At 46.3% G+C, this 111,490-nt stretch overlaps 1 protein-coding gene across 1 annotated transcript; it reads right to left on the bottom strand.

The window, feature by feature from the left end:
• Positions 1–21,245: 21,245 nt before the first annotated feature.
• On the bottom strand, positions 21,246–77,725 carry LOC148522294 (SLAM family member 5-like). Its single transcript, XM_088474203.1, has 7 exons — positions 77,675–77,725; positions 49,007–49,327; positions 44,925–45,206; positions 44,184–44,273; positions 41,800–41,873; positions 27,496–27,622; positions 21,246–24,489 (listed from the first exon to the last, which is right to left on the bottom strand). The coding sequence occupies exons 1-6, from the start codon at positions 77,682–77,684 to the stop codon at positions 27,536–27,538; spliced, it is 864 nt and encodes a 287-aa protein (XP_088330329.1). The 5' UTR covers positions 77,685–77,725; the 3' UTR covers positions 21,246–24,489; positions 27,496–27,535.
• Between the last annotated feature and the right edge of the window lie 33,765 nt (positions 77,726–111,490).

Genomic DNA, 111,490 nt, shown 5'->3' with positions numbered 1-111,490 from the left:
CCCCCTAAAGCTGGGTGTATAGCCAGAACTTTAGTCACATTTCTGCTCACAACCTCAGGAGGCTGTGAGAATAAATCCTTTAGTCGGGCTAAAAGTGCGGTCAATTGAATAGCTCCGGGAACTCCTTCATGGGATTATTAAACATCACGCTGAATTGATTCGCCCCCATGGCTTGATACATCTCCCCCTTATACTTTTTCAGTTATATGTATTCTAAAATAATCTATAAATTGTGTTTTTGTTTATAACATATTGTATGACAAAATATTAGATTTTTACATGTTACCTATGGCTATCTGTTATATCTGCAATATATAAAATATCTTTACAGCTGGAGCAAACCAGACCACTGGCTCATGGCTGAGATCAGGGCGCCTGAGGCCATCTGCAGGAAGGACGCCATCAGGAAGACCATCAGGAAGGCCATCAGGAGCACCATACTCAGGGCGACCATCCCCAGGAGTACCATCATCAGGAAGTGCAGGAGATGGACCTAGTGAAAACGATTATGCAGCAATCGCACAGAGGGTAGAGATCCTTGCACTGAACACCGCGCTGAGAGTCGTTCGTCCTCTTTTTCCAACCTACAGAAGATGCACTGCTGGGGAAGAAGAAGCAGGAAACTCCTGTACCATCTGCCTCTCACAGTTTCAACTTGGAGAGGACATTGCCGTGCCATTCTGCCGCCACGTCTTCCATTTACCATGCTTGAGACGATGGCTTCAGATCAACAACGTTTGCCCCCTGTGCCGCACACGGTGCTTCGACTTCCCCAGCTTCACCCAGCGTCATCTGTAAGAGGAAGTGAGAGACAAACCAGCAATAGAGACATCTCCTGCTCTACAGGCCAAGCTACCGGCCATTGTTATGTGTATGGTCCAATGTATGTTTTGTGTTACTGTCTTGTCTTGTCTATTACCCTTGTCCATCCTACTCGGGATTAGCTACTCGCCATTGCTGGCAATGGGAGTCTTGAGGGATTTTACATTTTTGCCTGAACTGACGGATTAATTTGGCTAATTCGGCTATTTTCAATTAATTAATTAGGTTCTAGTATGTCCCTCAGCAGGTTTTTATTTTACCTCTTGCCGAGTTCACTTGTTTTTTCCCAATTCCCCCCCACCCATTCTTTCCTTATGTGTCTTTTTGTTTGTCTCAGCCACTTTAATTAGTAAAGTTGGCGACCTAATAGCGCATTTTTTCTTTTTTTTTTCTGGCAGATCCCCACTAATTAAACATACTTTTATACATTTACTTTTATACATTTACTAATGTTTATTTCTATTGCCTTTCCTTCTCTTTTAGGGTTAATTTTTGATTTATGTAGCGTTTGGATAATAGGCCACTCGTATATTTTCTGGGCTTCTAGGTTTATGGCTTTGGATCGAGCTCCGGTTTTTGCAGATTCGGCTAGGGTATAGTGGATAGGTGCCAGAGGCATGAACTGGCATTCTTTTTGTCCTAGGCTGTTGGAGTGTGCAAAAGTGCCGCAAGTATTGGTGATTCATTTAGGGGTAATGATTTGGGTCACTTTGGAGTTGCGGTTTGCTGTCATCGATGATTTCTTACAAGTGCTGTCAGCATGGCCCTCGTGCAAACTCGTCTGGTCTTTCATTGTGCCTCGCCAGGTGTAGCGTGGGGTTAGGAATTTTCCAGGTATAGATGAGGCCTGAAAACAGTCCTTAATTCTGCAGTGGCAAAATTTGTGGTGGCCAAATGATGGCCGTGTGGTTCTCCAATGTAGTTTCAGTTATTTGTATTGGGCGGACAGTGTCCATTTAACGAGGAAAGTTTGTAATTGTTTGTTGAGGATCTGTTTAGGGTGGTTGGATTATTGGAGTTGGTTTTTCGTATAGTGGCTGTGCGGCGGTTCTATAGTCAGAACCTTCCTGTAGCGGGAAAGAACGGCAGGTCACCAATCCGGGTGCAATTGTTTAGTTGAGGTGCGCTCCCTTCGTTGACTGGTAGTTGGCTGTAGCAACCTAACGGGGGGCAGTATCATCACCCAGATGGGTGGGTAGTCAAGGTAGAAGGTGAGTGGATACCTTTTGTTGCTTATAGGGGTTTTATAGTTATGTTCATGCACTCTGTTCGGTATACGGTTGTGCGTGGGCATTGCAGATTGGCTGATTTCTGGATGTCCTTTCTTTGCCACCATACGTCCTTAAATAATTAATCCATTAAATAAATAAATAATATTGCTTCAATAAATCACCATTTTAGTTTCTCTGCCAAATCTACGTCTCAGTGTCTTTATTTCTCTTAGCCTAAGGTAAAGTAGTTTGCACACATGACACACATCATCCAATAGAAGGTGTAAAGGCTGGTGACTGACCCGGTGGCGGTGGCTGCAATCTGTGGGCAGAGGGCAGCTGGTGACAGGCTGTGCTATAAGTGTGCAGCAGCCGCTCATTCCATTTCTGGGAATGCGCCATCAGTGGGGAGCTTGATGGTGGAGACACCCCCTGTAGCACACCAGCGATGCTAACATGGATGTTTCTCCATCTGACGTCGCCTTTTCATATCTGCGTCAGCTGGCAATCTGGGGCCCAACCTGAGTGGAGAGAAGTGAGATGCAGGAGAGCATCCGCTAAACATGCCAGGGAGCATCCTTTCCTATATGCGTTGAGGTACTGTATAAGTTCCTCCCCATGCAGCGACCCTCAAAGATGCAGAACATTGTTCCAGGCGAGGGGATCTAGCAAATGCAGGGGGGTTTCTGAGTACCTACCTAGAAACCCCCCTGACTGACCATGCCCCCCCCATTACTGGCCGCTTTGGTGACGGAGCCAATACGGCAAGCCCCGCCCCCATATCCCCTGTGAATCACGGCACGGGGCCTCTTGATATAAGCTGCCCAACCTCATTTCCAACCTGTACCTGCAGCAGCTGCTGTATCAAAAGTATGTGTGGTGTAGTGTTTTACTCTGCATAAATGTGTATGTGTGTGTTAGTGTAATGTGTATATGTATGTGTGTGTGACCGATATCGATCCCACTCTATTTCTCTTACCAGTGTAACTCCAGGGATAGTAGATAAGGGGTAGTGTTTACTAGAGAGAAATTTCTGGGGTTTAGTGACTGATAGGTAGAAGGAGTAGAGTAGGGGTATTGGAAGTCCCACTATATTACTATTAATCCATGTTGTATCTTATACACACTGATAATATCTGTATCCCCTTCCCTATTGTACAGTTTATTACAAAGTTACAGGTCACCACCCACTATATAATATCCACAGAAATGACTGCTGGCACCTAACTCTGGGGACCCATATTAGTATGAGTACATACATCGTGCCTGGCTTCTTAAACAATTCTATATTTCACTGACTGACATGATATACCCCCTACTTTACATTGCAGTATTGATCAGAGCTGTAACTAGACTTTTTGGTGTCCTGTGCCAGAGAGAGCATTGGCACCCCCCCTCCCCCCCAATTTTTACATAGGGACATAATGCACCTGAAAAAGGCCCATGGCCTTATGGGAATGGGCCAGGGAAGAGATAGAGGAGGCCAGGAGATGCTGGGGATAAAAGAAGAGGAATATACAAGTGAGAATGATAATAAACAGGAGAAGTGACAGGCCCAAACAGCGCCCCCTGCCCTGCGGTGCCCTGTGCCATGGCACTGGTCACACTACCCTAGTTACGGCCCTGGTATTGATACCTAATCTCCCCTCTCTCTTATACAGTGTATTACAGGCTTGTGAATATTTCACCGCAGGCCACATGTAATCTATTGATTAAATCCTCTCTCATACAAACATGCTCAGTATCCAGCATAGTAACTATTATAGCCACCATAGGGACATGCCACTTGCCCCAATGTTTATATTTGGTAGTGCAATAAGAAGAGTCTCTCACCAGTGTTGGGGCATTGCCAAGGCACTTTCTTATACCAACTGCTTCCCCAAAACAAGGGGCACTAATGATATAGATCATCTTATTGTGGGACATGCAATTGCTTTCCTGGTATGGGTCTCAGGGCCCGATTCAGACCCGCTCGCTAGGCTGCTGGTAGAATTTCGCTATCTGCACATGCGTATGCATCGCAGTGAGCGTGCGCGAACCAGTCATTGCGATCGGGAACTGATCGCTTGGAAGACACAGACGGCCCGCTAGTATGAGTGACAGAATGTGCCGTTTGTGGGTGGTGACAGGAGAAGGTCTTTGAAAACGGGGGAGTGGTGGTGTGATCGCAGGCGTGTCTGACCATCAAAACAAGGGGCACTAATGATATAGACCATCTTATTGTGGGACATGCAATTGCTTTCCTGGTATGGGTCTCAGGGCCCGATTCAGACCCGCTCGCTAGGCTGCGTTCGCACGCTGCTGGTCAATTTTCGCTATCTGCACATGCGTATGCATCGCAGTGAGCGTGCGCGAACCAGTCATTGCGATCGGGAAGCGATCGCTCGGAATACACAGACGGCCCGCTAGTATGAGTGATAGAATGTGCCGTTTGTGGGTGGTGACGGGGAAGGTCCTTGAAAACGGGGGAGTGGTGGTGCGATCGCAGGCGTGTCTGACCGTCAAAACGCCGGTTCTAAGGCGTGCATAATTAAAAGGCAGCGTCATTGTACACGTCACCTGGCTGTTCTATACACTGAAGCACTTGCAGTGCATGCGGTAGGGTTGGGTCAACGACAAGCACTGCGTATGTAGCCGATGGTTCTCGATGTTACCGATTGTTACATACACTTCCTGGAGATGACGTGTGCTGCAAAAGGGGGCGGCATTAGACTGGCTTGCGATCGCACTGCCGCCACACGCTAAGTCATAGTGGGCATCCTGAAGCCAGGCCGTGCGATCGCGGGATGTGCATACCCAGCCCCTGACGGCAGCTTAGTGACCGGGTCTGAATCGGGCCCTCAGCTTCTTATAGGCTGTCCTTATGCGTTCATAGAATAATAGCTTTTATTCAGATATAATTTATACATTCAGAGAAATCGTACTTTCATTGTTGTTCCTTTTAGTGTGTGCAATATGTCTAATACAGTAATTGAGGCATTTATTTTATATTTGCGAGTATTCAGGACCGGTTCTAGACATTGTGGAGCTCAGGGCGGCAGTTCCCAGTTGCGCCCCCCCCCCCCCCCCCAAAAAAAAAAAAAGTCTTTACAGTTGGCTTCTGGAAAGGGGGTATGGCTGATTGGGGAGGGGACTTGTCCTTGTGCAACACCCCTATTTCACCCTTTAGAATACATTGTGCCACACACATGTAATGCCGTCTCTAACACATTAAGCCACACACATGTAATGCCGTTTCTAAACATTAAGCCACACACATGTAATGCCCTTTCTAATACATTATTCCACACACATGTAATGCCCTTTCTAATACATTATTCCACACACATGTAATGCCCTTTCTAATACATTATTCCACACACATGTAATGCCCTTTCTAATACATTATTCCACAGACATGCAATGCCCTTTGTAATACATTATTCCACACACATGTAATGCCCTTTGTAATACATTATTCCACACACATGTAATGCCCTTTCTAATACATTATTCCACAGACATGCAATGCCCTTTGTAATACATTATTCCACACACATGTAATGCCCTTTCTAATACATTATTCCACACACATGTAATGCCCTTTCTAATACATTATTCCACACACATGTAATGCCCTTTGTAATACATTATTCCACACACATGTAATGCCCTTTGTAATACATTATTCCACACACATGTAATGCCCTTTGTAATACATTATTCCACACACATGTAATGCCCTTTGTAATACATTATTCCACACACATGTAATGCCCTTTGTAATACATTATTCCACACACATGTAATGCCCTTTCTAATACATTATTCCACACACATGTAATGCCCTTTCCAATACATTATTCCACACACATGCAATGCCCTTTGTAATACATTATTCCACACACGTCATGGGGGCTGATACCCCCCCCTTCCCCCCGCGGAGGTGCAGTTAACTGGTGGTGAAGCACATCTCTGCTTGTCCCGTGCCCAGTCCGGAGTGCGGCAGATGGGAGCGGACAGCCAGGGCCCCTACCACCATGTGAGATCAGAGGGGACAGAAGTCTCAGGCGGCATCCAGAGTGCGACCGATGGAAGTGCCTCTACAGTAGAGGGCAGAGAAGCAGGGCCTCTCTAGCCACATGACAGTCGGGCAGGGTGGAGTGAAGGAGGTCTCAGGCGGACTCCGTAGTGTCAGTGCAGCTGATGTGAGCGCCGAGCGGATAGAGCGGAGAGCAAGGGCCCTTCCTGTCAGTGTCATGTGACACCCAGGAGGAGAGGAGGGAAGGTGGCGATTGGCTGCAATGTCACTGCCGCTGGGATGATTTGTTAGGGAGACGCTGACAGCGCGTCCTGCTGCAGGACCTGGTAATTTTTAAAATTTGAGTCCTGCCATGCTGCCTGTATCGCGGCGCGTATTTAGCGTTCACTGACACTGGTCGCCGGCGGGTGGAGAGCGGCAATGGCCGGTTCCTCTACAGCTCACTGATGGGGAGGGAACTCAGCAGCGCCCTCTAGGGGCCGGCGCTCCGGGCGACGGCCCTGTTAGCCCGCACCTAAAACCTGTACTGCGAGTATTGACCCTTCTTCTTCATCATCACAATTGGACTGAGTTGCAGTGCTCTTGTTTTCTTTTTCTGATAATCATCCTTAGGATTTACAATTCCTTTTGCAGCTGCTGAAGCGGTTAGTTCTGTATACACTTTAGCGCTATTTTATTCTGATTGACTAATCCACATGCTTCTTATATGCCCCTCAGACCCCCCAAGTGCTTCTTTTATGCCATCAGAATCCCCCTACCTGCCCCTTATATGCCATCAGAATCCTTCATGTGCCCCTTATATATGAAATCAGAATTCTCCACATGCCACTTACCTGCCATCAGAACCCTCCATGTACTTATCATACTATGGTGTTAATAATGTCCATCATTGGATTAACATTCCTCCTTTAGTGGCTGGTCATTCATTGATGGTTGGCCACAACCCCTTTAGTGGCTGGTCATTCATTGATGGTTGGCCACACCCCCTTTAGTGGCTGGCCATTCATTGATGGTTGGCCACACCCCCTTTAGTGGCTGGTCATTCATTGATGTTTGGCCACACCCCCTTTAGTGGCTGGTCATTCATTAGTGGTTGGCCACACCCCCTTTGGTGGCTGGTCACACTTATTAGCGGGCCCCTATAATTTGTTTCCCCTGGTGGGTACTTCATGTCCCAGTCCGATACTGGGCTGCAGAGATATTGCCAGTTGCAGCTTGGAGAGTATGGGTTATGCTGGTTGTTGTAGTACACCAGGTGCAGTGTACATTGGGAGCATTTGTAGCATACAGTAGTGCCAGCGGGGTGCTTGCTAATAATAGTAATAATTAAATTATTAATAATAATAATAATAATACATGTACTATAATGGGTCAGTTGCATATTGTGGTAGGCAGATATATTTAATGTTTGTGTATTACATTGTCTTAGATTATTGCATACAAATAAGCAGTACTGGATTGATACTCAGGGTTCCCCCATATAGGTTTATATCTAGTGAGTGTGTCATCTCTATAATAGCTGTTTAGGGTTAAGTCAGAGCCACCAAGTATAAATTAGAACACACAACCCTTACTGCAAAATATATATTTTATTATACATTACAAAAGTGCATTTGGATGAATATTTCACTACAACCACATATATATATATCACATGGAAACACCTTATAACCTGAGTATTTACACTATAAAATAAAGACCTTACTCCCCAGGATAGAAGCAGCCGGCTGGGATATACAACACAATCTACAAATGATACAAGTATAATACACACTAATAATGCACAAACAGATGACTATCATTCGGCCCCACAACCACATTATATACCAACTTTATTTCCTTTGCCCATTCATTGCATAAATTCACAAAATACTCAGTAGCTGACATGTGAGGTCAATTAAAGTTAACCCTATCACCTATACACAACAGAGGCGGCCATTTTATGTGCTGAACCAATATTCATGAGAATGCAGTCTCAGGTTAATAGCAAATAATGGTATTATTGAGTGCATTATGTCATTACATCTTAGTGCACTGATGACTGAGTATTGGTTCATCCCACAAAATGGCTGCCACTTTGTGTAAGGGTGAGGTCACTAAAGCTCAGAGCCGGCCCTAGGCATAGGCATTATAAGCAAATGCCTAGGGAGACAGCAATGCCTAGGGGGCATTCCACAGCTCTGACGCTGCCCCCTTCCAACTGCCGCTGCCCTCCACCGCTTGCTGCTGCCCCCTCCACCAGACGTTGCCCCATCCCCTGTCACTGCGCAATCGAAGCAGTCGTGGTCCAGACAGAATTAAGTGTCATGACATGAATGAAGAGAGAGCTGCAACATTACAAATATTGCGCCAGCCATGAGCAGTGCTTGGCCCGCGGACCGGCAGCCAATCACAAGCAGCCGCTCCTGATTGGCTGAATCAGGAGCAGTCACTCTTGATTGGTTGCCGGCCTGCGAGCTGTGGTTGGCTCGCGGCTGGCATTATATTGGAAATGCCGTGGCCGTCGGGGCTCTCTCTTCATGTCATAACAGTTACTGGATGACTGCGCAGGCCACAACTGCAATGTTACATACAGCTGGGCCAAATCATGCCGTCATACCTCTCGACTAGCCTGCCTGGAACCTAACAGTTTATTGGATGTTTGCAAGGTATGATGTGCAAATACATTTATATGTCTCTAAAAACTGTACATTGTTCCTACCCTCTGCAGTCCCCACTTTGCTTCTTTCTTAGTTTTGCAGTTTCCAGCTGAAATTGGCAGCCGGTCCACAACTGCAACCAGCTTGTGGCTGGCACCAATCCCTCTCCGTTATATTCATACTCCTGTGCCATTCCCTAGTCCCAGCCTCCCTGCCATGTGCCCCCCCCAGTCCATCGTTCCCTGCCATCTGCCCCCTAGTGTAGCCTTCCTTGCCCTTTGCCCTTTATATGACATTTATTGCAGGAATCTTGCCCTACATGTGATTAGAATTGATGTGTATTTCTGTTTTATTTATTGTGAAATAAATCCTTTATATTGTGACCATATTACAGCAGCATTTTGGTTATCTATCCCCCCGCACCTTCCCTTCCCTCCCACAACCCCAATCTCCCTACCCCCACCTCCAGATAGGTAAGCACTGAGAGCATCCCCTACACAATATCTATTTTCTATCACCTAGGAAAGGACCCGAGTCACTGGCAGGCTGCGACCTATCACATAAACCACCACTTTATTTACACACTTTCACTATTACTCCGGTGCTCATGTCCATTGTGATTTACAGATTACTGATACGTTATATATTCCGTCTATGATACATTAACCAGGAACAAACACAGCCAAGCTGCCAGGATGTCTATGTAATTATCATTACCTAGAAACATCATGGCTATATTGGAATTAATTTTCCATGGTCAACAAAACATAATGGAGAGTTCTTATTATAACTTATCATTACATCATCCATTTATGAAACATTCAAAAAGACAAGAAAAAAAAAGATCAGCATTAATAAAACACTAATGCATCAATGATATTACTCAGTTTAATGAAGAGGTCGCATATGCCATTTATCAAAACGCATATAAATTATGATAACAATAGTTCAAGGGATCTATTCATCACACTTCCGAAAAGTTGACTCCACAGAAACAGCAGCTTTTCAGGAAGTGATACTTTAGGTAATGAGGCACGATGAATGCCTCAAAAAGATACTTTGAACTCGCAGCAAGTTCAAAACACAATTATCACTATTGCTAATCATGTTATGGTGAAAAGGCTCCTACATATCATATCTGACTAATGAGCACATAGTAAATTATCATGTATAACTCTTATATAGTCCAAAGTTCATCATCCCCCATACTGTACATGTATCGGGCTTGTCTGGGGTCTCAAACATTTGGAACAATGGAGCTTTCAGTCACCCAGTCTAGAACAAACTGTATGAGGTTTTATATATTTATGTATAGAGCTTTCCAGTTTATTTCAATGGCCCATTAATTTAAATGGGGTTGCCATATGTCAGCAGTAGTAGTAAGGCCCCGGAGTATGCTCAGTAATATGTTAGCTGTACAGTAGCTGTGTACCTAATATATGACGCCAGCATCTCCCATACGGTATGCATCACACAACATTGTTCTAATGAAACAACCCTCCCTTTGGGGTAGATTTATGCATGCCTCTAATTAAAACAGACAAGTAGAGGTGATGCCAATAGCAGCCAATCAGAACATGTCTATCATTTTCTAGGATGCACTATAGTAATGGTAGCTAGAATCTGGTTGCTATGGGCAACACCACTACTTTTTGCTTTTAGAAGCTCTAATAAATCTACCCCTTAGGGAGGGAGATAAAGTTTATGGAGACAAACCACCAACCAGTCAGCTCCTAACTGTCACTTTACAGGCTGTGGGGTCTATGTCCTAAGCCTTGGTGAGAGATAAAGTGGATGGAGATAAAGTACTAACCAATCAGCTCCTAACTATCACTTTACAGGCTGTGAAAAATGATCAGAAGCTGATTGGTTGGTACTTTATCTCCGCCCACTTTATCTCTTTCCGAGGCTTAGTACATAGGCCCCTAAGTCTTCAATCTGTCGTCTCGATCCCTCCTAGAACCTTACTCATTAAGCTCCCTGCTGACTGTGGGCACCGCGCTATTCTCATTGGTACAGTAAGAAAGTCTGGAGCTGTATGCACACCAATGACTTCTATGCCACACGCGAGACTCCACTACATTTAATACAAGCATCATGTGGCGTGCGACTCACCTGCCCCCCCTGGTTCTGCCCCATGCACCTGTCTCTTCATCTTGGACCACTCTTTACCAAAACACAAACATCATCCCTTGTTATATACTGTATGCCCCAACATTACCTCCACTTGTCGCAAGTGACTCACACTCGCCCCTTGTTGTCACATATGATCCCCTTAATCCACTTCTCATGTGTGACTCCCACTCTCTCCAGTTGTTATGAAACTGCAAGACCCAATATTTACTCTCCGCCAGGGGCGTAACTAGAGGCTTGAAGGCCCCTGGCAAACCCTTAAGTCGGGCCTCCTATTTGATGTCTATAATCCCTTAGGTCTACATATTTTATCATATCCAAATCATTTCTATATCATACATATTAGAAATAAGTAACAACCCTAAATACAATTTACAGTGAACTCCAATACATTGATCAACGCATACAACACAGTATATATAAACCCGTTCAGCCAAGGACATTCAGAATTGGAGTTTTACTGAATATACTAAATTCATAAGCGGAAAAAAAAGGTTAAAAAAAAAAAAAAAACTTCAGCGATTACAGAGAAACAAATTAAAAAGGGGCAACAATGTGACACAAGTTAATCAGAGATACTGTACTGAACCAGTTTTAATAAAATTGGGAGAGGAGAGAGGATTAGGGGCGATAAGCAGCAAGGCATACTGTACCAATGGAAAACGGGAAAGAGGGAGGACGAGACGCAAAGTTTCCGGGAGAACTACCTGACTTTATAATCGCTGCAGTAGATGAATATTCAGAAGACTCTGGAGAAGTCATTGAACTAAGGCCCTCATTCAGAGCCGTACGCTCTGAGCAGAGCGCACGCTCTGAATGAGGGCCGCCCTCCATAAAAATGGAGCGTCCTCCTGGACGCTCGTATAGCTGTGGGTCACCACCCACAGCCTATACGAGCGTGCAGTTTGATGGCCGCGATGGTCTTGACCATCGCGACCATCGAAATTGCGAGCCGGAGCCTGCGGTTGAGGTTTTCAACCGCAAGCTCCGGAGTGATTTTGGCTCTATCAGAGCCAAAATCACTCCCACTGACATCACTAGTGATGTCAGTGGGCCGGCTTCTGACGGGAGGCGTTCCCATGGGAACGCCCCCGGCAGGGAGGCACGCCCCAGGCAGCCCACCAAAGGGGGCGTGCTGTCAATCAACATCGACAGCACGCCCCCTTTGATCAGACACAACGAGCGAAGGACTTTCCTTCGCTCGTCGCGTCTGGCGCATGCGCACGACGGAGCTCCCTCCGTCGTGCGCATGCTCAGTGCAGAACATCGACCCACTTGCGAGCGGACAGCCGCTCGCGAGTGGGTCTGAATCAGGGCCTAAATGTCACTCAGCAACAGGCTTAGTAGCGCAGTACAAAATCTTGATGTTAGAATGAATGGGCACCAGACCAGCTGCCTTTAATGAAGTGTACGGGAAAACTTGTTCCATCTCCCTCTGCAGCACTTTGTAAGTTGCTGTACACTGATTAAACGTCAATGTGTTAGCACTTTAGCACAGTTCTCAGTTAGGACAGTTTCAATAAAACATGGATGGGGAACCTCAGGCCCGGGGCCGTATAAGGCCCTCTGAGCTTTTTTCTGCTAGCCTCATCTGGCTAGGAGGGTGCCTAGAATGGCACCCTGCAGCCAGAATCTATGCAGACGTTCACACCGCTGCCCTTACAGCTCCCCGGAGCATCCTCAGGATGCTCCGGGCATTGCTGTAATCACCTGTGATTGTGGCCCCGCCTCCTATGTGATATCACATGGATGGGGCGTGGCCTGCAAATAATGTTATCTATATCAAAATGGTTCCCCACCCCTCCAATAAAGGTTTTACAGTAGCCATTATATTTCAACATTTGAAGTGAAACCTCTGGTACTGTACATAACACATGCCTCTAGGCCAGTGGATCCCAAACTTTCTTGAATCATAGCACGCCAGAGCATCATCATATTTTCCATGGCACCCATAGGCCAAAAGTTTCTTATTAATAAACTCATCAAAAATGATTCAATTGGAAATATTGTGCTTACTGTAACTGTCATCCTTTGCTTCAGTTATGTGGTGATGGACAGAGTCATGACGTCGCAAAGAGAGGGAGTGCACCGGGAAGTGCAGAATTGACCACCCCAGTGTTTTCTGGGAGTGCCGAGGCCAGGGTCAGAATTACTGGCCATGACACCGGAGCTGCGAGGAGTAAACTCAGAGTAACTCAGATGGGCGATTGTCTTGCAGAAGATCTGATTCTGCTTCTTAGGACAGCACTCGGATCTTTGATGCTGTCAGGTGGTGTCTATTTACTCCAGACTCCTCCTGTGGCATTTGCATATGAGGTATGGGGAGGTGTAAATGATGTGGGACAGGTATGGGGAGGTGTAATGATGTGGGACAGGTATGTGGAGGTGTAATGATGTGGGACAGGTATGGGGAGGTGTAATGATGGGGGACAGGTATGTGGAGGTGTAATGATGTGGGACAGGTATGGGGAGGTGTAAGTGATGTGGGACAGGTATGTGGAGGAGTAAATGATGTGGGACAGGTATGGGGAGATGTAAATGAAGTGGGACAGGTATGGGGAGGTGTAAATGAAGTGGGACAGGTATGGGGAGGTGTAAATGATGTGGGACAGGTATGGGGAGGTGTAAATGATGTGGGATAAGTATGGGGAGGTGTAATGTTGTGGGACAGGTATGGGGAGGTGTAAATTATGTGGTATAAGTATGGGGAGGTGTAATGATATGGGACAGGTATGGGGAGGTGTAAATGATGTGGGACATGTATGGGGAGGTGTAAATGATGTGGGACAGATATAGGGAGCTGTAATGATGTTGGACAGGTATGTGGAGGTGTAAGTGATGTGGGACAGGTATGTGGAGGTGTAAATGATGTGGGACAGGTATGGGGAGATGTAAATGAGGTGGGACAGGTATGGGGAGGTGTAAATGATGTGGGACAGGTATGGGGAGGTGTAATGATGTGGGACAGGTATGGGGAGGTGTAAATGATGTGGGATAAGAATGGAGAGCTGTAATGATGTGGGACAGGTGTGTATGTGGGACAGGTATGGGGAGGTGTAATGATGTGGGACAGGTGTGTAAATTATGTGGGACATGTATGGGAAGGTGTAATGATGTGGGACAGGTATGGGGAGGTGTAATGAAGTGGGACAGGTATGGGGAGGTGTAAATGATGTGGGACATGTATGGGGAGGTGTAATGATGTGGGACAGGTATGGGGAGGTGTAATTATATGGGACAGGTATGGGGAGGTGTAAATGATGTGGGACATGTATGGGGAGCTGTAATGATGTGGGACAGGTACGTGGAGGTGTAAATGATGTGGGACAGTTATGTGGAGGTGTAAGTGATGTGGGACAGGTATGTGGAGGTGTAAATGATGTGGGCCAGGAATGGGGAGATGTAAATATGTGGGACAGGTATGGGGAGGTGTAAATGATGTGGGGCAGGTATGGGGAGGTGTAAATGATGTGGGGCAGGTATGTGGAGGTGTAATGATGTGGGACAGGTACATGGAGGTGTAAATGATGTGGGACAGGTATGTGGAGATGTAAATGATGTGGAACAGGTATGGGGAGTTGTGTAAATGATGAGGGACAGGTATGTGGAGGAGAAAATGATGTGGAACAGGTATGGGGAGTTGTGTAAATGATGTGGGACAGGTACGTGGAGGTGTAAATGATGTTGGACAGGTACATGGAGGTGTGAATGATGTGGGACAGGTATGTGGAGGTGTAAATGATGTGGGCCAGGTATGTGGAGGTTCTAAATGATGTGGGACAGGTATGGGGAGGCGTAATGATGTGGGACAGGTATCTAGAAGTGTAAATGGTGTGGGACGGGTATCTACAGGTGTACATGATGTGAGACAGGTATGTGGAGGTGTAAATGATGTGGGACATGTATGGGGAGGTGTAAATGATGTGGGACGGGTATGTGGAGGTGTAAATGATGTGGGCAGGTATGAGGAGGTGTAAACGATGTGTGACAGGTATGGGGAGGTGTAAATGATGTGGGACAGTTATAGGTACGTGTAATGATGTGGGACAGATATGGGGAGGTGTAAATGATGTAGGACAGGTATGTGAAGGTGTAATGATGTGGGACAGGTAAATGGAGGTGTACATGATGTGGGGCAGGTATGTGGAGGTGCAAATGATGTGGGCCAGGTATGGGGAGATGTAAATATGTGGGACAAGTATGGGGAGGTGTAAATGATGTGGGGCAGGTATGGGGAGGTGTAAATGATGTGGGGCAGGTATGTGGAGGTGTAATGATGTGGGACAGGTACATGGAGGTGTAAATGATGTGGGACAGGTATGTGGAGATGTAAATGATGTGGAACAGGTATGGGGAGTTGTGTAAATTATGAGGGACAGGTATGTGGAGGAGTAAATGATGTGGAACAGGTATGGGGAGTTGTGTAAATGATGTGGGACAGGTACGTGGAGGTGTAAATGATGTTGGACAGGTACATGGAGGTGTGAATGATGTGGGACAGGTATGTGGAGGTGTAAATGATGTGGGGCATGTATGTGGAGGTGTAAATGACGTGGGACAGGTATGTGGAGGTGTAAATGATGTAGGACAGGTACATGGAGGTGTAAATGATGTGGGACAGGTATGGTGAGGTGTAAGTGATGTGGGGCAGATATGTGGAGATGTAAATGATGTGGGGCAGGTATGTGGAGGTGTAAATGATGTGGGAAATTTACTGTGTGGTGAACTGTTTTATTGATGGGAAAGGGACACCAGCCTCAATGGTGTGTGGCAGTGGAACCCTCCCAATCCCCTCGCAGATTGGGACTTTACTGCCAGAAGCGGGATGGTTGAATGGTGTACTGGTGGGTACTACTCCCACCAGTATACCCTTGCTCATCCCTCTTGTCTTACAAACTACTGCTTATTTTTCTCTCTTCCCTGCATACCACTGTGAAGTCTGCTGTGTTATTTCCACAGTGCAATATAGAGCTACAGTACAATTAAAAAAGTAATAAAATGGAGGGGGTGGGGTGGTGCATCTGCCACTCCTGAAGTCCCTGGTGGCTGTACGGAATGGGTATAATACACCGGTGGCTCAACAGCATCGGTTCAAATTCCGACGCTGGAAGGCCGAACTGTGAAGACCCCGACAGGGGAGGTAAGTACCCTAACCCTACGGTAGCTGCTGGGTATGCAACCAGTCCCTCTCTCCTGTGAATACTAGACGCCACAAGCATGCGCACGGCATCTATTCACCACGTGCTCGGCCAAACAGCAGCGAGTGAAAGGGGGCCTCCCAAACTACTCCCTACCACGGAAAACTGTGACCCACTGGTGGGACAGCGGGACAGTACCCGCAAAGCGAGGCCTTGGATATAGGAAAAAGTTGCTTATGTTTGCTCCAGTCATCTGCAGTCGGCACAAAAAGGCTAGATATAGCAAAAGGCTATATCTAGCCTTTTTGTGCAGATATAGCAGCACGCAAACTTGTTTGCAATTTGGGATCAGGCTCTTGGGGCCTGTTACAGAGATGTACGTCAACCCATTAGTTAGCGCACACCTCCAATTGTTAGAGGACTGCGCATGTTCAGGATGTGTACTGCCCATGTGCAGACCTCCATCTGCCAGTCCCATCTGCAGCCTGATTGATAGGCTGCGGCATTTGGGAGGCGTTCCTAATCGGCGTTCCTGGAAACAGGTGTGTCGCTCCCATTTTCTGGGTGGACGCAGATTTCCTGGCCTCACACTCTGCCAGGACCCGGTCAGGCTGCAGTAAGATTTAGTGTCCTTACAGATCAAATTGCAGCCTCGGGGGTTCTGTTGGATAGGCCAATTAGCTACAAGCAAATATGTAATGAGGTTAGTGCAGGCAACAGAACAGATTAGGCCAGTTTTAGACAACCTTAAGCACCATGGGGTCTAAATGTGCTTACCAGGAATGGTGCGTACTGATGGCCTCATTCTGATTCGCACGCAAATCAAACGCTATGCAGATGTTCACATAGTAGGGCGATTATGTGCGACTTTGCATGTGCAAAAGGTTCTGAAAGCACCTGCGGCACCGTGCGTTACACGGAGTGCAAGCTCAAAGATGCTGTTGTGATAGGGACCATGTTCGTGGGGGCGTATCTATGATGGGTGCAGGGTGTGCGATACACACTGGCCCCTGGGTCAAGGGAGGCCCACACCGCACACCCTGCACACATATAGTTTTATACTTACCTGTCCGTTGTCCCCAGACTGCTGTACTGCGTTAGTAATGAGCGTTAGTAATGAACTGCGATGGTGGCTCTTAACAGACGACCATGATTTTCCAATAGGGAACCCCCCAAAAAAATAGGGTTCCCCCTCCCTAAGGACAAACAGTCCTGGGCTGTCTGCATTGGACCAGTCCACGTCTTCCTAGATACAGATCTTCACTTGTACAGGATCTGCTCCTGTGCACTTTGAATTACCCTTCTCAGTGTCAGTACCAGGTCAACTTAGGTTTTCCTCCATTCAGTCCATGGGGTCAATCTCAGGCATCAGCTAAATGTATTTGCTGATTGGTGCAGGTCATAGAAATTAGTCTGTAACTGGAAAGGGTGCAGTCATTGATACAATTCTAGCAATGTGTTTTATGCCAAGCAATTTATTTGTTTTGTAACCCCAGCGTCACACCTGATGTTTGTTTCGTTCAATCACAAAGGCCTATAAAGATTTTATGTGCAGTTTAGGTTAAACAAAGCCTGTCATCTCTAGCTCTTAAACTCCTTATTGGCTGAGGGCAGCCTACACTTCCCAGACAGCTGGCAAACATAAAACTCCTTTATTATAATAACGACACAGAAGCAAATATCGGCGGGAAAAAGGGTCAGAATTAATTCATTTAAATCGATTTTACTAAATCGGGGATAGTGTAGTAGAAAAAGAACGAAAGAAGAAAGAACGACCCTACTCACAGCATAACCATGTGCACAGCTCAACACCCCAGGCCTAGATGATGGCCTTCTGCCCTCACATCATAGTCCACTTAGGGTATTGGTTGCTATGGGCAACACCTCCACTTCTAAAAACCCGCACTTTAGTACATATGCCCCAGGTGTCAGGTGGAATGTTAAAGTGACTATTAGGCCACGCTGAGAGTCCTTAACCAGGATGCTGGGTTTATTGATATTAACAGGGTATCAGGTAAGAGCGGCAACACAGCTGTATCACTGGTAAGCAGAATAGCGGCATTACAGGGGGTAAACAGCTGTATTTAGATGTGTCACCTCAGGAGCTAAGTACTGTGACATTCTACACAGACACTCACACTTTACTCCCAAAAGTTACCTGCTGTGTTTTTTGCTTTGCTTCCAACTCTGAATCAGCATAACGGCCAGTTTTTACTGGAGTAAATGTCTGAGTACATAATAGACCAAGAGGGAGTCTGTCTATTAACGTAACCTTTATTGCCATTTAATTAACAAAATTATGAACTTGGGCCCTCATTCAGAGCCACTCGCTAGCGGCAGTACGTTCGTTCCGAGCGATGTTCGCACATCTGCGCGTACTGCCGCTAACGAGCGGCTCTGAATGAGGGCCAATATCACTAAAAGTTCAGGGAACACACTTGTGGGAAGACTTTTGCGTCTGATGACGGTGGCATGACAGCTGTACAGGACTGGTTTGGGGACCAATCACCGGACTTTGGGACTGATTCAGAGCTCAACGCTCTGACCAGAGCGCTCGCTCTGAATCAGGGCCCTCCTCCATGAAAATGGAGCGGCCTCCTGGCTGCTCGTATAGCTGTGGGTGACCACCCACAGCATATGCGAGCGGCCAAAAAGATGGTCGCGATGGTCTTGACCATCGCGACCATCGGACTTGCGACGGAGACCCTGCGGTAGGGTCTCCCTGCCACAAGCCCTGGAGTGATTTTGGCTCTATCAGAGCCAAAATCACTCCCACTGACATCACTAGTAATGTCAGTGGGGCCGGCTTCAGACGGTAGGCGTTCCCATGGGAACGCCTCCGTCTGGCAGGCACGCCCGCCAAAGGGGGCGTGCTGTCAATCAACATCGACAGCACGCCCCCTTTGGTGCGAGACCCGGATCGATGGAAAGCCCGTCGCTCCCCGGGTCTCGCGCATGCGCACGACGGAGCTCCTTCCGTCGTGCGCATGCGCAGTGGGGAACATCGACCCGCTTGCGAGCGTACTGCCGCTCGCGAGCGGGTCTGAATGACCCCGTTTTTCCTGAACTGAATCAAGAGGTTGGAGCATCGATGGGAGAAGTGCATTGAAGTAAATGAAGGCTATGGGCCTAATTCATTACGGATCGCTATTGTAATCGCAGCTGCGATTACGCACGCAGGACGGTTGTGAATATATGGCAAAGCTATTATAGAGACTCCCAAAGCCATAATACCTTGCAGTCCTGTGTATACATCGGGAACATGGAGTAACATCGGGCCCTCACGCACAATTACAACAGGTCTGTCCTTACTCAGAAATTGCTAACCTCGTGGCACGCAGTGAGAGCTCAAGCTGCGTATGCCATCACAGTGGCTAATTTATGCACACCCCTGTAACAGCATTCAAATGGACAGGAACGCCTGCGTTTTGCCCCCCCTCCCCCATCCCCGTCAACACCCCCAAACGCTCACCTCCTATCAATCACTCTGCGTGGTCTCTGCGATCGTAGTGGAGCCTTCGCACACTGAAATGCATACACATGCGCAGTACGCAACAATCGTCCGTCTAGGTGCGTAATCGCAATAGCGATCAGTAATGAATCAGGCCCTATGGGCCAAATGTAATAGGGTGAGAGTTTAGAGAATGTAAGAGTTTAGCAGTAACCTCTCACATTCGCTCCGAGCTTTATCTTCAAAATGGGAAAACATCTGGATGAGACTTTAAATCGTGAGAGTTTTCTGAGTATAAAAATATGAGAGTTTGCCTGTTCTCGGACTCTATGACATTGGGCGAGTTTTCGAAACTCTCACCCTATTACATTTGGCCCTGTGTTGAAAAATAAATGCCAATAGAACTTACATTTCTCTGTTATTCACGGTCAGGACACCGACTTTTGGCTCGTACATACTCCCAACTCATGTCCTGAGACTCCTGACTCACCTAATCTATCACAGGCTGCACCAAGGGCTGGGATTCTTACAGCTGTGCCCTATGCTGATACCCCGTCCATCATTTTGGGGGAAGGGGAACACAAAGCAAAGACTTGACCATGGGCCGGATTTAGTTATGTACGTAAACCTGATGATTGAACTACCCATTAAGCTCCACAGTGGCTGGATTCTTAAATACTCCTTCCTGCTAATGTCACGCGTCGTGACGACTTCTCACCTGTGCGTCCATCGTCCGTGTTGCATCCGGGATGTTGCATGCGTAGTCCGGCATAGCAATAGGGCAATGGAGATATCTCTACCTGTATGTGTTCCATGTACAAATAAATCTTCCTTTGACAAGGGCTACTGTCATTACTGTTTTCATCCATCTGGTATTTTACTGTCTGGTTAGAGGCTGCACAGGAAGTTCTGGCCAAGCTGTATACTAGGAGAATACCCATATATCATATTGGTGACTGAGAGGTCAATCTATCTGTAGAGCCTATTCATTCATCATCACTTAATTCATACTTGCCTATTCTCCCGATTCGGCTGGGAGCCTCTCGAAAATCGTGTGGATCTCCCGGCCCCCAGGAAAAGCAAGCAAGCCTCCCGGCCGGCCACCATGCCCTCTGGAAACCCCCCGAATGCACTGAATCACGGCATCATGGCCCTGCCCCCTGCTTCACAATACAATGTAGCAAAGGCAGGACCAAAAGATACAATCACGCCCCTGCTCCGCCCCCAATGCCTGGTAATATCCCCGGCCACGCCCCCCCATGCCGGTCACGCTCCCCCGCTATGCCGACCTGGCTGCTCCCTCCCAGAGGGGGCAGCCAGAATTTCGGCAAGCATGACTTAATTTATACAGAAGCAGGTGAAAACGAACATTTTCCCCTAATTTTGTATAATTTAAGTGTCAGCCCCATTTATCATTCTTGTAACGCAGTAGATATCTGTGATCTTTCCTGCGTTACAAATCTCCTGGTTACAATTGTGCCTCGATAATTTCCACAATCCCCATACTTTAGTATAATTATGAAATTCAACCCCCCGCAGGGGTTGAGGGGGGGGTTTGCCAGTGGGCTGGAACGCACACCCGCAGGGAGAGGGCACTAGTGATAATTATGTCTAGATAAATAGGCCCCTAGGTTGTAGAGATAACACTTACCTTAAAAAACAGTTATTGCGTAAAGTAACAAAAAAGAGTACTACTCAGCCGCCCCCATACTGACCTGAAGCACTAAGGGTTAATTCACACCTTGCTGGCCTAGTCTGTGTACTTGTTGGCTCGCGCATGTGCAGTGGAAATGATAGGCCAGATATGTGGAAAAAACTTTTTTGTTTGTTTGTTTATTTTTTTTTTTAAAAAGTTCAACATTAAAAATGTATTTAAAAATGAAGAAAAATTGTAAAAATTTTTTAGACACTAAGCAATGCCCCATTTAAATATTACAGTGTTATGTAAATTGTTGGAATATGTTATTATCATCCTGAGAACAGATTTTGCAATGTTACAAGTACCTCCATGATATTTGTTAAATAGACTTCATTTTGCCAAGGGATGGTAACAACAGAAAAAATCCTATCACTATCAAACGCTCCTGTTTTTACCAGCAATCGGACTTTTCAGGTTTTGAGAAATAGGATAAATATTCGTTTCCATGTTACACCTGTGTCCTATCATTTTATTGCCTGAAGCATTCCCGCCAGCAATCCCATTTTCTGCGAGACAGTCACAATTTTCAAAAGTGGAGTAACATCATAGCCCAGGGGTGGCCAACCAGTCACAGGCAAAGAGCCAAAAAATATATGTAGTCAATCGAAAGAGCCAACAGCATGCCTATGGCGCGCGGGCAAAAAAGGGCGTGGCCTAGCTGGCACAAGGCCACGCCCCATTTTTGTGCGCACGCCTTTGGTATGACTTTTGCAGGAGCATGACCTGGTGTCACACCCCCGTTTTTAGTCACGCTGGGGGCGAGCCCAGGACATTGAAAATATACATTTTACATAATCTTCCCAATATACATTTTTCACTGTTGCAGTGAAAGAAAAAGCCATAGCAATAGAGATAACATTGATATAGCCACGTTCACATAAAATACATATTGAAATCCAGAACCACATAAAATACATTAAGAATGCCAGTGCCCATTATGCTGTGCCCCCTGTAGTTGTGCCCCATATGCAGTGCCCTCCTGTAGTTGTGCCCATTAAGCAATGCCCCCATTAGTTGTGACCCTTATGCAATGCTCCCTGTAGCTGTGCCCATTATGCAATGCCCCCTCAGTAGTTGTGCCCCTTCTGCAATGCTCCCTGTAGCTGTGCCCATTAAGCAATGCCTCCATCAGTTGTGCCCCTTCTGCACTGTCCCCTGTAGCTGTGCCCATTAAGCAATGCCCCCTGTAGCTGTTCCCCTCCTGCAATGCTCCCTGTAGTCGTGCCCCCAGCACGAGCTCCCCCCCTATGAAGAAACTTACCTTCGTGCTGGCACCGCTCCACATCGTCAGGGCTCCCGAGTCCCGCCGTACCGTTGCTGCTGCTTCCGCCACCTGCTGGATCTAACTGGATCCAGCAGATGCGCGGGCTCCTCGCATCGCGGGTGACGTCATGACATCACCCGCACACTGCATTACTGGGAACGCTGGCCCCTGATGGCTTTAGAGACCAGCATTCTCAGTACTAATGGGGGTCTGCCGAGTCGCGAGCCGCATTAGAAGCTCAAAAGAGCCTCATGCGGCTCGAGAGCCGAGGGTTGGCCACCCCTGTACTAGCCGATGGCAAAAGTAGGTGGCTAGATTGGGGCCAGGCCTAATTCTTGCAATTTTTTATTTTATTATTATTTTTACTTAATATTTTTATTATTATTTTTACTTAATATTTTTATTATTATTTTTACTTAATATTTTTATTATTATTTTTACTTAATATTTTTATTATTATTTTTACTTAATAGGATTGACCCCAAAGTATTCTTAAAAATCCTATTCTATTTTATGTCTGAATGCAGTTACAGTACTTCACAATTTTTCTTATGGGAGCTGCACCTTGTCACACCACATGAATCACTGATCATAATCATAATACACGACGTTACAAAAGACAAATGTTTAGGTATAAATAATAAATAAGAACTTAGAAATGACATTACAATGACAGGTGATACAATGTTTTTACAGCCATATCCTTATAGGGGTCAATCCAAATAGGTGCGAATTGCAAGTAGCGAGTTTGTTTCTTGTTTGTTTCGCAGATTTCGCACTAATGCGCGCTCCCGAGAACTCTCCAATCCAATTAAAAATGCCTATTCGCGGTACACGCAGCAGAGGGGTGCAAATTGACTGACAAATGAGTTGTGAGAGAAGTGCATAAGAAGTGGGGAGACCATCCTGACCCCCCAAAATGGATAATTTAGTTATCAGGACCATATAGTAGGGCGTTTGTGGGCATTAGGTAGGTACTGCGGGTTTTTAAATGGTGTCAAATGACTTATTTGTATTTTTTTTGTTTTTAATTGCAAAAAAAAATTATAAAAAGCTAACTTTTTTCCTTTAATCAAAAACGAATTAAAATGAAAAATGAAAAAAAAAAAGTAGGAAAAAAATGTGATTTGGGGGTATTTTGAGGGCACCTTGAAAAATTGTAAGAAAATTATATAAAAAAACCCCACTATTTTTCAATTTAAGAAAATTGTTTTGTATTCGAGGTACCTAAATTAACGAAACTTTTTATACCCCAAAAAAAGACATGTAATTATTGGACTAATTAAGCTAACTGAAAACTTCCAATTACCTAATTAGTCATTAGGGGTTCTGGGCTGGATTCAGAGCTGGACGCTCTGAACGAGCGCCCGCTCTGAATCAGGGCGTTTTTTTTTGGTTGCGGTCTCTTGGCCGCTCACATAGCTGTGGGTTACCACCCACAGCTTATGCGAGCGGCCAAAATGATGGTCGCGATGGTCAAGACCATCGCGACCATCGGGCTTGCGACGAGACCCTTGTGGTAGGGTCTCGTCTGCCGCAAGCCCTGGAGTGCTTTTCTCTCTATCACAGCCAAAAGCACTCCCACTGACATCACTTGTGATGTCAGTGGGGCCAGCCCCAGACGGTAGGCGTTCCCGTGGGAACGCCTCCGTCTGGGCAGCCACGCCCCCGGCACATCTACCAAAGGGGGCGTGCTGTCACTCAACATCAAGAGCACGCCCCCTTTGGTGCGAGACCCATAGCGACGGCTTGGCCGTCGCTATTCGGGTCTCGCGCATGCGCACTGGGCCAACATCGACCCGCTTGCGAGCGCTCAGCGCTCGCGACTGGGTCTGAATCAGGCCCTCTGCACGGTGTCATGACATTTTACCCTTAAAATAAAGATTTTCCTTTCCATGCAAATGGAAAAATGCAAATTCAGTCTGACTGCTTCAGTGGATTGCAAAATGAATTCGCTGTGCGAATTTGAAGAGAAGATAACAATTCGCACCTAATTGGATTGACCCCAAAATGTCTGTTCAAACTGCTTGTCCACATTCCACGTTCCACACACTCTACCAGTATGGCTGCATCCCGGACCGATACTCAGAAGCTCTGACTGCAAATGTCATCTGTATAAAAAAAGCAGAATTGTTTATTGTTTCAGGTAAATGGCATATTTTACGTATGAGGAGGACTCTTATCATAGACATTTATATATGTCATCACTGCATCTGATTTTCCTCATATCCGCATTTGCGTACAAAGATGGCCTCTATGTCAGTCGCTAAAGCCGCATTCACACTAGACGATAAAACTGAATGATATGGACGATAACGATATCGTTAACAATATTTCGTTCATATCGTCCAGTGTGTATGCTCAATATCGTTAACAATGTGCGGTCCTGCGAATCGTTAACGATGTCTTCTGTCGCCTGAACTTGCAGTCCAGTCTGGCGATATCGTCAGGAGTTGTATGTTCGGGGAAGTGCAGAGTGGCGTCACTGAACGATATCGTCCAGTGTGTATGCACATGTCGTTGGGCCGGGACTTCAAGGGAAAACACTGATATCGCTCATGGAGCATATCGTCTAGTGTGTATCCTCCTAAAGGTTTTCTGGAAATCGGTTCTGGCCATTAGATATGAGAAGTTTTTGCACCCGGTACAAAATAAAATGGTGACGCTCTAAGAATTATATTCTAATGAACAAATAGGAAGTTAGCTAGGAAAGCGGAAAAGTATCCCCATTATGTCACAGGGGCAAAGAGATTTACCAGAGCATGCCTCAGAATCAGCTCCTATATCTATAATGGGTGCAGGGTGTGGGGTACACATGGGCGGTCCCACACATCCTGCTACCCATGCTTAATACTTACCTTTCCGAAGTCCCGCATTGGTGCTACAATAGCAGCACAAATCTCTGGGAAAATGGCGCAGCAGCCATTTTCCCGGAGACCTGTGCATGCACAGTACATTCTACCACAATGCCAGAGTCTACTGCACCACAGAGAGGATGGGGCCAGCATGGGTAGTTGGCACAAGTGCTACCTCCTCTTTTAAACCATCCCTGCACCTCCCCATATATCACATTACATTTTTTTTAAAGTGTACTGGAAGGAATCAATGTATGCTTTCCATATATTTCCTAGGCTACTACAGGAGTATACAGAGAAGGGGAGAATTCCTCCACACATCTGTCATAGTCAAAGGTTAACAGAAATTGATGGGGTTTTCCAATGTTATGGTTCATGTAACAATAGGTTACTGAAAGCAATGGGGAAGTGCTGCAACGTACACACAGTATTATTCTATCTTTTTTTCTTTAGCATTTTTGCTAATTCAATTTGCATTAATTGCAAAAATGTCCCTAAATTTCCTGATCTTTGACGCCATTCCCCATTATCTTCCCCAAATACTCCCTGACTGTCAATCACACTGTGGGCAACTACGGTAATGTACCATAACGCATGCGCCGTGTGACTTAGACGCATGCGCAATTTGGCGATAACCTTCAAATGCGCAAACACCGGAATATCGTACATCTCTCAATCAGGCCCACAGATCAAATAGAGCACAGAACAAGTTTAAGGTTCAGCATGGGTGACCAAAGTGGACAGATAACTAAGGACCGCCCTCCAGGTGACATGGGCCCATTCAATTGATGACACACAATGGAAGAATGCTTTGATTGACATTTGTCAAAACTGCTGCTGGTCATTTTGGTCAGACTACTGCAGTGATCTGAGTCATTTTGCCCCTGCAGTCTTATTCCAGGGCCTGATTAAGCACAGGGGGCGATTCAGACCCGTTTGCTAAGCCGTGATTGCACGCTATGGCCGATAGTCGCCTGTCTGCGCATGCATCGCAGTGCGCGTGCGTGAGCAAGTCACTGCTATCGGGAATTGTGCGCTCGTAGCACAATTGAGCGCTACTTTAAGTGACAGATAGTGCCGTGTGTGGGTGGTAAAGGGAAGGTCCTGGAAAACGGGGGAGTGGATGAGCGAACGCAGGCGTGTCTGAGCAGCAAAACGCCATTCTTTGGACGCGCATAATTAGCATGGAAGCATCATTGTACACGTCACATGGTTGTATTTCAGCCTGCGGTGATCGCAGTGCTTGCCTGCGAGGGACTACCTCAAGGGCTGTGATCAACTCTGATGGCTCTCCATGGTACTGATTAATCATACACTTCCTGGAGATGACGTGTGCTTAGAATGAAAAGTGGGCGTCATTACTCCGGCGTGCGATGACTCTGCCGTCGCTCTCTAAGACATAGAGGGCGTCCTTAAGCCTGGCCATGCGATCGCGAAATTTGCATACCCGGCCCATGACGGCTACGAGAGAACGCAGCTTAGCGTCCGGGTCTGAATGAGCTCCACAGTGCGATTGCATGCTCTGGAAATCATCATTTAAACTTTACATGTGCAGATAACAAAGGTCATATAACAGACATGTTTGATCTTATCATCTAATGATGTTTGCAGAGTGTAAAGGAGAATTTGGCTTCTGGGGAATGCGAGGAAGAGCCTAACTATAATCGCATGCAGCTATTCAGGCTTACCTAGATGGCGCTATAGCACAATCATTGTAGCAGTAAGTTCCTACTTGCCTACTTTTGGCCTCTTATCTCTGGGAGAAGCCTGGAGGGCAGACACAGCTTCCCGCTTTAGGGGTTGGGGCAGGACGCTCACATCTTAGGCATTTTAGCCTCACCCTCTTTATATGGACCCGCAATTCCATGCAATCATCTCCCCACCCTGCCCACGTCACTAGGAAATGGGAGGTCCGGCCTCTCTTCCAGGGGTGTGGCGGACTACCCGAAAAAATTGGGAGACTTCCGCACCTTCCGAGAGAGTGGACAAGTATGAGTTAGATATCTGGTCACATAGGCACAGTCATCTTGTAGTCATATTTAGAACTTTCCCCTCAACACCACCACGGGTTGGCTGAATAGCTGACAAGCTTCTTTAATTAAACTGCTGCCAACATGCAATGAACTAGGTCCTGATTTCATTCCTCATCTGCCAACTGTGTGGCAGACCCACCCCCAAGTCCTGGAACCCTAGACTGCCGACTAATGGTTGATCAGGTATGGGGTATTTGGGAGCCCCCACCCATCCAATGCTAGGCCTTACCTTCATGTAACAACACTCCTAGAGTGGTCCATCTCTTCTACTATCTCATTACACAGGTAGAATAAAGGCTTGTGAATTCCCGAGGCACAGGGGTTGGCTGCTCAGCTCCTTGAACATTTGACAACATCTGCAATAAAATAAAATAAAAAAGATAACTGGGTTATCAGTGCCAACCAGTGGCGGCATTAGCGGTAATCTGTGACTCAGGCCCAGAGCTATTTATAAAATGTAATCAATAAATTGTATCTATTTTTTTTTTTTCTTTTACTTTTTTTCCACACAATTGGAACTAAAAGCTCAAACCTGGGCTTTCAGTTACGTTGCCTATGTGCAAGCAGGAAACCCAGATCACTCATGTCTACTTCTGCAGAGACTGGACCTTAACCCTAACGGCTCTGGGTAACTGAGTATCACTAAAGCTGGCCATCCACTATACAATTATCTGTCAGATATCTGTCCAATCTGGCTGGTTGGAATGAAAACATGGTAATGTATGGGAGCAAATGACAATCGATCTTATGGATTTAAACACTGAAAAAATGCCAACATTTTTTTTTTAAATTTGTTACATTTGTGTGTTGTAACCAATTTGTCTGAACGACCATTTTCGTCTGTTTTCCAGTGTTTGTGAGCAAATGGATTTGCTCCCATACATTACCAGGTTTTCATTCCAACCAGCCAGATTGGACAGATATCTGACAGATAATTGTATAGTGGATGCCCAGCTTTAGTCACTCAGGGCGTGTGACGCTGTGTGGATATATATATATATATATATATATATATATATATGAGGACTCAGGGCTACAATGGTGTATCTATAATATGTTACTATATTGCTATTACTGATCTATGTGACGTATGTATGTCCATGTCTTTTTATTCTATTTTAAGGTTATCTGTAGAGCTGCATACACACACAACGATTTTTTGAACGATTATCGTTAAACGATATTGTTTAACGATAATCGTTTGAAAAAATCGTTCACTTTCTGAGTCAAATGATGAACGATTATCGTTCATGCGCGTTCACGTTTGTAGTTTGTAGTTCAGTCAGACTTGTCAATTGAACGATTTTCAGTAAGGGAATATGCAAAAATCGTTTGTAGTTCTAAAAAAACGTTCATTACACTTTAAAAAATCTGACAGATAATCGTTCATAAAAATCGTTCATAAAATCGTTGGTAACAAAATCGTTGTGTGTGTATGCAGCTTTACACCTTGGGCCTTTGTAACACACCTGACGCTGCAGCACTCTCATTGGGACATCACCTGCTGCTAATGTGCTAATTAGCTAGGCTGCGCCTCACTGCCCAATAGTGCTTTTTGTTTGCTACATTACCATGGTGATCAGTACTGTATGATGTCATCACTCAGTACCCAAGGAGGTGTCTGACGTCCACATGGGGGACGTTATAGGGGGTTTAAGTGGCACTGTTTGTTTCACATGTAGTATCCTGAGATAAATACTCTATTAAAGCATTGAAATGCCGGAAGGAGATGGCTGACTGTGACTTTACATCAACAGTGAGTGCCTGACATTTGTTGTTATACTGTACATAATATATATATATATAATTAGCAGACTTGGGGCCCCATTTACAAACGAAATATAACCCCTTTAGCGCTCGCTAAAGGGGTTATACCATTTTGCTGTATTTAGTAAACAGCGGTAATCTTAGATTACCGCTGTTTGTACAGCATCGCTCTCGCCATCTAAAAGATGGCGAGAGCGATGCTGGCCCCATTGCCGGCAATGGAGACCCGGCGATGCCTTTCCGGCTTCAACGAAGCCTTCCAGGTACTGCCGGGTCTCCTTGTCATGCACATGCGCAGACGGACCGTTGCGCATTCGCATGACCCTGAAGCTCCGTCGCTGGCAGCGTTAGACTGCCAGCAGCCCAGCAGAGGACCTCGCCGAGGACGAGGATTCCGCTGGACTTCGCGGGACCTCGCCGGAGGGGCAAGTATTACTAAATACCAGTGGAATTTTTGTTTGTATCACAGTGATACTAAACGAAAATTGCCGCTGGTATTTCCCTTCGTTTGTAAATGGGGCCCACGGTTGGCAATAAAATGCTCAAATTTAGCAGTGAGGTTGATGTCACAGCCCCAGCAGCTGTATGCTGCCATGCTTACTGCTCTCACATTTGTAGGAACAGGGCTGGATCAAGGTTTGTGGGGGCCCCAGGGCAACTAACTGGCAACGTTATTAGAAAGTATAATGTGTGAACACCATGCCCAGGTCCCATATGCCATAGTACCCATATGCTGGTGATGTAGCTATGTGTGCAAAATACACCCCACCTTCCCCATACACACTTGTGTGTTGGGGCCCCTGGGGCATCCTGTTGTTAATCCGGCTCTGTGTAGGAACTTGGTGAGGTCACCTGAGTTACTTCGTACACAGAACCGGATTAACAGGTGTTCCATTTTTTTTGTTTACTCTAGAGCAGTGGTTCTCAAACTCAGTCCTCAGGATCCCACACAGTTCAGGTTTCCCAGGTCACCCAGCAGGAGCACAGGTGTAGTTATTTCTCACTGACACATTTTAAAAGATCCACAGGCGGAGTTAATTATTTTACTTGCGATTCTGTGAGGAGACCAGGAAAACATGCACTGTTTGGGATCCTGAGGACTGAGCGGTCTATTTACTAAGCAGTGTTAGGAGACAAAGTGAAATGAGATAAGGTACCAGCCAAACAGCTCCTAACTGCCATGTCACAGGCTGTTTCACTTTGTCTCCTAACATTGCTTAGTAAATGGACCCCTGAGTTTGAGAACCTGTGCTCTAGAAGTTAATGGGACTTAATGATAAGTTACAGTAAACCTTTTAATACTTTCTGTTGAATTCAGTATTTCTTATTTTTATACTTTTGAATGTTTTATTTGTATCTTTTTGGATATGATGCCATCAATGTCCTGTTATATACGTACACATTTTATTATATAATATATATTTGCCCTGTTATATACTGTATAATATGATTGTTTGGGAATGAATATGCATCCATTAATCAATATATTAAACTTCTATCGTCAGATGATAGATGTGACCCATAAACTTAAACTAAACTTAACTAAAATAAACACAGGAGACCAAGCTATGCCATTTAAATTAATTGGTCAGCTTTATTTGGTTACAAGGTAGACATGGTGGCAGGAGAAAGAACGGCAACTAACCCGCATCCACTTGTCTTAGGCCGGAAGTAAATCACAACTTGTGAGGGCCAACTATCCCAGACAAGGGTAGGGTGATCTTAAAAACTTCCAAAGGGCCAACTATCCCTTTCAGAGCAAGTGATGCGGCCCCAACACCCATGCCAATGCACCATTTATCCTGCTCGGTCGAGAGGTGCCGCTGACCCCAATAGGGTGAAATCAGCCTATCAGTGCATTGAAGGGGTGCGCACCGCTATTACTGCTGCAAGATGGACACTTCAATATTGCCGGTCTTTCCCGCCACAGCGGCTCTCAGGAGAGAAGCAGCCCACCACCATGGTAACCAACCAAGCCCTTAAAAACTGCAAAAATATCTTCTAGAAACAAAAAATTTCTCTCCTCAGTAAGATGAATTCCATCCCTGCGGAAAAGGTGGGCATCCTGAATCCGAATTAAAGGATGGTGCACCACCAACACTCCCAATTCCAGCACGTGCCTAGCCACCCATTTGTTAACCTTCCTCCTGGACCTGTCCAAAGCCACACTATTATAGCAATATCGCCATGAAAGCCTGGCGATGATAGGGGACCACACCAAAAGGCAGTTAGGCAATAACCGAACCACCTCTCTCAAGTCACGAACAATCGCATGGCGCAACTCTAAGGAAGTTTGCTGGCCCAAATCATTGCCCCCGAGATGTATAATTAACACTAAAGGGGAACCAAATTCAGCTACTGACCTGTGCAAGTTGCGCAACAAAGCTTCCCAAAGCATGCCCCTCTACCCCAACCACCTAACACTCTCCCAACGTGGGAACACGGAGGCATCTACAGCAAAGCGCGACTGCTCAGCCCAAAAAATAAGAGTGACCAATGAACCAAATGGGCCTAGCGTCCTGGACACCTGCAAATATACAGAAATAAAATAGATAAGTATATATGCAGCATGTAAATCACAAAGGAGGGTGGGAGGGGGGGAGGAAGACTTGACCCGAGGTGAAAACCTACAAAAAAACCTGCTGGATCTTTTCTATATTTCATTCGTTCACATTAATATTATATTAAGCTAAACGATCAATGTCCAAAGCAGGGCAAAAAACAGGGCAAAATCTCTTGGGACCCCCACCAGAAAGGCAGCGAGTTGGCCAAGGCACTCAAGTCGAAACGAATAAAGTATAACAATTTATGATTCCAGACGAACATAACTTCTGTAGGCATTGGACTTCCATCTTCTGAGAGCCTGGATCTCCTGTGAAGAAAGACCCGAGGAGGCCGCAAAAGTGGCGGCACCTATTCTAAAAGAATGGGTGCCGTAATCCGAAGGGGAAAGCCCGAGGTGCCGTATGCAGCGATGGAAGACCGATCTAAATTGGAATTTAGTCAAAGGACTTCCGTCCTCGTGCATAAGCCAAGCCCCCGGCCGCATTGGCCTGCAAAGAGTATATTGGGAGGCCAAGTGAACCGGACAAATCCCGTCATCAGGACAGGACTTCAGGGACACCCAGCGACCTCTACCCAACTGATCGGTCTTGGAACGCCGAACACGGCACAACGAAGCAGAGGGGGCTGAGCACGGCGCGAAGACGCTACCAGCTCGCTGATACGAAAAGCCCCATGAAAGGCCATCGCAAAAGTGAGGTGGAATAACAGAACCTCGAATTGCGAAGAACAAATGCCCGTCAAACTTTCACCTAGACGCGCTAACAAATCAGGACCAATAGGACGACGCTGGTCATCCGTGGCAGGCCTGACGCGAGACCAACCCCTAAGGGCCCTTTGTATTAAAAAACCCTTAGTTATGTCCCTCCGCCCCGCTAGGCGCAAAAAGAACGAAATCCCAGCAAGCCTCTGGACAACATAAGCCCGCGACCTGCCGGAATCGAACAAGAAACAAACAAAAGCAACCATATTAGTATCACGAGAGTTACCTGACGAACTCCGTCCTTGCAAAAACTTCTCCCACTGTTGCCAAGATGTCTGGTAGGCCGTCAACGTCCGTGGGGCCACGGACCGACGTGCGAGATCTTCCATTCTGGTTTGATGATCTGCCAACAATGAAATGGACAAAGCTCACCTTTTAATGCCGCGTACGGGGCCAGTTCGCGGAACCTTCGCCAATCCTGTCTGGAGAGCGCATCAGCAATGGAATTATCAGTACCCGGCACATGACGAGCTGTGAACAATATGTTAAACTGCAAAGTGCGCAGAACCAGCCAAGCAAGAAGCCGCAACACTGGCAGCGACGACGATTTTTGGTTATTGATCGCATGTACTACCCCCTGGTTATCGCATCAAAAAACGATGGAACGGTCGCGCAACCGCTGACACCATAGCTCTAATGCCACCACTATGGGAAACAGCTCCAGAAGGAGCAAGTTCTTGGTCAATCCTACCTGTACCCATTCCGCCGGCCAAACTGAAAAACACCAATCTCCTCCCAAAAAAGATCCGAAACCTGATGATCCAGCAGCATCCGTGAAGAGCTGCAGGCAAGCATTAGGCTGAGGATCCACAGGCCAGACGCGCACTCCATTAAAATCGACCAAAAATGCGTCCCAAACCGCCAGGTCCAGCTTTAGTTCAGACGACAGTCGCAGAAAATGGTACGGGTGACGCAGCCCTACCAAAGCCCTCTGTAGCTTCCGACAGAAAATCTTCCCATCGGGATAACTCGACACGCGAAGTTAAACAGCCCGAGCAGGGATTGACCTTGACGAAGAGTTACCTTTCCTCCTGCCAACGCTAGGAGGATAGTATCCTGCAAACGACGAATCTTGTCCGGCGGCAGCCGGCAAAGACCCTCCAAGGTATCAATTTCAATACCCAAGAAAACCAGCTTAGTGGCTGGGCCCTCAGTTTTATCGTGCGCAATAGGTACTCCAAATTCCGAGAAGAGTGCTTGCAATGAAAAAAGGAGACGATTGCAGCGACGCGAACCAGCTGGACCTACGCACAAGAAGTCATCCAAGTAATGGGCTATGCTCGTCTCCCCAGACCCCACCGCGACACACCAATGGAGAAAGGAACTGAAACGCTCGAAGAATGCGCAGGAAATAGAACAGCCCATCGGAAGACATTTGTCCAGGTAATAGCCATCCGTCAACCGAAACCCCATGAAGCGAAATGATTCAGGATGCAGGGGCAACAATCTGAAGGCGGGCTCAATGTCGATTCGAATGACTGGTACTGTACGCGGCAGACCTCAACATCTATGGCGTCGTTAACCGACGTGCCTGACGGATGTGACAGGTGCTGAATTAAACGGTAACTCCCGGGGGCCTTCTTGGGGACAACACAGACAGGGGAAAGGACCAGATCGGGTATCGGAGGCTGCGGGAAAGGTCCAATCATGCGACCCAGCCCGACCTCCTTCATAACCTTATCCTTTAGCACGTGAGGTAAATCGCAGGCCGAGCGTAAATTCCTAGGGGACCCGGAACTGACAGGCCGTATTATTGGAAGCGAAAATCCCTCTGCAAAACGATTACGCAAAAAGGCGGCGGCGTCCCGCACAGGATACCAGTCTAACCATTTTGCCATGGCATCCAGACGAATGGGAGTCGACGCTTTACTTCGAAGTCCCGGCCCCTGACCGTTTGGCAGAGGGTGCTGCAGAGGAGGCCTGAGCTCCTCCTGGACCGCGGGAACAGTCCTTACTGGGGTGTGCCGCGCCGCAGCGGAGGCACTGGTGTCGAAAGCGACACCTGTTACCAAGGGTACAATTCCCATTGTTGTATGCATAACACTTCCGCTTGTTTTGCCCTCCATTGGCTGTCCTTGGTGCCGAGGGGGACGAGGGTTGAACTGGCCGCCCAGGGGACTGCTCAGCAAGGACGCGTGTAGGCTGTGTCACCTCCATCCACACTTCAACATCTTTACAACCCAATTCCATGACCTTAACCCGATCTTGCTTTCGACTAAACTCTTCGTCGTATTGGCGCCACGCCGTACTGTGTGAGGCCTTGAATAGGCCATGTATCAGGTGTAAATATCTTATCACATTAAGGTACTCGGAAGGCCTGGTTTTGAGATAGCAAGTTGAGAACACGCAGAACCCAGATAACCAATTCGTGTAAGACTTAAAGGCCTCCAGACCAATACCCCCTTTTGCCTTTGCGGTCGCAGCAGCTTTCTTCGCCGTAGCTGTAAGGGTGAACATATCTACATAGCGCCCTTTTTTGATCCGCTGCTTAACCCTGGTACGCATACCTCGAGTGACAGCTGTATTAGCGCAGTGTACAACATCCTCCGGACCCGCTCCGCGATCTACGCTGGTACTACTGCCAGAGGACCGTTCGCTAGAATGCCTGTGACTACGTGAGCGACGTCTGCGAGACCTCCTTGCCCTTTTACGCCTAGCCTTCCGCGAACTATCGCTTGAAGAGGAGGAGGAAATGGAAGTAGACCCGCAGTCAGATGTACTGTCACACTCACCAGAAGCACTGGCAAGGGCATTGGTAACTCCAGCGCCTGCGTTAGCTCCGACTTCCGCCGTCGCACTTCTGGTCAGGGCTGCGACCACTGTTAACTCCTCCAGACTGTCGTCTGTAAAAGAAGAGACTGAGGCGGCATCGTGTGCATTGTCTGTGTCTGTAGCCTGATTGGGCTGAGGAAGGGAGATGGCAGAGGGAGAGAAAGAAACGGAAGGAGCTGCGGGCATGGGAGCGAGGGAAAGACCGCAAATCCTGCCTAATTGCTGCACCAGAGGGCCAAGCTGCGTCTGCACGGCGGACGCCGCCGACGCAGAAGGGCCTCCAGCGTCAGCGTTTCCAGGCTGCTGGATCAAAAGCGGTGTCAGTGCACCCACCACAGACACCAGCAGTCCGGCTATGGCACCAGCATCCAGCAACGGAGCACTCCCTGGTGCCGCAGGCCCTGCGGGCATAGCAGACGCCGGAGCAGCTGCCACCCCCGCAGGCCTGGAGGAGCTGGCTACTGCAGACATGGGGGACCCCATGTCTGCATCATTATAAACAGAGGGCAGCAGAAGAGGGAGCGGATTAACCTGCGTGTCACTATGCAGGCGTTGGCTCCGCCCCCTTCGTCTCCGCCCCCCGCCTGAAGAAATATTGGCCTGCGTGCAAGCCGGCGCCATGACAGGCATCCGGCCTGCACGCTTATGTGGCCGCTTCCGCCGCCCTTCCCCCCGGACTTCAGCCAGCTCACTCTGAGCGGCCATTGGGGGAGAAGGGACGGGCGGTGTAACTGTGCGCTGCTGGCCGCGTGAACGGCCGGAGCGCGCACCCGCTACTCGCGCGGGCGCTGTATTATGTCCGGCCGCCCCCGATCCCCGCCTGCCCTGGTCCCCAGTCGCACTAGTACTGGCGACCAGCGGGGAACCAGGGGCAGGCGGAGGCAGCAACTGTGGCGCCTCGCGAGACCGCCGCGGCCGCGTGCACGGGACCGCAGCGTTGCCTGATAAGGGGCCCGCTGTACCTGACCCTCCCGAACACCGGGAGGGCAGGACCTGCGGGGAATAAAGCGCGCCGGGCCCGACACCGTCTAACAGACGGGCGGGTACCGAGCGCGCGCGCTGGGGGCGGCTCATAGTGCTAATGCAGGTTAGCAAGATAGGTAGAGCAAAGAAAGAGAAAGAAAAGTTAGATAAGAAAAAAGAGTGTAGATATAGGGAAAGTATGGAGAAGGAGTAGGGAAAGCTATAAAGTAGGGAAAGAGAAAGTAGGGATGAGTACAAACGATTATCCCAACAGACAGATCTGCTAAGAAGGAACTGTACTTCCCTGGACGCAGATCAATTCAAAAGAGGCAGATTTAACCATAGTAGATTCTCTACCCCTCTCCCTAACTCCGCCCCTAACCCAACATCCTATCGCATCTGCCTATAACTGTAAACAAACATTTTTAACTTTATTAACCCCTCTATCCCTGACTAGAAGTTTATGTGCCGTCGGCTCTATTCCTAACCTCCGTTATATTAATGTTGTTTTTACTTATTTACCTGTGGGTTTGGGGATGTACACTGTGGGGATTATTTTAATATACTTTGTATGTTTCTTGTAAGTATTATCCATGAAGCTCTTTGGCCTCACTGAAAGTACAAGGCAGAGTTTCCCAAACTCCACCATTACAGTCCAGGTTTTAAGGATGTCCAGATGGTTAAATCAAATTAACTGAGAAACTAATTAATACCCCTTTTCCACCTAAATTCCGGGTCTGACCCGGAGTTGGAACAAAGTTCCTATCTGGATCAGACCCGGAATTTTGCCAGCGCCGACTCGGGATATTCCCGAGTCAGCGCTGCTCACACCGGAGTCGGGTCTGCATAGACCCGGCTTTTGCAGAGTGAAAGTGGTCGCTTGGAGATTACGTCATCTCCAAGCGCCACTGAAGCCGGATCAATCGGCCAGCTAGCAGCGCACTCCAGGTCATCGTGACCCGGAGTGCACTGTTCTCACAGCAGGGTTTCACGGGCTACGCCCATGTTAAACCCTGCTAGTTACCTGTGTTGGATTGCCGGGTCACTCGACCCAGCGATCCAACTCTCTCCCCTTTTACACCAGGGAGCTGCCCGGGTTAACCCTTCAAAAACCCGGGTTTTAGCTCCAGTGTAAAAGGGGTATAACCTGTGCGCCAAGCATGGACTGTAATGGCAGAGTTTGGGAAACTCTAGTATAATGGTTTTCTTTTTTTTTTCTTTTTATTTGGGAGTTGTCTCTTGGTTACCTGGTTACAGTTTATCATGTGATAGTATCTTCTATGTTATGTAGTAATTGTTATCACACGATTTGGTGGGAGATGTATCAAACCTCTCCTTAAGAGGACAGGTAGAAATGTTGCCCATAGCAACCATATCAATCAGTGTCTAACTACAGTATAGTATATCAATTACATTTATATGAAATGTTACTGTAGTTAGAAGCCGATTAGTTGCTATGGGTAACTTCTCTCATTATCATTAGAAGGTTTGATGCACCTGCCCCTTGGTCTTGACCGATCATGGAGTTTTATCACTATATTCTGGTCGCTTAGCAACGGCTGGCGTTACAAACTTTGGTGTATGTCTTTTCATTTGCCTGATACGTTTTTTTAAATGATATTCATTTTGATGGGTTTGACGGTCTTGATTTGATTCGGTGAGCTTAATTATGCATTGCTGGGATCATGCTTACTTGTCTGTACTTTATTATGTGATCGCATCTTCACCAACCTGATTAAAACGCTGCTGTTTTCTGATGGTACTTATGTTATCTAAAGAAGGGTATCCACTACCCGACAGTGAAAAGACTGAACGATATCGTTATCGTTCACTACACTTCAAGGTGCCCACACTGAATGATATGTCGTTCAGTGCAGGTACAATCAATCATCTGCAAACATGCTGAACCTGACGATATCGTCAGGTTGACCAGCATGTTTGAATGATGATAGATGTCTAAAAGACCAAACTTTCAAACGATTTTCAAAACAATGCTCCATGTGCTAGGCTACATTCAGAGATATGATCCATGCGTATTGTTTTTATCTTGTGGTTACCATGCACAGTTAATAGCATTTATAAGGTAAGCTTCGGAATTTTTAGGTCTATTTCGGTCCTGTCTGATTAAAGAATAACAGGAGGCTGATTTACAGTAAGCCTGGACAGGCTTAAACCATGAGGTAAGTGATAGTCACATGTTTTGTTTGCATCCTTTGGATGTGATGCTATCAATATCTTGTTTTTATATACTTATAATTTATATATATAATACGATGTCGTAATCGTACTGTCTTTCCCTAGTCAGCATGTGGATGTGCGCCTCTACTCTGTTACTGGCAGTGGTTTCTAATGTTGCAGCTGTAGGTTCTTTTGTTTCGGTTGCGTTCGCCATGGTGTTTTTATAATCTTGCAATTTACTACACCATCTAAAACAGTGGTGGCAACCATGCTCCCTTCAGGCATTTGTATTGACAAAGGACGCAGCAACCAATCTGCAAAAACATCGGCCGTCTGAGTGACCCTCATGCTATGCAGGATGGCCGGTGTTTTCACTCTGCCGGGGCCAGGAAATCTGCGTCGGAAGGCACAAATCCTGGCCTCGGCACGCCTACAAAATGGGCAGACACGTCCCTGTTCTTGTAAAACGTCCACATCCTGCTCCCAAATGGCTGCAGTATGTCAATTACGGTGCGGCTTGGGGGCACTGCGAACGATCTCGCGGAAGGAGACCTGCCCAGTACTGAACCATCGGCTTTGCGTACAACACTGAATCGGGCCCAGTGTTTCTAGCGAAGGCTTATTTGGCCTCTAGACCTGATGTTGATACATGAGGGTGGTAAGTACTGTATGCCATTTACTATATATCAATTCAGCTGGCTCCTTAAGCGCTCTGTCTTGCAACAGACTCTCGCCACGTGATTTCAGGGCTCGCACGTTCAGGGTCCGCCCTGTCACCTTAGAGGTGTCGAAAATTTTTCTCTGACAATCAAATCATAGTGCAAGGCCTATGGAATTCAATGTGTAATAAACTTAAGGCCCCCATACATCAGCAATTGATTGCAGCAAATCTGCAATCGATTGGAAAGGGGAAAGATTTTTATACACAATCGATTGCAAATTGCACAATTGCTGATGTATGGGGACCTTTCCATACAGTCCAGTTTCATTAGTTGTTGTTGCTCCTGTTACCATTGGCTTGTCTCCCCTGTTTTCTCCTATTCAGGACTCTGCTACTTATCACTTTCCATAGTTTGGGTCTTGAAGGATTTTATTTTATTTTTTGGCTAGCTAGATGGATATGACTTGGCCTGAAATATAAAGCGGCCCCACTAAGGTTGCTAATGTAACCTTCATTAAATTATCCAAATTGATAATGAATTCACTTTATCTTACCATTCTCCCTTGGTCTAGGTGCTAATTTAATTGTAAGGACGTTTGGGTTGGTGGCAGTCTGTGATTGGTCTGTGTTTCCAGGGTTGGTGAAGATTTGCCGGTTAGGTTGCCGTGGCCTCTGTTGGGTGTCTCTCACACCTTGGTGGTAATGACCATTGTTTTAGGACATCATTGTATTTGAGGCTTAGACAATTATTTCAGATCTCCATGTCATAGTGGTTTTGTGGCCTCTCTGTATGATCATCTGACCAAGTAAAGTGGCAAGATTTTATTAGCATTGTGTTAATGCGGCAGCATCTAAATTATTGCTTGGCACAGGGTGGTTTTGATTTTGTTTCCATTTGATATAATATCGTTATGACCATCTTTACGGGCCTAGACTTAACGGACGACAGTGTTTGCCTGTATGTTCAGAGTTTGTTTAGGAGCTCACGTCAGATGGGCCAGGTTGGTGTATGGTGCAATTGTGGCCGTTGATTATTGACCCAGGTACAGGTTGGTGTTGGGTGTGCACCCCTTCATGGAATTTGTTTGGGAAATCTGAACTCCTTACCAGGGGCAGCAACACCAACTTAATGGGAGGGATAGTTACCAATTGCAAAAACTCATGGTTGACATGCTGACTGTTAACATTCGCATTAAGCCAATGTGAATGTCCACATGTTGACTTCCCTTCCATGTCGACATTCTCATGTCGATATGGTGAATGTCTACATTCTGAACGTCAATGTATTCTACCACACTCATGGGTAATGGAGATGCATCATTGTGTTAGGGGAACCCAGTGGGTGGTCACTACCCGCAATGCAATTGTTGTGTTTTGCATTGCTGGGGCTGCGCTGATTCCTGGCTGTTCTGTCTATGTCACATTTCAGTTAGAAAGATCAGGATAGATAGATATATTATAATCTCTGTTTCTCACTGCAAATTCCTAGCTCTGTGTGTTTATTCTTGCAGCAGGTTCAGTTTATTTGGAGACACACACACCACACACACACCACACACACACCACACACACACACACACACACACACACACACACACACACACACACACTGCAGCCTTCATTTGGATTCTTTACATTTTTTAAGTCCGTCACATCAGCATATAGCCGGCCAGCTGACTGGGCATGCTGAGATTTATGTATACAGTACAGTATGTGTGTATATTAAAAATATTTATATGTGTGTGTATATAATATATTTTGCTTTAGGAAAAAAAAACTCTTGCAAAACACACGTTTACCCCTATCCTAACACACAGGGGGGTGTTAGGATAGGGGTAAAATACTCACCCAAACTGCCGGGAGTAGGTGTGTGACCGCTGTACCACCAGGGACATTGGGTCAGCACTTTATCATGTTGACGTGTCATCCGTGTAGACATGTTGGATGTCAACATGTTCGCTGCCAACATGCTAAGCATGTTGACACACTGCATGTCAACATTCTCATGTCAACCTGATGCATGTCGACACGTTTTTTTTTTGCACGACCGCTTGTAAAATGTACAGTACTGTATGTGCAGGCCGCCTCTTCCCAAGCTGAGGACATACAGTATGAATCTTCGTTTGTGTAAAACCAGTGTGTTGTACAGTCTTGCAGCAGATTGTGATTTTTCATAGTGTATTATATGGATGTGTTTTGAACAAGTGAGACCAATTAGACACAGTCATTATCATCCTTCTGCAGCTGACACCGGGTCTATAGCACCAGTAAGGCAGAGACCCCTCCAGGTGACTGTTTGTGACTTTTGTCCAGCCGTTTTAGTTACAATTCGTGACTACATTCCCCTTACTGTACTTTGCCCATGTCTGCATGCAGGGCCGAAAGCAGGATTTTTGTCACCCGGGGCAAGACAATAATTTGGCTGCCCCCTTCAGTAGTGCCCATATGGTAATGCCCCTGTAGTGCCGCTTACCCAAAAAAACAACAACAATACTTACCTTAAACCCCGCTCCTACATCCACCGCCGTCCGGTCCGTCCAGCTGATCCTCGGAATTATGGGAGAGATGTCATTCGTCTCTCCCATAGTGCCCGTGGGGAGAGCCAAATGCTGGAGATCAGGAGAAAACTCCAGCCTCCAGCTACTGCGGCACTGCAGAGAAGGAGCCGGGTGCACCTCCAGCTCCCCCCCCCCCCCCTAGTTGTGGCCCAGCTGCATGCACTTTCCAGCCCCGGTCTCCGCTTCCTAGTCATACGCAGACACATGTACGACTCTAAAGTAGGCCCCGATCTGGCAATCTATGGAGCTGTAGGTTGGAAGGTTCGTGTGTGTGTGTGTGTGTGTGTGGTTGTACACATTCCTGCTTACCTGACTGCTGTCATTTGGCGGCTGACAAATGGTGACTTCAGGTGCGTAATTCTCCAATACAGCGTGCTTATGTCCTAATGAAACAATAAGACACATCAGCTCCACTAGAAACTGACAACAGCTGATCCATACACATCTGGCATCTGAGGTTTGTGATGCTCATTTCACCCACCTATAAAAGTCTCAGACATCGATCATCTCCCCACTGCATCGTCCTGAACCTTTTACTATATATTATTAAACCAAGTAGTCTTACCACCAGACAGAGGGACTTTTTCCGAGGTGGACGCATGCCTATGTCTGCGCAGTTGCAGAGTGACTAACAGGTGGTTGCCGCTTGTGGGAGGTGTCTACTGAAATGCGGGCATGTCTAGACCGTTTTGGGGGCATTGTCGCTTGCAGCGTCTGTGTCCTTGTACGCAGTGTGGTTCTGGCTCTGGTGTCTTGGTTGCCACAGACATTCTGAGCAACCTTAGGGCTGCTCAGAGGTCAGATGGTGCCACAGATGTGCATCCGATGGCATATCTCTGTAAAAAAGTGGCGGATCTGAGACACCACGGTGGGCATCTGAATACAAATCCCAGATGCTGCAGCATTAACTGCATAAAAAGTGCAGCGGCAACTGGCATTGCGTCCACCTCTGAAACAGGCCCAGAATTTGGTGCTGAGGTATTTAGCATACCACTGAGGTGGAAACATTTTTAATCTAAAATAACTATAAGATGCCTCCAAACATTTTTATTATTAATATTATGGTGACTATGCACTCTGAGTTTCTAATACCTATAGTTTATTTAATAATAATAATCCAAAAAAAAAGCTACAGGTATTAGAAATTCCCCGAGTGCATAATCCCCATCATATCAACAGAACAAAAAAAAATAAATTGTTTTAATTCTGTATATTTTTCTACAAAAGTCGGAGAAACTTCTCATTTTCATCTACTTTTGTAGAAATTGCCATTCATTATAAAGGTAACGTAATGCAGGATATATCACAGATATCTCCTGGTTACCTGCCACCAGAGCGGGCTCTAGGGGTGTTCAACCAGTGCGGCATGCCTCCAAATAACGTCACATAGGGGGTATGGCCTATGGTAATTACGCCACACCCTCATTTTTGTGAGGGCGCACTTTGAAGAGCTGGCACAGGGTGCTCCGAACTCTGGAGCCGGCCCTGCCTGCCACTCCCAATCTGGCCCACTGTCCCCGTACACTAGTATGCAGGGGCGACTTAAGACAGAAGGGGGGCCCGTTTGCAGTCTCCATCCAGGGCCCCCTCCTCTCATCCCGCACCACACTGAGCGCAGTGCCAGAATCTAACGCTCATGCGCGTGGCAGCCATTTTCCTGGCAACTTTCCTACTGTGCATGTGCAAAATGCTGGGAAAATGGTCTCTGCGCCATTTTCCCAGTGATTTGGGCAGCACTACTGCAGCCGATGCGGGCCTCTGTAGTGGTACCGTAGGTATTGAAGAAATAGGTGCAGGGTGTGCGGCCCAATGTTCCCGTAAACTTAACAATTTTTTTTTTGTAGATGCATCTCATGGTTTTTGCGCTCAGCGTTGCAGGACCAATTAAGCCGCACTGACTTTGGAATGTATTTTGGCGTTCCTGGGCAGTGGTTAGGAGGTGGGTAAACAGACGCACATGGCTATACCTTCTGATGGGCGCGTTGTAGGAGTGGTTGCGGACTCAGACGCTTAATTGCCTACATTGGAGGCCATAAACTGACAGAGCATCTGCTGCAAGTCCCTTTGGTGCTTCCGATGGTTGCCACTGCATCTGTACAGGCCCTGCGCGTTTAGAAGCACCCTTCTACACCTGGGGAAGGGCCGATACCAGCAATAGCATAAAGTCGCAGGCGTGACTACGGCAAAGGACATAAATATGATTGCTGCAGTGTGTGACTCTGTTTCAGAAGGGGTTTTACCATGCTCACTCCACTGGCCTCACCCCCAGCAACTGGGCACACTCAGTCTCAGCGGACCTGCTGCTCTTTACAGCTTAACAAGGTGCCACGTGCACAACCACTGCCGCACATTTGAATGTCAGAATGCATGTTTGGTTTTTTAGTGGAGGGAGAGAGCCTGAGAGCTTCAGAAGTGCTAGACACCGGTGTGTGTGAGACTTTTTTATGCTAAGTAAATAGTGGGCATGGTTTAGTTACCAACATATATTTGCAGTTTTATATAATATAAATCTTCTACGGTATGGTCAAGCTGTGTCTTTTTTTTTTTTTTTTTTGACTGAAATAAATTTAAAACTAGGCATTTTAATAGAATATATGTATAATTGCTTAGTTGTTTCATCTAAGACATTTAATAAATAGCTTTCAGGTTCCCTCTGATAGAGCATCCCCAGTAGAATAAAGTATTCCACTTACCTTTTCTTCTTATCTTCCATATTATTACACACAGGACAATTAATAGTAAAGGGGCAATGGCTGCAAAATAGAAGTAGTGTCGACTTGGCTCTGTGAAGAATCAAACAGTGAAACAATGTAAAACAAATGAATATTACTGTACATAATGAATCCATCCATGTAAATGAGCACAATGTCACCTGTTCTACTATTGGACGATTTTGTTTTGTTTTAGAGCAAAAAAGGAGGGGTGTGTTTGTAAATCTACAAAATGGGGGTGGGAACAGTAGACATTGAGTCACAATTATGCAGATTTGTAGTGTAGTGTGCACCTGTCGCAACCAGTATAGTTCCTCTTTCCTGCCTGGTGTGTCGCTCTCTGCTCTGGTGCTTCTAGCACTCTCTGGTCTGTATCTCGGCAGTTTGTTGCATCAGCTGAGTGTGCTAGAAGCACCAGAGCAGAGTGACACCCCCAGGCAGGAAAGAGGAACTGCATGGGTTGTGACAGGTGCAGGGTGCTAGATAGAACTAAGCTTGAGATACTGTAATTAAGGGTGGATCAATGTACAGTCTCCCAAATTAATATTTTACTTTTTGAACTGTTGGCAGGTACAAGCTAAAGGTGTGTGTGTGTGTGTGTGTGTGTGTTTAAATGTCTACACTGACCTTTGAAAAGAGAAAAGATGGATCCAGGTTTGTAGCTTAGGACAACCACTAGACCTCTAGTAGGACAATTAAATTTACATTCCTGTACTACCTCACCTATATCAGTACATGTCTCTTGTACATGGATAGAGACGTTCTTCTGATCGGCTGGGTTATGTACTACACACAGGAGCTCCATGTCCCAGGACTCCGGCTGCAGTGACACCTGGATGGTGGCACCATTATTATACAGCTGGTACTCAGAGTTATTATGTCTGTACATCCAGGTATAGGACAAGGCTGATGTGTTTGTTGGGACAGAACAGTGAAGAGTCATATTACACCAGTCACTGGTTATATTCTTCCCTTCAGTCCTTATATCTGGATTCGGGACAGGCTCTGTAATAATAATAAAAATAATAATAATAAACAAAATAACCATTTATGAGGGGGCAAAAATGCGCATACAGTATTTTGGAAGAACCCTCTCCCTGCTAAGAAACCGACATCTATTCAAATAGCACAGAGGTCCTGCGACATGTTCTCCCCTCTACAGAACACCCAACATTCCAAGAAACTGCATTTGGGATATTACTGACAGTTCATTACCAATTGCAACTGCGATTACGCATGCAATTGGCTGATTGTTGCGTTCTGCGCAACAATCACAGTGCAGGAACCGGCCACTGCGATCGGGACTGACTATGCAAACCCGTCTCCGAGTGATTGACGGGAAGTGCAGTTTGGGGGTGGTGACGGGGGAAGGGGGGCGTGGAAATGCAGGCGTGCCAGTGCGTCTGAATGCCGTTGCAGGGGCGTGCAGAAATTATCCGCTGCAGCCTGAGGACTCATAGCGTGCGATGAGGTTAACAATTTCTGTGTAAGGTCAGGGCTTGTGCCAGTGTGCTTGAGGCTGTGATGGTACTCCATGTTACCGATGGTTTCGCAGTCTTGCTAAGGGTTACGGATGTGTGTAAGGTAAAGTGGGCGTCCTTATGTTGTGCTGCGGCAGCATAGTGATCGCAGTGGATTAGCATATGATTGCAGTTGAACTGTGTGCGGAATCGCTATTGCATTCACAGTTGCGATCAGTGGTGAATCAGGCTCAAAGTCCCTCATTTACCAAGGCCACATTCCCAATACCCCAACCAACCCACAATCTTGAAGAGATGTCCCAAGCCAATAGACTTATCAATAATTGGAGAGGTTTTTATTGGTTCCAGTACCTTACTTGACCTTGCACCATTTTTATGCACATTTCTGATCATTTCAATGATGTATTACAATGAATAAAAAGCCATACATAATTCAGTGCATAACTTTATATTGCAATACAAAATAAATATATTAAGTATAGCACATACTAACTCATCAAATGGTAAACATCATATATAGTTCATTAATATCCAATAACTGATAATTTTACGTAACTCAGAATACTGCGTAATGTGAGTGGTACCAAAAGTTTGAAGTAAAGAACTAATGTTACAGTCCTACAACGTTTCCAACCTAAAAAAAACATGATCATTTGGTCCACAAACCCAAACCACTGAGATCGCGTCAATGATCCTCTAGGGCTAGGCTACACCCCCCCCCCCCCCCCAAATCGGCAAATCACACATGCATTCGGGCCATTTATCTTTCAGCACTGCCCATATGAAAGTAGGATTTATTTTATTTTTTTTGAGGGGAGTGAAGATCATATGTTGGACTATATTTGATCAGTCACTGCATAAATAAATCACTTATCGATGAGAAGGAAATATAATGCAATTAATGGTGTAACTACTGGGGTAGAACTGCTATGGGTTCAAGTTGTCTGTGTGAGAGTGGTGACAAGACGCCTGAGAGCTGCATAAAATGGTCATTATGCAGAACTGCATAACAAACATGGCCGACGGGGCACTTCCTGAACAAGCAGTGGTTGGCGTGACATCACAACTGCCAACCACACAGCATACATCTACATCCCTCTTTTCAATCATCAAGTGCATATGATAAAACGTGTGTGTGTGTGTGTGTGCAAATCAGAATAACAGGTGGTGGATGTGGATACGGTGTCACGTTTTGGTTATGGAGATCCCCCTGCTAAGGGATTGGAAGTCGGGGTCCCAGGTTGGGAAAGGAACCGGAGGCGAGGGGCCTGGATATATGCCTTCCTCATCCACAAGTACCGGATGTTGGCTAGACCTGACCAAAGAGGCGGAGTCTAATTTACTGGGAGGTGTTCACCAGTGACCCCTCCAATTGTGATTTGGGTTTATGCTGCACCCAGTGAGCAGGTCACGGCCCTTTGGTCATGTATCCGGCACAAGTGGGAAACAGAAGAACACAATCGCAGGGAAAGCACAGGAGAACGATACTGGAAGTTTGCACTTGGGTGACGTACTCAGTACATACACTGTGAATCCAGACGCAGAACTGGTACAGGAGGCTGAAACTAGGAGATTGTATTCGGATGACGTACTGAGTATGCACACTGTGGTTTTAGACGCAAAACTGGCACAGGAGAATGATGCTTATGAGATGGTACTTGGATGACTTACTGAGGGCCCTGAGTCAGCGCAGATTCCCGATGTTTGGGAATCTGCGCAGACACCAGACCCCTTCCGCACATGTGCAGAACGGGACTGCGAGGCCGCACACAAACTGGCAGCAGACTGTCAGTGATTGACAGTCTGCCGTTTATGGGCAGGGAGGGGGCAGCGATGCCCTCCATTTCCTGAAACTGAGGCATGTCGCCGCCGTTGCAGGGGAGGGAAAAGCCAGGATCTCCGTCGGCTGATGGAAATTTCCTGGCCTCTTCCCCCTAAACTGCGGCGGCCGACTGCGGGACACCATGGGTCACCGCAGCCGGCCGATGGTACGCACATTAACCGATGCTGCGTTGGACAATGCAGCTCGGTTAAGTAATGCACAGGAGGTGTGATGCCTCCTGCTGCATTACCATATCTGCAAGGGTTGCAATTGCAAAGCTGCCTGCTTGCAGATTTGCAATTGCGATCCTTACAGATTCGGGCCCTGAGTACACACACTGTGGTGCTAGATGCAGAACTGGCACAGGAGAATGACAATTATGAGATGATACTTGGATGAGGTACTGCATACACATACTTAGATTAACACTAGGAGGATATCACTAGATGAACGGAACTTGGAATGCTGCAAAACCAAGTATTCACTGGAAGTAACAACGATGTACAGGCAACTTCCTGTTGACCAGAGTCCGGCTAAATACTCTAAGGTAGCAGTCCATTTGAGGGCAGTGTCAGCTGACAGACACCAATGCTACCATTGGGTAAAAAGCTAATCAGGTGATGTAGACTGACCGTGGCTGCATCCACAAGTGATCTATGTCCATGACAGTTGGTGCTCCTGCAATGGGTGTTGATCAGAGGATTCAGACCCCCCCCCCTTCCCCCATCACAGAGCTCCTCCAAATGTCTGGAAGATATGACACTGAATTCCAAACATTAAGCTCATCATCGCCATCAGTGACATGAGGGTGAGGGAGGTAAGCACAGGACAGGGTGAATGGAAATTGGGTACCTGGTTCAGCTGGATCTTTTGCACCTAGCATGGGTTTGTTGCAAGTCCAGACACTAATGATGATGGTTGTGGCTACGGACATGAGAACAGTGGGTGTGATGGGCTTCCACTTACAGAAGCGTGGATCTTCACCTTATACAGGCAGATTCTTGCATTAGCATAAGGTACTAAGAAGCCTGCCACGGCTATATGGAAAAGCGGCCGCTGATGCATCCAAATCAGAATCTGGCCCGTTATCTGGAACTCTTGGGCCTTGGAGATTTCCTGATAAAGGGTATTTCCCATCATTTGGAGTTCCATGTCATAAATCTAATCAACTTTTAAGAAAAAAAAAGGCTGTATTACAGTGCTTCCGGAAAGCATTCACAATGCTTCACTTTTTCCAAATTTTGTTATGTTACAGCCTTGTAACGCCCCCCTGGAGATGCGAAGAGAAATCCGACCAAAGTGCCGGGTGCGCAGCTGTTTTTCTGCATAGCGCGGCGCTAACAGCCGCACACCCGGCACTTTGGTCAGAGAACGCCGGTTACCGCGCCTTAACACCTTTGTGTTTAAGGTGCTCCCGGCGCTATTCAATTCACGTTGAATTGAATCGCCCCCTGTATTTTTATAACATATGCCTCAAAGTGCCTACTTGTGTGAACACATACCGTATACAGTGAGTAAATAGGAAGTGTGACGCGTTTCGTGATCTGTCAGAGTAATGTGGGCAATGTAGTCACCAGTATCCTCCATCCTTAGGTCTTTTATACGTAACATTGTTCCGTTATTGGAAACCTCCAGCCGGTCAGTAAATTGAGGGTGATCTGTTATGAGTTGGTTATTTCCAAATGTTGCCACTTTAATTGTTTTTCCTCTGATTATAAATTGCCAGAGAACATCTCCTACAGGAAGCGTCAGATTCAGATAATTGAACAATTCCACGGACTGGTGTAGGAGACCGTTCACTTTCCGAGGGGGATCTTGTCTGGCTGCAAGAAGCAAAACGCATTGAATTGGAATAAACAAACAAAGGCCCTCATTCAGAGCCGCTCGTTAGCGGCAGTACGCTCGTTCCGAGCGATGTTTGCACATCTGCGCATGCGTACGGTTTTTAGTACGCATGCGCGAACCAGTCAGTGCGGCCGAAAATCGTTTGTACGCTATATAGCGAGTGCCTGCTATTTTGAGTGACAGAATGAGGCGTATGTGGGTGGTAACAGGGGATGGTGCTTGAAAATGGGGAGTGGAGATCTGAACGCAGGCGTGCTTAAAGGTCAAAACGGGCGTTTTATGGGTGTGTATATTTAAAACAGCAGCGTCATTGACCACGTCACTGGGTTATTTTAGAGCCAGAACTGCTCGCAAATTTGTGGTAGCAAACACCAACCACAAGAATAGCGAGCAGTTCATACGCTGGTCGATGTACTCGATTAATCTAATAAATAGCGGACACGACGTAGGATGCGAGCGGCCAGGGGGCGTTTTTAACAAATAAACGAGCGTATGTTTTGCTCGCTCGTTCAGACTTAGAGGTGTGAACAGACTACAATGTGCGTACGGATCATTTGAATAGCCACCCCTTGTTTTTAAACGAACGACCGCAAATAGCGAACGGCTCTGAATGAGGGCCAAAATCTCCTTACACACATGTACACCTCACAAATATTTGGCGACTCACACAGTATAAAAGTTAAGTGTAATACACAATAATGCACATTTTTCAGAACTGTACCACAAAAGTTATCTTGTTCCACATATGTACACAAACTTTTACTGAAGTGTTTCTTCTCTTCAACCAACCATACCACAGAGTAAAATTAATGTAACAACTTGCCGGTCAAGCCCTATCTCTAAATCGCACATTTTACATAATTTATACTCTAGCGTACGGTGCTACCTAGCTCAACTTTAAAATGTTGCATAAAAATACAGAGGGCCTCTGTCTCAGGCAAGGGATTTTTGAAAAAAGTGATTAGTAAATATACCCCAAAGAATGATTTTTCTAAAGTGCGGGTTTATAGAAGTGGAGGTGTTGCCCATAGCAACTAATGAGATTCTAGCCATTATCTTCAGGAAGGTTCTAGATAATAAGGAAAATCTGTTTGGTTACTATGGGCACTTTAGTAAATATACCACCCTTGTGTGACGATAAGCAATGATACTTTTCAGGAGACCCACTGCCACCAATGGTAAATAGTCGGAGAATGTGGCCGTACACCATCATGCTCCTAATGGAAAGAGCAGTGTGGATTGGGGCACCCCTTGTTTGAAGCAGGATAAATGCTTTTGTAATGACCCAAAAGGTATATTTCTTGGATAGTTCCAATGTTTATTATATACGTGTGTGATAAGGCAAAACCCAATAGCGTGAGGTAGATACGAGGCTTCTTAGGCTGTCTGTGCTTATGCAAACGGCATCTACTATGTCCAACATTCATTATTCAGGAGCAGTTAGAGTTCCTGAAGTAGATGTGGAATGTTTGTAAGAAGATGGTGTGTGGAGTCCGTTAAGTGTAAAGATTAAAAAGAATTGCACAAGAAATAAATACATCTAGATGAGAGAAGACCAGCTATTGCCTTCCATCTGTGGTTTTAGACTGGGACTAGGTGTGTCTTGTCCAGACATCATTGCTATTCCATGAAGAGCAGTGCCACCTAAACAGGGACCCAGTGAGACTTGGAACAGACCAGACATATTGGTTTAATGTTTAGTATTACTGGCTCACAGCACTGAGGTCTTGTGTTTGATTCCCACCGCTGCCCTAACTGTGTGGAGTTTGTATGTTTTCCACGTGCTGACGTGTGTTTCTTCCGGGTACTCCAGTTTCCTCCAACAATCCAAAAACGTACTAATAGCTTAATAGGCTCCCAACAAAAATGTACCCTAGTGTATGTACATGTGATGGGGAATACTGTATATAGCTTGCAAGCTCCACTGGGGCAGGAATTGATGTGAATGGGCAAATATTCTATGGAAAGCGCTGCCGAATTTGTGTGCGCTTTATACAGTAAATAACCTAATAAAATCAGATCATACTTGCTTCCTCAGACTCATGTTGGAAACACTCTGGGCACAGGGGCACATTATTGAATGTCTGGTGGAATGAAGTCCTTGCCCTTATTAGTAAGTTTCTCAGTTTCTCCCCTCCAAGAGATCCTCTTTACATCCTGCTTTGTAAAGCCCTCGAGTAAACTTTGTAACCACATTTAATGCTGCCAAACTTTGCACAGCACAATGGAAACCACTTGCGGCTCCTTCTTTACAAGTATTAATTAACAAAGTATGGTACGCAGCTTCAGTGGAGTACATTATTGCCCTGCTCCATGACTCTGTAGGTACATTTCATCATATTTGGAATCCCCGGTACCTCTACTTCCACAGATAAATCCCTGGCACCTTATAGTGTTACTGGTTGAGCCAGCTGTGAGATTTGGGCTTCTACAGTTTCACTCATCTGTAAACGTTTAAATTTTTTTTTTTTAATTAAATAAGATCATAATTGATCCTCACTAGCTAAGTGTATCTTTAGTTACTCAATATATACTTTTGTGTTGACCTACAAGAACTGTTCTGTTGTCTAGTTTTTTTTCTTGCAACAAGTCCATTTAGTAACATTTAAGTAACAATTAGAAATGGAGATATAGGGGGTCATTCAGACCCACTCGCGAGCGGCAGTACACTCGCAAGTGGGTCGATGTTCCCCACTGCGCATGCGCACGACGGAGGGAGCTCCGTCGTGCGCATGCGCGAGACCCGGCGAGCGACGGGCTTCCCATCGCTCCTGGTCTCGCACCAAAGGGGGCGTGCTGTCAATGTTGATTGACAGCACGCCCCCTTTGGTGGGCGTGCCGGGGGCGTGCCTGCCAGACGGAGGCGTTCCCATGGGAACGCCTACCGTCTGAAGCCGGCCCCACTGACATCACTAGTGATGTCAGTGGGAGTAATTTTGGCTCTGATAGAGACAAAATCACTCCAGGGCTTGTGGCTGGGAAACCCGACCGCAGGGTTTCCTTCGCAAGTCCGATGGTCGCGATGGTCAAGACCATCGCGACCATCTTGTTGGACGCTCGTATCTGCTGTGGGTGGTGATCCACAGCTATACGAGCGTCCAGGAGGACGCTCCATTTTAATGGAGGAGGGCCCTGATTCAGAGCGAGCGCTCTGGTCAGGGCGTCCGGCTCTGAATCAGGCCCATAGTCTGGAATATGTGCTGCCATATGTTATGCCAGTTAATTGATCTTCTCCTTTAATGATGATCCATCCACTGGGAAGTTATCTGCACTCCGACCACTCTCCTGGATAATTTGATCTCCATGATTATGATTGTGCCTGTGTGCCAGCTGTGTGTGTGTGTGTGTGTGTGTGTGTGTGTGTGTGTGTGTGTGTGTGTGTGTGTTGTCGAAGCTGGTTTAGTCACAAACCAAAAAGATTGGGCAACCCTAAAACTCTGCGCACTCCTTATAAAGTAGCACACACCATACAGCAAAGAAACCAATACAATACTATGAATATAGGGCCTGATTCAGAGCCGCTCGTAAGCGGCCGCTCATTCGCACTGAGCGATGTTCGCACAACTGCGCATGCGTACGGATTCTAATTAGGGATGTGCAGACTCGGTTCTACTCTGTTCCGTTCGGTTTTTTTTACCGAATCTTATTGGGTTTCAGCTGTCACGAGTTTTGGATAGCCAATAAGATTCGGTAAAAAAAACCGAACGGAACCGAGTAGAACCGAGCCTGCACATCCTTAATTCTAATACGCATGCGCGAACCAGTCAGTGCGGCCGAAACTCGTTTGTTCGCAAAATAGCGAATGCCTGCTATTTTGAGTGACAGGAGGAGGCGTATGTGGGTGGTAACAGGGGAAGGTGCTTGAAAACGGGGAGTGGAGATCAGAACGCAGGCGTGCTTAAAGGTCAAAATGGGCGTTTTATGGGTGTGCAGAATTAATACAGCAGCGTCATTGACCACGTCACTTGGTTTTTTTTTAGTCAGAACTGCTCGCAAAATAGCGGTTGAAAAAACCAACCACAAGAATAGCGAGCAGTTCATACGCTGTTCGATGTACTCGATTAATCTAATAAATAGCGGACATGACGTATGATGCGAGCGGCCAGGGGGCGTATTTTTCTAAATTTCGACCGCAAGTTTTGCCCGCTCGTTCAGACTTAGAGGCGTGAACAGACCGCAAAGTGCGAACGGTTCATTGAATATCCACCCCTTTTTTTTTTAAACGAACGACCGCAAATAGCGAGCGGCTCTGAATCAGGCCCATAGTCTTACTGCCCAAAGGGAATGTTCAATGTGATGGATGCAGTTGTAGTTCTTCTTGTATGGAATCTCGCCGAAAATGGAAAAAGAGAACAAACAAGAAGAAAATAATATAGTGTAGTAATTCGTAAAAAGTCTCTCAAATAACACAAATAAGTGGTGATTTCTTCCTCTAAATATGAACAGAAAGGATGATCGTACCGCACTCACGTTCAAAAACTATGACTTCCACATATAAAGGTATCTTTAAATCAGATTCGACACTTCTATTCGTTGTGGTTACCTTGGTAGCAGGATACAAGGTAGCAGGATACAAGGTAGCAGGATACAAGGGGACCCTGTGGATTTCTGCAGCAGTGACCTGTGGTGAAAAAGTCCGGACCTTTAATCCACTCAGGTCATTGTTTTTATTTTCCATCTGTTTTATTTCCACTCGGTTACCCGTTTTTTAACTTGTATTGTATGATGAACCATTAAACTTTTTAAACTGACGTTTGATGGTTGGTTTCCACTTTATCCCATTCCATATTCATACGTTTGGAGTAAGAGGATAAGTCATCAACCACAACGAATAGAAGGGAGACCCCACATGTGGACAGGTGTAGCTGTGGCAATTGTAATATGGCCCAGACACTTGAATTTGACTGAATGAACAATGGTAAGAAATCTGCTCTTTTAAACTCACTATCAGACAGGCTGGCACCAGCAATCGGCTGGGGGTCTCCACCCTGATTGAGAGTGAATCTCATTACTAATGACAAATTGCATTGCAGTTAAAAATGTTAGGGCCTGATTCAGACCCACTCGCGAGCGGCTGTCCGCTCGCAAGTGGGTCGATGTTCTGGACTGAGCATGCGCACGACGGACGGAGCTCCGTCGTGCGCATGCGCCAGACGCGACGAGCGAAGGAAAGTCCTTCGCTCGTTGTGTCTGATCAAAGGGGGCGTGCTGTCGATGTTGATTGACAGCACGCCTCCTTTGGTAGGCGTGCCGGGGGCGTGCCTCCCTGACGGGGGCGTTCCCACGGGAACGCCTCCTGTCAGAAGCCGGCCCACTGACATCACTAGTGATGTCAGTGGGAGTGATTTTGGCTCTGATAGAGCCAAAATCACTCCGGAGCTTGCGGTTGAAAACCTCAACCGCAGGCTCTGGCTCGCAGTTTCGATGGTCGCGATGGTCACGACCATCGCAGCCATCAAACTGCACGCTCGTATAGCCTGTGGGTGGTGACCCACAGCTATACGAGCGTCCAGGAGGACGCTCCATTTTCATGGAGGCCGGCCCTCATTCAGAGCGTGCGCTCTGCTCAGAGCGTACGGCTCTCAATGAGGGCCTTAGTAAGGAAATATATATATATATATATATATATATATTGTGATAGGATCACTGGTAAAGTGGTCTGTGGCAGGTTCATTTGTCCCAGATTCCTGTCTTTTGTGTTTTAAACCCCCAGGAGAAAGTCTGCAGTGTAGCAGGCTTGAGTTACGGCTTTTTGAAAAGCCGGTTTGGGACCTGGGAGTTGTGGGTGAGAGGAGAGGGAGGGCTCCACCCACGGCCACTCCAGGTTTTGGTTCTCGCAGCCTGGTAACAGGCTTGTTAGTTTTTCACCTGAGAGTGGCCAATATAAGCCTAGTGTGTTTAGGGCTGATTGTCTCACCTGGGAGAGCAGACAGGGAGTTTGCTCAGAGACACTTGGATACCTAACTGTGAGTGTTGTGCTGTGCTTTTGTTGCTGGCAAGGGCATTAAGCCCTGCCAGGTTCTGGTAGTGAGGGAACTACCTGTGAAGTTAGTGCCCCGACAGGGCTAGGATTTATATTTATGTTTTCTTTATGTTTCTGACATTGTACAATAAAGACTGGCGCCGACCAGCTTGTACTTGCATCCAGACTGGTGTGCTGCTTCCCTGCTGCTGTGTGTGTGTGTAAGGAAGGAGTCCTCTACCCAGGAGAGGGACCCCCTAACCTAACTGTGTCACAATATATATATATATATATATATAATGTATGTGTGTGTGTGTATATATATTAAATCCATCAAAAATAGAATCACATGCATAAACACCGCACATTACGCACAGTTGCGTTGTTAACATGACGCACATTAGCGAATGCACAATATCCTGCATGCAAACGCTGTTTATTAGCTGCATGCGTGCACATCTGCCCCAAGTCACATAAATCTAACTAGCGTCTTTTCCCAAACCCCTAATACTTACCCAATGCACACCCACATAAAAGGTTCCATAGCTTTAAAGTATAAGATTCAAGTTTTATCCATTTATTACAAATGCTGTGAAATAAAGATTATTTGGTATCTAAGGTTTAGTACATGATAAGCACACAGTGTTTGGTGTTGTACTGATCGACTCTTTCTCAACAGCTTTCCGGTATCATCAGTGAGAAGACCGCAACCTGCATTCTCAACTTATGAACAGTAGAGAGTTAAAACCCTAAAATGTGCTTTGTAAAACTAACAGCTTAGATTTGCATGCAGGGGGAATAGAGGAGACAATAGGCTGTCGGAGGCTGACCTGTGTCCATTTGAATCGACCTGTTAAATGTCCTGTAACAGAAGCACCGTGATGGAGAACCAATGGGATCGCAACAAACCTCTCTATTGTGTTGTCTATTTCTGTATGGGTATAAATATGTGTGTTGTGACCCCCTTCTGGAGTCTTCTTGCTGATTGCCGGAGGTTTCTTGCTGATGCCAGTATCTGGTCCCAGAGCGCGTGCGTATGTATAACTGTACCTTGGGTCTGTATAATTTCTTTGCGCTAAATTGTACTTGGATCATACTTTGTGCTTTGGAAACACATGTTCAAAGTCTGAAGGCATTTATTTACTGTATGACTGCGTACGCAAATAGCGTCAATTTTAGAGGTTTATAGGAAGGAATGTTTAGAGGATTATAGGCAAGCTTTAGAAGGTATAGGTAGGAGCGTATAGAGGTTCAAATTCAGTATCCTTAGTGTGTGTGGTGATCATGGCCTTTCAGGGTCAAAATTCCAAACAAAGTCTGACACACCACTAGGTTTAGCAGTGGACAAAAGTTAGGAATATGCCAAGGTGCTCCCTAGTTTAGCAGCCTAGGTATTTCTGGGTGGTACCCTACCACCTTCACAATAATACGCAGACAAAAATACATTTTAGAAAGGCCTTTGGCGCTACCAGTGTTTTCAAGACCTTAATTAGACATTCAATATATACAATAGGAAGATTTTTACGAACAGCTTTGTCTTTTTGATGAATTCCTCTATCAACAGTGAGATGTCCTTTCAATCCAAATAGATGGAGCTTGCATGGGATTTCACAGAGAAAAGAGAAAATACACATATGGTGTAGTATTTCTTTAAAATTGCTGTTGATTTATTAACAAAAAAAATGAACATGCATCCAAACAATAATTACTCCAAGTAATGGTAATGTGAGGAAATGTATTGTGTGAGGCTCCAAATGAGAAGTAAGCAGGTGAGTATAAAGGTAGGGAGTGTCCAGAATTCCTTTTTCTCCCCTTACTGTCAAATCACCGGAACGTTCAAGAGTGTCCTCATAAGCTGCCCACACACATGGCGATCTGCCAACGATGAGCCAATTGTGTACGATTTCCCTTGAAACTCTCCCCGGCAGCTCTGCACACGATCTCCACACGATTTGGTGTCCAATCTTCTTACGATCTCTCCTGCATCCAGACTTTCACAATGCGTCGTGTCCTAGATTGTCAGATCTGCCCTACTGCACGACAGATCTGACGATGAGATGTGCGACCAGCGGGGACGCGTATCGCGTCGTGAGTTGGGACTCACAATTTACTCTGGATTTGCCCATATTTTACACGATCTGTCGTTCCAATGTGTCGGAATCGGCCAGATCGGGTAAAATATCGCTATGTGTGTGGCCAGGAATACTGTAGCAGAAGGGTATCCAAATCTTTCCAATGCGTTTTGAATCGTCTGATTCTTCCTCAGGGCTAGATATCCTCATCTGCTTAACTGTAATCTATTTAAAGGGTACTTCACCGAGATGTAATTACCTTGTCAGTGCAACTCTCTCTTTAACAGACAATCCAATTTATAATACATTACATTAAAATAACCTCATAAAATATGTTCAAATTCTGCATCATTCCATTAAAAAAATAAAATAAATTTTATGTGTGTGTGTGTATATACACAGTATGTATATGTAGTTCCGGCACTCTTTGACTGAATGGACTTCTGGCGGGTGCCTCCCGTAGTCGGTCAGTGTGTTACTGACCATACACATAAAATTCCGAAGCGGTGGCACTCCCGAATAAAACACACAAACACCTTTTTAACAACATGTTGTATTCGGGAGTGACACTGCTTTGCATGTAGAATATATATATATATATTTACCCTTTTATAGAGATATAAAAAAAACGCTAACAGGATGTTTTTTTACATACAAAAGGGTATTTTAAGTGTTTTTGTATATATTTGAGTTCACTTTAATGTAATGTATTATAAATTGGAATGTCTGTTAAAGAGAGAGTCGCACTGACAAGGTAATTACTGAATCAGGGACATTTATTCTCATCTCCCTCCACTTAAAGTTATTTTGGGCAAAATAGTTTACTCTTGCAAATACAGCCTTACAAACTCCTCTGTTTTCAGGCAGGGTACTGTAGGATCGAGCCCCCCCTGTCATTAATATAGCTGTAGCACCATCTCTCAGTGATGCCCATTACGGTGCGTGGGGTTGTCTCTACCTGCATCTGGGTTTCAGTTGTTTCATCTCTTCTCTGATCAAGCACATTCCTGCCTCCTTCTGTCACTGTTACCATCAGAGAAAGCAGAAAAGCAGCTCCGCAGAGATGTGTAATCCATTCACACCCATAATTCTTTATAGTTTCCACAGCAGTCAATCACAGATTAACTCCTGGACCCCCCAGGCCTGCTCACTTACTATGGGCCTGTCTCTGAGACGGACGTAGTGCTGTTATTTACACAGTTTTGCTACTGCACCGTCACCGCAGCCTGAAAGTGGGCGTCTCGCCGCTCGTACGCTCATCACACTGTCCTGCACAAAGACGTCTGAGATTAGCATTTGCATATTCCTGCAACCGCTGTTGTGAGTTGCTGCATTACTGACCATCTGCAAATCGGGGGCTCTGGCCCTGATTCAGAGCCGGACGCTCTGTCAGAGCGCTCGCTCTGAATCAGGGCCGGTCTTTTTTTTTTTTTTTTTTAGAACGGCCTCCCGGCCTCCTATGATGTCAGTGGGGCCGGCCCCAAATGGTAGACGTTCACATGGGAACGCCTCCGTTTGGGCAGCCACCCCCCCGGCCCGCGCACCAAAGGGGACAAGCTGTCACTCAACATCGACATCATGCCCCCTTTGGTACGAGACCCAGAGCGACGGTTTGCCCGTCGCTATCCTGGTCTCGCGCATGTGCACGACTGAGCCAGCTCCGTCGTGCGCATGCGCTCTGGGCCACCATCGACCCGGTTGCGAGCGCTCAGCGCTTGTGACAGGGTTTGAATCAGGCCCTCTGTGCGCTGCCAGTACTTAGCGTTATACTCACAATAGCCAAATAATTTCTTGCTAAAGAACCTAAGTGGTTTGAGCATATTTTTATTGTGCTCCATAAAGTAACGTTGTTTTCTTGATATGTACTTGTGTTTACAACAAGACTATCAATACGAAACAGGTTATTTTCTATGGAGAGAGATACTGTAAGAGATGGCATGCTGGGGATTTTACCAGCTATGGAAATAACTCGCATGGAAAGCACCAAACTCCTGATGCAGCTATAATATTTCAGCTGGAAAGTACAGTGCTGATTTCTAGTTACATGATAGCTGCATAATGCGTACAGCTCACTGAGTTTTATATCTGTAAACAGTATATGTTGTAAATAAGTAAACGCTGTATATTATACTGTATGTTGTATAACTGATGCAGAGTCACTGCAAATAACCTACTGTATTCCTTGCAGCTGAGTGAGGACCTGATACAAAGCTGGGCGTTATAGCACAGCTGATGCGTCTCTGTATGCAGCGGCTTAGCTAAAATATGCAAAAGCTGCAGGTGCCGTCTTTTAGTAGAAAGAGGCCCATTGCCGGGTTCTGTGATCCCCTCTCTGTGTCCAAGGGCGCAGCATCGGATCAACTGCGCGCTCCATCTGGCATCTGTGTAACCCCTCGGGTTACTCTGGATATCCGGTTAAATAACACAGCCTGTGAATCTGCGCCCAAGGATGCAGCCACTGGCTTCGGTATGCCCAGGAAACGGGGCTGACACCCCAATTTTCTGTGACTCTTACTGACACCGCGCCCAAACACCAGTAGGGTGTCAGTCATGTTCCGGCGTTTGGGGCACTGCGAGCGAAATTGCAGCCCCAGATCTGCACATGTGCAGACCTAACGACATTGGTAATGTGCGTAAACGTCTATTTAGTCTTGGTCTAGTGCGCACTATAAAACACAACTATTACTATCGGCTCCAGCAATTCTGTGTAGCTAGAACTTTCAATTGGAATTTTGTAGTAAAAAAAAGATTGTTTCCGTATGTCTTTATGTGACAATCTATGATGAAGGTCCTTTTAAAGCACAGTGACTGCTGTTGAATTAGACACCAGGCTTTTCTCTGCTCAGATAAAGAGAATACAATAACAATAAGACCTCTGCTTGAGTCAAAGGGGTATATTTACTAAAGTGCGGGTTTATAGAAGTGGAGTTGTTGCCCATAGCAACCAATCAGATTCTACTTATCATTTATCTAGCACCTTCTAGGAGATAATAGCTAGAATCTGATTGCTACGGGCAACACCTCCACTTCTATAAACCCTCACTTTAGTAAATATACCCCAAAAAGTAAATATCCATGTGATTTTAAATTTTGTTGCTATAACAACTTTAGATATTCTGTTTATTTTAGCGTGTATATATATTTATGAAAACCGAGATACTTTTACAAATGTTGATTGGTGATTCATGAGACTATTCATTTAATTAACGTATCCTTTAAATAAAATTTTCTGTAAGCAGTGATGTGCCACCTATGAGGCTTACGTGCGACTTTCTTGGGGCCAGCACGGGATGCATTGTGCGTACACACAATTACTGCACGTTTTGCCTGCACTGACATGACCCTGATCTGCCTCCCTAAGCACAAAGGGTCGTATAGGAAAATACACCCCAATTGGTATGAGAAGAGAGGCTGTCCGGACCGACAGCAGAAGCCGATGGTTAGCAACCATCGTTGTTCACAATTCCATGGAAGTACTTTTTCCAGCAAATTGAGGGCACGATGATTGCCAGACATCGGATGAAGCTTTTCGATGCCCATCTCATGGCTGGCTGTTTTTCAACTGCGGACACCACTTCTAAGGATATGCGTGAAGCTTTGACTGCTTCTGTACATGTGCAAAGTGTACCCATCGAATGGTTGTGATGCGATAGCTAGTACTAGTAACCATTTGATGCCGGGCTTCCAATGTCCAACCCCAAGAGGCTGATATGTCATCAGGCGGTTTAAACAAAATGTGTGGCTTACCACAACTCCGCCAACCTGGCTGGAGCCTCACAGCCAGCACTGGGACTATGGCCGGCAACAAAAAAAATGTTGGCCTGGTACACTAAGGTCCGGGATTGCGGTCGGGCAAACGGAGATGTCGGGTAAGGATTCCCTTCGGGGAATCATGTGTGAGCAGTGCTCAGCCTTGGGTGTCGAGACGCATCAGAGGCCGCTAGGTGTGAGAGTTGTACTCGTAACACAGACTATTCCTCGGTACGGCGGTCGGGGCCTTATTGTCTGTTGCCGGGGATGGGTGGCAGGACGCACTGGTCGGCGTCTTGCCACTTTGTAGTGCAGCGTACCCGGCTATCAATAGATGCATCTTAGGAGAAATTGTCGCTCCCCCGGTCGCTCCTCCCCCCCCCCAGATGCTAACTTCCTGCTAAAGGATTCCAGCATCTGGCATAAATGACCTCCTCGTGCATGAGAAGTGCGCAGTTTAGCATTTGCTCAGCGGCTGCAGCGGAGTTCTCAGAGGTTTGGGTCAGTATCTCTGTATACCTCTCCCTTGGGTTTGGTATATAGCATACTCTATATCCTACCTTCCCCCGCCGGCGGTTGGTTTAGTTGATTGAATACACATTGCGGACGCAGTGGCGAGTCTTTATGCGTTGAATGTGACTGTGTGCCAGCTGCTGACTGTACACTGCCTGTGTTTCACAAACTGTCAGGTATTACTATTCCTTGTCCTTTTCAAGGTAGGGTGCGTCACATTAATTTGTATTGCATTGTTCTTTCAATTATGTCAGTTGATAAAGAACTAAGTGCTTCAGTACTGGTGTTTTTGGAAGTCCTGTGCTACAGGCTTATCAGAACAGGATGTAAATCCGGAAGGGCTCTGTAAAAATTGCAGTAAACAGGTGCCCGGTGGGTCTGTTACTACTGCGAATCCTGTATCAACTACGGAACCTTCTAGGGTGGCTGTCACTCCAGAGGTACTGTCGTTCTTAATAAACAAGGTCACATAGGGGTGAACTCCAGCTATGGGATTCCCACAGTGGGTTCTCCCTATGGGGATACCCCTATGAATGTTGGTTGGCCTGGGGTGGGTGGCCCCAGTCAAGGGGTTTGGTCCTCTCCTCAGGGGCCTAGGAAAAGAGGGCATAAGAGTCGTCGTATGTCTCCTCCAGAGTCAGACCTGGTTGATTCATCAGAAGAGGAGTCTCAGGTTTGTGAGTCAGGCTCAGTGAATGATAATTGCCAATCCCTGGTGGATGTTCCTGCCTTGGTGAGGGCAGTGAGGTCTGTCCTCAATATACAGGAGGAGGAGGTCTTTAGAAGTCAGGCTGTGGCAAAAGATTATTTTCTGCACTCAGGGCATTTAACAAATCTTTTTTCTGTGGCATGGGAGAACCCTTGCAAGTCTTTTTCGTCTATTAAAAAGATTGCTGCAAGGTACCCATTTGCGCCGGGAGCGTATAGCAAATGGGAGGTTTCCCCCACAATAGACGCTCATATTGCTAGAGTGGTTAGGACCGCTACATTGCCTATCCCTAAGGCATCTTCCCTAAAGGACGGTGTGGATAGGAGGTTGGATAATTATCTGAAAACAACTTTTACCTTGTCAGGGGCAATTACCAGACCAGCCACGGCGATAGCCTGGGTGGCTAAAGCAATGGAAGATTGGGCCAAATCTTTGGCTGAAACTATTGTAGACCCAACAAGAGAACAGAGGTTTTTGCTGGGTCAGATACAGGAGGCTTCTGTATTCTTGGGTGAAAAAGTTCACAATGTGGAGCGAAACTAGTCGACGAGAGGGTTACTATCGCTGGAATAGAGGAAGATACCCAAGCCCGTCACTTTGCACCTTTGTCCGGTCTGCAGGGCTCACTTCAATAGCCAAACATACAGCCACGGAGGGATTGACCAGGCGCTAGCAAGTGGCCGCTGCACCCTGGTCTCCCTGAAGTACGGACCTACTACACATCAGTGTGCTGGTACAGGAACGTGGTAATATTCCGGAGCTACAGCCGCAGAGGATTAACAGCCATATACTATTACCATCTGTGGTAACTAAGACTGAAATATCTGCAGAAGGGTAAGGACACTCTGATACAGGCTGTGCAAGCACTTACATTGCACAAATCTCTGGTGGAGAGATATTTATCCACGAAGAACTAAACAAATGACTGTGGATTTTGGACATTCTCTCATATATTCAAGCGTGAAACCTATATATACTAAACATTAGTTTTAGATCAGCGTAACAACTGGGCGCTACAGAGCCAGCTTATGTGTATTACATGTTTTTAGTGTTGTTAGTAAAGTTAAAGCGTTTATGTATTGAATGTAATAAATTGTGAATTTTTTTAAGATAAGCCTTGTCCTTGGTACATTATTCAGACAGGTGCTACCATATTGCAACAAGTGTTTTATTATGTATACATTCCTTACAAGTACGGTTCAATAATTTGTTAGTGTGCTTTTGTGGACCAGATGGTACTGGTAGATGAACTAGCTGCATAAAGGGGGAATTCTTTACTATCCACCTATTACTCTACTGCTCTTTAAGTAAAGCGCAAGGATTCTGGATGCTAAGCTATTAGTATCCAGAAATTATCCCATTTTGCTGTATTCTTGGTTGAAGCAGGCATCGATGCGGTTATAATGGCATCAAGAGTGTCAGCTAACTCAGTGGATCCAGGGTCCAAGAAAGCGTTAGAATCTTTGGTCCAGGATTAGATGAGATTGACATCACTGGCTACACCAAGGTCAGAATTACCGACTACCTCTACGACCAGAAGAGAGTGACCATCTCGGTCGCAAGAGACAAAAACAGTCCTCAGCTAAGAGACAGCAGTCTCAGAGAAAGGGACCGCCCGCCCAGATAGTCCTGGGCAGGAAAGCGTCCAACAGCTAAAACCAGACGGTAAGCCGGCTGGCTGATGGGGCGGGCCTCCCCCTGGAGGATGTCAGGGTTGGAGGCCGACTGTTACAGTTCTCCCGGGCCTGAAATCAGACTACCACGAATGCCTGGGTATGGGAGTTGGTGGTTCGCGGCTATGCCAGATCATTCGGAAGCCGCCCTTCTTGGAGGTTCATGGTTACGGATTTGCCAGGGGACCCAGTCAGAGTTCGGACCTACCAGGATTCGTTGGAGGCCCTTCTGAAAGCAGGGGTGGTCATTCCACTCCCTATGAGGCAACAGGGAATGGGTTACTATTCCACCTTATTTTTAATCCAAAAGCCCAATGAGTTGTACAGACCTATTCTAAATCTGAAAGCTTTCAACAAGTTTGTCAGGACACAAATTTCGCATGGAGACTTTACGGTCAATCATGTTGGCAATGGAACCAGGGGACTTCATGGTTTCACTGGATATTCGGAATGCATACCTGCATGTCCCAATCACAAAACCCCACCAGAGATTTCTCAGGTTTGCAGTAATCCAACGACTTTTTCAATTCCAGGCTCTACCATTTTGGGCTGGCCACAGCTCCAAGGGTATTTACGAAAGTAATGGCGGTCATGATGGCCTGTCTCAGGCGTCAGGAAATCAGAATCCTGCCATACCTGGACGACCTTCTTACTTGCTCAGTCGGAGGACACATTACTGTGTCATCTACGGATGACTGTAGCTTGCCTACAGGAGCACGGGTGGGTGATCAACTGGAAGAAATCCTCTCTATCACCAACCCAGCGGATGATACACCTGGGTCTATTGAGTAACCAGGTAGTGTCTGTCTACCTGGCCATGCAGTTGCTGGGCTCTATAGTAGCCACATTCGACATGGCGACTAATGCGCAGTTCCACTCCAGAGTCCTACAACGGTGGATCTTGGCACAGTGGGATGGTCAGCATTATCAAATCAGATGATTCTGATCATGCCAGAGGTTCGTCTCTCCTTAGCCTGGTGGCTGGAGGTGACTCATCTAAACAGGGGTCGTCCATTGTGAATCCCGGAATGGGTACTCACCATAGACTCAAGTCTCAGAGAGTGGGGAGCAGTCATAGGTCAGCACACTTTCCAGGGAAGGTGGACAGGCCTGGAAAGTCATCTGCCAATAAATGTTAGAGCTCGGGGCAGTGCACAGGGCACTTCTTGAGGCGCAGGACCTTCTTCGGGGCAGGCACGTCCAAATTCAGTCCAACAACGTGACGACAGTTGCCTATATAAACCATCAGGGGGGCACACTAAGGGTCTCATTCAGACCCGCTCGCGAGCGCAGGACGCTCGCAAGCGGGTCGATGGCACCCAAATGCGCATGCGCACGACGGAGGGAGCTCCGTCGTGCGCATGCGCGAGACCCGAATAACGATGGCTTGGCACCAAAGGGGGTGTGCTGTCGATGGTGATTGACAGCACACCCCCTTTGGTGGGCGCGGCTGCCCAGACGGAGGCATTCCCATGGGAACGTCTACTGTCTGGGTCCGGCCCCACTGACATCACTAGTGAATAAATCACTAGTGATGTCAGTGGGAGTGATTTTGGCTCTGATAGAGCCAAAATCACTCCAGGGCTTGCGGCAACGAGACCCTACCACAGGGTCTCGTCGCAATCCCGATGGTCTTGACCATCGCGACCATCATCATGGACGCTCGCATAAGCTGTGGGTGATAACCCACAGCTATGCGAGCATCCAAGAGACCGCTCCAAGTTTAGGTAGGAGGGCCCTGATTCAGAGCTAGCGCTCTGGTCAGAGCGTCCGGCTCTGAATCAGGCCCTAAGCCCAGCAGCAATGAGAGAGGTGGCAGGGATTCTGCGGTGGGCAGACAACCATCTTCCAGGGATAACAGCTGTGTTCATCCCAGGAGTGCGCAATTGGGAAGCAGACTTCCTAAGTCACCAGGATATACATGCCAAAGAATGGGCTCTTTATCCGGAGCTGTTTCAAACCCTGGTGGACAAATGGGATCTACCAGAAGTAGAACTGATGGAATCATGTCACAATTATAAGGTCCCTAGGTACAGGTCCAGGACAAGAGACCCCTCAGCAGCCTTTGTGGACGCTCTATCAGTAAGATGGGACTTCAAACTGGCATATCTGTTTCCTCCGATCTCCCTCCTCGCCAGGGTGGTCAGGAAGTTCAAACAAGAAGGTGGCAGGGTGGTGTTAATAGCTCCTGCCTGGCCCAGGAGGCATTGGTTTGCAGACCTGAACCGTCTATCAGTAGACAGTCCATTTTCACTGCCTCTGCGACAAGACTTAATCCAGGGCCCATGTCGTTACCAGGATTTACCCTGACTGGCTTTGAACGGCTTGGCTCTTGAGTCTTCCGTGTTAAAAGCCAGGGGGTTTTCTTAGTCAGTGATGCAGACAATGCTCAGGGCACGGAAGCCGGTGCATATATCACAGGGTTTGGCGGTAATTTTTTCCTGTGGTGTCATAACAGGAAATACGACCCTAAAATATTTAAGGTGGTTAGAGTGCTAAGTTTTCTCCAAGCCAGACTGGACTTGGGTTTCCGCCTGACCACCTTGAGAGTTTAGGTGTCAGCTTTGACGGTGTGTTTTCAGTGCAAAATTGCTTCTCTGCCGGATGTCAGAACATTCATGGAGGGGGTACTGCGACTGCAACCTCCTTTTCTCCCACCGCTAGCACCATGGGATTTGGCTCTGGTTCTCAGGGCGCTTCAGACACATCCCTTTTAACCTTTGGATAAAGTGGAGTTGAGATGGCTGACAGCAAACACTTTCTCCTGGCCATCTCGTCAGCTCGTAGGGTGTCTGATCTGGCAGCTTTGTCATGTCGCTCCCCATACTTGGGGTTTCATCCGAATAGAGCTGTCCTCCATACCAAGTCGGGTTATCTCCCAAAGGTGGTTTTCCATTTCCATATTAATGAGGAAATTGTAGTTCCGGTCTTCCAGACTTCAGGTCTGTAGGACCGTCATTGGTGGTAAGACAGGGCGCCTCTGCTGAACAACTGTGCAAGGTGGCCACCTGGTCTTCTGTGAGTAAGTTTACAAAGTTCTATACCTTTGATACGTGCGCCTCCCAGGATGCTTCCTTTGGGCGGCGGATTCTCCTAAGGACTGCTTTAGAACGTCCCAAGGTAATTCCTGTGGACCCTATCGAACCTGAAGAAGAAATACAGAATTATGGTATGAACATACCTGTTGATGATTATTTTTCTTTGAGGTCCACAGGGTACCCTCCCTGACGTACCTGGCCTCAGAGGGACCCTATTCTTAAGACTATATATCATAAGATTCCCTCTTCGTATGAAGAGTGTTTCTGATTAAATGTTTCTTCCTTCTCCATTCTCTGTCTCCTTGCCGCAAGGCTTAGTCACGAACTGAATGGCTGGGGGCGGGGGATATAGAGAGGAGGACCAGTGCATGCTGGGAGCTCCAAAGCTTTGCTGTTTGTTGCAATGGACGTCATCCAACTATATATCCCAAGGTAATTCCTGTGGACTCTATGGACCTCGAAGAAAAATAAATATCAACAGGTATGTTCATACCATAATTCTGTATTTTATTTACAGTGCATCCGGAAAGTATTCACAGCGCTTCACTTTTTCCACATTTTATGTTACAGCCTTATTCCAAAATGGAATAAATTCCTTGTTCTCAAAATTCTACACACAGTACCCCATAATGACAATGTGTAAAGTTTAATAAAATAAAAAAACAAGAAATCACATGTACATAAGTATTCACAGCCTTTGCTCAATACTTTGTTGATGCACCTTTTGACAGCTATTAGAGCCTTAAGTCTTTTTGAATGTGATGCCACAAGCTTGGCACACCTATCTTTGGGCAGTTTCACCCATTGCTCTTTGCAGCACCTCTCAAGCTCCATCAGGTTGGATGGGAAGCGTCAGTGCACAGCCATTTTCAGATCTCTCCAGAGATGTTCAATTGGATTCAAGTCTGGGCTCTGGCTGGGCCACTCAAGGACATTCACAGAGTTGTCCTGAAGCCACTCCTTTGATATCTTGGCTGTGTGCTTAGGGTCGCTGTCCTGCTGAAAGATGAACCATCTCCCCAGTCTGAGGTCAAGAGCGCTCTGGAGCAGGTTTTCATCCAGGATGTCTCTGTACATTGCTGCATTCATCTTTCCCTCTATCCTGACTAGTCTCCCAGTTCCTGCCGCTGAAAAACATCCCCACAGCATGATGCTGCCACCACCATGCTTCACTGTAGTGATGGTATTGGCCTGGTAATGAGCGGTGCCTGGCATTCAAGAGTTCAATCTTTGTCTCATCAGACCAGAGAATTTAGTTTCTCATGGTATGAGAGTCCTTCAGGTGCATTTTGGCAAACTCCAGGCGGGCTGCCATGTGCTTTTTACCAAGGAGTGGCTTCCGTCTGGCCACTATACCATACAGGCCTAATTGGTGGATTGCTGCGTAGATGGTTGTCCTTCTGGAAGGTTCTCTCTCCACAGAGGAATGCTGTAGCTCTGACAGAGTGACCATCGGGTTCTTGGTCACCTCCCTGACTAGGGCCCTTCTCCAACGATTGCTCAGTTTAGATGGCCGGCCAACTCTAGGAAGAGTCCTGGTGGTTCCAAACTTCTTCCATTTATGGATGATGGAGGCCACTGTGCTCATTGGGACCTTCAAAGTAGCAGATATTTTTCTGTACCCTTCCCCAGATTTGTGCTTTGAGACAATCCTGTCTCGGAGGTCTACAGACAATTCCTTGGACTTCATGCTTGGCTTGTGCTCTGACATGCACTGTCAAGTGTTGGACCTTTATATAGACAGGTGTATGCTTTTCAAAATCATGTCCAATCAACTGAATTTACCACAGGTGAACTCCAATAAAGCTGTAGGAACATCTCAAGGATGATCAGTGGACACAGGATGCACCTAAGCTCAATTTTGAGCTTCATGGCAAAGGCTGTGAATACTTATGTACATGTGATTTCTTAGTTTTTGTTTAAATTAAATTTGCAAAAAATAAAAAATAAAAATTTTTACACGTTGTCATTATGGGGTATTGTGTGTAGAGTTTTGAGGACAAAAATGAATTTATTCCGTGTTGGAATAAGGCTGTAACATAACAAAACGTGGAAAAGGTGAAGTGCTGTGAATACTTTCTGGATGCACTGTATAGGGTGCTACAAGTGTTCAGCAGCAACGTACAGAGGGCAAAACAGTAAAGTACAAATACTGTAGCTCTACAAATCTCGACACAGCCGCGGACGCAATGTGTGCAATTGAAATGTACAGCATCAGCTGAATCCTGTAGCTGTCAGTGTGGGTGCAAATGACGGGACTAGTTGTCTGGAAATAGATGTTTGCAGTCTCGGGGCAGAGAGCCCAAGGAGGATGTTTGGCAGGGGTGCAAGAGAAGTCTGTGATGAGAACAGGAGGGAGGAAGGCTCTGCTCATGATGCTTACAGTCTTAAGCTACATACACACTAGACGATATTTTAAACAATATTGACAATAACGTTGACAATTTTTTGTTTTATTGTCCAGTGTGTACGCACTATATCGTTAACAATGTGCGCTCAGTTGTCGGAGAGGGAGCAGGTGAAATTGTTGTAGACAAGTCGCTGCAGTATTTTGGAGGCAAAAGGGAGAAAAGAAATGGGGCAGTAATTGGATAGTGAGGAGGGGTCAAGGTTGTTCTTTATTTTAGGTGAGACGTGAGCGAGTTTGAAGGATGAGAGGAAGACGCCAGTGGAAAGGAATAGATTGAAGAGGTGAGCAAGGTGGGAGCAGGTAGTGAGAGAGAAGGAACTAAGCAGGTGAGAGAGGATAGGATCCAGGGGACAGGTAGAGGGGGAGAAGATAAAATAAGGGACTGGACCTACACTTCCTGTCAGCACTGGGGATCTGTGCTCTCTCATTAGCTGTTCTAGTCTAGGTGACAAAGCAGAAGCTCGGGCTACACCTTTAGTACTGTACTTCCTTCTCCTTTAAAGACCAACACCCCGGGCATTTACCCCCAATTTACCTGCAGATACTAATAAAGAACATCCTCTAATTGCTTACCATTGCATGTATATATGGGAATTATCATTATCATTATCAGCTGCTATGACTTACATATAATAGACACTTTTTTTTCCAATTGGAAAAAAAATATGTATTTCATATACTGTATGTAGTATTATGTTACTATGAACTGCATTTATTTCTGAAGCCTCTATTATATATTTTACTATGATGGTTACCAGCTACTGTGGTGTATGAGTGTGCATATGTATGTGTGTGATAGATAGATAGATAGATAGATAGATAGATAGATAGATAGAGATATCTATATCTATCTATCTCTCACTTTACATTACACCTTGGTAGCTGGTAACCTTCATCATACACATAGTGATATATATATATATATATATATATAATATATGTGGAAAAGAGAATTGGCACTCACCATTCAGTATGAAAAGTATTTAATAACTCAGATATTGCATGAGGAAGTCGACGTTTTGGTCCTTCCAGGACCTTTGTCAAGACAGAGACAGTCGCCATAAAGCTACCTCAAACAGGACACACTTTGTGGCTTTGTGGCGACTGTCTCTGTCTTGACAAAGGTCCTGGAAGGACGTCGACTTCCTCATGCAATATCTGTGAGTTATTAAATACTTTTCATACTGAATGGTGAGTGCCTATTCTCTTTTCCATATACTGTGGACTTTGCCGTCTCTAATGGAGCACCCCGCACTGTGAACTTTATGCTATGAGTGCAGCTCTTTGGATTGATTATTTATATATATATAGTTGGCCAACAATATTCTTGGAATAACTCTATCAATTTTATATTCCACAGATACCTGTGAACATTTCTAATTATATCTAATCCCCCTGTTGTATCTCATAATAATTACTCTGCTCTCCACTCCTCCTAATGTGAGCGGTTCAGCGCTTTTCAACGTCACGCCTGCGACACTCCCATAAGACGTAACAACTCAGTGCATCTTTTTAGCTACCCTGGTAATGCCCCTTACATTGCTCATACTGTGCGTCCAAAAGCTGTACTGTGACTCTGGGCCTGATTCAGAGCCGGATGCTATTTGCGGACGCTCGCTCAGAGAAAGGGGCCGGCTATTTAAATCAAGTGCTCGCTCTTTGCAGTCTGTTGACGCCTCTATGTCTGAACGAGCGAACAAAACATGTGGCCGCTATTTTGAAAAAACGCCCCCTGGCCGCTCGCATCATACATCATCTCCGCTATTTATTTGATTAATCGAGTACATTGAAAGGCGTATGAACTGCTCACTATTCTTGTGGTAGCATTTTCCTACCGCAATCATGCGAGCAGTTCTGGCTAAAAGACAACCAAGTGACGTGGTCGATGACGCTGCTTTGTTAATTATGCACACCCATTAAATGCCCGTTTTGACCGTTTGGCACGCCTGCGTTCGGATCTCCACTCCCTGTTTTCAAGCACCTTCACCTGTTACCACCCACAAACGCCTCATCCTGTCACTCAAATTAGCAGGCATTCGCTATTTTGTGAGCACACGAATTTCGACCGCACTGACTGGTTCGCGCATGCATATTACAACCCATGCGCAGATGTGCGAACATCGCTCGGAACGAACGAGCGGCCGCTTACGAGCGGCTCTGAATCAGGCCCTCTGTACGTACTGTGTTAAATCAGGATGTGCAGAAGAGAGAATATTGCCCGTTTGCATGATTATAAGAATACCCTGCAGGCCCCGAGTGTGCATAATGGATATTGAGATCTGAGGGTGTCACGTTTCTGTTGAATATTTTTCATGTTCCAATTTGCATATTACTGTACTTTGCATCTTTCATTACTAGACCTTGACACAATCCTGCTGTTTCAGTTGGATCTAAATATTCAATAGCAGTGCTGTACTTAGGATCTTAATAAGAAATTATATATGAGAGGCTGTGTTAGTCTTTTCAAGTAAATAAATAAAGTGCAGGATCTGTGTATTTGCAGTAGCAAAGTGCAAATAGACACGTGTATATACCAAAAAATAAAAATGTACAAATAATGTATAAATGTTCAGTGTCATTTATGAAATTTCATGTATGTTCAAAGTATATATGCTTAAAAGAGTTTGTATAAAAATAAATTTATTTTAACACAACACTAAAATACTAAAAACCCAAAGTCTCACAACAGGATGGGCATTAATATTTCATATATAAAAAAACAGACAATTACAATAGTTTTAAAACACAAATAGCGATTTAAAATAGAAATAAAAAGTATCAGCTTATTTGAGATATAAAGAGCAGGTTTCTAAAGTTCATGCAGCAAGAATCAAGAGCTCCCAACGCGTTTCGTCCAGCAGGGACTTCATCAAGGGGATGTTGCTCTAGTGGGGTGTCTATCCTTTATGCTCCTTAGGGGTTTGGGATAATTAGCCATTCACTTCCGGTTGAGTTGTAAAATATATTAGTATAGACATTATGAACTCTATATGATAAAAATATATAATTCCGAGTTACAAAGATGTTAAATAATTCATTTGCGTATGTGGCTGGGATTCCTTCAGCCCTCAGACGACCTCCGGCACTTCCGCCCACACTCCTGGTGGCCTACGTCATCACCAGCCCCCGGGACCACGCTGCATCACTCGGTCTCCGCGTCAGAACAATGCGCCTTTAGGGGGGTGTTGTTCTCCATGTTCCTGGTGTTCTCTGCACTTCCCCCCAGACTTCTAACAGACCACGCCGACATCCGCCTCCGGAAAGGGGCTACCTCACTCGATATCCATGTTGCCCAACTTCTGTTCACTGTGCGCACCATAGCGCTTCGTCATATCCGCCAGGCTCCCCGTGCTGTATGTATGTGCATGTGTGTGTGTATGTATATGTATGTATATAGGTGAGCGGGTTCGGTTCTACTCGGTTCCATTCGGATTTAAAAAACGAATCTTATTGGGTATCAGCTGTCATGAGTTTTGGATAGCCAATAAGATTCGGTTTTTAAATCCGAACGGAACCGAGTAGAACCGAACCCGCTCACCCCTAAATATATATATATAATATATATATATATACACACACTAATCCATTGGGTGCTCTCCGATCGGTCAGCACAGCAGATGGCTGGACATGTTAGGAGTGTGAAGGTGTCTCCATGATGTCGCATCACGCTCCTACGGCAGGCGCGAAGAGGAGCCTGAGGGCTTTGCGTGTCCCTCCCTTGTTTGTTTTACTGTCCACTCCTCATCGGCTGCTGCCTCCTGCCCAAAGAAACAGAGCGACTGAGGCTGTTTACTGAAAGGTAGGAATAGTTTTGGGTGGGATTTTGTAAGTGATGCAGAGATTTTGGGGGGGTCGTTGATAGTGGTGCAGGGAGTAGTGAATGGGGGTTGTTAGTGGTGCAGAGGGTAATGGAGGGATGTATGTTAGTGATGCTTAAAGTAGTGAAGGGGGTTGGTTAGTGGTGCTGGGAGTAGTGGGGGGTTGGTTAGTGATTCTGGGAGGATTGGTTAGTGATGCGGCGGCTCCTGATTGGTTCATAGACAGCGTCAGATTTGAAATGGCTGCGCAGCGCCGCTGTCTCTGCATGGATGTCTGCCAGGCAAGGCACCAAAATATCTATCCCTCTCTGTCTCTGCCTATATCTCTCTCTCTCTGCCTCTGTCTCTGCCTATATCTCTCTCTCTCTGCCTCTCTCTCTCTCTCGCTCTCTCTCTCTCTCTCGCACTTCCCCCCCGCCTCTGGGGGTCATTCAGACCCGGTCGCAAGCGCTGGGCGCTCGCAACTGGGTCGATGTTACCCCACTGGGCATGCGCACGACGGAGCTGGCTCCGTCGTGCGCATGCGCGAGACCCGGCTAGTGACAGCTTGCCCCATTTGGTGGGTGGGCCGGGGGCATGGCCGGCCAAACGGAGGCTTTCCCGATCTGATGATCAGAGCAGGAAGCTCCCTGGGGCTTGCGAGTGCCGAGACCCAACCTTAGGGTCTCGTCACAAGCCCCGATGGTCGCTATGGTCTTAACCATCGCGACCATCACCCTGGTCGGTCGCTAGAGCTGTGGGTGGTAACCCACAGCCTAGCGATCGACCAGAAGGCGGCACTTAAAAAGTAAGTGGCCGCCCTCATTCAGAGCGATCGCTTGCAGCAAGCGATCGACTCTGAATGAGGTCCTCCCTCCCTCTCTGTCTCCCTCTCTCTCTGTCTCCCTCTCTCTCTGTCTCCCTCTCTCTCTGTGTCCCTCTCTCTCTGTGTCCCTCCCTCTCTGTGTCCCTGTCTGTCTGTCTGTCTCTCTCTCCCTCTCTCTCTCTCTCTCTCTCCCTCTCTCTCGGTCTCCCTCTCTCTCTGTGTCCCTCTCTCTCTGTGTCCCTCCCTCTCTGTGTCCCTCTCTGTCTGTGTCCCTGTCTGTCTCTCTCTCTCTCTCTCTGTCTCCCTCTCTCTCTGTGTCTCTCTCTGTCTCCCTCTCTCTCTGTCTCCCTCCCTCTCTGCGTCCCTCCCTCTCTGTGTCCCTGTCTGTCTGTGTCCCTGTCTGTCTCTCTCTCTCTGTCTCTGTCTCTCTGTGTCTGTCTGTCTCTCTCTCTCTGTCTCCCTCTCTCTCTGTCTCCCTCTCTCTCTGTGTCTGTCTGTGTCCCTGTCTGTCTGTCTCTCTCTCTGTCTCTGTTTGTCTCTGTCTCTCTGTGTCTCTGTCTCTCTGTGTGTGTGTGTGTGTGTGTGTGTATATGTGTAAATATATATGTGTGTGTGTGTGTTGGGATTATCTGCTAGCCAGATTGGCTAGGGCCGGCTCTGTGTTTATATTATACACATTGTGATGTTCACTTAAGTTGGGCATCCACTATGCAATTTTCTGTCAGATATCTGTCCAATCTGGCTGGTTGGAATGAAAACCTGGTAATGTATGGGAGCAAATGACAGTCCACCATATGGTTTTAAACACTGAAAAAAGGACAAAAAAAATTGTTCAAATTGGTTACATTTGTGTGTTTTATCCAATTTGGCTTCTTTCCAGTGTTTGAGCAAATGGACGACTGTCATGTGCTCCCATACATTACCAGGTTTTCATTGCAACCAGCCAGATTGGACAGATATCTGACAGATTGTATAGTGGATGCCCAGCTTTAGAGTACATACATATACAGAAGAATTTTTGGTCCAGTTGAAGAAAAATAAATTGCGCTATGGGAGTGCCGCAAGTGTGTCGCCATATGCAGACGGATAATCTGAACCTGCCATAGGGCTGGTGCAAGTTTTAATGGTGCGTCCGCTAGCGGCATCTAAAGACGCACCAAACGTATTTAAGTGTCAAAGTGGTCATCTCAGCCCTTGCACATGCTGGCGCGCAGATGTACACCAGGGAGAGGCTTGTACCGGCATTTGCATAAAGTCGCAGACGCAAGACCAGCAAAATATGCAGCCCAGGACACTGCAGCGTCTCACTCAGAATCTGCCCCTAGATGTGCACTACTCCCAGGGCGTGCGGACTGATGGTGCAGAAGACGTCATTCATAGCGTACAATGGATGTGCAGCACAAACACCCAGAAGTCTCTCTAGGGGGCACTTACAGGAAACAGAGGGTGGTCAGATAAGCTTTGTAAAAAAACGGAAATGTAAGATAATTGGTTTTAATTCTGAGAAGAGCCTGATGCACCAGCGCCTGTTACAGATTGTACAAACATTTGCTGTAAAGTGAAAATATATTTGTAGGTTCTTTTCTGACCGAGTGGGCGACAGTCTAATAAAAATAAGATGAAACAAAGAAGAAAGAAAAGACCCGTTTTAAACCTCCACATCCTCTCATATCCCTTATAGGTTTCTCCAACCAGAGGCAATTACACACATTATTTATCAAAGTACTGTAAATGAGAGAAACAGCGGAGCACATCTAAGATTAGTGTTATAGGGGTGCACTAATTGCCTGAAAATAATCATGGAAAACTGTATGCATGTATGTGTATGTGTATATATATATATATATATATATAATTAGTGTGTGTTGAGCCTCCCATATGCAAATATTCCGAAATACAGAATTTTTTAGCATGACTCAGATAATTAAATTTTTGATGGTTCAATGTACACAAACTTTGTCAAAGGCACAAACTGTTAAAAATATTGTATAAAATTGCCTTCAGACTGTGTGTATAAGGTGTATATGAAACATAAAATAATTTCATGTATATACACAAACTTTGTTTGAGCCACAAAATTATTGAAAATATTGTATAAAATGACCTGCAGGCTGTGTGTATAATGTGTATATAACACATAAATGCATTCTGTGTGTATATTTGGGTCCTACTCCCAAGATATTTCATTATGGTATGCAATTATTCCAAAATATGGAATAGTGTGTATGTATGTATATGTATATATATATATATATATATATATATATATATATATATATATAATGCAGCACGGATGGTTTAATGGTTAGCATTACTGCCTCACAGCACTGAGGTCATTGGTTCGATTCCCACCACGGCCCTAACAATGTGGAGTTTGTATATTCTCCCTGTGCTTGCGTGGGTTTCCTCCCACACTCCAAAAATATACTGGTAGGTTAATTGGCTCCCAACAAAAATTAACCCTAATGTGTGTGCATGTGGTAGGGAACATAGATTGTAAGCTCCATTGGGGCAGGGACTCATGTGAATGGACAAATATTTTCTGTAAAGCGCTGCGGAATATGTGTGCACTATATAAATAACTGGTAATAAATAAATATATAATATTCAGGGAGGGTCGGCACTCACTTTAAGCAACAAGCAGTATAGCCCGGGGTGACCATTCAATGGTACATTGGAAGTACCAATAAATATTCCAGTCATTTAAAGAATGCACTCGCCAGGACTTCTCATTCCAGAATTGTGAAAAAACCTACTTTAATGATCACATAGTTCAAAGGTCACAAATTGCGTTTTTGTGGCAGAAACGTCGGTCTTCCTCAGGACACCACCAGTGAGACACAGGACCTACAGTAGATCCTGTGTCTCACTGGTGGTTTCCTGAGGAAGACCGTGTTTGTGTGGTCGAAACGTCGATTTTTAATATATATCCCAAGTGCCAAACAGTGAATTAATATTAAATAACATGTGAAAATTTGCGAATACAATTGGAAAAGCAACTTATCTTTAATAGAAAATCTTCAGCCATCTGACCAGCCATAATTCATACATAAAGAAACAAAAGATAGGCAAAACATCGTGTGTAACGTTTTAGCACTGCATCAAACAATAATGACTGCGTGATCTAGGAGTTCGTGGAACTACAGAGAGTCCCCTATGTTCATATAATACTCCAGTGACTTTAAGCATACAACACTGTTTATTTACACAAAAATGTCCACAAATAAGTGCAGGTATACCTGACCCAAGGGGTAACTTAACAGTAATAAATGATTAAGTAAATTCAGGAACAGAGCATTTAATACTGAGATAACATTAGGACAAGCACAATCTTTGTGAAATAAACCCACAAGTGGTCATCCTGCCCCTTTACTCTCCCAGTGTATCAGAGGTAACAAATATATGGTCAGTACACCTTTTCGGGGGGAGAAGTAACTTAATATAATGTATAATGCTGGGAGAAATAGTCCGGCAGCTCTATATATAGGAGCAGGAGTCTCCGATGTCTCCTCACCCAGGTCTACAGCAAAGTGATAAATGATGAAAGTTCTGCTGATTATACAGTTTACACTCACCTGCAACCATGAGAGCCAGGAACGGTAATACAGAGATCAGTGCTACAGCCGTTACCATGATGTCTGGGCACAAAGGAAGGGAAGCCTGCTTCTGAAGTCACTAACTGACACCTCCCTTTTTGGAGGGAGGTGTGTGTGTGTATATGTATGTATGTGTGTGTGTATACATACATACATACATATTATAGTGTGTGTATATGAGAGGAAGAGGGAAGTGAAGGTAAGCATAGATACACAGATACAAGGTGAGAGAAAAAAGGCTGAAGTTTTCTTATTCACTTCTTATTCAAGCTCCAGCTTCCTATTCAGAAAATGATATATTAAAACATTTAAATAAAGTTAGATCACTAAACTAACAAAGAATTGTCCCTTACACCGTTCTCAATTGTTATTTTCCTGGCACAATATGGATTTGGGCATGAATAGGGCAGTAAAGCGGGCACAGGCACCAGATTTCTTCATTTTGAATAAGTACCTGTAGTTTTACACGGGTTAAATAGCCTTGGTCAATAATTTTGACAATTGGGGTCTTTCCCTAAATTAGTAAAATCCCCACACTTCTGAGCATGGTCTGGTATTGGAATACAGGAATTCAAATCTGTTTTGGGGTTCACCTTTTATTTCGATTACCAGCACTAGGCTGGTTATAGGGAGGAAGGGGGTAACACTATAGCAGGGAGACACACTTAGCGTAGTGTCCTCCTGCCATCACATTATCCAGCACTAGGCTGGTTATAGGGAGGAAGGGGGAAACACTATAGCAGGGAGACACACTTAGCGTGGTGTCCTCCTGCCATCACATTAACCAGCCCCAAACTATTCAGAACATTTCTGTAATCTCTCGGAAAGCTGGTACACCGGCAGTGGCGTAATAAGGAGGGGTGCATGTGGGGCACCTTGCCCTGGGCGCCATCTGACAGGCCTGGCAGAAGGGGGAGCTGACGTGACGGCCAGGGCAAAGTCCAGTGCTCAGTGGCATAACTAGGGCAGGGCCGCCGCGCCGGCGGCGGCCACGGTGCTGGCCCACCCTAGTAAGGCAGTGCTGACCAGTGAGTGCGGTCAGCACTACACATTTACTCAGGACTGGCGCAAGGCTTCCCTGCACCCAGCGCCATCCTGTGCTGCACAGCCGCTCCCCTTCCCTCCCCCTGAGCGCTTACCCAATAGCGCCAGGTGAAGGGTGGGAGGCTGACTCAGGCTAGCCAGTAGAGCTGAAAGTGAATTTACACACACACATCGCCGTCAGCATGGCAGCGATGTTAGTGTTTCAGCAGCCAATGAGAGTCAGACACTCTCATTGACTGCTGCTGTGCCCACTGCCGGGCTGGAGCTCACTCAGGAGTTCCGTCTCCTGCAGTGGTTTATGGGAGAGACGTCTCTCCCATAATGCAGAGCGCACCAGCCCGGGAGGACTGCAGTGGTGTGAACAGCGGTGGGAGCAGGAGCCAGAGCAGGGATTCAGGTAAGTGGTAATTTTTTAAAAATGTTTTTTTACTGGTGTGTTTGCCTATTGGGGGCACTGCATAGGTGGGGGGAGGTGACCTCTACTAGGAATGACTACTAACGGGAGGAGGGAACTGCTACTGGAGAAACTGCATCGGGAGGGTGACCACTACTGAGGGCACTACTGGGGAGGGCACTACTACTGGGGGCCTGCATAAGGGGGACTGTATAAGGGGCACTGCATTAAGGTGCATATGGAATGGAAAGGAATGTTCAGAGTGACGAGATAGGGATGAGTGTCATGTTGACACGCCCCCATTTTTAAGTGTCCACACCCATTTTTCGGCGCACGCACATGGAGGGGCTCCATTTTAAAATTTGTACTGGGCTCCATATACCCTAGTTATGCCACTGCCAGTGCTGTGACAAAGTGCTTGATCCCAGTGCCTTACTCCTGCAGTCCGGAGAGATGTATCCCCAGCATGACACATAAGTGTCCGGTGCTGGGACAGTATGTCTGTTTTGCCAGCGCCGGTCAAGGACCAGTTGACATGTGACCCCGGCTGCTAGCTGAGTGCAGCTCATGATGGACCGCCGCCCATTGAAGAGGGGTGACCAAATGAATTTGAGCCAATCACAGTGGTGATGATTTTGACAATCTGAGCCAATCACGGTGCACACCGGTAGCCAATAGAAAGCCGGCCACAGTGAGCCAATCGTTGTAAGCCGCGTCATCGCTGGCTACGTCAGATGTCTCTGGGTGGAAGAGTCAATTTGTCGGAAATGGGTGAAGAGCTCCAGCGGCCGTGGAAGAGTCCAGAAGACACCAGGCTCAATAGAGAAGAGCTCCAGCGGTGCCGCTGCTTGCCAGAATAGGCCAGCAACAGAAGAATGGGACTGAGGACCGGAGAGTACTGCAGTGGTTGTGAAGTAAGAGTGAATAAAGCTCCTCACTGCAGCCTCTCCCACCAGACAGGTAGACCCTCTTTGAGGCCTTACCAACATCAATCCCTCCCTAGACCACCAGGTTGTCAGGCAGTAGGCTAGTAGGGGTCAGCTTCACCTCTGGTGCTTCTAAGCTCTGCCCTGCCCCAGGTTTTGATTGGCCAGAGAGGAGTGCAAACCACATATGGTTCACCATAGATGTGTCTTGTGCCATCTATGATAATGAACCTATCGATGGACACACCACTGATGGGTATCCCTAGGGCTGGTACTGTAGCTCAAGTTGTCACTGGGGAGAAGGGACTGTAGCAGTTCCGACCTCTGTCCTCAAGGCACACTAACAGTCCAGGTTTTAGGGATAGCCATACTTGAGCACAAGTGACTTAGGGCCTGATTCAGAGCCGCTCGCAAAAAGCGAGCGCTCACTCTGAATCAGGGCGGCCGCTTTGTTTTAAAAAGCCCAGCCTCCTGGCCGCTTGCTAATCTGTGGGTGACCACCCACAGCTTTAGCAAGCGGCCAGGTGATGGTCGCGACCATCGGGCTTGCGACGAGACCCTTGTGGTAGGGTCTCGTCTTCCGCAAACCCCAGTGAGCTTCCGGCTCTAATAGAGCTGGAAGTTCACTACTTACATCACTCGTGATGTCAGTAGGGCCACCCAGAAATGGCAGGCGTTCCTTCAAGAACGCCTCCATTTGTCCGGCCACCCTGCCTACAAAACGGGGTGACCTGTCGATCAACATTGACAGCCGCCCCGTTTGTAGCGAGCCCCGGAGCGAGAAGTTCTCTCTCGCTCCGGGGGTTGCGCACGCAATGCCCCACCATCGGCCCACTTGCGAGCGGGTCTGAATCAGGCCCTTAATTCGTACCTCAGGTTTTGATTTAACCATCGGTGCACAATCATGGATATCACTAAAACCAGAACGGTTAGTGTGCCTTGAGGACAGAGGTTGGGAATCACTGGTCTACAGCATGAGGAGGGGGGTCTTGGTTGGCATACAAGGGCATGACGCGATTCTGAGGCATATAAAGGGGCATGAGGTGGCCTTGAAGCTGGCATATAAAGGGCAGTGGTGGGCTGGGCATGTACAAGTTTGATGATCCAGAGGCCATTTGGCTGTGGGAGCCAGACAAAATATCAGAATATGCTGATGCTCCTGCTCCCTGGCCACTCTGTGCTATAAAAAGTGTAACCACCTCGCTGCCTGCCAGGAGAGATCTAGGTGAGCTAGGGATGGTCATTGACCATCGAATGTTTAAGTACCGACTGGTGACTTTGCCATCGATGGCAGAGATCCAATGGTTCTATGCAATCGATGGCACAAAGCCCTGCAATGGTGTGTTTTTGTTTTTTTTTCCTCTTCCTGGTACTAGGATGTGGAGCCCAGGTCAGCCCACAATGTGACCCATGAAGCCCCACCCTACCACCTGATCGGCCTGCTGCCCGGTGAGTAATAGAGTAGGAATGACCATTGCTGATGGTTCCCCCTTGTATGGTTTCATACCATCAAGTTAAACCCACTGATGGCCATCCTTAAGCTGAACAGGAGGGATAACAGAAAATGGCTGCAGCCATAGCAGGCTACAAAAAGATGGCCGCTGTTGACCAATGGAGAGGCAGGTTTACTTTCCCAGGAACCCAATGAATCAGAGAGCAGAGGTTCCCAAACTATTTCTGTACAGTCCCAGGTTTTAATGATATCCACGCATGAACGCAGGTTACTTACTACGTCATTAAATTTTAATGAACCATCAGTATAGATATCCTTTAAAGCCTGGACTGTAATGGCAGAGTTTGAGAAACTCTGGGCTTGAGTGGAAAAAGGGGTGGGGCTTATTGGTGAATGCTGTCAGGACTCCTGCTGCTCATGTCTACCTCAGACTGACTGCTGCTGCCTTATGGGAGAGGGACGTTTATCCTGCTGGGTCCACTCTCAGCAGCTGCAGCAAACCGTGAACGTCAGACCTGACTACCAGCAGTATCTGCTGCCACCAGCTCTGAGCAATCTGGCTGCAGTTACGATTCAGTACTGGGTACAGCATACTACTGGGCAGCGCTGGGCACACCATAGTACTGGGCTAGAAACCATTGTTTTCTTTGTGTCAATGCTTTGAAAGTTATTGTGGGTGACGGTCCCTTCCCCTTGCTGCAGAAGTTACCCAGCTGCCCCCTTTTGTTAGTCAGTCCGTTATCGGATTTCCACTAGTAAAGACTTGTTCAGCCCTGCATCCTGCCATCCTTTGGTGATCCAACATCATCTACAGTTTGATTAGCCATGTCTTTGCCCCAGGAACCGCTATTTGGATGCTTAGATTGTTCTTTGGTCTGTATTACTTTAATATCAATTGGCTGCGATACTTTTATGGTGTCATCCTGAGTACAGAAGAGTATTTTTAAAGACTTCTTCAAATACTTTATATATTGTGCTAAATTTAAAGATAAATAATCAGACTTTTTTTATCCGTTTTTGTTTATATTTTCGTGAACTCTAAGTTGAGAGAGTTTGTATTTAATGTATCTAATATTTAGGTTAAGTTGTTGGATGGTGCCTTTTTTAATTGATCAATATGTTCACAATATAGCGCTACTAGCGGATTATGGGCCTGGCTGAGGGATGGACGCAAATGCCGTCGCTGCTGCGATCACATGCAAATATCGCAGCCACCGGGATTTGTATTGAGACGCCCACTTGCAGCATCTCGAGTCCGCCGCTTGTTTACAACAGCGCAACCATTGGACTCTCATTGGTTACTCATCGAACTTCTCAGCAACTCAATGGATGCGCAGAATGGCCAACTGAACTAAGACGCTGGATCCTTAACGGTGTACAAGGTCGCAGGCTGTGACACGCCACCTGAAATGGTTGTGAGTGCGACACACCAGCAATTTGGTCACCACTACCTCCCCAAAATGATCCCTCACTGCCAATCACTTTGCAAAAAAATTCTCTCTGCGACCGCCTTCACAAGACCATCGCGGTACATGTGCAGTGCGGCTCTGATGCACACACCATAGAAAAAACCTCATCCGTTTGCAAAAACATCAACTTTGCGCCCATCTCTGACATGGACCCAATGTCTGTGTTGTGTGGGTTATTGTTCCGGATTGTGCCCTCAAGCAGCGGTCCAGCCGGTGTCTTGCATCGGGGCCCACTGTGGTGCAGGGGCCCATAGCCGCCTGCATCCGACAGTATCTAAGTACGGAGCCGCTGCTGATGCCATTGCTGCTGGCCGGAAGTTCTGGTCTCTGCCTGTGGGGGAAGAGGGGCCGCTCTTCTCCCCTCTCGTCTATAGTGCTATCGCTGAGCCTGAGTGATGTGACTGGGCCAGCTCCTCCCCCAGCCTTAGCGCTGCAGTCCATGTCCTGTTGCCCTGAACAGCCCAGGGGGAGGAGACCCTCGGGACGGGCCACTCTCTCTCTCAGCCCCTCACCTGCTTAAATTCTGGCTCTCCCCTCCCGTCTTCTTTCCGTTCATACCAACCATAGTGCAGCTGTGCTGGCTGATGTTCCTGGGCGCCGGGGATGTGACATGGTCACGTCACTATCTCGTGACCGTCCTCTGCTCCTACTGGGGGTGGAAGGAGCTGAAGGGTCAGAGGAGCAGAGGCAGCCATTTCCCTGCGCAGCAGCAGGACTAGGTAGGCAAAAAAAAAGTTTAACAAAGCCGTTTTTTTTACATATTCAGGGGCGCCGAGGGGGGGGGGAGCGGGTACAAAGTGCCTGGGCTTGCTGGCGGGGGCCCGGGTCCGGCACCGCCCCCCCTCCCCCTCCCTTCTACATCACAGCAGCCCAGCTGCAGTGGGAGACTGATCGCGCCTCCCATTGGCTGTGCGCCGGGCTGAGGGGCTCACAGTGCCCCCCTCCCAGCGGGTGCTGCTCAAATGTTTGTTTTTCCTGTGGCTTTTTTTTTTTGCCTAAGGGGACGTGGTCACGCCTCCCGCAATTAGGCCACGCCCCTATTTGGGCCTGATGCGGCTTTTGGCGCCCCTGGGCATATTCAATTAGCCCCGTCCTTTTCACCTGCCGGACTTTCCGCCTACATCGCGTGTTTTTGGAAAAAAACACTTTTCATGTGCACGGCTGCTTTTCGCCCTATTCAATCCCAAAGGATGCGAAAACGCTTCCCGGCGAAACTCAAACAGGCAAAATGTGCTGTCAGATTTGAAGAAATCAGCCTGACACCCCCCAAAAGATGCACTGACATGGGGGATCACTATATGGATACCCACGAATAGCCCTGCTTAAGGTATTTGGGGTGCTTAAATGGACTCAATACCTGCCATTTAGCGTGTTTGCACAAGTGGTGAAGAATAACATTTAGCAGTTTTTTTGGCAAAAATAAGTAGTCCCAGCAAATTTGGGGTACATGAAAATGGGTGCAAGCATGGTTTAAAATCGCTAAAGTGCGGTTTAAATTTTTTTTTTTTTAAAACACACCTTCAGCAAACACCTGCAATCAAAAAAACACTTGGGGGACCCCCTGGAGTCTGTTTCGCTAGTTTTTAAGTTTGGCCCCCAAAACGAAAGTACTTTTTTGGGGTGATTTTTAAAGTTTTTTTTTTTAAACTTTATTTGATGCAGTTTACCTTTTGGGGGTCTGTCCCAAGGCTGAAGGGGTGTTTCCCGCTACTTTGCACCCCAAACCCCCAATTCTGCACTTTTTTCCACCTGCATTCAGAGGCGAATCTTTTCCGCTGGTTACAAGGCGCAGACTTTTCGCACCGGCGAAAAGTCTTTGGCATTGAATACGGGGATAAGATTTCGCCTAGTGAAATTACGTCATCGGCAGAAACTCTTTGCCGAAAACTGCTTATTGCGGCTAATTGAATACGGCCCAGAATGTGCTTTATTTAGGAGGATGCTGCTGTAGCAGTGACCAGTGACCATTGCTGCATGATATAGACACTGTCTGGTCCCTGCACCCTAGAGTTTCAGAATATTTTTCATAGCACTTCTAGGCCAAAATGTTCTTATTGACAAATTCAGAGAAATATTAATTAAACGATCCTCATGTCATCCTTAGGGTCAGTTATGTGGTGAGACAGGATACACTTTTGTTTGTCCACAGATTTTCTGATTGGAAGCCACAAGCACTGGTTTTGCCTATTTTATATTTACCATAGAAAATTAGATTTATTTATGTTACCAATGTCGCCCTGTAGACTTTACAGCAGCACAGAGTATATCAGGAGAAGAGTGATGTGTTAGTGAAGATGGGGCTGCATGTGACAGGGTTGGACTGGCCCACAGGGGTACCAAGAGAGGGGGAGGGGGGGGCAAAGCATATACCTGGGCCCACCCCTCTCTAGTTTCGCCACTGGCGCCCACTTCCTATTTAACCATTAAAAGGTGCAAACTCTGATGGGAATTGTCATTACTTGCTTGTAGCATTACCCTAATAGAACATTTCTGCTATTTGGCTGAAATGTCAGTAATTACTTAGTGGCGGATGTGTGTACATCCTGGTTAGTGGTTTGTGTGTATATATACACGTTAGCCATACAGACAGACAAGCCTCTTTACACAAAGTAAAGAGGCTTTACTTTGTGTAAAGAGTTATGGCCCTGATTCAGACCCACTCGCAAGCGGGCGCACGTACGTTAGGCGTACGTACAAAAATATTTAAATTCAATGGCTCGCTCGTATTTTCGTTCGCATCTAAAATTCCTCCCTAAACTCTGACGACCCCTCCTCTAACTAACGAGCGTACGAAATAGCGAGCGTACATCCCCGAAATGGCTTGAAAGGAACGCACGCACAAGTATAAACAGGAAGTGGCCTTGTCAGATGTCGATTACCTGCTCCTTTATTCTGCCTACCTCCATCAATCGTATCATGCCAATCAATGTATCAATTAGCTTAATTGTTTGTTTTTTTTCAACACAATGCAAGAAACTTTACTCTTGTCCGTGTTTGTGTTTACCCGCAGAATACGTACGGATGAAACATTCGCTTTTATTGTTCAAAAAACATGTGAACCACAATTAAACAATTGTTCTATTGCTGTGGATCCCCGCATATTTCCCTGGGTTCATTTCTTTATTTAAATTTGCTTACGCATGTCACTGCATCAAGCCTATCATAACTCTCCAGAGATTTCTGGCCCTGTCGAACACGACTCATACACTAACCAATAAAATTGCTCCTGTTCATTTCCAAAATACATTAGCCAATCAGAAAATTTTTACACACTTTATCAAAAATGATTTTTAAGAAAAACACCATTGCCATCATGAGAGCCTCCGCATTCACCAGGCGCGAGCTGCTGGTGCTTACGGAGGTCATGGATCGCCGGATCACCAGCCAGCCTCCACCCATCACCAACCGGCAGAAGCGCTCCGCGTATGCGGAGGCACGGTCCCGCCTGCGGTCCTTCGGCTCACGCCGCAACATCGGGCAGCTGGAGCGCAGGTGGTCCGACCTGCAACGGCGAACGCCCCGCTTGCTGGCATGCTTTCGCATGCAGATCGAGGAAAGTAAGTGTTATGTATTGTGGTTTTAATGTTTGTGTTTGTGGGGCAAACTGCGTGTGCATGTTTTCCTGTCTGTCCTATTTATTATTTGTACTCATATCTGCGTGTGCATGTTTTCCTGTCTGTCCTATTTATTATTTGTACTCATATCTGCGTGTGCATGTTTTCCTGTCTGTCCTATTTATTATTTGTACTCATATCTGCGTGTGCATGTTTTCCCTCTATTTCTGATTTATTCATTCTACTCCTATTTGGCTTATTTTTTGGGTTGTGTTTTTTTTTTTAGTTTTGGTCCCCGGATTTGTCCATAAACTAACCGCAATTTCTTTGACATATTTTAGGGGGTCAGCCAAGACTCCGCCGTCACCGTCCGTCCAGACGGCGTTCCCGGCCACTATCCCCAACCCCCAGCCAACACTCCACCCCAAATCTTTCCCCTATTCCCCACTCCTCCCCATCCTTCCCAGACCCTCTCCCGGAAATGTCGGGCCTCCTTCCCCTCCGTCCCACTTCCCCCTCTCCTCCACCCACCCCTCTTCCAATTACCCCCTCCCCGGAGTCCATCATAACTCCTCCCCATTCTTTGGGGAATGACGGATCCTCCGAGGAGGATCATGGAGGCATTTCCGGAGCTCCCGTTTTGGCTCCCGGTATGTTTTTATTTTGGTTTTTTTTAAAGCACAAACTGTTTGTATGTAATCATGTGTCGTGCCTTTCTTCGTGTTTTTGTGGCTTGACTTTTGGTGATTTTGCAGTTTGCCTTTACCTCTTCCTGGTGATTTCAACATACACATATCACACCTGTGGGAATTTGTACATAGGCCTTGTATTTTTGGCAGCCCCCCCTTTTTTTTTTTTTTTTTAGGTTTAGGAGTGATTTCGTTGTGTTTTTGTTTTTTTAATGTGGATTCCCTATTGTTGTATTAACCCACACACTTTTCTCACCCACAGAGGAATAGAGGCGTCGGCAAGAGGTGGCGGATTGTGTTGGCCAGATGCGCCAACATGTAATTGGCATTCTTGTGGCCCTCGACCGGCTGTCTGGCCTCCTTCGCCAGTAGTTTTTTTATTTTTGTTAACTTTTCAAAATAAATTTTTTCATACAAATATACGTTCTGGCTCATTTTTTAAATCCAAAACCAAGATAGTTTAGCCTGACATAAGTAGACTGTTCCTGCAAGGATTTCCCTTTTTTAAAAGTTAGATTGTGTTTTGTCTTTGTATGTCAAACAGACACAAGAAACACATAACAGTAACAATGTCATTTCCCTTTTTGGGTGTAGTGTCAATTACATATTTCTACATTTTACAGGTTCCTAGTTGGTGCGCAAGCTGCTTAGGCCAATCTTACAAATCCCAAGTTTGGGCCAGGCTTCCTTTTGGTGTGGGTTGGGAAGCTGAAAACATATTTCAGTTTAGCTCAACTGGCGTCAGTACTGGATTACCCCTTAGTCAAATGTAACTTGTGTTAACCTGGTTACACTTGCTGTTAACGTCCCAAAAAAGGAAGACCATTTCACTCTCCAAACATTTATTCACAACATAACAGAGAAAACAAAGTGGTCACTCCCAAAAAAAGAACACAGTGATAAATTCAAATACAACACATACCAAGAAATAATTAAATAAAAACAAAAAATCAAGAACTGGTTGACGAAGGACCATGCCAACATGATTCCACAAACATGGCGTTGCGATATGGGTTCCAGAATATATGCCCAAAAGGACCAGATCCAGGTTTGGTAAGGGTAGCAGGAAGTAGTGAGCGTTGGAGTGCCAAAGATTATGTGAACAAACAGAAGATGGTGAGAAAAAAAACACAAAATTAGATGTTCGCAAACAAACACAAACACATTAGGTATAAACACTGTAGTTTTGTTACAACTTACCTAAAAAATCTGGCCACAACATCATCGCGTATGGCCCCCCCACATACTGACCTCCGACCAACCTCGGGGGGGCCATCCTCAGGTAAGGCATCCTCTGGCTGCATTGGGACACCACTCCTTATGGCAATGTTGTGAAATATCCCACACAGGACCACAATTTTAGACACCATATCCGGCACATACATGAGCTCGCCACCAGAGCGGTGGAGGCATCTGAATCGGCCTTTTAAAAGGCCGATACAGCGCTCCACCACTTGCCTGGTGGCTGTAAGTGCGGAATTATACGCACTTTGTGGCCCTGGTGTGGGAGCCAAATAAGGAGTGAGCAGCCAGGACATGCAAGGGTATCCACTGTCTCCTGTGAAAAAAAATAGACAACATCAGGAACACTGTGTATCAAGCTTAACATTGTTATGTACTAAAGGTCTCCACTTACCCAGAAGCCACGCATCAACAGCTTGTAGGTTGGTTAATTTCTGCCATATCCCTGATTGCCGGATGACGAAGGAGTCATGAGCACTTCCTGGTAATTTAGCATTCAGGGACAGGATCTGGAGGGAGGCATCACATACCACCATTACATTCAGGGAGTGATAGTGTTTACGGTTTCTAAATATTGCCTCCAGCCGTGCTGGAGGCTGAAGTGGTATGTGAGTACCATCCACAACCCCTATGATGTGTGGGAAGCCAGCTATTTGGTAAAAATTGGCCTTGGCCACACTAAGGGCACCCATATCCAAAGGCATTTTAATAAAATGATGGAGGTGCTTGAAAAGTGCCTCCATCACTGCCCTCAGGATCCTGGAAAAGGAGGATTGGGAGATGCCTGCCACTATTCCCACCGTTGTTTGAAACGATCCTGAGGCACAGAAATGTAACACCGCCATAAATTGCGTCAGTGGTGGTATTGCTGTTGGACTGTCAATTTGCCGCTCAAGATCACTTTCTATTAATGAGAGAGTGTCTATGATGATTTTGGGAGGTAGACGGTAGCGTCTTAAAACCTCATCATCGGGCATTCCAAAAAGGGTGACACGTGTTCGAAATATCTGGGGCCTTGCATGCCTACGATGCCTACGCCTGGGACGAGTTTGAGGTTGGTCGTCTTCCGGGAGCAGGGCCAGAACAATTCGCCCCAGATCTACCTGAAATTCAAAGTTTACAATGTAAGGCTTTTGAGCCACCCCAAAAGTAACATAAAACAACTTAGCTTTATGATACCATCCATAGCTGCTTACATGCCGGGGTATTGTCATGATACGTATAAACTGTAAAAAAGCCAAAAATGAGACATCAAAAATTTAGAGGGTGATTTTATGTTTGTCAAATTGTTGCAAGCCAACACATAAAATAGGCGAAACACACATTTGGCCATCGATGAAAACGACATTGCACACCGTACGTCAAATAGGGGTCAAATGGACCCCAAAAATGGAAAAGGGAAAAGCAAAACTGGTTTACATGATGAATAAGACTCGAAAAATGCGTTAATTATTTCGCAAATGCAAGTCACTACACCAACAGTCAAAAATGCGTTAATTATTTCGCAAATGCAAGTCACTACACCAACAGTCAAAAATGCGTTAATTAGTTCGCAAATGCAAGTCACTACACCAACAGTCAAAAATGCGTTAATTATTTCGCAAATGCAAGAAAAATAATGGACTTACCAAAATCGAATATATAAGATTTCCCTCAAAAAGGTCTTTGGGTCCGAAAGCCAAAACAAACTAAAATAGATGAAATTAGTGTTAAAAAAAAAATATCAAACAAAAAACCAGAATTAGACACCAATTGGCCACAAATTAGACTGCACAAAACTTACCAAATCAGGAAACGAGGGCAAAAAATAAACCAAAAAAATGCGAACGGAAAACCAAAACAACTGTAGCAAACCAAAAAAAATACAAACACCGCCAAATCCTCCAAACCGCAAACAACCAAATCCAACCAACTTAACCGCCAACAATCCAACAACGCAACCTCGACTCCACACACACCAAGCCATAAATAGTGTTTATTTTCCCGCACAAATTAAGGATGAATCATAGGGACGCACAATCAATGATGCGGCCGCAAACTAAGGACGCATGTATAAATACGTCACGAAATCACATTTAATTTCTGGTTGATTTCATTCTGGAAGCAGAGACATGGCTTCAGACCAGGGAAACAATGGCCAAAATTCCGGTGGTAAGGCCTTCATGCATTTTGTCTCAATGATTCTTTTAAAACATAATATTGTGCAAGTTGTGAAGTGGCTAAATCTGCATATTTACCCAAATAGGTGAGGAGGATGACATGGAAGAGACTGCTGGCCCCAGTCAACCCGCCAAAGCTGCCAAAAAAAAAAGGCAGCCACATTTCACAGGCAAGGAGATGGAGGTTTTGATCCAGAAGTGCGTTGACATCCTGCCCCAGGCAGCCAGGAATATGAGCCAAAGCCAGAAGTGGAGAATGTGGGAGGAGGTCGCCGTTGCTGTCAATAGGGTGGGTGATTATGTCCGTCTAGCCCGGGATGTCAAACGGCGGTAAGTAAACACTTTCCCATCCTATAAACAAACACCATTGTAAAAAAAAGGATAATGGTTCCAATTTCATTCCACAGATGGGCAGACTTCAAATATCGTCTCAAGCAAAAACTTGCCGACAGGGCTAGGCATGCAAGGGGGACAGGTGGGGGTCCCACCCCTGTGTCATTGGAGTTGACAGACTTAGAAGAGCTGGCACAGGGGTGTGTGCAGGCTGTGGAGGTGTTTGGCGTGTCCAACATGGATACGGACATGCCAGACTTTGCGGCTCCTCATGTTGGCCAAGGTAAGTCTTGTGATGTCACCAACTCTGAAATGCTATTGTGCCAATATGTAGATTCTAATGTGAGTCTTTTCGCATTTTTCCTAACAGAGACAGAGGCGGATGAGTCTGCTCCAGAGGGGAGCCTTGGCCGCAGAATTTCTGCTGGCTCTGCAGGGGAGGAACCAGTACATCCGGCTGAGGACCCTGCAGAAGCCAGTCCAGGGCGTGCCCCCTCGCAGGCAGTGGGCCTCCTCACAGAACTCAATTTTAAATCGGATTTCCATACGGAGATTCTGCAGAGGATGGACGCCAGTCTGATACGGGTGGCTGAGGCCCTGGAGCAAAATGCTGCGGCCAACGTGACCATTGCTCAGGCCCTGGCGGAAAATACCAGGGCCAACATCCGCATCGCCGATGCCCTGGAGCAGCTCTTTCGCCAGCACATGGTGGAGCCGACCTCCCTTCCTGCCAGAACATCCGGATCCTCCACCTCTGGCACAACATCAGCCAATCCTCCAAATGTGCCTAGCCCTGTGCCTAGTCCAGAGGCCACAACATCTGCCTCTGGACAGGCCAGCCCGATGGCATCCCGGACCCGGTCTGGCGCTCACCCAGCCAAACGGGCGAGAAAACGGTGACAGCAATGGCGACTTTTCCCACACTCCTTCTGTGCTTGGCTCATATTCCTTTCTGGTCAAAACTTCCCTCTCCTTTCTTGTGAAATGTTTTTAATTTTGGTATTTACGTTTATGTTACCAGTTATGGCTTTTTTTTTTTTTTTAACAAATATCTTTGCCACAAAAAAAAGGCAACAAAATATTAGGCCAATTTGTTTGTGTTTAAACAATAAATTTAAAACCAAAAACTGACATTGTATTGTGACATTATTGTACAAATGGGTTACATTTAATCCTGGCCCTAAAGGCAAAAACTGACCCTCTTAAAAAAAAAAAAAGGCCTCTTTAAGGAACGTTTAAAAAATCACATAGCGATGCAAATTCCACAGTAAACCAAAAAAAAGGGGAGCTAATTAAAACATGATGACATTATTGTTACAATAGGCCATAACCAACAAATTGTGGCCAAAATAAAACACCAAAAATGTACGCTAATTGATTGTGTAATCATGACATTAGCAGCTCTGATTTCCACCTGCGTACGCTTTTGTGCTATCCCAATAAACTGCTTTCCAAACACATACCAAGCCGGTTTTCAATCCAACACTAATTACTTTACTGACCAGCCGCGATTAATCGCAGCACCATCGTTGAGTCCCGGGATGGAGGAGAAGGCCATCGCCAATGTGGTCGAGTAATCCTGACCCTAAGCTGTGCGAGCATTTTGAAGGGAAAGCGGATGTTCCAGTGACGTATGAGACGGTCCGAACACATTTGACGTTCGCATCTGCTAATGTATGTACGCCCCAAAAACGCCTCGCCACGCCTGCGTTTTTTCATCTCCACCCCCGTCAACACCCAAAAACGCCCTGTTCTGTCAATCACATTTGACATGTCACTTCCTGTACGCTATTTTAGGAACGAGAGAAAAAAAGCTCGCAATCTGCCATACGCACATGCGCAGTGTAACACCGACGCATGCGCGGTTAGTCAACATCGGAACGCAACGAGCGTACTGTTGTTAACGTGCGGCTCTGAATGAGGGCCTATGTTCCATCTTGTAGATAACTAAGGCCCTCATTCAGAGCCGCTCGCTAGCGGCAGTACGCTCGTTCCGAGCGATGTTCGCACATCTGTGCATGCGTACGGTTTTTAGTACGCATGGGCGAACCAGTCAGTGCGGCCGAAAATCGTTTGTACGCTATATAGCGAGTGCCTGCTTTTTTGAGTGACAGAATGAGGCGTATGTGGGTGGTAACAGGGGAAGGTGCTTGAAAACGGGGAGTGGAGATCCGAACGCAGGCGTGCCAAAAGGTCAAAACGGGCGTTTTAAGGGAGTGCATAATTAATACATCAGCGTCATTGACCACGTCACTTGGTTATTTTTAACTCAGAACTGCTCGCAAAATAGCGGTTGAAAACACCAACCACAAGAATAGCGAGCAGTTCATACGCTGTACGATGTACTCGATTAATCTAATAAATAGCGGACATGACGTATGGTGCGTGTGGCCAGGGGGCGTTTTTATCAAATAAATGAGCGTATGTTTTGCTCGCTCGTTCAGACTTAGAGGTGTGAACAGACTGCAATTTGCGAACGGATCATTTGAATAGCCACCCCTTGTTTTTGAACGAACGACCGCAAATAGCGAACGGCTCTGAATCAGGCCCTAAGATTTTAAAGTTTGTTTTATAAAGTAACTTGTGGTTGTAGAAATTTGTGAACATACCCGGCCAAGTTATCTGACTGACTTCCGCCTATTACTGATGCGCTCGTCGGTGGGGGAGGGGGGATAGATGGTAGAACATGGATGGCTTAGGATGATATGTTAGGTTCATATTCCCTGGGGAGACATACAATTGGACCATGACTGAGTGTATTACTATTGCTTGTATTGCCACCAGTAACCTTGCTCAACACTATTAAGAAGTTTTTATTGAGTAACCTAATGTCGCGCATACTAATTGCTATTGGCAGACACTACGGTGGTAGGTGGCAGGGGTGGGCAAATGGGGGTTAGCCCAGACGGCTTTACCAGGGAATTGGTTTATTAACTAGGTAAAAATAAACGGGTAGCAGGGTAACACGGGTTTAACAGCAGGTGCAAGTTGTAAGGATTTCCAAGTTGCAGCCAGGAGCTTTAGGGTTATGCTGGGCATTGTGGTGCACCTGAGTGAATGTGCACTCACTGCAAGCAACTATACTGCAGAGGTGGCAATGGGATCTGAATATGCCCAGCAGTGGTGGCATAGTGGATATAGGTTCTTATGGGGCTTCTCCTACACAGGGAGGCACTCAGGGGCATGCCGTAATGGACGGAGGAAAGACACACTGAGTAGCCACACATGTCTGAGGTCGCGCCAGCATGGAGAGTCACTGGGTCCTAGTGCCCGGCAGCTGCCTGTCTGTAAACAGATGCTACCTATCATTGCAGTTCTCTTCCGTGTGACCGCGAAGTGTCCCCTCAGAAATGCTGACATTTACCTTACTCAGAATCTCTTAGGAGAAGGAAGAGAAAAGAAGACTCTTTGTTGGAGGCACTCTTAAAGTAGTATGAATACATGAAAACTTATCTTTTATTTTATAATATTTTAGAATATAAGGGGGAAGAGGTTATTTTTCAACCTCCAACAGACGGGTGGTTACTGTCATGACAGCAGAAGTGCATTTCCAACTATCTTTCACCCCAGGCAGGGCCTCTTCACTCTCTCATCCATCACCCTCTACTATATGTATGGTGATCAGACAGCAGAAGTGAAAGGGGATTCACCTGCCTGGATTCTGTCAACCTACTAAAGGTTTAAACAGTGCGTTCCTTACAGTGAGTCAAATCTCTGTTAACCCAAATCTGTGTCAATTGTGCTTAATGTGTGTTCTCTACAGCACATTTATTAAGGGTAAAAAATATTGACCCTCCTGCTCACTAAGCAGGGTGAAGCTCCGCCATGAGCAATTAGTATATACCTAATAAATGTGCTTACTCTGCACTCTGCATTACCAGTTTTTGAGACTAAAATATATCTCTACTGGTGATTTAATTTCATGCAATGTATTTCTTTCAGAAGACTGTTCTATCCACTGAGCGAAAAAAAACTGTAGGGATTTGTTTTTCTGTTACATAAATAACAATTGTTTCTCTGCCAGCTCTAGAGCTGTTGCATTGCAACATATTGATACTAATTGTCTCTCTGCTAGCAATTGCACTGTAACATATTGATACTAATTGTCTCTCTGCTAGCAATTTCACTGTTACATATTGATACTAATTGTCTCTCTGCTAGCAACTTCACTGTAACATATTGATACTAATTGTCTCTCTGCTAGCAATTGCACTGTAACATATTGATACTAATTGTCTCTCTGCTAGCAATTGCACTGTAACATATTGATACTAATTGTCTCTCTGCTAGCAATTGCACTGTAACATATTGATACTAATTGTCTCTCTGCTAGCAATTGCACTGTAACATATTGATACTAATTGTCTCTCTGCTAGCAATTGCACTGTAACATATTGATACTAATTGTCTCTCTGCTAGCAACTTCACTGTAACATATTGATACTAATTGTCTCTCTGCTAGCAATTGCACTGTAACATATTGATACTAATTGTCTCTCTGCTAGCAATTGCACTGTAACATATTGATACTAATTGTCTCTCTGCTAGCAATTGCACTGTAACATATTGATACTAATTGTCTCTCTGCTAGCAATTGCACTGTAACATATTGATACTAATTGTCTCTCTGCTAGCAACTTCACTGTAACATATTGATACTAATTGTCTCTCTGCTAGCAATTGCACTGTAACATATTGATACTAATTGTCTCTCTGCTAGCAATTGCACTGTAACATATTGATACTAATTGTCTCTCTGCTAGCAACTTCACTGTAACATATTGATACTAATTGTCTCTCTGCTAGCAATTGCACTGTAACATGTTGCAACATATTGGTACAAAATGGATACAATGATATCTCCTATAACAGTATATATGCAGGATAAACCATCTGACAAAATTCTCCAAGTATACTAGAATCTATGTAGAAATGTTTATCTGATATTTTTTTCAAAATTAAAAGGACGGTATCTTTGGTATATTTTTTTCAATCACAAGGGATGTTTTTTGAATGATCAATAATAGATAAATGTAATGTGTTGAATCTGACCACTTACAATAATCGCCTTTTGCCTGTATTAACAAAAATTGTCAGTGAACTATATTGATTTCTAGGTTTGTCTGTAATTATTGGCTGTATTTAAATATTATTGGAGGTTGAAAAATAACCCCTTCCTCCTTTATACTCTGACATTTTATTAAAAAAAAGATAAGTTTTAATTTATTCATATTACTTTACTTTAAGAGTGCCTCCAACAAAGAGTCTTCTTTTCTCTTCCTTCTCCTAAGTGTTACTGTTCTGACTCAGGGGAGCACCACAAACCAAGAATTAGGAAGCAACAACTATTGCTTTGAATCTTATCAAGTTGGTCTTTTATACATAATAATATAATATACTCTACAGTAAAAAATTTGTTCTTATTGAGTATGTAGTGCCAACCACTTTTCGGGATTGGCCAACTTAGTGGTTTTTTTTTCTAGTGCTGGGTCCCAACTCTTCTGTTTCTGCCTAACTCAGAATCTGTCAGATGTGCAAAAACACATAAATCCGCTTCTGTGCATTCGCTATTTGTTGCCATACAAGGGGCCGAATCAGAATTGGACCCAACGACGGGAATTCAATTGTTTTGCGCTGCCTGCAGCTCCAGTCTAAAGCGACGGGAGCATTTCAATTGTTTGTGCCAATGGGCGTGAGTGCTGAGGTGGCGAGCAGAAATCCACGCAAAGTCAGTCATTTGGGCGCAAAAACGCAGCGCGTCCAGTCCTTTGCATGGGATAAGCTGCTTTACTTGTCTAAATCTGGTGCATTTTTTTAGACTCAACATGCAGGATAAGTAATAGGCGCCCTTTAACTCACGCCCACGGACGAATATACAAAATCACTACAAGGTCTTATTTAGAGAGCGACACCTAAACGGGCAGAGAGCAAACACGTTGGTACTACTCTAAAAAGACCAGTGCATGTCTGATGATAATGTAAGGGGAAAGTTATCATTAAAGATGGAAAAAAAAAGTGTCAGCAAAGTGTACATTGTTATACTGTATGGTGTGACCGATCTAACCATAGCGACCTCTAGTGGAGACTGAAGAGTTAATCATAAACAATTTTAAACATTAGGGGCTCAATTTGTGTGCAATTTAGCAGATTGTGATTTTGTCAAATTTAAGTTTTTCTGCATTATTGGGGGCAGTTTTAAAATAGCCAAATATTTTAATTGTTAAACTACTGGACAATTGCAGAAAAAGCACCATTTTTAAAACTGCCATAAAACAAACCATCGAAAATGAGGTGGCAGACGGGACTGATCAAACCCGCAGACCAATGGCCTATGAAGTCTAAAGCAGACCCAAAATTAATTTCAAAAGTGGGTATGACCAGGATCGCCATTGGGGGGTACAGAGTGACCACAGGCCTTCTGTCACCTTCCCTACCCTCTTGAATTCAACTTTTTTCCTCTCTTGTCCCCAGGTATGGGGACAGAAGTATGTAGCAGGGAAAGCCTTGGGAACAGTTAACAAGAGCCCTGTCTCTGGGGAATACACTGTAGTAAGGGCTTTTCTCAACTTAATACCAGCCTCAGCCTGTGTGACTAGGACACACATGAATGAATGAGGGAGAGCAGACTAGTGCCCAGTATACCTACAGTATACTATTGGCTTATTCTCCAGCTCGCAGGTTAGAGAATCAGGAATACATGTATAAGTCATTTCATCATTGAGTCATTTTAATGCAATTAAAGCAATACAAATATTACTAGAGCCCGAGGCCAATCATTTGTGTTAATAATGTATATGATTAAAATATAATTAATTCCTCCCATCAGGAATACTGCCTTCTTAGGCCCTACTTCTTGTGCAGTGGTTAGATCCCCTTTTGTGACATGTGGAGGAATTTCGGAACAGGTGGTGTATATGGGGGACACACCTGTGTAGCGAGGAGTAACCAGCGTTATATAGTGCAGCAGGGGTCAGAATCGTGCACTTTTTTGGTATAAAATCAGCCAATCAGAGAGGACCGAACATAAACGCAGCCGCTACTTGGAGCAAGGAAGAAGGGGGAGAAGCCAGCACCGACCAGGAATAACATGGGTATGAGGTGCGCGCCCCAGGATTTCTCCCCAATGTACATTATTTATTAACTTTGCCTCCATACAGAAGGTTCAGAACAATCAATACCATTCTGACAGCAACATTTCAGGTACTTCTCAAAAGGAACTCTCAGCATAACGGCTACATAAGACTGTACACTTGGAATTACTCCACATGCTAAACACTTAAATAAAACCAGATTTTATTATTAACATTGCATATATGTAACATATAGGATTTGCGCCTAACACCTAAAACTTATTACATATAACTAGCCCATTGTTCTGAGAAAGGAGCCACATACGTCCAGGGCGGCACCCCAACTACACTTGAATCAAAATACTCCAGACACTGTAGAACAACCCAGAGGAGCGGAAAAACCCCACCCAACCCCCAAATAGGACAGAAATAATTATTCTATATCGGGGCTCTCATTTACAGCAGTGAGCTTTAAAACATAACTTTTATTATAATTATTATCAAAAGTGAATTCTAAAACCCTCTGTGATTAAATATGTAGATGAAAGAAATTAAATGTCTGTAAAAAAAAAAAGGGTATTCTGATAGAAGTCTAATACTTAAAAGCTCCTTTTAGATTGTGGTACTACTGTTTTAGCCAATGTATTATTAATGCAACGTGTGGAACTAGAATATGGCATAGTAGGGAGTGCCAGGGACAATTACCACTTGTAGTGAAGTATCAAAATTTCCCAAAATATTCATCCAAAATGTGTGGTCTCAATCCTTCTTTATCAAAGCAGCGGTAACATCAGATAGCCCAAATATCGATTATTATACACTGCTTCAATTATGATGTAGACTAGTTAGCTAATTAATCATCAATAAAATGGCTCGTTACCTATGCAGAACCACTAGTGTAAGGTAACTGGCCATTCATCATCAGGGAAACAATAGGACACTTGTTCTCGGAGCCCCGCTCCTTCCTATGACCTCACTGACTCCCTGGCGGCTTCGCACATGGACGACCTCAGACCACACATGCGCAGAAGCCGGCGATGTGGATAGGTAAGTAACGCAGCTAATTATGTATATACGCTACTAATCGGGGGGACAGCTGCTTTTCGGAGCAGCTCTCCCGCACCAGAGCAATGCTCCGGAGATAAACATCCCCTGCGGCAAACAAGGATAGGTGGTGGGTCCCTGAGCGCACACCCTAAAGCAGCTGGTAGTCTCTAAAATAGGGGGGTATCCCTTACCCCAAGGAATTGAGGTCAAAGTTGTAGTATAGTGACAATAGCACTACAGGTATAATTATTCACGACTTTCACTAATGATCAGTGGCAAACTGAACTTTATTACGGATAGTATCTCAATAGCAAAAACAATATAAATCATAACAATTTCATAAAATAAGCATAGAACACTGTTCACATAAAGTGCATGTGGTAGAGCAGCAAATATATTGTGCAATTGGCACTAAGTAAAGTGCATATGTGGAAAAAGCTGCAAAGTGCCTAAAGTAAATGATATAAGTACCCCATGGGACACCAGTACCATGGATAGATAAAAATACACTGAGCTCAAATCACTCCTAAGTCATATTGGTAAAAAGAACATTGGTCCATACTATATAATGGTGGAGAGGGTCAAATTATGTGTTGTGTCTCAGATGGTAATCGGGTAGATAATTACGAGGAACTACCAGTAACGTCCAAGCAGAAAGTCCTGCAACAGTCTTGAGGACTGGAATACTTGGCGAGGTGTGGCCTATGGACCAAGTAGCAGCCTTTGGGCTGCATAGCAGTCTTGAGGGCTGGTATGTTTGGCGGGATGCGGCTTTTGAGCCAAGGTAGCAGCCTCTGGGCTATGTAGCAGCCTTGATGGCTGGTATGCTTGGCAAGATGGAGACTGACCACAACCGGAAACATGTGAACGCTATCACCGGCATGGAGTGAAGGGCTGGTTGAAATTTAGCAGATACAGGCCCCAAACAGAGCAAGCCTCCCTAATGATAGACTAGTGTGCACCTGGACTGTGCACAGACAGGATAATCAATTAGTGTGCAGCTGATACTGCACACAGACAGGCAGTAATTAGTGCAGTATATCAGTAGCAACTAAAGCCCCCCATATATCAGCAATCTGAAAACCACAATTGAACAATTTGAAGATTTATTGCCTGATCTTAGGATTTCCCAATCTAGCAATATGTACATTACAGATCTTTTTCAGTGATTTTACAGATCGATTCCAGCAAACACAGATCTGCCAATCTTGAAAGGCCCATCATTTTACTAGTAACAGTCTGCAAATCTGCTGATCATGTTCACTAGCAATTTACAGCCCCAATTCATCTGTGAAATCCAACATGTTGGACAATCTGATTTAACAATTCCAATCACTTTTTGGTTGCGATCTGTGAAGCCCATACATTGCAGATTTTTATACACAATCGATTGCAAATTGCCATAATCGATTGCTGATGTATGGGGGCCTTTAGAGTGGGAACTGCAAATAATATGATCTGCTAACATTAGGTTAGGGAACAGGGGTTCCGTACATCATCCTGGTCCAGACACTCACAAGCTTAAAAGTAGATGATGGTATGTTGATACTGCTCACCAGGGCCGACACATTTCGAGCTGTATAGCCTTGATAAAGAGCTAACTTCCTAATAATATAGAAATATAATTGTAACACAATTGCATTGCCAAGGCGTGATAACCTAGATACACTTCCATGTAACCAGTTACTGTGACCTCATCATTTCTTTTATTGACCTTTTGTATAACTGTCATTTTTATTGAAGTTTGTTTAATCTGCTCTTATAGTTGAAGTGGTGGCACTCCCATGTAATAACATTATCCCATGTACTGTAATCTATTAATCCGTCCTTTCATTAACTTATTCTTCAGTTTAAATAAAGTGAAGTACTGTGTGTAATTACACAGATGTCCTAAGTAGTATAATATGTATGCGGGAGTATTAAGTGTACATCGATTAAACTTTAAGTAATCTTTAATCATTATTGATACAGTCACAGCGCCCGTTTGTATCCAATTACAATCTTTCTAATCATCACAAGTTTCTTCCTTTATACTACGGCCAATAACTTCTGTAATGAAGAGATGTTTCAAAGATAAAATTTTATAGTGTAACAGTCTAATACCACCGTCAGTCTGCCAGTAGTTATTGGGTGGTGATATGTTATACGGTGTCTGTGTAGAGCCCGTACAGCTGTATACGGCGAATTCTGTTCTAACTGTGCAGATTCGCTGCTCGCTGGATTCTTGCTATACTATATTATTGGATAACCAGGTCCTAGTACTGTACATGTATAGAAAGTACTTACATGGCTGCACTTTCCAACATATTAGCCTGACTTAAAATTTTATTTGTCTTCTCCTATTTGGAACCAATATTTACCCCGTTACTAATGACCATTTTATTCACGGGGCTATGTGGTAAGCGGGGAGGTCAAAATTGATTGAACAATATATCAAGCATACACAATATATACCCCGCTACCAATGGCCATTTTTATTTCATGGAGCTATGACCGTGTATCTATATGGCGTGGAGACGAGACTGGTGCGTAACATTCCTGTTAATAACTGCCCCCCATTGTTACACTCCTAGACTTCCCTTCCCACACCTTTCAGTACCTATAGCGGGGTACACGCTATGTGATGTGTGTACCCAGCGCCAGAACGACGTGATGTAACTATACATTGCGCGCGCTGTACAAACAGCATGATATGGTGTATGACCGCGCAATGGATTTCGCTGCATGTAGCAGCAGAGGCGGCACCAGGCGTGGTGACACCCGTTGTTGCATTCACTGGCCCCTTGCGTGTGTCCGAAAGGAGACGTGGCCATGTGACCATGCCCCATGGTGTATGCCATGTTGGGGGCGTGACTGTGTGTGACACCCTCGTCACTCTGGGAGCTGTCGGGGAAACCCCCCAACCTTACTTGGCACAGTATGGATGACGTCTGATGGTGTCACCTGGCATCTCAAATAACATTATAGCCAGTCACAGAGATTCCAGTGTTGATCACAACACAGCTGTGGATTTTTGTAAATGACATCTACGATAAGCTCTTTCTGATGGACATCTGACATCAGCGCTCCCAGCAGCTTCCAGTGTTCCTGTAGGCGTCCGATGCTGGAGTTCTAGACAGAAGATAAAGGATACACAATCAGGTACTTTGCTACAGTATTGTGGGATATTGTGACATTACAAGTAGGTAAACGCCGCCATAAAATGGTCTCTATGATGGGGGCGCTGAATTCTGTTTCACTTACCTGTTGTAAGACCAGAAGAGAGAGGATGGATATCACCAGTGCCAGCAATAGTACAGGAGTCATACAGACATGACAATCAGGGACAGTCACTACTGGAACTGCACATAGGAGACACAACTGTATAGACTGGAGATGGAGATATTATTAAATTAGCAGATCCATAAAGATCCTATAGACTGAGCATAAAACATAAAGGGAATCAGCGACTCAACTTATACAAATAGAAGATGGTGGTTATCACTTACATATACATTTCACAAGAGGTGGCAGGTGTGTTAATATGAATCGCTTTCATAAGTCGCCCACCATTGCCCCCCCCCCCAAAATAGCAGAACTGTGGGGGTTCTATGCCACCTCTAATGCTGCAAGAGCTTCTCCCAGTGTTCACAACATCAGCGACTGAAGCTCACGCTGCGCTGTGTCCGTTTCCTGTACAGATGCTGATTGGACAGAGCCTCAGCAATATATAGCCAACAGCGTTGGACTTGACACTGCACTGAGTGAAATTCCCATCCATCCTGCTGCTAATGTGCAGACCAGGAACATTGTGGGGCTGTGTATAGCAATCTCTTCCATACTACGCGGGTGATTAGCAAATAAGCCATGGGGTGGGAAGTCTTGTGCAGCGGAATGTCACATCTCAATGTGTCTATTTTCATGGGAGGCAAACATAGGAAAGAGGAACAGGGTCTTGCAAAGGAGTTAAACTGGGAAACTGAGTAGTGAAGGTGGGATTTGTAGTAGAGAAATTCTGAGTTTATGTCAGATTTATTTAATTTACATTTAGCAGTACAGGCAGATTTCTGTAGCGGTCCTGTGCTATGGTTTAAACGGAGTAAAGCTAGGGCAGCGTTGTTTGTCAGGAGCAACTGTGGCTACAGCAGATGACCGTGGGCTATTGGAACAAAGATGGGTAGGGGCAGGAGCTGGAGGGACAGGTGTCCAGGTACTGATCTTTCCTTAGCAGGTCACTATGTAGGATGCCAGGTCTTGGAGGAGCCAATGAAGGGGGTGAAGCAGTGATGTAGAAGTTACAGTAGGGAAAGATCTCAGACTTTTCAAGCTTCTCTGTGACCAAAACCCACTGCTGTACAGTATCTTGAAAAAGTATTAAAGTACAGCCAATATGGTGAGCAGAGGTGCTAGGCCATTATAAGGATCCAAGTGAGGTGGTGAAAGGGGCTTGGAGGCAGCAGTGAAGGTGGGCTTGTCAACTGTGAGGTTAAAGTCCTGTATGCTGGAACACCAAAAAAGTTGTCAAGGAGATGTAGGTAAGGCCAGGTGGTCTATAAACAATAGCAGGAATGGTGTGGTCATAAAATGTGATCTGCATAGACTTCAAAGTAAGAGAAGAAGAGGGATGGGAGAGATGTATGGAACTTTCTAAAGAGGACCAATGGGAGAAGTAGCCAATCAGCTTCTAGCTATCATTTGTCTAGTACATTCTATAGCTAGACCTGTGGTGCCATCGCACAGGGCACCACAGGTCAGGGGGCGCTGTTTGGGCCTGTCAAATTTCTGTTTATTATCATTCTTGCTTGTAGCTTCCTCTTATTTCATCCCCAGCATCTCCTGGCCTCTCCTATCTCTTCCCTGGCCCTTCCCCATGAGGCCATTCCCCTTTTTTGGGTGCATTATGTCCCATTGAAAAATGAGGGGGCGCCAATGCTCTTTCTGGCACCGGGCACCAAAAAGTCCAGTTACGGCTCTGATGCCACCAGTAGCAATGCCCCCAGAAGTAGTGCCCCTGTAGTACTGCTCCCAATAGTAATGCCCCAGCAGTAGTGCCCCCAGTAGCAATGCCCACAGATGTAGTGCCGCCAGTAGCAATGCCCCCAAATGTAGTGACCCCTGTAGCAATGCCCCCAGAAGTAGTGCTCCCAATAGTAATGCCCCAGCAGTAGTGCCACCAGTAGCAATGCCCCCAGAAGTAGTGCTCGCAGTAGTAGTGGCCCCAGATGTAGTGCCCGCAGCAGTAGTGGCCCCAGATGTAGTGCCCGCAGCAGTAGTGGCCCCAGATGTAGTGCCCACAGCAGTAGTGGCCCCAGACGTAGTGCCCCCAGTAGCTGTGGCCCCAGATGTAATGCCTGCATCAGTAGTGGCCCCAGATGTAGTGCCCGCAGCAGTAGTGGCCCCAGATGTAGTGACCCCAGTAGCAATGCCCCAGATGTAGTGACCCCAGTAGCAATGCCCCAGATGTAGTGAACACAGTAGCAATGCCCCAGATGTAGTGCCCCCAGTAGCAGTGGCCCCAGATGTAGTGCCGGCAGCAGTAGTGGCCCCAGAAGTAGTGCCGGCAGCAGCAGTGCCGCCAGAGCAATGCCCCCAGAAGTAGTGACCGCAGTAGTAGTGGCCCCAGACGTAGTGTCCCCAAGTAGCAGTGCCCCCAGATGTAGTGTCTGCAGCAGTAGTGGCCCCAGATGTAGTGCCTGCAGCAGTAGTGGCCCCAGATGTAGTGACCCCAGTAGCAATGCACCAGATGTAGTGACCCCAGTAGCAGTGCCCTCAGTAGCAGTGGCCCCAGATCTAGTGCCCCCAGTAGCAGTGGCCCCAGATGTAGTGCGGCAGCAGTAGTGGCCCCAGATGTAGTGCCGGCAGCAGCAGTGGCCCCAGATGTAGTGCGGCAGCAGTAGTGGCCCCAGCAGTAGTGCCGCCAGAAGCAATGCCCCCAGAAGTAGTGCCCGCAGTAGTAGTGGCCCCAGATGTAGTGCCCCCAGTAGCAGTGCCCCCAGATGTAGATCCCGCAGCAGTAGTGGCCCCAGATGTAGTGGCCCCAGACGTAGTGCCCCAGTAGCAGTGGCCCCAAACGTAATGCCCGCAGCAGCAGTGTCCCCAGATGTAGTGCCCGCAGCAGTAGTGTCCCCAGATGTAGTGCTCCCAGTAGCAATGCCCCAGATGTAGTGACCCCAGTAGCAATGCCCCAGATGTAGTGCCCCCAGTAGCAGTGGCCCCAGATGTAGTGCCGGCAGCAGTAGTGCCGCCAGAAGCAATGCCCCCAGATGTAGTGCCCGCAGTAGTAGTGCCCACAGCAGTGGCGTAACTAGGGTATTTGGAGCCCAGGGCAAATTTTAAACTGAGCAACCTAACATCCCGATATGTGCGTGCGCCGAAAAAAAATGGGCATGGTCACTTAAAAATGGGGCATGTCAACATGACACACCCCTTTATTTTCGCGCTGAACATTCCTATCCATATGCACCTTAACCCCAGTAGTACCCCTTATACAGTACCCCCAGTATGCAGTTGTGGTCCCTCTTATGCAGGCCCATAGTAGTGCCCCTTATACAGTATCCCCAGTAGTGGTCCCCCTTATACAGCCCCCAATTAGTTCCCCTTACTCAGTGCCCCCAGTAGTGGTCCCCCCAAATGCAGTGCCCTATGTAGTGTTCCCCCTTATGCAGTGCCCCCAGTAGCAGTCCCCACAATGCAGTGCACCCAGTAGTGGTATCCCCTTATGCAGTGCCCCTTTATATAGTGCCCCCAGCAGTAGTCCCCCCCCATGCAGGTTTCCCAGTAGTGGTCCCCCCCTATCTAGTGCCCCCTGTAGTGGTCCCTGCAGTGCCCCTAGCAGTAAGCCCCTTATATAGTGCCCCCAGCAGTAGTCCCCCCCCCTCCCATGCAGTGCCCCCAGTAGTGGTCCCCCTGATGCAGGCTCCCAGTAGTGACCCCCCCCCTATCCAGTGGTCCCTGTAGTGGTCCTTCCTGTTATTACCCCCAGTTGTGGTCCCCCCAGTGCAGTGCCCCTAGCAGTAGGCCCCTTTTATAATGCCCCCAGTAGTAGTTCCCCCCCCCAAGTAGTGGTCCCCAGCAGAGGTTCCCCCTCCCGATTAAGTGCCCCCTGTAATAGCCCCCCCCAGTAGAGGTCCTCCTAATAATGGTGCCCACAGTAATAGCCCCCCCCTCAGTAGAGGTCCTCCCAATAATGGTGCCCCCAGTAGAGGTCCTCCTAATAATGGTGCCCCCAGTAGTAGCCACCCCCCCGTTGTGCCCCCACCCCAGTAGAGGTCCCCCCAGTGGTAACCACCCCCGTTGTGCTGACAGGTTTTTAAAAATACATATATAAAAACTTACTTACCTGAATCACACTGCTGCTGCTGCTCCTCCATTCCGCTCCCGCCGCCGCTGCCGCCCGCCAGTCCTCCTGGGCTGATGCGCTCAGCATAATGGGACAGACGTCATGACGTCATAACGTCTGTCCCATTACCCACTGCAGGAGCCGGACGGAAGTCCGGCTCTTGCAGTGGGTGCTGCAGCAGTCAATGAGAGTCTATCTGACTCTCATTGGCTGCTGTTTGACACACACATCGCCCGCCAGCGCTGGCAGCGATGCGTGTGTTTATGCACAGCCTGAGTCCCGCCTCCTGGCGCTATTGGGCAAGCGCTCAGGGGGAGGGAACGGGCTCAGGTGTGCAGCACAGCATAGGCACTGGAAGCCTAGCGCTGGTCCTGTGTAAATGTGTAGCGCTGACCGCACTCATTGCGGTCGGCGCTCCACTGGCTAACTAGGGCAGGCGGGCTGGTACAGTTGCCGGCGGCGCCCCCCCGCGCCGCCGGTCCCACGGTGCCCAGGGCAAGCACCCCGCTCGCCCTGCCCTAGTTACGCCACTGGCCCGCAGCAGTAGTGGCCCCAGATGTAGTGCCTGCAGCAGTAGTGGCCACCGATGTAGTGACCGCCAGTAGCAATGCCCCAGATGTAGTGCCCCCAGTAGCAGTGCACCAGATGTAGTGACCCCAATAGCAGTGCCCCCAGACGTAGTGCCCGCAGCAGTAGTGGCCCCAGACGTAGTGCCCGCAGCAGTAGTGGCCCCAGACGTAGTGCCCGCAGCAGTAGTGGCCCCAGAAGCAATGCCCCAGATGTAGTGACCCCAGTAGCAATGCCCCAGATGTAGTTACCCCAGTAGCAATGCCCCAGATGTAGTGACCCCAGTAGCAATGCCCCAGATGTAGTGGCCCCAGATGTAGCGCCCCCAGATGTAGCGGCCCCAGATGTAGCGCCCCCAGTAGTAGCGGCCCCATATGTAGTGCCCGCAGCAGTAGTGGCCCCAGATGTAGTGCCCGCAGCAGTAGTGGCCCCAGATGTAGTAGCCCCAGTAGCAATGCCCCAGATGTAGTGGCCCCAGTAGCATGGCCCCTAGTAGTAGTGGCCCCAGATGTAGTGCCCCTAGTAGTAGTGGCTCCAGATGTAGTGCCCCTAGTAGTAGTGGCCCCAGATGTAGTGCCCCTAGTAGTAGTGGCCCCAGATGTAGTGCCCCTAGTAGTAGTGGCCCCAGATGTAGTGCCCCTAGTAGTGAAGCCGCTTATACTGAAGAGAAAAGAAAATAATAAAAAAACACTATACTTACTTTGTCCCGCTCCCACATCCGCGTCCGTCCGGCTGGCCGCTCCTCGGAACTATGGGAGGGATGTCATGACGTCTCTCCCATAGTGCACTGCGCCAAAAGCCTGGAGTGTGAGCTACAGGCTGGCGTGGTGGGGAGGGAGCCGGGTGCCCGCTGTTAAAATCTGAGCAGGCGCCCGGCTAATAGAGCCTCACTGCGGCGTCGGGGTTAGGTGGGCCAGAGGAGGCGGAACTGGTTCCGTCTCCCGTTCCGGCCCACTTTAACCCTTGGTTGATGTGGGGGTCCTTGATGTGTGGGGGCCCAGGTACGACCTCCCCTGTCTCTTCCCCCCCAATTATAGATTTTTACTCTTAGATGGTCAGTTACCAGGAACACTGATCGGCATGTGGGATTGGTTCCCTTCTGTAGAAACTACACCAAGATTTGCCCATTGGTTAGCCAAACATCTGCGGTGGCTGACCACAGCCTTTTATCATGGCCCCCTACCGCTGCATTCCCCGGTGGGCCCTGCATGGCCCAGTCCGACACTACCTGTAATGTACAGTAACCTCTCGCCTCCAGCAATCCGAGTTCTCTCATTGCTGGAGATGTGGATAGAAGCGTAGTGTTGGGCACAGTAGTAAACTCTGCAATAATTTGTCTCCATATTCTTTTTATCTTCAGCCTTGCCGTGTGTTTCCCAGTGTCACACGTATGATTATGTGACCTGTTACTGTGTATACAGGACATGCCACATGTAGCACATCCTCTGGTACCACGCTGTCCTGGTCTTAGCACTGACTGGGTCACTGGGGACACAGCTGATAATGCCGGTAACAGTAACTTCATTGTACGCCACGTTCTCAGGGTGATAGAGAAGCATCTCGGCTACGATCACTGCAAAACAACAATGAGAATAGACAGGAAAGGCCATCACACTGACATGCTGAGGCGTACACAGGTATAGCGCAGGTGCTTCTGTGTGCAGAGCATCTGTCAGACTAAATGCATCCACTTCAGTACATTGTGATGTTGTAGTATTGTACTTCATTGCAGCTAAACCCCATATACATATGCTTCTAACCTATCATTGTTTTATATAGTGCTACTATTGTGATCATGATTTCAGCTGCTGGCAGGGGGGTTCCGGGCAACTGAAAACCCACCTGTTTTTGCTGATGCTTGGGGATGTTTATTTACATGAAGGAGTTTTCCTTGAATTCTGTGTGTGTGTTTTACAGATGATCGACAGGTCCCAGATAGAAGTGCCAGCAATCTCTGGTAGCCATGGGCATGCTGACATTTGTAGTTCTGTAATTACCCATATACCCAAACACCTGTGGTATGACCGGTATTGTTAAGCGTCGGACCTGCACTACACCTGCAGAATGACAAAGGTGATCTGTGCTCCATCAGCCAATGGGGCCCTGGGCAGGAGCCTAGGATGGTTGATGAATAATCCATCTCTGGTTGTGGAGACTTGGCACTAAGTACTATAGGCTGTCACTACTTACACACTGCTAGGAGAAAGCGACCCATAGTTACTGGTCTCCCCTATGGGGGTCAGACCGCAGCGCAGCAACCTGAAGGCCGACCCTTTCCTCTGTACCTGCCGCCCTCACGCAGGATTCCCACCAGTGCAATTACAGGGTCAGTGCCGTCACCTGCCCACTCTGCCTCCCCATATGCTGTGTAACGTGGTCATTATACACCCACACAGCTATTTATCTTATTACAGAACATGACAGCGTTTCTGTTAGATTTACAGTTTTGTGGTTTTACCTTTTTAATATCTGGTATAGCCTGTCCTGCTGGTGTAACTGTTGCTATTGCTGTCCGTGTGAGGCTAGTAGTAACCTACTATACAGATTAGAGGATTAAAACACCAAACATAATATGACATAAGTGTTTCTAATTAAATATATCATATGCGTTTGCCATCAAATATACCGGCTAGTAACAAGTTGCTGTATAAGTGACTATCGGCTCTTTCCTCACTGAGTATAGGAGGGCAGTGACCTCCCCTCTAACAATCTGCGCCCATAGATTAACGCAGTGATTAATTATAACTACAGCTGAGTGTGGGTGGTGCACAGGCCATGGGTCCTCATCGTACATATTGTGATGCCTGACCTGTTACTTAGACACTCCTAATGTAGAAAGCAAGTCCTAAGATGGTACGCATGCGATTGAGTACCCAGCTGACTGGATGACGCTATGTTCTGATAAGTGGAGGTCGGGCCTCTCTGAGCTGGCACAGTGTGTGCATGTGCGCCTGGCACCCATTCACCACTGCTCTGTGGCAGATGTGTCCCCCCAACCTCCACCCCGTCCGCGGGACACGTCTGCCCACGAATGGGAAAGCGCGACAGTGCCTGATGAGCGGGACTGTCCTGCTGAATTCGGGACAATTGGGAGGAATGCGTCGCTCATCACATTGTCCTATCTCCTGTGCAGCACAGCAAATGGGATGACAATGACGCGCGGAGGGGGCGTACACAGTATACTATCACACAATCTATCATTCTGATCCACGGCGGAATTATATATCGCTCGGCGGATAGCATAGTGTGTTCCCAGCTTTACACCATTTAGTGTGTGATGACTGTTACCTGTGACATCACAGTTCTAGCTACAAATATCAGGAAATGCCCATACTGACCACTAGAGGTCAGTGCTACCATAATAACCAGATGCTGAATGCAATTACACCAGGGGGTTCCCAACCACGGTCCTCAAGGCACACTAACAGTCCAGGTTTTAAGGATAGCCATACTTGAGTACGTGTCTTAATTTGAACCTCAGTTATTTTGATTTAACAATCTGTGCCCAAACATGGCTATTACTAAAGAGATATTGTTGTGTTGCGTTGATATAAGCTGCTCAATTGAATTCTAGTACCATAAATTATGTTAAAAAAGAGCGCTTGAATATGTACTGTGTATACAGAAATAAATTTAAATTAAATAAACCATCATTCAAATAAAATCATAAATAAAACCTCCTATACACACTCGCTGTTTATAGCTCTTTTTATGATGGAGTGGTATGGAGTAGAATGTCTTATAGGTGGTCCGGTGAATGCGGGAGCATAGATGTTTATAGAAATAGCACACTGCCCCTACTCTTACCCTATGGTTGCCGTCCCTCCGGTATTCCTTTAACAGTGCGGCGCGCGATGTCTCCTCCATCCCTTTCAGCCTTGGCGTGCTGTGCCTCCTTGCACGGCGGTCAGCAGCGTCTTGCTTCTGGTGGGGTGGAGAAGTCAGTCGGGCAGCCTGCAAACTCTGTCTCCGTCTCCAATGCGTTTCGTACTAAACGTACTTTGTCAAGGATGACGTTCACTTCCCTGGGGGGCCTTTTTATTCCTCCTCCATGGTTTCTTTTCCTCTTTTTTTCTTCATAAAACTTTATTGATTAAAACGACACTTTGTGTCTTTCAGGTTAACAGTTTCAAGAATCGTGGTTTCCATTAGTGTTAATTGTATGTAATATTGTAACCAAAAGTGTTCCAGAGGAATGAATGGATATGTTAAAAATAGATACTTTATTCTAAAAAACATTTAACTCGATATCTATATTAAGGCCCTGCGGTTTTAGGGTTTTTAATAAGAAAATCCACTTGCTTTCATGTTTTTTTTAACTCTTTCACTATATCGCCCCCCCCTCCAATTAATTTGAACTTTTTCTATTCCAAAAAATTTCAATCCTAATGAATTTTTGCCATGCACATCTGCGAAATGCTGAGAGACGCTATGTGTACTAAGTCCTTTTTTAATAGTATTTATATGTTCTGCTATGCGGGTTTTTATTTTTATTTTAGTTTGACCTATATAGTTTAGCCCACATGGGCA

Source organism: Taudactylus pleione, unplaced genomic scaffold (genome assembly GCF_031769625.1).
Source record: "Taudactylus pleione unplaced genomic scaffold, aTauple2 ptg000148l, whole genome shotgun sequence".
Lineage (NCBI taxonomy): Eukaryota > Metazoa > Chordata > Amphibia > Anura > Myobatrachidae > Taudactylus > Taudactylus pleione.
Note: the sequence above shows the minus strand (reverse complement) of the source record. Positions and strands in the feature narration are given on the sequence as shown.

What these genes read in the sequence shown, in the direction of transcription:
- LOC148522294 (XM_088474203.1), bottom strand. An exon ending in CTATTTACTCACTGTATACG is followed by an intron (nt 45,207 to 49,006) that starts GTATGTGTTCAC and finishes TTATTATTACAG; the next exon opens with AGCCTGTCCCGAATCCAGAT. An exon ending in AGAGACATGTACTGATATAG is followed by an intron (nt 44,274 to 44,924) that starts GTGAGGTAGTAC and finishes GATTCTTCACAG; the next exon opens with AGCCAAGTCGACACTACTTC.